Source organism: Erigeron canadensis, chromosome 5 (assembly GCF_010389155.1).
Source record: "Erigeron canadensis isolate Cc75 chromosome 5, C_canadensis_v1, whole genome shotgun sequence".
NCBI lineage: Eukaryota > Viridiplantae > Streptophyta > Magnoliopsida > Asterales > Asteraceae > Erigeron > Erigeron canadensis.
Genome location: NC_057765.1, coordinates 10,020,993 through 10,153,748, shown reverse-complemented (window position 1 = coordinate 10,153,748; position 132,756 = coordinate 10,020,993). Strand labels below are relative to the sequence as shown.

The window sequence follows — 132,756 nt, the reverse complement described above, 5'->3', positions numbered from 1 at the left end:
TTTCAACATCTTCTTGCTGAGTTTACCTATTTTGATCTTATCTAAGTAACCCTACTGAGATATGTGGTATAAATTCTTGGATGTCTGCCGAAAGCTTATAAAGAATTTCGTCATGGATTGCAAGAAAGAGCTGATTATGCATCTCTTCGTATAATGGTGTTATATCCACATTAAGAAACGAGAGAAATGAAGATAAGCAAAGGATCTCCAAGACAACTTCACACAAGATCCATCTTTTATCTGCCACTATGAAGAATCCTACACTGATTTAATGCATTCTTTTCTGGGGTGGGTTCTTCTGGCACGAAAGAGGGTCCCTAATGTGTTATGGATGGAGATGATTCTGCAGGTTTTTCATGCTTCTGATGCTGGTTTCAAGGCTCGAAGACAAAATGAGAATGCCAAGCCTGGAAATATGTCGTTTGGTAACATTTCATCTACTTCTTGCTGGTTACAAGTCTATGCCTATGGATATGAAATCTGCTGAGGGAAGGATGATGTTTTTGCGCAATGTGTGCTGCACACAAGCTTTTGTTGCTGGGAGGATCACGGATCCCGAGCACTCATGATCAACTATGAGCAAATGATCCAATGCCATGTGAAGTCTGAAATGGATTGAAAATGGATTTTGGCGATGATCACCAGGAGAGTGCAACGGTTTATGCACGAACAGGTCGACAGCTTATTGGGGGTACTCAGGCTTTGACAAGTCAAGGTTAATGCTATAATTGCGATGGCTTTGGACATTTTTGCCAAAGAATGTCAACGCCCAAAGAGAGATGTCAACATTACCCCTACCCGTCAAGATAGAGGTGGTAATCGTCCTTTAATCAGAATGCAGTAAGCTCTCTCTGTTGACTGAAGATACTACTGAAATAGCAATGACAAGGCTATCGTAGCTGCTCAACCTGATGGTTCTTATGTCTGAATCTTCCACAGGATGAGACTAATAATGCTTATTTGGCCGAAATAGTTGATGATATGGCTCAAATAGCAGATTCTGTTGAGGATTTCTTGGACACCTCAGTTTAACCACAGTGATGAGCATCTGTATGAAAATGCTCAAAGCTCGAACTTGGAATCTTCTACTCAGGTATATGACACTGATTCTGATCGGATAAGAGGTTGAGGTTGCTGATACGAAATTCTGGAGAGGTGAACGCTGCTGAGAACAAAGACGATTCTGCTACTGAAAAGGTTGAAAAGACGATTGAAGAGCAGATGAAGGAGTATGAAATTCCAGCAGGCATGAGTGTGGATGACTTTGTCGCGTACATGGCAGACTGCAAAGAAGCAGATCAACAGGTATCTTATTCTCTTCGTACTATTGTTCATGTTTGCAAAATTGTTAATCGAATGTTTGATGAAATTGAACAAAAGAATGAACGAATTAAGCATTTAGAATCTGTTGTTAATGCTGCTCATGAAGAAAGAGATAAATTGATTAAAAAAGATTTAACTGTCACTGATAGAGAAAAATTTTTAAAGGATAGGATTAATCTTTAGAGTCTGACATTAATGCTATGAAAGACAAAGTTAAACATGCTGTGGCTGTAGAAAGAGTAGGTGGTGAAGCTTATGCATTATTAGCTAAAAGTGTGTACTATTGAGAAAGAACTGGCTGATGCTAGAATAGAAATAGTGGACTTACAAGCTAAGGTTGATTCAGCTAGACATGATGAGCTTTGATGCATATGCAAAAATTTGGGGACTCTCCATCTACGAGTTCTGACTCTGCTAAGGTTTCTTACAATAGCATGCCTCCTCCTTTCAACAATAATTATACTCCTGTAGAACCTAATATCCCGGAAGTCCTACTTCACCTAGTGTTGATGTTGGTAAATCTCAAGACTCGTCTCCTAAGCCTACTTTGACTGAGGAGACAGCACATCTAAAGGAGTTTCTTCTCAACCTACCAAGGAAGAGAAATTGAAAGGTGTCGTCCTAGATTCGTCCACTTCTTATGGTCAAAAAGACAGTATTACTCACTTTACACTTCGTAAGAGTAGTAGGGTCTACACTGAGTTAGAATTTCCGTTATCATCAATTGACCCTAAGAGGATTGATAAAGTCTGGATGTTGATATTAAGGATATGAAGCGATTAAGTCAGTTGCGTCAAACTCCTTTACCTAAGCAGTCTAGGGATAGTCAATCTGAAGATGAATTAGTTGTTAATGTCGAAGCAACTAAGGCTTTGAAGCATATCTTAATGCCTGCTCGAAAGAAGTCCCCAAGTAAGTCTAGGATATCACCGACCAAACGAGACCATAAGGATCCTAGTAAAACAAGTAAATCAGTGGACAATAGTGAATCTGTAAGTACCAATAATAAGGTAGATACAAAGAAAAAACTAAGGTCCTCTCTTGCTTTGCTTGTCATGAAAAAGGTCATGTTTACAGTGTATGTCCTAATCGACCTCGGAGATTGGGTTCTCCTTCAAAGGTTTCCACCTCGGAAGGAAAAAGGGGGTTGGGTAATGATAAACAGGTTTATAAGGCTAAAGAAGTTCAATCTTCCACAAAACCGTTTACTATACCTCAACGACGTGAATCTCCACCAAAAGGTTCTTCTCCTATGGGACAAAGATTCACTACCCTCAGTGGGAGTTCGAGTCGGTCACAAACATCTCCAAGTCGTAATTCAATTTATAACCGACTTCACTCGAGTGTTAGACCCTCTTTTGGCCTTCATTCCCCAAGACCTTCTCCAACGAGCGGTCAGACGTCTTCTCCAGTGAGAAGACAAGTTGAGAATCAAGTCACACCCACGGCTTCTAGCAATGGATATTGGACTGAACTGATTCTCAAGGATGAGAAGGGACGACCCAAACCTATGAAGGTTTGGGTCCCCAATGATAACTAATATTTCTCATTTTATGTGCAGGGAGTTCCTAGGAAACCTATTCATTTGTGGTACCTTGACAGTGGATGCTCCAGGCACATGACAGGGGACAAGAAGCTCTTGTCCAATTATACTGGTATAAATGGTCATATGTTAGTTTTGCTGGTTCCAAGGGCGGCAACATCACCGGTCAAGGAGATGTCGTCAATGGACAACTAACTCTAGAAAGAGTTAACTATGTGGAACAACTTACTCACAATCTAATGAGTGTCTCACAGATCTGTGATAAGGGCAACAATGTTCATTTCACAGAAAAGGAGGCATACATCTTGAAGCCGGGTTTTGTTATTCCAGAAGAATGGATTATGCTCAAAGCTCCTAGGAAGAGAGACATCTATGGTTTAATTTTAGGTGTTGATAATCCAAAGGAGCCCCTTTGTTTGTTGAGCAAGGCAAATGAGTCTGAATCTCTCCTATGGCATCGTAGAATGGGACATATCAACTTTCGGAAAATGAATGAACTTATCAGTCTTGGGTTAGTTGATGGTGTGCCTGTTAAGAAGTTTGGGATGGAAGATAAGTGTGTACCGTGTTTGAAAGGGAAGCAACATAAGAATCCGCATAAATCCAAAGTACTCAACTCTATTTCCAAACCATTCGAATTACTTCATATGGATCTCTTTGGTCCTGTGAACAAACGAAGCATTGGAGGGATGTCTTACTGTTTAGTGATCACTGATGATTACTCGAGGTACTCATGGGTATTTTTTCTGAAGACCAAGGATGAGACTGCCGAACGATTTATGGATTTTGTCAAGCAAGTTGAAAATGTCCATGGAGTCAAAGTTAAGAGAATCAGGAGTGACAATGGTACTGAGTTCAAGAATAATACTATTACTGTATTTTGCTTGACCAAAGGAATTCAACATCAGTACAGTGCACCATATGAGCCACAACAGAATGGAGTGGCTGAACGGAAGAACAGGACGTTAATTGAGACAGCCAGGACGATGCTTGCTGATTCAGGGCTTCCTATTACTTTCTGGGGAGAGGCAGTGAATACAGCTTGTCACATTCTGAATCGGGTTTTGACAGTTAAACGGTTTAAGAAGACTAGTTATGAACTATTGCACAACAAAAAGCCCAATTTACAGAATGTTGAGCCTTTCGGTGTTCCGTGCACTTTTCTTAAAACTCTTCCTCAAGGGAAATTTGAACCTAAATCTGAGGAGGGTTTCTTTTTGGGCTATGTTCCAAGTACACCGATTAGGCGAGTGTACAATCAGAAGACTGGCAAAGTAGATCTTGGTACAAATGTCGTAATTGTCAGTCACAAACCTGCTGTACACCTTGGTCCTGCTAATCATTTTGATTATGATGGTGTCTTCACTTCTTTTCGTGGTCCTGTTTCTTTTGCAGGTGTTCCAACAGTGGAGGATGTCGTTACTCTTCATGATCCTCTGGATGGTGGACCGGTTTCTGGTTCTTCTTCTGGTTCCTCACCAATAGTTGAGCCTACCTCTGAATCTGGAGAATCTAGTGGGACAAAAGTAGCAGATTCAACCTTAGAGCCTGCTCCTATAGTTCCTACTGATCCTTTGCATGTACCTCTACCTGATTCTCCTTTCTATGATACTGATGACACGGAAGGTGAAATTCAGGAGGAGCCTAACACTCCAGATTACAAAACTCCAGAGCAACATGTGCAGACGAATTTGGGAGATGATCTTTCTGTCGATAAGGTTCCTCAAACCAGAGTCCACAAGGATCATCCAGTCAAGCAAATCATTGGTGATGCTTCTGCCTCTGTTCGCACGAGGAATCAATCTAAGAAACCGTCGTGTATGTTTGCTGAAGTTAAGGATACTGGGGCAATTACTTGGTACTTGTATTACTGCTTTATCTCTCAGGTTGAGCCTAAGAATGTTGGAATGGCTCTTAAGGAACCGTCATGGGTTGAGGCGATGCAAGAAGAATTGGCTCAGTTTCGAAAGCTTGAGGTATGGAAGTTAGTTGACTTACCTCCGGGTGAATCTCCTTTAACAACGCGTTGGGTTTTTCGTTGTAAACGCGATGACAGAGGTGTAGTCACTCGAAATAAGGCTCGATTGGTGGTTAGAGGATTTGAGCAACAAGAAGGTTTTGATTACGATGAGACATTTGCACCTGTAGCTAGACTTGAAGCTATTCGATTATTTCTGGCATATGCTAGTTATAAGGGTATTAAGGTGTATCAGCTTGATGTAAAGAGTGCCTTCTTGTATGGTGATATTAAAGAAGAAGTGTATGTCGAACAACCTGCCGGGTTTTGAGGATCCAGACTTTCCTAATAAAGTATATCGTCTCGATAAGGCTTTATATGGTTTACATCAGGCTCCTCGATCGTGGTATGAAAAATTGTCAACACATTTGAAGGAAAGTGGTTTTACCAGAGGTTCTATAGACAGCACGTTGTTTATTAAATGGAAAGGGAAGGACTACTTGCTTGTACAGGTTTATGTCGATGACATCATTTTTGGTTCATCTGATGACAAAATGTGCAAGGAATTTGAACAGAGCATGAAGGCTAAGTTTGAGATGAGTGCTATGGGGGAATTAACCTTCTTCCTTGGACTACAGGTGGATCAACTGAAAGATGGTTTCTTTATACATCAGACCAAGTATGTTAAAGATTTGCTTACTCGGTTTCGCATGTCTGATGCTAAGGATGCTGTTACTCCATTAAAACTAATCATGGGTTGTGTCCTGATAAGCCTAATGATCCATCTGTCGATGCCACTCAATATCGAGCTATCATTGGATCCTTGATGTATCTGACAGCCTCACGTCCAGATATTACCTTTGCTGTTTCTATGTGTGCTAGATATCAGGCTAATCCGAAAGAGTCTCACTTGAAAGCTGCAAAAAGAATCCTTCGTTATGTGAAAGCCAAGCCTCGTCTAGGTCTTTGGTATCCCATGTATGGTTCTTTTGACTTTGTAGCTTATACTGATTCGGATTATGGTGGTGACAACTCGGATAGGAAATCAACGTCAGGTGGATGTCAGCTTTTAGGGGGGAGAATTGTATCGTGGCAGTGCAAAAAGCAGACATCTGTTGCACAGTCATCCTGTGAAGCAGAGTACATTGCTGCTGGATATTGCTGTTCTCAGGTGCTTTGGATACAGCAACAACTGCGCGATTATGGTATGAATATCTCTAATACTCCTATTTGTATTGATAATAAGTCTGCCATAGATATTACCAAGAATCCGAAAAACTTTAAAGTCACCAAGCACATAGATATAAAGTATCATTTCATACGTGACTGTTTTGAGAAAAAGCTTATTCATTTAGAAAAGGTTATTACTGATGATAATCTTGCTGATTTATACACTAAAGCTTTTGATGGACCTCGTCTTGAGTTGTTATTTCAACTCAATGGTATGAAGAATGCCGAGTAGTTTCTCTCAAAGAACTTAAATGTATTTTTCGTGTCTTTGTAGTATAAGTTGTACATAGATAGTGTCATAAAAATACAAAAAGAGTTGTCTTAGTATAAGTTTGTATATATCTAGTGTCAAGAAAAATTCAAAAACATTGAAAAATCGAAAATCCAAAAAATATGAATAAAGTAAGGTTACTGCGCTAAATGAGTAGAAGTGACGATACTTTAGCTTTTAAGCCTGCTTAATCGTAATATAACTGCTTAGTTCAGTGATTACAATTTGGGATATATCGGTAGACACAAAGTACCAAGGTTTCCTTCAATCTGAACTTAAATTATATAATGTTCTTGTGGGAAACATATTCAGATATATGGCTGAGATTGCTTGCTTTTCAGTAATGAATTGATCTAGTCCTTAAATTTTGTGAAAGATCTAGCATTACTATAAGATTTGTTCAATGAATAGGCACGAACCTCTACCAATCATGAACATAAAAGTAAATGTGATATTGTTATGCAAATCAATTATATGCAAATTAAGGGGCTAATGTGGTCTTTGAGATTCGGACAAGTATGTCCTCGGGGTATCTTTGTATACCTAGCCTACCTAAAGCTTCCAACTTGGGATAGGTTGTCAGAAAGTTCGCTACATGGATCTCATAGAAAATCACGGGTTCCTTATAAATCATGAAATGCAGAAGCATATATGTGAAATCACAAAGTAATTCAATTCAGTTATCCACAAAGTGTCTCATGATTGGTTAAGGATGTTCTTGAATATATTGAATATTTTTTATCTTAGTGCTTGTATCGATTACGAAAGTATATCTGAATGTGGGTTACATAAGTTCGCAAACTATTCAAATGGCATATTAGGCTACTCGGGTTACATGGTGACTGTCCTTGGCCAGGGTATGTCGAAAGTGTCATAACTCAATGGAAACTGGATGTACCGAGTGTTTAAGAGGACAAACATACCGGTAATCGCTGTTGGGTCACGGTTCAGAACTTATAATAAGAGAATTATTTCTCACTCGCAGGCTTATGTAACATGCTATACTGATCTAATCAGCAGTAATCATGCTTAATGTGAATAATGTATAAAGTCTAGTTAATTAGAATTTAGATTAGTTTATTATTCTGCAATTTTTATTCTGTGTTATTTTTCTTTTTAATTGAGTCAAAATAGTATTTTTATAAGTTCTTATTGCACGAGAGATCCTATTCAAATTCTGAGTATATTTTTGCTGAATTCCTTCATGTGAATTTTTAATGAGGTTGTGTAGACTGTTCACAAAGAAGATTTTCTAATATGGACATTAATTTGTTTAAAGTTTAGAAAAAGATCTTTTCAAGTGTAATGTGAAATGTCAAAGTCATTTGAAATCTCATGATTTTCACTTGTCACCAAATTATTAATCGGTTTGTTTAAATTTGTGTGGTGACATTTTAGGGTTTGACAAGAAATGACCTCCCTTGATCTTTTGTTAGATTTTTAGTTATTTCATATTTGTTAACCCTGATTGAGTATGATTGTAACTTGAATTTTCTGCATTATACTGTTTTGTTCTCAATGCGTTGATGAGTTCTGTGGTAAGTGTGCAGTGTTCAGGTTAAGAAGATAACGTTGGAATGCTGACTTCTGTTACTGCATTGTTATTTACATGGATGATATCATTACGATAAGATCCTTGGTGTGTAGTGATAATATGTGTGATGCAGATTAGAGCATGTGAAGGATGAATACATGAACTGGTTTTTGGAATGGTTATTTATTTATGATTCATGTATTTAATGAAAATAATCAAATTTGATATTAGTTTCCTTTGAATTTCATGCTGTGATTTATGACATACTTTTGGAAACTTTACTAAGTTCTTCAGTGAATTTTTGTTGGATAGTTCATTATTTGTTAAGTTTTGTAGACGGCATCTAGTATGGGACTTAAGTGTTTCAAGATGGTTTGCTGTCATGCATATCTATGATCCAAGGAAGTTCTCGGTGTCATAATCATATTGGTAATGAGGTTCATATTTAAATTGATTATTTTCAGGATAGCGTTTAAACCATGGGTTTTCATTCAAGATTATAATGTTCGGTTATCTACTTACATTATGATTATGAATTTGGGTGCTAAGCACGTTTTTAGTACACGGCATGAACAGGTTGCTATCTAACGAGTTTTTGCTATGTACAGATTGTGATAAAGGGTTGTGTTTTGGAAGATTGCTTGGATGAAACTCTGAAATTTTTGCTGAACTACGAATATTTTCAGATTTGTTCTTACGAAGATAACTGCTATCTTCGTTCGACACACCTTTGTTCAAACGAAGTTTATCTTCGTTTGGCTAACTTCGTTTGTGAAGTTATGCCCGACCCATAGTTGGCCCATTGTTAGTTCCATATATAAAGGGTTTTTCTTCGTTATTTCTTTATCAAACGAAAAATACTCTCATTTTCGAGCAAAACCCTAAAACACAAACTTTTTTCTTTTCTCTCACTTTAATTCGTTTTCTTGATTCATTGTCCAAACTGAGATCTAAGTAAGTTTTTAATGTTCTTTTCATTCACGAATATGATTTAGGTTTCCATGTATCTTCGATTTGATTTGTGTTGATTATGTTTATAAAATTCTTGTAATCATTCACCTGGTTTGATCAAACGAATTTAGACTTGTGTGAACGAATTTAGACTTTAGTTCAAAACGAATTTAGATGTGTGCACATGGACTTAGATTTTGAATTGAACGAATTTAACTTGGGTAGAAACGAAGTTACTTTTATGCCTTACGAACTTAGACCCAAGTTGATGAGGAACGAATTTAGCTTAACACCCTTAGGTTTATTCAAACGAACTTAGACTTCGTTTATAGGTTACGAACTTAGAAGATAAGTTTTATAACTTACGAACTTGCATGTACAGTTTAGTCTTAACGAACTTAAACTTCGTTAGGTGTTAATTTAGGTTTAATTCTTACGAACTTAAGACCTATTTTCGTTTAGTTATTGCTTACGAATTTAGCTTCTATCTTCGTTCTGTCTACTTAACGAATTTATTGGTTATCTTCGTTCAGACTTATTTTGCGAAATTAAGAATTAGGGTTTTTCAGATTAGGGTTTTTTCAAATTAGGGTTTTTCAATTCTGCAATCCATTTATCATGATTATTTATATTTGTTTCGATATTGTGATTGGTTTTGCAGAAATGGCTCTTGCTCCTCGTCAATTTGCGAAAAAGCACAATCTTGCCCTGAACCTAGATCCAGATCAGCATAATTGCGAACATTTTCATGAAATGTTCAACTACATTGCTCGCTCGCGATTATCTTTTGCTTTTTGTGATTCGCCGAGACTGATTAAGCTGTATATTGATTCTTTCTGGTCCACTGCTCATGAAGTCATGGTTGATGGCCAAAGTTTTGTACGAGCAACTGTTGAAGGCACAACATTTGATTTCAATGCTGAGTCGCTCCGCACTATTTTGCATCTAGGAGCAGAACCAGACGTAGAAGAAGAGGAAGATGTTGAAATGACTTACGAGTTCGAACTCCTTCTTCGCTGCTTTCAGAGAATGGGATTTGTTGGCCAGGTCAAACTTCCTTTTGACAAGAGTGGTTTTCAGGGAAGATGGAGGTATCTGGCGTATGCATTGCTCGTCTGTTTGAGCAATCGCAAGGCTGGCTTTGATCAACTATCTGCACAGATTGCGTCGCAGATGGTTGCTTTGGTATATAATCGCCCTTATCCTTTCTCCCGATATTTTTATCAAGAGTTTGTTGATCAGATTAATGCTAGGGGGAGAAAGCGATTTCTTCTGTATCCTCGATTTGTGATGGCTATAGTTAGACATTTTTGTCCAGATTTAGAATATGACCAAGGTCCTCGCTACGTTCTTCATGCTTGGCCTTCGCGTCTTTTTGCTGATCTTGAGGCAAATACGAGTAATGTGGCTAGTCTCCATGATCCACCACTTTTTGGTCACCTGATTAATCCAAACTATCAATCTCGTCTTGAGAATGATATGTTTGTGGATGCTGTTGATGACGATTCTGATTCTGGTTCTTCTGCGAGTTCTGTTGATGGTGTTGAGAGTTCTGGGGATGAGTCTGCTGGTTCGGATGTTGGAAATAATGATGATGATGTTGCTAGTTCCGACGGTTCTGCTGTTACAACTGCGACAGACACAGATGATTCTGCTGCTGCTGAACGTCGAACTAAGATGATTCATGATATTGCGGCTGCTTCTCAAAGCGATCATTCGCATCAGTCGTTTGATCAAGCGGGTGTTGTGTTTCATAGAGAACGTAGAAGCAAAGCTTGTCACGCTGCTCCAGCTATTTCAGATTCCGCTAACTCCATTCCTGCTGCTGAGATTGATCCTGATATTGCAGCTCAGCATGATTCTGAATTGCGAGAGATCTTTGAAGATATGGAAGACCCTGTGAACAAAGCAAGTTCGGTTAGTCCGGTGAAGAGGCAAGGGAGTACTGATCTTCAATATACCAGAATTAAGCGTCGACGTGTTGTTGAAGCTTCTTCTGTAGCCATTCCTGCTCCTCCTAGACCGACTGCTGCTATTGCTCCTGTTCTTAGACGTCGTGTTGATCTTTTGGAGACCAGGGTTCGCACTTTGGAGTCTGAACTCACTGAGACTCGCGCTGCCTTAACATTTTTGATCAACTGGTCAAGAATCAAGGGGGAGAAGTTCCTGAAGAAGTTTGCAGATTGTCAGCGGTTCAAACAAGACGTCAGAATGACGATGATGATGCTGATAATGCTGGTGAAAGGAATGTTTCTCGCCCAGTTGAAGATAGAGGAAAGGGTGCAGCGATCGAGGGGGAGACAGGAGGTGATACTTCTCAGCAAGGTGCTTCTGGTTCTGGTGCTGGTCCTTCTGGTGCTCCTCGTGATTCAGGTTTCTAATTTTGTCTATGATAAAGATTGTTAGATAGAATGTATAATTGATTGTGTGTAATAAGTTATGACATTTTATGTAATGAAAATGTAATTTATCTTATTTTAATACAAGTACATTTCATCTTTATTATAATTATCATGATTATTCTTTTATTCTGGTGTTCATTTTGTGTAAATTTAAATAGATGATCCAGATTATACAGATTTATTCTTTGATGGTGATGAGCTCGAGGAAGGCGAATTTGTCCCTGAACCAAATCTAGATATATTCAAGAAGCCTTATGGGTTTGACGAAGTATGGGACTCAATTCCTGAAGATCCGTTGATTGATGAGAATAGAGTGCTGGATCAGCAGAGATCAGATGTTAGAGAAAGAATGCTTCAAGTCCCATTCAGCAGCCTAACTCAAGTTCTACATTTTGTTGTGTATGCTAAGAATGGTGATGTGTCGATTCCATCTGAATATGAGATTAATGTGACAAGACCATTCAATTCAAATGATTTTCCAGTTTCTCTCAGAGATGATGATTCATTACATATTGTTGATCGACGTGTTCCCGAGAAAAGAGTAAATGATTGGATAGTACATAGGGAAACGTGGAAACCGAATTTGTATTGGACTCATATCTCAGATAAAGATGCTGCAAAGTACAAGACAATCATCTGGAGTTGGTTTTATGATGATGAATTGAAGTTGTTTGTGCTTAAAAGACCAGAAGGTTGTCAGTACTTAGCATGGTGTGAGAGACATTTTAGAAGTTTGTGTGAAGAAGATTTACCTGAGCTTGGAAATAACTGGATTATCAATCCAAGCGATGATGGCTTAGCGAATGTGGTTGGTAAGAATCTCAGAAAAGATTTCTGGTTAAGGAAGAATATGAAAGATTCTGATAAACCACAGTTTAAGATCGAGCCAAGATCGAAGAAAAGAGTGGTCAAACCAGATAAAACAGTTGAGTTTGTTCAACATGATATTAAATGCATGATCAAGGTCCCTGCCAAGAAATGGGCACAAGATGTCTTGGACAAGATGGATAATTGGGAAATTGATCGAAATTCTGGTGAAGCCAAGATGTATGCAGATTCAAAGAAGCAGATTTTGTTGATAAGAGTTTATGATCCGATGCAGCTGGTGAACTTCTCGAGAAATGATCTGAGAAAGCTGTACGATACAGAGTGTTCGTTTTTGCCATTTTGGAAGCATGAAGAAAGTAGATATCGTAAGATACTTCAGCTCTGCTTACATGAAGATATTCATGCAAATAGCAAAAGATTGTTGTTTGATGAATGATCAGATTTTGAAGACTAAGAAATCGAAGGTGCTACTGTCAAGGGGGAGTTTGTTGATGTACGTTGATGTGACAACAGCAACTTAGATTTGATATGTCGTTTAGATTGAGACATTATGTTAATTTATGTCGTATCTATATATGTAATTGATAGATTATGGACTTTATGTTATGGTAATGATCGATTACATGTTTTGGTGTTATATATATGTGTGTTATGTATGATGTTTGTTGTGTAATATACAAGTACAAACATAGTATGTGTTAGGATTCCTTAAGATGAAATACTTAGGAATATAACTAAGTATTGTATCTAACGAAGATAAGGTATATCTTCGTTAGAGGCAAACGAAGATAAACTTCGTTTGGTACAAACGAAGATTAACTTCGTTACATGGGCTGGGCAGCTAAGTTCGTAAGAACAAAGCCCAGCAAGCCCAGTTCGACTCAAAACATATATATACGAATGAATACTCTAAAATAAAGATCACGTTCGACATACAAGTACACCAGACACCTAAGTTCGTTCTATATCTTATAGAAACGAAGATAGCATAATACGGCTGATTATTTACTTGATAATTAGCGATATACCAGTTTACTAATCAAACTAGTTATCTCGTGAGGATTCCGCACTCACGACATAATCATAGACGATCTCGAGAGCGATCTATAGCTATCGAGGGACTCACATTATGTTAGTTAAATGTAGGTAATTAGTTGTTTTGGTTAAAAAAATATATAAGTGTATGTATATGTCATGTATATATGTATGTATGGATATATTCTTGTATTTTTAGTTGGTTACATAAGCTATTAGTTGTAAACTTGTATTTATTTTTAAGCATATATATATATACTTACTCATTATTTAAGCACTTTATATACATATAACTTACAAATATTTTCGAGATGGAAATTTTTATTTTCATGGCCATATTTACTTAAATTTGGTTTGGTGTTTAATTTGTTGGACAATTTATAGGAAATTTGGATTGTTATCTCAACTTGTGAGTCTTACATTATTGTTTATATAACTTAATTGGTCAACAATAAAAATTTTTGTTCAAAGGTATTTTATGAAGTTCATTTAAAACTAGTTTATTGCTTGAGATTATCTCGAATGATTCTAGTTATTGTTTATGGTATTTCTAAGGCATTTCACCGTACTAGAGGGCAATTGTCAATATGCCTAAATGTCTAGAAGGTCAATTTCCCTAACAAACCTCTAGGGATAGATACCTAGATAAATATAAGTACGTTGTCTTAGTCGGAAAATGAGGGTTCACACTTGGTTTGGGTATACTCAGGTTCAAGTCTGAGGAGACAGGGTTTATCCCTAAAAATCGTCGTGTCTTCAGACGGACTAGTAGGTGGTTTTCCCCCATCGGTTATTTAAAGTAGGCATTTCTACTTCGAAGAGCTCTCTAGCACGGACCCGGTTAATACAATGTATGTTAGACCTCTCGCAGTCGAATCGTGACACAAAGTTTTCAACGAAATTCATGTTGAGTCTTGGATTCGCTGACCAGACTTCCTCGCTGACGTGTTTCATCAGCAAGTCTTCAGCGAGTCCAGTGACTCTCTTCAGCGGGTTGTATGCTACCCAAATGCTTGTCATGGCAGGAAGTTTTCAAACTATATGAAGACAAGAGTCACATGGGGGTTCTTCTAACTGTAACATACCTCATGTGGGAAAGGCACATGTTAGGACCAAAACTTGGGTCTTCTCTCTCATACCCGTTTTGGTAAAAAAGACAAGGGCTCTTGCATGGAAGTACAAGGAACCAATGGGATGTCGACAACCACCATCTAGCACCATCAAAGGAAGGCTGTGTTGCCCTAATTCTTCCTCTATATAAAGCAACACAGCCGCATTGTATCAAGTGTGCTTGTCACCTTTAAAGTGTGTGTTACTTGTAATTGTTCAAGTTTATAGTGTGCATAGACTTAGCAATTACCTTGTTCATTTGTATTCTTGTAAGTCAAGTTTGTAAGATCGACAATGTATTCATCGTTTAATCAATGATACATATGATTATACTTGCATTGATTTATTACAATTGAACTTGTCATCGTTCTTGTTGTTTATCTTCTTATTTAATTTCTTGTCTAGCTTAACTATAACATAAGTTGTGAATCCGTGGACTGTCAAGTGGTATCAGAGCCACCGTTCCTAAATCATTGAAACAAGATCTGTTTGCCTTCTTGTGTTTACATTAATTTTCTGTTCTTTTCTCTTCTTAAAATTTTCTCTTTAAAACAAGAACATGTCGTCTATTCCCAGCCTTGTAAACCCATGTGACTTTGGTTATGTGTCTACACCTCCTATATTCAAGCCTAAAGATTTTGGGTCTTGGAAGGAGAGAATGCTTCTTCACATCGCTGGTGTGGAGCCTTATTTAAAGACAATATTAACTAAAGGTCCATACATACTGATGTACGTCCAAAGAACTCTAGGAGCAACACCTGAAGCTCCTGAGATTGTGACTGACCTGGTTAAACCAGAGGTCCAGTGGACGGATGAAGAGCGTAAGCTGGTAAATCTTGATGCCAGGCTAAAAAACATGATTATTGTCACTCTTCCTACTGAAATCATGAAGCTTGTCATCAAGTATCCCTCTTCAAAAGAAGTATGGGATAGACTGGTCAGCACCTATGAAGGTTCTGCTGACCTTATTAAAATCAAGAAAATTGATTTAAAACGTGCTTATGAAAACTTCTTCTCTCTTCCTGATGAAAGTCTTGAGGGCACCTATACGCGCTTTAAAGGGTTGCTCAATGATATGACTAAGGTTGGCATTACTCATGATAATTTTGAAGTATGCCACAAATTTATCGACTCTCTTCCTCTTAAGTGGCAAAACATAAGACAAACTCTCCGTACCACAAAGAAAATTCAAGATTTTGATCTTGAAGAACTCTTTGGAACTCTTCAATTTGAAGAGAGAGCTTTGGCTCAAAACATTCGAGCCTCTGCTGATGCCAGGAGACATGCTGTCACTTCTTCTTCTTCTGTTAGCATGCCTTCTCATCCTATCACAGACCCTCTTGCTCTCATCTCTGCTGAGTCCATCAATCTCAATGATGGTGCCAGCCCCTCTAACCTTCCTAGTCCTATCCAATCTCTTGTTGACGAGCTTGATGTTGATGAAAAACAAGAAATGTTTAGTCACTTCATGGGCTTTGCCCTTATTGCTGGAAAGAAGTATTCCAGAAAATGGAACAACCGTAAGTCGGTTGCTCCTTACAAGCCTCCTGTTGACAAATCACAAGAAAAATGCTGGAGGTGTGGCAGAAAATGCCACTACCAAAAGGAATGCAGGGTTGCTATTCCCAATCCAGCAGTCCCTAAATCTAATTCTTCTAAGTCTGTTGATGAGTAAAGGAATAAATACTATCAACTAAAGGCAAAGATGGCTGAAACAGAAGAGGCCAAAACTCCAACAAAAGGACTTGTTGCTGAAGAACATGATTGGGCTGACTCAGATAAGTCAGACGATGATGATTATGTTGTAATAACACGATTTCTGCTATTGATTCGATCTCAAAAATGGCGGTTCAAGTGTGTGTGTTCTTGGTGTGTTTAGTGTGTGTGATTTCTAGAGAGAGAGAGAGAGACGATCTGTATATGTTGTATGTGTAAAAATGGATAAAAGGCTTATGATTTCTAAGGAGTTGAGGGTATTTATAGTCTAAATCTACAATTAAGCTAATTGACACTCCTAGTATATGTTGTATATGTTGTCTCTGGAGAACTTGAATCAATCTTGGTCTTGGACTTCTTGTAGTTAAAACATGATGAAATTCTCAATGTTCTGTTTGAACAGAGAATAAACTGAATGAGCCTAGAATCTTTGAAAATTGTAGAACCGTGAATCAGAGTTGTCTTTTGAAGTGCGGAAGGTATAAATTTGGTTCTTCAATCTTCGATTCTGGAATGAAAATTTGTTTTCTTGGAATGAAGTATCAAAAACTTAAACTCTCCCCCTTGATATATGCATTGAAGCTTCTTGATTAAAGATCTTGAATGAAATGTGTTGATGAAGACTCTTTTGAAGTTTTACTTCTTTGTCTTGAATCTTCCAATCAATCTTTCAACTTTTGTAGCTTTGATCTTTGTCATTTTGACTTAAACACTTTGGAGAGTAAACTTTTGAACAAAACTTTGAATTAATCATGCTCCCCCTCAATTCATGAGTGTAAGCATTTTGGAGCATCTTTGAACAATATCCTTATTTTCGATCTTATCCTTAAAAAAACTTTCAAGAGAACATATTTTGGCGGCAAAATTCACTTCTTTTTCAATCACAATTACATTTCATTTCATTCCACCTTTACTCCATCAAATAATCTTTTTCTTTGTCAATCAATCATAATCTTTTTCTCCCCCTCATAATAACAAAGTTGGGAACCAATGTCATTATGCAAACATTGATTGATTAAATACGAAAAGAAACTTCTTGCATGGTGGTTTTTGTGATTGTGAGATAAGAAATGAAAGGCTGGATAAGGATGATCCGTTAACATGTTCAAAAATCAAAAGGATTAATGAAATGATCGAAAGAAATGTATGACATTTTTCGGATTTCCTATGTATCATTGAATTGTGCACAAAGTAATTTTCTAACATAGTTCGGTCTTGTAGCTTTTCAACTATGAGATTGCTTCAAAGAATAGAAATCATGGTCAGTGTCACCTAAGGCGTTCGATAACCACAATCTATTATCCTTAAAGACTTTTTAGGAAACATCCGAGGTCATTGATAGACTTCTCGTTCACTTAACAATCACATAAATGTGATTATGAGACCTACGTTCAATGTTGGAAAATATGTTAGCATTGATAGGATTTCCATTTGATCATTGTGGAATATCAATTAAGATATCACTACAAATGTTCCGGCTATATCACATAGATATGCAATAATATCACAAAGATATGACTTGAATGTGTCTTAAGAAAAAATAAAGATCAAATGATCAATCAATATCGCTCTAGACACAAAGTGATCAAATGAAGTCGGGGACCGGAGCAGAATGTCGCCCTTATTCAATATTAACATCTTCCAAATGAAGAGTCAATAGAAATGTGAAAATCTCCGTGAGAAATAAAACAAGTATTTGTTAAGAAATACTTGAGTGGTTAGTTAAAGATGTGCATCGCTTCATTGGGTCTATGAAGTCTTAATCAAGATATCAACAAATGACATCCGATATAAATGTGTTTTACCCGGCGATTTGAGAATTTTAGGGAAGGGTATCATTTCTTTTAACCCTTTTCTGACAACATATCACCATAACCTCTCACTTTTCAACTTTACTCCCTCTATCCTATTTGCACGAAATCATCACCACTCAAAATACCCTCACTATCTAATGAAAGAAGTAAATACTCCGGGGTTAGAACTCATCGGCGATGATGAAGTTCATGGAGTGAATGAATCGCTCTACTGCAAACTAAACACCGAACTTCAATTGATGAAAATCATTTGAAAATCATCAAATGTGTGTAAGAAAATGATTTGAAAACACATTTGAAGTTTTGAAATTTTTTAAATCACAAACTCCCCCTTAATCCATGCAAAGGTAGATCTTAAAAGTTTTCATAGAAAGGTAGAGCAAAAATTGGTTTTTGTGAAGTCAAAAAGAGTCTAAAAATGAACAAGATTTTAAGGAACACAAATTTTTGCGTCAACAACAATGTTCATAGTAAGACTACTCGGGAGTACACAAAAGCGTTCAATCCTTTGCATCTTACATCAACAATGTTGGATGCAAATAGAACATTTAAGCACAATTTTAACTCAATCAATTGTTCAAAATGAGATAACTCGGGAGTACACAAAGGCGTTCAATCCTTTGCTTCTCAAATCAACAATTGAGAGTTTTTTTAAAACATGAAATTCATTTGAAAAATTTGAAGTTGTTTGCAACAAAATCAAGACTCTTGAAGAGAATTGTTTGCAATTTTAATCAAATGAAAGATTGTCATTACACATACATATTCATATAAGACCACTTGGAAGTACACAAAGGCGTTCAATTCCGCGTTATCTTATATCAATCTATATGTATAATAACACATTTTATACTAACTTTGAAATATAAATATGCATAAGCCATTTTGAAATAAATAGCTCAATGAAGAACGGGTTGCATACAGAATATATGCAAGCCACCAAGATATAAATAAAACTATGAAGCCCGGGTTACATACATAGCATATGTAAGCCACTTTGATAAAAAAGAAAGAAAAGAAAAGAAAAAAAAATTAAGAAAATCTTTTTGTTATTTTTCAAAATTTTATATTTTTGTATTTGATTTTTGTCTTTTCAAATTTTGTATTTTGTTTTTCAAGAATGTATCAAGAACAAAATAAGTTAAGGTTCAAGATTTAACATGCCAAGCTTAGAGATAAGAAAGTTAAACCTTTTCTCATCCAGTGGTTTAGTGAACAAATATGCAAGCTGATAGTCAGTTCCCACAAAGTAGAGCTCGATATCACCTTTCTCAATATAATCTTTGAGAAAATGATATCTCACATCAATATGCTTTGATCGAGAGTGGTTTACTGAGTTGACTGCAATAGCAATGGCACGTTGAGAGTCACAATAGATGGGAATATGATCATATTTCAGACCATAATCAGTAAGTTGAGTCTTCATCCATAACACTTGAGCACAACAACTAGCCACAACCACATATTCAGCTTCAGCTGTTGATAGTGACACACAATTTTGTTTCTTGGAAGACCAACTCACAATTTTATCACCCAAAAATTGTAAAGTACCAAAAGTGCTCTTGCGATCAAGCTTACAACCTGTATGATCTACATCTGAATAGGCAGTTAAATTGAATCCAGTATCCCTTGGATACCAGAGACCTAAATTTGGTGTACCCTTCAGATAACGAAATATTCGTTTCACAGCTTGAAAATGTAAATTAGTTGGAGCAGCTTGATACCTAGCACACATACATGTTGCAAACATTATATCTGGGTGAGATGCTGTAAGATACAACAATGAACCAATCATACTTCTATATCTCTTTTGGTCAAATGGTTTCCCATTTTTATCAGCATTAATACTTGTACGAGCAGCCATTGGAGTTGAAATTGAAGAACAAGTAGTTATATCAAACTTTTTCAACATGTCATGAATATACTTACCTTGTGATATGAAAATACCATTTGGTAGTTGTTTGATTTGAAGACCCAAAAAGTAGTTCATTTCCCCAATCATGCTCATTTCAAAATGATTAACCATTAGAGATGAAAAGTTTCGACAAAATGTTTGACTGGTTGACCCAAAGATAATGTCATCAACATATATTTGGACAAGAAGAACATGCTTACCTTGTTTGTGAATGAATAGGGTAGGGTCAATTGTGCCTTTGGTAAAGCCACCTCTAATCAAGAAAGTAGATAAGGAATCATACCATGCTCGGGGTGCTTGCTTAAGACCGTAGAGAGCCTTGTCTAACCTGTAGACATGGTTTGGTCTTTTGGGATCAACAAAACCTTCTGGTTGTTCAACGTAAACTTCTTCTTTAAGATCACCATTAAAGAAAGCTGTCTTCACATCCATTTGAAACACAGTGAAGTTTCTGAATGCAGCATAAGCTAAGAAGATCCGAATGGCTTCCATTCTTGCAACTGGAGCAAAAGTTTCGTTGAAATCAACACCAGGTTGTTGGCAATAACCCTTTGCAACTAATCTTGCTTTGTTCCTTACTACCACTCTATTATCATCCTTCTTGTTCTTGAAAATCCACTTTGTACCAATAGTTTCATTTTTCCTTGGGTTAGGAACTAATCTCCATACTTTCAGTCTCTCAAACTGAGCGAGTTCGTCTTGCTTAGCTTTGACCCATTCTGGATCTCGAAGAGCTTCAGAAACAGTTTTGGGTTCAATGTTGCTAAGGGAAAGTGCAACAAGACACTCATTCACTGAAGTACGAGTAGTTACTCCGGCTTGTGGATCTCCAATAATGTTATCAACAGAATGATCTTTTCGCATACGTGACCATTTGTGATCATGAGGAATAGGATCTTGGTGATTGACATCAACATCATCATCATTAAAACCAGAGTTTCGCTAAGAGATGGAATCATAGCTTGGTAGAACAGCTTCCTCATAAGATGGATGATCGAAGTCAAGAGGCACATATACATTTGGAGTGTTTATCGGATTGGTAGTCTAGGTAAATTGGGTAGGTTGTTCTTGAACATTCACTGGCGAAGAATTATCAGGAGAGGATTGAGAAGAAGAATCATTAGAAGAGGATGAAGAACTACTACTTGAAGAAGTAGCAACTTGCTCAGCAGAACTTGATGATGATTCATGAAGGTTGTCAGGAACTGGATCAGTGTTCGGAATTGGTTCAATGATGACTTGAGGTTCCTAATCATGAATCGGTTTTGATTTGTAGAATTCTTCAAAAAGAATGTCTAACTCATCACTCGTTGGAGTTGGAAACTTCTTGAATTTGGATGCTAGAGTAGAAGTCCTTGATGAAGTACTTGAATCACTTGGACCATTATTTGTTGGTAGCAAACTTTCTTGCTCGAAAATCATGCCCGACATCTCATCAAACCAAACATTCTTTGTTTCTTGAATCGAATTTGTTCTGCGATTGTAGATTCAATAGGCAATTGATGTCTTGGAATAACCAACAAAGTAACCTTCATCACCTTTCTTCTCGAACTTTCCAAGATTCTCCCGATCATTCAGAGTATAACAAACACACCCAAAGATATGAAAATAGTTGATGTTGGGTTTCTGTTTGTTAACAACCTCATAAGGAGTCTTCTCAAAACGCTGATTTACAATGGACCGATTCTGACTGTGACAAGCAGTGTCAACAGCTTCAGCCCACATGTTGGAAGGTAACTTAGAATAAGGTAGCATGGTTCTTGCAGCTTCCACAAGCGTTCGATTTCTCCTTTCAACGACACCATTTTGTTGTGGGGTACGAACCGCAGAGAATTGGTGAGTAATGCCTTTGGATTTACAAAATTCATTAAACACGGCATTTTTGAACTCAGTTCCATTATCCGAACGAATGTATCGGACTGGAAGTTGAAGATTCACTTGAGTTGAAGTGATGAAATTGATCAGAATTTGAGTTGTCTCATCTTTTGAGGCAAGAAACTTGACCCAAGTGTATCTTAAATAATCATCAACGATAACCAAAATGTATCTCTTCCCATTTCGGCTTTGAACTTTCATTGGTCCACAAAGATCCATGTGAAGCAAATGAAGAGGTGCTAAAGAATTTGGAGATTTCTTAGGTTTATGAGAAGCTCGTTTTATCTTCCCAGCAGCACAAGAAGGACAGACATGCTCACTTTCATACTTATAGTCTGGCAAGCCTTCAACAAGATGCTTATTGACTAAAGTATTGATGGTAGGAAAATTTAGGTGAGAAAGTCTTCTATGCCACAACCAAGAATTCTTTGAAGTAGCCTTTGAAATGAGACCAATATTATCGGTTGGTTGGTTATCATCAAGATTGACGGTAAATAGGTTATCATCGCGGTCGCCACACAAAATGTCAACTCCATCTAGAGTTTGAACCTTGCAGAGAGATTGTCGAAAAAGAACTTGAAGATTGTTGTCACAGAATTGTCCAACACTGAACAAGTTATGACTTAATCCTTCAACATAGTGAACTTTCTTAATGACAATTCCATTGCGTTCAATGTCGCCATAGCCTAAGATAGGAGCGAAATTGTTGTTACCAAACCGAACAGTTCCCATGAATCGTTCGATAAAGTTCTTGAGCAATGCTTTATTGCCAGTTATGTGTTTTGAACATCCGGAGTCGAGTATCCAAACACAGATGGTTATTTCTGCAATCAAATAGAATTAACCGACTTTAGGTACCCACTTGAAGACGGGTCCTTTGTGGTTAGTTAGCACAGGCAGGGTATATAACTTAGGTGATGCATACAAACATGCTTTCGAATCAACATACTTATTAACAAGCACATTATCAACAAGCACATTTGGATCAAACAAACGAATATTAACACAAGAATCAAAAGTAACATATCTACCACCATTCAAACCATACAAATAAGAGCGAGAATTAACATTGTTTACAACATCACAAGGCATTGCCTTGGCATCATTAACATTTGTTTTCAAAGATGACTTAAAAGATAAATTGTTTGAAATATCATAAACAAGCTTCTTCTTACTACCCGTTTTTCTCCTTTGCCTTTTCTTCTTTTTCTCAACTTTAGTGATCTTAGGTACTAATGACTTAGCTACCCATTTAGACTCACTAATCAAGCTCTTTCCACCTGTGGGATTGACACTAAGAAGATTAGAACGAGAATTTTGAAGAACTTTTATCTTTATAGTCTCTTTTGAGGGTGCGGAAACTTCTTGTTTCTTAGGTTTATCATGAGAAAACCAGCCATATCTATCCCTATACCTAGTTGCACCATTTGAAGCATCCCTAGTTAGCAAAACTGAGCTAGATTTAGATACTTTAGGTAATGAACTAGATTGAGAGTTAGATGAAGAAACATTTGAGTTGATTTCCAGAAGTTTCTCTTTGTTGTATTTGATTTTGGGAATGGTCTCAACTTGTTTGGTTTTGACATGCTTTTCAGAGGTAGGACACTTTGTTTTTAACTTATTGATTCTTGGTTTTTGACAGTCTTTGGTTCAGTCTTGACAAGTTTTGGAATGACTTGTTTCTTAGAATAATGTGAAGTTGGATATTTGGAAAACAATTTTGGAGATTCCTCTTTTGATTCAACTTTGATTTTGGTAGATTCAATCTTTTTCTCAGTTTCAGAATCAAAAGCATATTCTCCCTCCATGAATTTATCAAAATCATTTTTTGTGAAAGGTTCAACCGGAGATATTTTTGAAAAATCAGGAATCTTGGTATCCAACTTTACACTATGGGTAGTCTCAGGAATGAAATCAACTTGAACTGACACATCTTTGGTTTCACAAGAATTAAAGTAGAAGTATCAACGCCTATACTAGCACTAAGCTTAGGGTGAACAACTAACTCTTCAAGAGACTCACATGTGAAAAACCTAAAGTAGTACCATATCAAAACTAAACTATGCGCAAGTTCGTCATGAGTTAAGTTAGATTGCACATAATCATCAGCTATAACAGTAGCATCATTTTGACATGAACACTCAAGAGAATCAGTCAAGGTTTGGGTGGAGGAAACAGTAGATGAAACACAAGTAGTCTGAGTGGAATGGTCTACTAAAGCACTTAGGTCAGTTTGAGTAGAAGCATCCATACAAACTTTCTTAGTATCCACAACAACTATTTTATCCTCCGAATTCAAACTTTGAGACTTACGTTTTTCAATTTCATTTTGTTGAGATTTCACCGTTTGTTGCAAACCTTCTATTTGTTTTTCCAAAATGGTAGATGGAACATACATTTTAGTCGGTTTAGGTGAATTACCAACTGACTCTTGGTTTTGAAAATTTAAGGCTATTTCTTCCAATTTGAAAATTGAAGATTCTTTCGAGTTATTTGAAGCATTAATAACATCATAGTTAACCAAAAAATCATATTGTGGTAATTTCTCAACTTCATTAGTCTCAAATTCGTCATCCAGTGGACGAATAAACTGTTGTACCATACCAAGGCGAAGAAATCTTTCATCATACAAGGGTTCGATTTGTTCTTTGGCTTTTTGTAATGGAGAGATATTCTCAAATCCCCAACCCATGAAGAAGTTCCGATCTGTCAATCTTGGACTTGTTGAAATAGGCGGTAAAATTCAAAAGAGGGTTTTGTTTGACTTTATATAACTTCTCTTGATAGAAAAGTATATTCTTTTTAAATTCCTCTATTTGGTTTTTAAGAGTTTCAATCTCAATGCCTTTCAAAAAACAAGTATGATTTAAATCACAAATCTTTCGTTCAAATTCAACATTGTTAGGTTTGGATTCTAAAAGTTTCTTGTTAAGAATATCAATATCCATTTGTCTCGCATTAGACCGAAGCCACTCATTGGTCTTTTGGATTTCAAGATCTTGATTGGCCTTTTCAAGATCATGAATAGTCTTTTCAAGTTTATAACATTTATGTAATAACTTAGAATCAGGAGATGCATTCAACTCACACTCTTTAACCAACATTTGATCTTTGTAGGTTTGAAAATCTTGTTTAATAGTATCATAATCAAAAAGTAATTTCGAATGTTCTTCAAAGAGTTTTGAAAATTCACTTTTAGAAAATGAAATACTATTTTTCAACTTCTTATTTTTGTTGGCTAAAGACGTAATATGAGTTGTCAAGTTAGATAAAGTTAAATCAAACGACTCTTTATCTTTAACTAAAGAAAAAGTAGAGTGTAGATTTACCTCATCATCCGGGTATTCATCATCAGTGCTTTCAGCTTCGAATGCTTTGTTCTTGGCCAACCTCGCCATGAAGCACACATTTGCAGAGAGATCTTCATCTTCATCATCTGATAGCAAAAACCACTTGTCATCTTCAGCCAGTAATGCATGACCAGCTTCCACTTGCTTTGCTAAAAGCATCTTCTGCTTGTAGTACTCATAGTTTCTCTTGCGGGGTTGTTTGCAATCATTTGCAAAATGACCAGGAATACCACAGTTGTAGCACTTTTTATCAGAAGCTTTCCCCTTCTCAACAGCTTGTTTGTCATAACCTTCAACTTTCTTTTCCACATGCTTGAATCCACTTGATTCACCTTGACCATTATTCTTTGAATGATAGTGTTCCTTCTTGGGAAATGCACTTGTGGAAGAAGTGCGGAGATTGTTGTTAGTTGGCCTCGCTTTGTAGTACTTTTTCTTGAAGTGCTTGGTAACTGCAGCAAGAGCTTGATATAATTCGTCAGAAACACCATCTCTTGGAGCCAACATATCATCTCCCTCCTCATCAGACGAAGAAACAACTACCATTTTCCTTTTAAGAGCTTCAGAAACCTTCTTTTCAACAATTAATGCCAAAGGATCAGAAGATACAACTTCTGCCATTTTGTTTGATGAAGCTTTGTTTAGTACTTGATGTTCATTGAGTTTGAAGGATTCATGAAGATTATGGATGGAGAACTTGGCCAGATTTTGATGTTGCTTAATCTGAGTTCCATACTCTTCCCACTCAGGACCAAGAGCTTTGATGAATTTGATGTTTAACTCCATCTCTGATTTCTTGACATTGTTCTTCCTAAGTTCATTTATGACATTACGGAATCTACAGTAGACAGCCTTTAGAGATTCATTTGGCAATTTGCTGAAGTTGTCAAACTCAGTCAACACATTTGTCAATCTAATCGTTGAAGTTAGGTCAGATCCTTCCATTTGTCTTGCCACTTCATCCCATATCTCCTTGGCTGTATCATAAGAATCAGCAGAACCATAGATTTCATCTGGCAGTGCTTTGTATAAGCATGATCTAGCTCTGTTATCTGCAGCTGTTCGATCTTTTTGTTCAGCATTCAAAAGATCAAGAGTGAGTATTGCACCAGTGGTGGGATGGCGATGAACTGCAAGTCCATTAAGAATGGAATCTTTAAGAAGGTGACCATTTGGTTGACATTCCACATAATCCAGGAATCTTTTCTTCCATAGTCCATAAGAACCACGGTAGAGAACTGGAGGTCTTGTGTCAGAACCTAATGCCAAAGCTTCACGAGAAGCCATTAGAAAGAGATTTGATTTAGAACTTGAATTGGAATGAAAGTTGAAAATTTCAGAAGATGAAACGATCTTGGGAAGATCGTCTTAGGATAAGATCGTCTTAGAAGAGATCATCCTAGATGAATGAAAGTAAGAACGACTTGAAACAAATTGTCTTGAGTTTAAGAAGAATGAGACGATTCAAAGAAGATCGTCTTGAATGAAATTTGATGAACTTTGGCTAAGTATTGAATGAAACTGAAATTGAGGAATGATTTTGAGTTTTGGAAATGGAAACAGAAAAGGAATTAAAGGAAATTGAAAATGAATTTGAAGTATAAAGAACTTTGGAAATGAAACGATCTTGGATAAGATCATTTTGGAATTTTTGATAAAGAAAATGAAACGGTCTTGTGAAGATCGTCTTGGAAGACTTGGAAAATTTTTCTAAGTATTTTTGAAAACTTTGGACAGAGATTTGATTTGAATTGGAAGAAATTTGATTTGAGCAAAACCAATCAATAATGATCAGTTACCCAGGAAGTGTGTGATTCCCAATCACAACGACTTCAAATGATCAACCACATCAACTCAACAAACAACAGACACTGAGACGATCTTGGTCAAGATCGTCTTAGTAGTCAGGTAACTGAGACGATCTTGGCAAGATCGTCTTAGTTTCTGCCAATCTTTTGAAAGTAAAAATACTTTGAATTTTGACCAAACCAATCCAAAATGGATCAGTTAGCCACAAACAACACTTTTCCAACAACCACACTTGCTAGAACGATCTTGTGAGGATCGTCCTACAAGCCACAACACAGAATGTATCAAGTATGAAGAATCAAACACTGAGACGATCTTGTGAAGATCGTCCTAGTGAAGATCGTTTGAGTTCGTCTTCTCCAACAGAACACAAAGAAAAAACTCCATTGATGAATTTTAATTCTTCAATAACTTTTGATTTAGAAGGAGTTTGAACTTGAAATCACTTGCAAACTGTTTGTTTTTCAGTCCGCAACAAATCCTTAAACATAATTCATCTTATAACACAACAGAATCAAAACCCAAATTTTAGCGCCAAAAACCAAAAATTCAATCTAGAGATTTAGATTGAATTGGATTGTAAAATTCAACAGGAATACGTTTTGAGCTATGAGGAATCGATTGGTGAACAAAAATTAATGATTTTATGTGATTTGAATGAAGAATTATAATGAAACAGGGACGGTTTTTGAGGAAATGGTTTTGAATTGATTTTGAATGAAAATTGAGATCAAAAACAGTTATGGATCGATATCAAAGTGATGTTTTGCTCTGATACCACATGTAATAACACAATTTCTGCTATTGATTCGATCTCAACAATGGCGATTCAAGTGTGTGTGTTCTTGGTGTGTCTAGTGTGTGTGATTTCTAGAGAGAGAGAGAGAGAGAGACGATCTGTATATGTTGTATATGTAAAAATGGATAAAAGGCTTATGATTTCTAAGGAGTTGAGGGTATTTATAGTCTAAATCTACAATTAAGCTAATTGACACTCCTAGTCCCCCAACCTTAGAAATTATTTCACCATGTCTTAACATATGTTGATACCATGTGCCTGATGGCACTTGCTGACGGTGATGCACTGACAAAGGATCAAGTCTCCTCCAGTCAGTGGGTAAATATCACTGTTAAAAAGGTACACTCTCTTCTTTCTTCCTCTGAGACTGACAGGACTAAAATCATTGAGTCACTGTCTTGTGATCTTCAGTTTGTAGAAACTCTACGTGCTAAACTTCAAGCAAAACTCAACTCTGCTGGCGTAGAGTTAAGTGAAAAGTCTGAAAAACTCTTGAAATTGAAAAATGTTCATGTCGAACTTTAATCTCACGAGTTAATGACTCAAAAACTCCAACTTGAGAATGAAAATCTCAAGATTGAAGTCTCAAACCTTAAGAAGATTGTGACCTCTTGGTCAAAAGCTTCTAAATTTCATCATCAGTTCTTGAGTGAACAAGTTCCTCCTCAAGTACAAGCAGTGATTGGTGGCAATTTTGATGTTGCTGACTCTTTCAAAGATGATGTTAAACCAGAAATCTCTATTCCTCCCTCTTCTTTAGCTTCCATCTCTCCCGATGAGATGAAAAAGTGGTACTTTGTCAAGGGACAAAGTGACTACCATGCTGAAATAGATACTGGTGCTACTTCTTCCTCCACCAGTGTATCCTCTTCTTCCACAAATGTTCAAGGTACTGGCTCTACAACCAGCACCAATAACATGTTCTCTCATCTCCCTATTGTTGGCATGATGCCACATGAAGGAAGGATTCAATTCTCTCCTCCGAGAACTTTTAAAGGGGACATTTCAAGTGATGGATACATACCCATTGCTCCTCAGCAACTATCCAGAAAGCCTGCTGAACCCTTTAAAAGGAGCACTGTTGCTACACCATATGACTATAGCACTCCTCAGCGAGTGGAACCAGTCTTTCATCAACTTTCTTGTGCTCAATCCTCTTCTACTCAGCAGGAACATGCTCATGCTGGTAACAAGGGTGATCAGCATGATCGTATTATTACACGACGTGTCAGGTTCGCTGATGCTAGACATCAGCAAATAACTCCCACAAAGGATGTACTTGCTGATATTCAAACTCATATGGCACCTAAATTTGTGCCAGCTCTATCAAATTCGTGGAATAACACTCCTCAGAAGACGAGAATCCCTTCTCAAAATAGGCTTATAACTCCTCAGCGAGGACACTTGCCACATCAGCAAGTGAGGCCTATAACTCAGCGGGGGCATTTGCCACATCAACAAATGAGACCCACTACCCTACAAAGAGGACAAATGCCAAATCAACATGTTCATTCCTCATTGTCAAACAGGGAGTACTTACCTCATAGGCAAATGAGATCAGTGACTCCAAATCGTCAGTCTAGACCTGATATGTCGTCTTTTATGCTCATTTTCCATAGCTTAAGTAGTCGATTATCGATGTTTAAGATTCATTTTTCGTATACATTTGGTGGGTTTATGGTATTTGTTAGTGTTTCAGGTTAATAACAGGTACCTAAGCGATAATCTGAAGAAAACGAAGTTTCTGGAGTAAAACAAGTGCTTACGGACGTTTTACAATCCAAGAGAGTGTAGATTAGAAGAAAGTCAAAGAAGTCAATGCTGGTCAACGCAAACTGCGACGCAATTTGGTTATGCGCCACAGTAATTCTTGTCAAGGTTGAAACTGCTTCGCAGTTACACGAAACTGCGACGCAGTTAGACCATATACGACAGAGCACCAGTCAACGAAAGTCAAGTCAACATAAAAGTCAAAGGTGGGACTGCGACGCAGTTTAGCACCGAATCTGCAGATTTTGGGCAGCATATAAATAGCTTGCAAAAACATTCTTGAAACCCTATCTTCACTTTTTCCAGACGATTTTTAGGTGCTTTTTAAGGTTTTTTCTTATTTTCAACCATTTGGAATGATCTTAAGCTCGATTGGAACCATTTCGTTAATCGTTTTCAATTCCTTGTATTCGGTAACGATGAATTCTTCTATTTTTATTTGTTCTTTCATATTTAATATGATTGGCTAATCGCCCTTTCATCCATCTTGATGGAGTTAGACAATATGTAAGGATTGCACAATATTTTATAATTCAAGTGATTTGATTTAACGTTGTGTCGTGATCTTAATCTATTAATTCTTTGTTATTTAATTATTATTTGCGGATAATTTGTATTCAAGCTTAGTGGCAACTAGGGTTGGGTAGAAGTTATTTTGATTGCTTGGTTAGGAGCAGTTGGTTCTATGACGGGTACGGTAGAAGGTAATTAATAATTAATAAGAATTAAAGGGTTGATGGTTGGGTACAATCAATAGACACAATTGTTATCTGAAATGACCAAAGCCATTCTTGAACTAGAGAAGTTATAAAAAGGCGTCTCGGGGTACCGGTCTTAATAATGAAACTAGTTTATACAAGAGAATCAAATAAGTTGTAAACTTGACGGGTACGGGGTTGAAGATTAATTTGAATCTCGGTCATTTAATCACTAAATTGAATTAGAACTTCATAAATGTGCAATCTTAACATGTTGTCGAGCGAAATCAAGATGGATGACCTTTAAGTTTTTGTTTTAAACAACAAACTCTTCTTTCGATTAATCCTAAGGGATTACTAACCAATTTTACTAACTACTTGCAAAGTGGCAATTCAGCCACAAAACCCCCCATTTTACTTGAATCACTTAATAGTTACAATTGCTTATAAAAGTCCTTGTGAACGATCTCGGCTTACCAGTTTTTACTATACTGCATGCGATCAGGTACACTGCCTGTGAGCGTAGTAGTTAGTCTTTTGGTAATTCGTGTTTATAAATTTTATAACTAGATTTCACACATCAAGACCTATCACTCCAAGTAGAGTGGCTCAACCTCAGCAGGGTCCATCTTCTCACCCTGCTAATAGACAAGCATGGACCATGATTAGAGGATCACAAAATCCTCAAAATCACTATGGTGAGTCCATCCTTGGTCCTGTTCCTCTAACCCTCAAAAGGGTAAGGCTTCTTCCTCTAACCCTCAAATAAATGAACTCACTCAGTGAGTAAATGATCTCTCTTCTCAGCTGAAAGACTTTCTTAATCACAGTCAAAAAGGCAACCCCTCTGACAACAAATGCTATCTTTGTAGTAGTAGAGGACATGTTGCTTCCGAATGTGATAGTCTGACTTCAAGGGAAGCTCCAGAGGTTGTTATACAATCTAACTCCTCTATGTCTGTTGGAGCTTCTTCTTCTTCCACTAGGATCAGTGAGAACCCTACTCCTGAACCTATCACCAATGACACCACTTCTGTCACTGAAGCAAATATTGCTAAGTACATCTCCTCTCAGCATATTGAATTCCCTCACTCTCAAAGGGTCATACCTGACACTTGGAGGCAACCACCAATGCTGGTTGAATATAGTGCTCCTAATGTTGTTAGCAGCTATGTATATCTCCAAAGTAATGGGAAATACATAATGCCCAATGATGAGGATGATACATCCCATGAGGATGTTAATAGGGGTGACCTTCTCACTCTTGCAAATGCTCTCTCTGTAGAGCCAATTGTTATCTCTAATGAACCCACTTCTAATCCTTCAGCATATTGAATTCCCTCACTCTCAAAGGGTCATACCTGACACTTGGGGGCAACCACCAATGCTGGTTGAATATAGTGCTCCTAATGTTGTTAGCAGCTATGTATATCTCCAAAGTAATGGGACATACATAATGCCCAATGATAAGGATGATACATCCCATGAGGATGTTAAAAGGGGTGACCTTCTCACTCTTGCAAATGCTCTCTCTGTAGAGCCAACTGTTATCTCTAATGAACCCACTTCTAATCCTACTGAAAGGGTTATTGGTGAATGTCAAAGTGAAGCCTAAATTCTTATTATATCCATGCAGGGCTCGCTGAGAAAAGGAGTGTGGTATTTGGACAGCGGCTGTTTAAAACACATGACTGGCTCTAAGTCCCTGCTGGATAAGTATAAAGAGGCACCTGGTCCTAATGTAGTGTTTGGTGACAACTCCACTAGACAAACTAAAGGGTATGGTCTTCTTTCAAATGGTCTTATAAAATTCTCCAAAGTTTCTTATGTAAATGGATTAAAACATAATCTCATAAGCATTAGTCAACTTTGTGATGCTGACTACAAAGTGATTCTTGATAAGCATCAAGGCACTGTTGTAAATATTAACAAGGAAATCGTCCTGGTAGCACCAAGAAAAAGAGATGTATATCTTATAGACTTCACTCCTATCAAAACTGATAATGAGACTTGTTTCTTTGCAAAGTCAGCATCTGAATTAAATTGGTTATGGCACAAGCGTATGTCGCATGTGAATTTTAAGACCATCAACTCACTGGCCAAGAAGAACCTTGTTTGTGGCCTTCCTCCTCTCTCTTTTGAAAAAGATAGACTCTGTGGTGCTTGTGAAAAAGGTAAAAGCCATAGATCTACCTTTAAAATAAAACAAGCCAACTCTATCAAGGGTTGTTTTCATCTTCTTCACATGGACCTTTTTGGTCCAGTAAATGTCCAAAGTCTAAAGGGTAGCAGATACACTTTAGTTATAGTGGATGAATATTCACGATATACTTGGACCATCTTTCTTCATTATAAGAGTGATGATGCTGATGAAATCATTAGATTCATCAAGAAAATGGAAAATCTCAACAGCATAAGGGTTAAAGAACTCAGAAGCGATCATGGCACTGAGTTTAGAAACCACACTCTTGAATCTTTTTGTGCTGATCAAGGCATCTCACAAAATTTCTCTTCTACTAGAACTCCTGAGCAAAATGGTGTTGCTGAAAGGAGAAACAAAACTCTCATTGAGGCAGCACGTACCATGCTCAGTGAGTCCTCTCTGCCCAACAGGTTTTGGGCAGAAGCAGTCAGCACTGCATGTCATACTCAAAATTGTTGTCTCATTGTCAAAAGACATGACAAGACAGCATATGAAGTTTTGAGAGGCAAGAAACCTCAAATCAAATACTTTCATGTATTTGGTTGTCCTGTCTTTATTCTTAATAACAAGGATCATCTTGGTAAATTTGACCCTAAAGCTGATGATGGCTACTTTGTTGGATATTCTGCCATCAGCAAGCATTTCAGAGTATTCAATACTCGTCTTCAAAAAGTGGATGAATCAATTCATGTCACTTTTGATGAAAGCTCCTCAGCTCTTAAAGATATCAAATCTTCTTCTACTGAAGAGAAAATAAATGAGTTCAATACTCCTTCTATGGAGGATGCTGACTCATTCGTTGATGCCTCTTGCTCACTGCCTCCTGAAAATCAGCATCTCACTGAGGATAGTTCAGCAGAACTTGAACTTGAGCAAGTTGCTGCACATATCTATTCGATTGAGCCTGTTGAGCCCATTTTAAGATCAATCCATGCTGCATCAGCCAAATCTAGATCTCTGGCTGGTGATTTGCCAATTGATGACTCTGCTGATGAAGAGTTTCATGATGCTTCAGCTAATACTGAAGATAAGGAGTCTGCGGATGACCCTATCATCATTGATAACTCTACTCAGTCAAATGGCTCCTCTAATCAAAGTCCTAATGAACCATCTCTTACAATTGATCTCTCTTCTTATTTCCCTCCTGCTGAACCTTTTTCCCAAACTTCCGCTGCCCCTCTAGGTTCATCAAGTGTTCCAGCACTAAAATGGACATCTAGTCATCCGACCCATCAAGTAATTGGTGATCCTCAGCAGGGTATTTTGACTCGATCAGCGACCAGAAATTCATGTCTATATGTTAACTTCTTATCAATGATCACTCCCAAAAATATTGGAGAGGCAATTTTTGACCCTTCATGGGTTGCCGCCATGGAAGAGGAACTTACCCAATTTCAAAGACAACATGTCTGGTTTTTGGTACCTCTTCCTCCTGGTAAAGAACCCATTGGTACAAAATGGGTTTATAGGAAAAAATGGACGAAGATGGTGTTGTTATACGTAACAAGGCTAGGCTGGTTGCACAAGGTTACCTTCAAGAAGAAGGAGTTGACTATGATGAAACCTTTGCTCCAGTGGCCCGATTAGAAGCTATACGCTTATTCTTGGCACATGCTGCTTATCAAAACTTCACAGTCTATCAAATGGATGGAAAGAGTGCCTTCCTAAATGGAAAACTCGAAGAAGAAGTTTATGTGGAGCAGCCACCTGGTTTTGAAGATCCAGCCAAGCCACACCATTTGTATCTTCTTTACAAGGTCTTATATGGTCTTAAACAAGCTCCCAGAGCTTGGTATGATACTCTCTCTGAATTCCTTCTCTCTAATGAGTTTCAGCAAGGATCCATTGATAGCACTCTTTTCATTTATAGAAAAGGTGTTCATGTCCTATATGTCCAAATATATGTAGATGACATTATCTTTGGATCCTCCAGCAAGAAACTGTGTAAAAAGTTTAGCTCACTGATGTCACCTCACTTTGAGATGAGTATGATGGGTGAACTAACCTTCTTTCTTGGTTTACAAATTCGTCAACTCCCAAGTAGAATTTTTATAAATCAAGAAAAGTATATTAGGGACATGCTGGCTAAGTTTGATATGAGGAATATCACTCCTAAGCCCAAACATATGTCTCCTCCAAATAATCTCCATGCTGGCCCAGATGGAAAGCATGTGAACCCCACTCACTATCGTGGGATGATTGGCTCGCTGATGTATCTCACAGCGAGTCGTCCTGACGTTATGCTTGCTACTTGTCTTTGTGCAAGATATCAAGCGTCCCCAATGGAGTCTCACTTACTTGCTGTCAAAAGGATTTTTAAATATCTCAAAGGGACATCCTCACTAGGTCTTTGGTATCCTAATGATTCTAACTTTGACTTAGTTGCAAACTCTGATTCTGACTATGCTGGATGCATGTTAGATAAGAAAAGTACCAGTGGTGGATGTCAACTGTTAGGGGGGGGGGGAGGCTGACTAGTTGGTCTAGTAAGAAACAACATACAGTTTCCATCTCCACTTCGGAGGTAGAGTATGTATCAGCAGCGAGTTGTTGCGCTCAAGTCCTCTAGAAGAAAAATCAACTCGCTGACTATGACTTAAATTTCTCTGAGATCCCCATAATGTGTGACAATACAAGCGCTATTGCCATTACACATAATCCTGTTCAGCATTCAAAAACAAAACACATAGATATTAGGTATCACTTCATTTGTAACCATGTCATGAAGGGGGATGTTGAAATCTACTTCATCCCCACTGATGATCAACTTGCTGACATTTTCACTAAACCTTTAGATGAAAAAAGATTTAAGGATCTAGTCAGCAGGTTGGGAATGCTGAATGGTGACTCTGCTACTTAGCTTACATATCTCTTGTAAGTTGACTCTTGACCCTTGTCAAGATAACCTCAGTGAGTTCAAGTGTGTCTTACTCGCTGAACAGAAAAGCAATAAAGAGCTAAAAGTCTCTATCTAGTCCGGCAGCAAACGGCTGCTGGTAAAGACATCTAAAATTCGTTGATCCCTGATGCTTTGGGAAAAAGCATAACAAAAGTAATTGGGTGCTGAAAGTCCCTATCTAGTCCAGCAGCAAACGGCTGCTGGTAAAGACATCTAAAATCCGTTGATCCCTGATGCTTTGGGAAAAAGCATAGCAAAAGTAATAGGGAGCTGAAAGTCCCTATCCAGTCCAGCAGCAAATGGCTGCTGGTAAAGACATCTAAAATCTGTTGATCCCTGATGCTTTGGGAAAAAGCATAACAAAAGTAATAGGGTGTTGAAAGTCCCTATCTAGTCCAGCAGCAAACGGTTGCTGGTAAAGACATATAAAATCCGTTGATGGCTGACAATTTGTCAAAAATTGTATAAAGTTAGTCAGCGACCACCTCTCCTTCTTTGTGTTGCTGATTAAAAACTTGGTAACCATTTTTTTAAAAATAAAATAGTGACTCTTCAGTGGATACCTCTATTTATTTCAGTGTATTCTACTACGTATTCTTGTTAATATTTTATTATATATATATCTCAAACGGTTACCTCGATTTTCTCCCAAATGGGCAACTTGTACACTGTACGTGCCTATTGAACTCGAGTACAGTTGAAATCGTGGTTCATATACTCACATCATACAACCAACATACGTACATATATACAGTGTCCCCATAATTTAATTTAATATTTCATATGCCACGTATGAAAGAGAGCACATGTGACGACTCACTTTTTGCAGTTATGGGACCTATATCCATGCCATATATATAAAAATCTCTTCCACTTCTCCTTCTTTTACGTTCATTTCTTTCTCTCAAACCTTCCAAATCTTTCAAACTCTATCAAATTTTCTTTATTCTCTCAAAATATTCATCTCAAATTCTCAGTCATATCATATTCTAATCTTTTCTCATCTAAAATGGCTTCTTCATCTGAGAACGTTCCTGAACAACAAAATCTCTCATATCTCAACTCCAAAGTATATGATAATGAAGGCATTTGTTCTGTTAATCAAGTGTCCTTCCAAGCTTCTAAACTGGTCATCAAGGCTAGTAATTATCTGGGATCTGAAGAGATCCCATCTAAAACCAAAGTAATTATCTGGGAACACACTATCTCCATCTCAGTAGACTCACTGAGAGATGCTCTTCGTCTTCCTAAACAATCGGAAGAGCATCCATATGTTGAGTTGGTCCCCATTGGAGTATGGAAGGAATGGTTGTTAACCATTGGGTATGGGACCAACATGGAACCAGCACAACCTGTGCACAGTAATCCTCAGAAAAAGTATCTGCCAGGGGTGTGGAGGCTGTTGTTCACTCATGTGATCCAATGTCTTGGTGGCAACAGTGGCTCTTTTGATCAAGCCACTGCTGCCCAAATGCAAATGATATATACGCTAGCAAATGGTCGCAAAATTGACTTTGCCAATGTAATTTTTGAAGACCTGAAGGGGAAGGTCACAATCAAGAATAGATCAAGCTCAGTGCCCTTTGCAAGTTTCCTCTCATTGATCTTCAAAAGGGAACTAAAAGATAAGTACCTCCCTGAAGGTGCTCAATTCATCCTCTCTCCAAGGGTTGCAAGCTCTGTTTATAAAATTCCTGCTTGCGACCCAGAGCATTTTGATCCGAAGTATGTTGTGCTCACTCCAGCAATGAAACAGGTACTATACTCTGTGTACCCTGATATTTACAAACCTAACCCTGCTAGAGCTGGTATGCTGATAATCCCCCCAGCAACCTCCAAAGCTCCCAAGAAAGCCAAGAAAACACACGCTTCAACTTCTTCCACTTCACCTCCTGCTGTTGTCCCAAAACAGCAGCATCGAGTACCAAAGGGCCAAACTTCTAAGGTTAGGAAGTCCTCACTGCCCAAGGACAATAGAGACCCAGCCAGCCCATCAGCAGTCTCAAAAAAGACTGCTGACGAGAAAAAGCATAACCGAAAGCAACCACCTCAATCTTCTGTAGGCGAGGTTGGTGAAGATCAAAGGCCACCCCAGCCCACTAGAGTTGAGTCAACTGAACAAATAATTCCCTCTTCTTCTCAGCCCTCTGAGTCGTTGTCAGCAACCATATCACAGGTGATGCTAGAGACAACAAAATCTACGGCGATGATGCTTTGGTGACACAACACACTGAAGCTGAGGTACCCGGTTCCCTACCCCCTTAAATTTTTCAGTTGAAGAAAGGATGGGTGCTGACTTTGAAAATACTGAGGATGTATGTGGTGATGAAGGAAATGTTGGTATTGAAGTTGATGATGATGATGAGGAAAGTGATTTTGAGCTGGGTGAGTTTGTTGCAGATGAATTCCAGTTGGATTTCTCCAACCAAGCTGATGAACTTGAAGCAAGTGACATGAAGATTGATGCTGGAGAAGAGGCTGCTGTTGATGAAAATGCAGCAGCCATTATTGGAAGTTTTGGAGAAGCTGCTGCTAATGATAATGCAGCAGCTAATGTTGAAACTGAGGTGCTGACACTTTCTGCCAAACCTCAGACTCCACCTATGCAGCCAGTGAACACCATGCTATCTCTTGGCATGCCTTCATCCTTCTCAAGTGCTCTTGGTTGCACATCTCCTGGCAAGCCTGGTACTGAACCACAAGATGCCAAAGAGTTGGGTATCTCCTACTCTACCAATTATTCTGACAGTCTGGCCAAGGTGGAGGACCAACTCAATAATCTCACCAGTGCTGCCAAACTGGCAATTGACATTAAAAATCATGAAGATGACAGACTGGTAAAGACATTGCAAAGCTGGTACAAAAAGCAAGAAGAGAACACTGCCAGCATCGAGAACATAAAAGAGAAGTCAATTTCAATGGCTGTTGATCAAGAAAAGTTGCGCACATACTCAACTATTATTAAAAGAGATCAGCAGGCCATCAAAAGTTTCTCTCGATCGCTATGCAAGATTGGAAACAGTACACGTCTCCTGGCAAGGAAAGCTTCCAGCAGCAGTGACTCTGCTGCTGCTGAGATAAAAAAGGTTGCTGACCTGGTCTCTCCTCTCATCACCCAGGTCGAGAGCAACACCAAGGCTATCAATGCCTTGGAAACTACAATGGCCAGTCTTCCTCCTCCTCATGTCTCATTTGCTGAGGAAGATCGTAAGTGCGAACAAAAGTTGGAGACTGAAGTTGGGGAGATCAAAAAGATGCTGTCTCAACTTCTCAATCAGCAGGCAGCTCCAACAGCATCAGTGGAGGTTGTAATTAATGATACAACCTCCAAGGGGGAGAAAGTTGATGCTGAAATCATGGACCTTGTCTCTAAGGCAGTTAACAAGGCAGTCAGTGACATATATGAAGAATCTACTGATAAGTTCCTTGATGAAGAAACTACTGCTGCAGCCACCGAGACTACAAATGAAGAATTATCAATGGTGGCTGTTAGAAAATACAAGTGAAGCTCCCGCTGCTGGTGCTGAAGGGGAGACCACAATAATAGAAGATGTTGATGTTCCCCCTGCTGGTGTTGAGGGGGAGATAGTTGAAGGTGCAGATGCTGAGGGGGAGCAACAATTGATAGTTGCTGAAGCTCCCCGTAATGAGAACATTCATGATGAAGAGGAAGAGGAAATGAGTCCTCTTGCAGTTAGAGCAACATGGGAAGCTGGGTTTGCACAAGAACTGGCCAGGGACAGATCCAAGGAAGTACTTAATATTTTCCATCCTCGCTTCCTTGGAAATGCTGAAGTCTCTCAAATAACTGCAGCACAAAGAAAGTAGCTGACTGATGATGGCTTTTTCAAAAGACCTTCCTCGTCTTTCTCTGCTCAAAATGTATCCATCACTTCCCCGGCAGGGAATCAATTCCAAATTATTGATATCCTTTCTCTTACTGCTGAGGGAAAAACTCAAGAAGAGGACCTAGAGGAGCTGGATAGACTGAAAGCAAACAAAGAAAATGAAAAGAAGAACTTAGAATATATCAAACAGCTGGCCCTCTTGGAGAAAGATGAGATGGATGGAGAACAAAGAATGCTACTAACCACTGGTGGGCCTGAAGCTCTCTACAGGCAGAAGCAAGCTGATGTAGAGCAAAAGCTTAAATAGAAGAGAGAAAAGTTTGAAAGTGAGAAGGCCAAGTGGTTAAAAATTATGAATGAAAGGAAGAGACCCCAAAGAATAACTATTGTGGAGGCTCACAGAGCCGCTATGGGAACTAAAACCAATCTGAAAATCTTGAGGCAAGGGAGCAATGCACCAACACGAATTGAATATGTGAAGCTCACCAACTTAGGGGCTTCGGAATGGTTTGAAGTATATATGCTAATAAAGGATAAAAAGGCTACCAGCTATGAACACCTTCAGAAGATGCTGAAAGACTATTTCGATAGGGCTCTAAAGTTGGAAACAAAGTTTAAGACAGACCTTCCAATGTTGAGGGCTATCTTTGGGTCTCTAGCTGTTGTTTCTTCCACCCCAGCAGGCAAGCGTGCACATAAAAGAAAGCAGACCATGCATCCCTTGCTTGCTGACCTTCCTCCCATTCTAACCGATGCTGGCTTAAATCTAAGACTTCCTCCCATAAGTTTTTTTAAAGAAGGGAGAGTACTTGAAAACCCTGCTGGCATATTGTTTCAAAATTTCTGAAATGATCAACTCTTTTTTAGGCTGGCAGAGATTGAACAAGCATCTACTGGTTTTCTGATCAGCATCAGAAGATGATTTTCTAAGATAATTAGTGCTAGATCAGTCATCAGCAAGATTGATGAAGAACTGATGAAGCCAGCTAGAAGAGAAGATCCAGTGCTGAGAATTGCAAAGCAGGAGGACGCTTGGGAGATTGAAGCTGCTAATCTTTAAATGTCTTACTTTGTAAAAGCTTTATGCTTCAGCTTGTAATATTCTTCGATGATATAAAAGATCTTTCTTCCATACTTCATTCCTTTCTAAGACTTGTCTACTCATCAAGTCTCCTCAGCGAATAGGGGGAGATTGTTGAGTCTTGGATTATTTGACCAGACTTGCTCGCTGACGTTTGTCGTCAGCAAGTCTTCAGCGAGTCCAGTGACTCTCTTCAGCGGGTTGTATGCTGCCCAAATGTTTGTCATTGTGGGAAGTTTTCAAACCATATGAAGACAAGAGTCACATGGTGGTTCTTCCAACTGTAACATACCTCATGTGGGAAAAGTACATGTTGGGACCAAAACTTGGGTCTTCTCTCTCATACCCGTTTTGGTAAAGAAGATAAGGGCTCTTGCATTGAAGTACAAGGAGCCAATGGGATGTCGACAACCACCATCTATCACCATCAAAGGAAGGCTGTGTTGCCCTAATTCTTCCTCTATAAAAAGCAACACAGCCGCATTGTATCAAGTGTGTTTGTCACTTTTAAAGTGTGTGTCACTTGTAATTGTTCAAGTTTATAGTGTGTCTAGACTTAGCAATTACCTTGTTCATTTGTATTCTTGTAAGTCAAGTTTGTAAGATCGACCATGTATTCATCATTTAATCAATGATATATATGATTATACTTGCATTGATTTATTACAATTGAACTTGCATTAGTTTATTAAGGTTAATTAACCATACTTTTTTTAAATTGAGACACAATAAATTATTAATTTTATTAAAGTATTAGTTTAGAATATTTATAAAGGTTTTACTTACCGTATCTCCCCCGTCGCCCCTAAAACCTAACCTAACCTAAAACAGACAAACACATATACACACGTAGTTGGTGCCTGTAGTAATTCCGGCGAGCAACCATGGGACTTAATACCGGAAGCAGCCAAGCTCTTCTCGATATAGAAAATAATACCTACAATTCCGGTATAACATTTTCCCTTTTTTTATTTTAATTTAAACAATATTATCATGAGTTTGTATTGCCTCTCACACTTGTATATATCTAATATCTAATACTATATTATAAAGGAGGACCATTTTTTTTAAATTCTCAAAAGATGAATTGAATTACCTAAATTGTCCCTTTTTTTATTCACTAATTTAAACATCTCTATCTAATATACCTGTAATACCCTTAAATCTCAACTACTCATTATTCTTTTGCTTCTCAAATCTCAACCACTCATTTTATTCATCTAATTTATTCAAGATCTTTTATCTCAAAAACTGTATATCGGTAAATTATAAAAATTCTATGAGTGTTCTTAAAATTGCGTACTCTTTCATTAGAGATGTCATTCGATATACTTTTGACGAATTTTCAAATTCGAGGGCGTACGACTAAGGCATTTGGCTATCACACTCTATGTCTTATCACCTCCTATTACCTACCACCCCATCATCTTACCGCTGTAACGTGCGGGCACTATCTCTCGTAATATATATAGAATCAGCACTTCTTGTATGCAAAAGTGGTGATGATCGTCTGTTAAAAAACCTGAGAGCCGCAAAAGCAAAAACAAGCTCACTTCCTCTTACCAAACCTACTATTTCCGCACTTCCTCCTAGCCAAGGTGGTTATTATTGTTTGATCGATATCTTTGTGTTATAGTCATATACTAGATAGATGTAAAATCCGTGTTGACACACAGGGTAGTACTAATTGCCAAAATTAATATATTGGATTTAAGCAAACGACTACTAAACAAATGTTGCAGACTACTCTCTGTTTATACTAACACTAAAACAAACACATGCTAAAAAGACGACTAAGTCACGTCCTCGTACTTGGATCAGGGGTTGTATCGATATGTGCCCAATTGCCTTGTTAGTATGTACAACTAGAGGTCTTAAACACCACAATGCTCCACACAAAAATGTTAACCCAAACTCTTATAAACACCAAGGGTAGCCATGATAACCCCACAATGTCTATGAAACTCTATATTTCTAGTACCGTTTCTATGTATTTATTCAGTTTTAAGGTAATTGGCAACCCTAGACTAGTGTAATTGAATTTTGTACTTTAATTTAATACTTGTTAGTATCATGAAAACTGTTCGGCGACCCTAGAATAAAAATCCTGGCCTCGCCACTGCATGCACCTTAAACTCTAAAAGATCTAGTATACCTTTCTCCCGTCGGTTTATTCCAGGATGGATAGGTAATTTACAGAATTACACCCATATCTCATATTTAGTAAAACAAAGTAACTTATTATACACTTTGTTGCTTAGATGGCTATTATTCAATTTATCTTCGTGCAACACAGGGTTTTTATGCAATTACGGTATGTTGTATCTCTAAGCCATGCTTAATCTTTTTATCTCTTTTTTAGTTACGGGAAAGCTGGAAAACTTTCTAGGAATCATGGCAGAGTCGAACAAAAAGTTGCAGCAAGACCCAATGGTATGGAGCAATTTTGTCTTTTTTTCTTCAACATTTGCTTATATGATCTTACCAACTTACGTACTTTTGTATGTAGAACCAACCATGATATTGAGGCTCTCACTGGGGATGAATCTGTGTGTATCGAAATGGTATGTAAGAGCTACTTTTACACTTAAAAGTTAAAACATTTGAAATTACATGCACTCGTTGTAGACAGTAAAAAACGGAACATTATGCAGACCTATTAAGTTCAATAAAAGATTTTTTTTTCTCTTTTTGTAATGCTTTATGAACTAATACAGTATCTGGTGATTAGTGTTCTGCATCATAACCTTTGAGTTTCATCTTTCTTATAATAAAATGCAATAAGTACTACTTTATAAATCTATGTGAAAAAACTATTTTAGAGAAGTTATTAAAATGTAGTTGCACACAAAAACTGTTTGGATCTTTTACCTCAAATCAGTCATTGCAAACCCTTTCCCTTGTTTCTATTTTTAAGAATGATGGTCGCGTGTTTTACGACATAGGATGTAGGATTTGTGCTAGAATTGTAACTCCATTATCTTTATCTTGCTAGCATTGTCACTTTATCTTACCACTCCATAACCTATATAAGGATGAGTGTTTTCTTGATAACCATTATGTTCAATCTTGATCTTTGTGTGAAGGATGGCAAAATTGAACGGTTGAATATAGTACATGGTCAATCTGGTTAGATTATTTAAAATCATTGGTCACATCACAACTCATTAGCTAAGGGGATTATCATGATCCGCTTAGGTGGGTCAACTGATATATTAGATTGTTTCACTTGAAATTGATTCGTTGACACACCTATCTTTGTATGTGTGGAATAGCAGGAGAAATTTGAAAAACAGAACACATAAAAACACTCTGGCCATAGCTATTGCAACTCTTGCCTTCACGAAATAGTCGTTACTGTTATCCTTTCATGAGATTGAGGGTTATTGTGGCCAGCCCACTGATATGTCTCAAGTTGGGGTGTATTTGTTTTCGCTACTTTCTTATCTGTTTTTTTTTTCCATCTTTGGGTGAAGTCTTAAGCTAAATAACTAAATAAGCTTAGATAAAAATAGATTTTGATGGCGTATCCATGCTACGCTACAAAGGGCCTGACAAACAAACAAATGCTAACCCACAGCGCCACGAAAGAACCTGCGTGTGAAAAGCATCCGACTAGAAATAATACTCGAATAAAGATAAGATTGCCTAAATCTCTTCCTCCCTAAAATAAGGACGTTCGGTTCCAATTAATTTGGGAAGTTAAATCTATCCCTAAAAATCACGAAAAAAAGGGGGTTGACAAGTTTCTCTCCAAAATCCCCCTATAAAGACGACTCCAAAAGAGTTCACAAGGGATCATCTACTTTTTCATTCACGCATATACCGAAATAAAGAACACAACCCTAAATTGGCTAACAATCATGGCTAATTGGCGTAAAGAGGCTTACTCTCTACCATAAGGGAATCGCCAACAAATAGTCCAAACCCTATAAGAACCTCTTCTTAATCCCGATGCGATTAGGTGTACAAACATTGGCGCCATCCGTGGGACCACTTTGTTGAACTAGAAAAACCCACTAATACACCGTTCTGTACATCTTACATTGTGAAAATGGTAAAGAAGAAAGACAGGATAACGAGAGGAAGAAGGTCTGCTCTGGCCATTCAACAAGCAAGAATCAGCAACCTGACTGTGACAAAAGCGACACCGGAAGGTTTTCATTTCCCGTTACTAGGAAAAAATGAACCTTCAAGCGATCCGCTCATCATCCAAGCCACTATATTTAATGTCGAATGTGATCTTATCTTTGAACACTGCTTCCTCAAAATGCCAGAATCCATACGAGCCCGAAGGACGGGTCCCCGGGGACCGTTGGTAGGTTTTTCCGGGGAACATACTTGGCCATTGGGAGAAGTCGACCTAGACGTGACCATCACAGATGGGATACACGAGCGAACAGAGACGCTGGATCTCTCGATAGTAAGATTTCCATCCCCCTACAATATAATCTTGGGAAGACCCGCAATGCAAAGGATGAAAATGATTCCCTCCGTCATCCATAGGGTCATTAAATTCCAATCTGAAACAGGGATAGGATCGATTCACTCCTCTTACGAGCCGATAAAACAGATCAATGACGTAAAAAGGGTAGGTGATGACGCCTCACCTACCCCCATGAAAACACAGGAAGAAGAGGACGCGACAAAGCTGGTGATTAACCCAGATTTCCCGAACAAACGATCTCCGTAGGTACTCAGCTTTCAGAAGGATGTAAACACAAACTTAAAAAGCTGCTACAGGCCAATGTGGATGTCTTCGCATGGGACTATTCAGATATGACGGGGGTTCCAAGAACTTTGACATTGGAAGGAAAACCCCACGGAGCATCGTCTGAAGGAGCACAAGCATATAGAGCCCGTTCACCAGAAGAAACGCAGCCTTTCCGCCGAAAGAGATGAGGCTGCCAGGAAGGAAGTGGATGAACTACTAAAAGCAGGGATAATAAGAGAGTCAGTCTACCCTATTTGGATCGCTAACCCGGTAATGGTCAAAAAAGGAGACGGAGGGTGGAGGATGTGCGTTGACTTTACGAATATCAATAAAGCATGCCCAAAGGACTGTTATCCCCTCCCGGAGATTGATTGGAAAGTGGAATCATTGGCAGGCCATAGGCTAAAGTGTTTTTTGGACGCATACAAAGGATACCACCAGATACAGATGGCAGAGGAAGATGAAGACAAGACAACCTTCTACACCAGTAAGGAGACCTATTGTTACCGAAAAATGCCCTTTGGCCTTAAAAACGCAGGAGCTACGTACCAAAGATTAGTCGACAAGGCTTTCGCTACACAAATAGGAAGGAACCTAGAAGCGTACGTCGATGACATGGTTATCAAAAGCAGGGATGAGAAGGGACTCATCGAGGATATCCTGGAAACCTTCGGGAACCTCAGGAAAATCAACATGAAACTCAATCCCAAAAAGTGTTCGTTTAGAGTGGAGGAAGGCAAGTTCTTAGGATATTATGTAAGTAACAAAGGCATCCCTCCAAGATAAATAAGTTAAAGAAAATTTCGGCACCAAGGACGATCAAAGAAGCCCAAAGCCTGAATGGCAAACTTGCCGCCCTTAGTCGCTTCCTCTCGCGCGGGGCCGACAAACAATTACCCTTTTTCAAGGTGTTAAAGGGATGCCTCAAGAATAAGGACTTCACATGGACAAAAGAAGCGGGAGAGCTCTGGAACAGATGAGGAAATATATTGCGGACCTGCCAACGCTAACAACCCCAAAGCCAAAGGAAATACTATACGTATATCTGGCCGCCTCCCCTGAATGCGTCAGCGTTGTGCTTGTGGCAGAAAGGGATAAACAACAGATACCCATTTACTTCGTGAGCAGGGTCCTGCAAGGTGCAGAAACCAACTAACCCGAGTTAGAAAAACTAACCTTGGCCCTCGTTCACGCAGCACGTAGGTTGCGAAGGTACTTTCAGGCACATCCCATCGTGGTATTATCTGATAAGCCAATAAGGCAGATCTTACTTAAGCCAGAGAAGTTGGGCCGTGTGGCCAAGTGGGCCATCGAATTGGGAGAGCATGACATTGAGTTCAGCGCCAGGAATGCAATTAAAGGGCAAGTGTTGGGTGACTTCATTAGCGAAGTCCACGAAGGCGAAAACTCGATGGCACACTCCATGTCACTAGAAGTATTAGGGAACGTCGAAAACGATGTATGGAAATTATATACTGATTGGGCCGCAAGCTCTGATGGCTGTGGAGCGGGTCTAATGCTGGTCAGTCCCGAAGGCAAAGAATTTACCTATGCCCCGAGATTCAAGTTTGGAGTAACAAATAACGAAGCTGAGTACGAGGCATTGCTAGCAGGACTTCGGATCGCCAGAGACATGAAGATCCGCAACCTACGGGTATATGTCGACTCTCAATTAGTTGCAAACCAAGTAAAAAGGGACTACGAAGCCAAGCAGAGCACTACGAAACTATACCTACGAAAGGTACAGGAACTGATGGAATGCTTCAGTCACTTCAAAGTAGAGCACATTCGAAGAAATCAAAACAAAAAAGCAGACGCCTTGAGCAAGCTAGCTTCACTTACATTCGGACACCTAGGGAAACAGGTACTGGTAGAAGTCCTCAAAGAAAGATCGATTGAAGAAAAACAAGTCTCCGATCTTGTGGAAGAAGAGGGCAAAAATTGGATGACCCCCATTTACGAGTACCTAATAAGCGGAATACTCCCCGCAGACAAAGACGGAGCCCGAAAGATAAGGGTGAAAGCCCCGCAATATAAAACTGTACAAAAAAGGCTTCGTGACGCCGTGGCTCCGATGCGTAGGTCCAAACCAAGCAGAAATGATCATCAGAGAGATACACGAAGGAATTTGCGGAGCACACGCAGGAGCAAGATCTGTTGTAACGGAAGCCATGAGGCTAGGGTATTTTTGGCCGACAATGCATCAGGACTCCACAGCATTATTAAAGAATTGCGAGTCCTGTCAGATATGTGCCAACGTCCCAAGACAACCTAAGAATGATATGACCTCCGTCACATCGGCATGGCCCTTCATAAAATGGGGCATCAATATTGTCGGGCCTCTTCCCGAAGCCCAAAACAAGAAAAAATTTCTGGTTGTCGCCATCGATTACTTCACTAAGTGGGTAGAGGCAAAACCGCTGGCCACGACAAACGGAGACCAGATGAAGAAGTTTGTGTGGGAACACATCATATGCAGATTTGGAATACCTCACACAATTGTCTCAGATAATGGCCCACAATTTGCCAAAGGCGTTTTTCCAGAATTCTGCAAGCAATTGCAGATTCAACAATCCTTCACATCCGTTTACCATCCCCAAAGGAACGGACAGGTAGAGGTGACCAACAGGGAAATAATTAAAGGAATGGAGAAACGCTTAGGACGAAACCACAAAGGATGGATAGATGAACTACCATTAGTTTTATGGGCCAACAGGACGATGCCGAAACGAAGCAACGGAGAAACCCCTTTTAGTCTAGCATTCGGAACGGAGGCTGTCGTCCCAGCGGAATTCCAAGTCTCTACTCACAGGATGATAAACACCGAAGGGAACGAAGACGAACTAAGGATAGATCTGGACTTGCTGGAAGAAAACCGGGAAATCGCCGCCATCAGAGAAGCTGCATTCAAAAAGAAGATTGAAGGGTATTACAACAAAAGGGTAAACCCAACAACATTCAAAGTTGGTGACTACGTGCTGCGGTTGAATAGCACGAGCGAAAAAGAATACACCGGAAAAATGAGACCTACTTGGGAGGGTCCATACAGGGTGAGGAGAGCATTTGGAAAAGGAGCATACGAACTAGAAACACCCGAAGGCGCACCGGTTGACAGAACGTGGAATGACTCGAACTTGCGAAAATTCCACTGTTAGAATTCCTTCCCCTTTTAACATATATGTAGTACTAAATACAAAAGCCTATTCATAATTCTGCTCATACATACATTTGGCCAAATGCCTCATCCAAGCATCAACACCCTATGGGAAAGTGCAAACAAAATATATATATATAAAATGGCCATATATATATATATCATAAAAACCGCAAAAAGTCCCGTACGGCTGGGGCAAAAGCGTCAAGCTGATATTCGCCTTGGGGGGGTCGCTACCCTCGTAAAAAGGGAACAAGCTAACAAGGACGCCTGAATAAGCTAACCTTATACACGTAATCACGTAAGAGAAGCAAGTTTTAACTACTTCTAAAAATTAATCTTCAAGCCAATAATGGCTAAATTTGCTATAACATGATTTTTATAAGCACGCAGAATATAGTCATATAAAAACATACCATAAGCAAAATAAGCAACTAAATTGTCTGTTAATTATGCATATGGGTATCATAGTTTGACATCAAAACAGATTAAAAGGTACATATCAAAATAAGTCTTAAAAATATTTATTACAGTTAACCAAACCGGGGTTTCACGACCAGGAAACTATGCGCCCCAGTATTGTGCAGGTGGGTGAGATCATGAACATAGTTACTCTGGTAATTCGCCAACTTTGAGATGGCTTCGTCGAACGCCTGTTTAGCCTGGAGATATTCAGGAGATTGATCGGAATGCTGAACAAAATCTATCCCTTTCTTCTTCGAAGCATTCACCACGGCATCAACTAAAGCAACAGCCTCTGGCCCTAGAGCAAGAGTTTCACAAATATGGGGAATTACTTCTTTCAAAAACACTTTTACCTCTCGGCGAAGTTCAACATTGTCCAGATCCTTTTCCAAAAGCTCATCATGACGCCTCTTCAAACCCGCTCGTAACACCTTCATCTCCACATCCTGCTCAGACAAGTGCTTCTCCAAGTAGGCGACCCGGTCAAATAAACTAGTTATAACAAGCTGCGATTCCTTCGACATATCCTGAGAATACTCATATTCTCGACACATCCCATGGACCAGGAGATTTTTTCGTTCACTCATGTTATCAGACAAGAGTTCTTCCTCCATGAACTTTCAAGAAGAATCACCAGAAAAGGAGATGGGAGGAAACGCAGCAAGACCCTTCCCTTTGTTCGAAACGGCGTCATCATCAATATCGGTAACCTTTCTCTTTGACATGGCTCTAGAATTTGGTGAGAAAAACAAAAAATGGAGATTTTTGAAGAAAATGAAACGAGATGGGAGTATGTGAAAGACAAAGTGGAAATAGTGACCTATAGGGAAGGAGCAGTGAAAATACTAAAGGGCAGAAGTTCATTTAAAACAATAAATACTCCTGTGCAGAAGACTGTTTTGGCACAGAAGAGTAAACGTCCCAACCGTCGATCAAACAGCTAGGGATACGTGCAGTGACTTTTTGGTCCCCATTAACTGCAACATGTCCTTTCATTATGCAGTACATTTCGAATATAGTCCAAGGGAATGTCTATTTGGCAAAAACCATCCCCTTGGACTGGGGGGCTTGATGGCGTATCCATGCTACGCTACGAAGGGCCTGACAAACAAACAAATGCTAACCCGCAGCGCTACGAAAGAACCTGCGTGTGAAAAGCGTCCGACTGTAAATAATACTCGAATAAAGAAGAGATTGCCTAAATCTCTTCCTCCCTAAAATAAGGACGTTCGGTTCCAATTAATTTGGGAAGTTAAATCTATCCCTAAAAATCACGAAAAAAGGGGGCTTGACAAGTTTCTCTCCAAAATCCCCCTATAAAGACGACTCCAAAAGAGTGCACAAGGGATCATCTACTTTTTCATTCACGCATATACCGAAATAAAGAACACAACCCTAAATTGGCTAACAATCATGGCTAATTGGCGTAAAGAGACTTACTCTCTACCATAAGGGAATCGCCAACAAATAGTCCAAACCCTATAAGAACCCCTTCTTAATCCCGATGCGATTAGGTGTACAAACAGATTTATATTGGAAATTGAAAGTTAACACCATGAATTAACACAAATCATCCTGTTAGCTTTGTGACGTCTAACTTTAATCACCCTGCAACCTGTGTAAGGATTGTTCTATCCTCTTCAAGAAATAAATATTCAAATTATGGTTTGGTGAAAAGCCAAATATCGTGGTCTGGAAAGTGAATCGCTCTTCAATAGTGTTTACACCATGTTTTATTGTTCTTTCTTTCATGGGTTCGATTTCTGTAACAGATGCATGTTATATTTCAGATTATAAGTTAATGTTCACGGGACCTCGTAGGATCTAATACTAGGTGTTGCTAAGCTAAACACCCCCGAGGCAATTGCTGCTGCTGAATCAGCGAGGGCTGGTTCTCAGACAGTCATCTCTCTGGATGCTAGTAGTAGTGACTCCGACTCAGAAGATAGCGGTGAAGATGATGATGATGATAATTGTAATGGCTTAGACGACGATAGCAATGGTGAAATTAACACAGGTACCTGCTCCCCTTTGAAGTCAAAAAGTGAAACTCGCAATGAGAATCCGGAAAATGCAGTGCCTGATAAATGTCAAAAAAGAAAATGATCAAAAATCGTTGAGCTTTCATAATTTTTATCTATTTAGACGACAAGAAAGCACGACAATAACTTGTAAGCATATGTATGAAATATTTCCTTTGGATTTAAACAATTTTGTTTAATGTCTATTTATTTTAACTGCTTTCCAAAATTATCCTTTCATTATGGATTTAAAAGAAATCCTTAAATGGCAACCTATTTAACTACAAAATCTCCCCAAAATTAGCAGCAACACTTATTCTACAAAAGTATGACTACTTTTTTCTATATTTCTATATTATGACACCGAAGTGTAACCAACTATGACCAAAAGGTTATGTAATATAACTAACTACTTAACTAGCTATATAGTGTAACCACCTTTATTTTTTGGGTTATGTCATGTAAGTTACCTGCTATTGCAAGTTTCCATTCGGTTAAGCCAAAAATAAAGTTAAGAAAAATGACACCGGAATGTAACCAACTACTCAACTAGATATGTAGTGTAACCACCTTTGTAATTCCACAAACAAAAATAAAATTATAAAATTATTCATTTCTTTTGCTTCTTTTATCTTTTTCATTTCATCACATGGACTATGCAACACAACCCAAAATGAGAATCTAAACCCAAATATATTAACCCACCTGATTCATCATATCGTCAATCAATATATCATCTTCTATCTATCACTATATATCTATATCTATATAAATTTCTCCTTCGTCATCGTAGACAAATGGTTTCACCATGTCGATTCATTCTATAATATTAATCACCACAATATACCATGATCAGATATGTCAATGGGTTTTGCTTTATTGGATTTCACAATAAAACCCACAAATCTTCAAACTCAAATTGATAGAAAAGAGAGGTTGCTTGTTGTCGGACTCTTCAAAATCAAAACCGCCGTATCGAATCTTCAAAATCAAAACCGGTGGTAATGGTGGCTGAAGAGTGATTGTTGTGACCGGAAGTGAAAGTGAAAAAAGAAAGAGATAAAGAGAAGAGGCGTATATTCTATAATTGTTATATATAATGAAAGTGGTAATTGGCAACTTGTTTTCCATCCGGTTTCTTACATTACATAACCCAAAAAGCAAAGGTGGTTACACTACATAGCTAGACGAGTTGTTAGTTACATTACACATAACCTTTTGGTCATAGTTGGTTACATTCCGTTACCATTATCCCAATAAAAAAAGAATAAAAATGAAAGTGGTAACCGGCAACTTGTTTTCTATCCGGTTGCTTACATTACATAACCCAAAAAGTAAAGGTGGTTACATTACATAGCTAGTCTAGTAGTTTGTTACATTACATAACCTTTTGGTTATAGTTGGTTACATTCTGATGTCATTATCCCTAAAATATAAAACCAAATTCATTCTTTCATATTAACACAAATGCGTCCATCAACTTAAAACATTTCTGAAGCGCAATGCAATTATTTGTTAGGTAATGAATCACTTTGTAAAATTTTCAATTGATTAAGTTTGGGTGAATAATAATATGTAGGTTGTTATGATATTGTAATTGTACTCTCGCATCTAGCATCTTGTTAGATGTATTATTAATATAATTTTTCTGCCGTTCTAAATAAAAATATGTAGGTTGTTATTTAAATTTGAGAAAGCATTTTTGTAATTTTTTCGTTTGAATTCATATGGTTTGTAATTTTTTGTTTGTATTCATATGGATAAATGGATGTAAAAGTATATTTCTAATTGTGTATATAACCTTGGCAAAACACCATATTTACTTTGCAATAAAAAACCATTTCCACCTGGCAACAAGAACCATTTCAACTTAAGTAACAAAAACCATTACTTGGTTACTTATTTAATGAACTGGAGCAATGCTGGCTCGAAGCAAAATCCTGAAAGGTTTTCACGCGGAAACTTCTTATTCTTATGCATCCGACACTTGCGAGACCAAAACCACTCCCTAGTAACCATATCAAATACAACCAAAGCTGTTCCTCTGTAACTCTGTATGTATATCATATCCCCGCTTCCGGTGCTAGCAAAAACGTCGCCTAATTTCCCTAAACCCACAACATATTCACGGGGCATTCGGGTAACTTCTGTCCACACCCTCCCATCGAGAACCCATACGCCAACACCCTCTATTTTCCAAGGACTATCTGGTGTCTCTATGCTACCAACAAGCACAAGCTTTTTCTTTACATTCATCAACCTCACATGCGAAAGCGCACAAGGTAGTGATATTAGGGATTCATCATCCAAAACACCAATCCAGGGTTCAGTGTTATCAAGATTGTAAGTGATAACCCTGTGCGGAACAATTTCATCCCAACGTCTCAAGCATAAGACCAAAATGTACAAAATGTTATCACAAATTACACTTATTTTCCCTGGTTTCCACCCTTTTGTTTTTCCCCTCACAGGGGGTAACCATATCTTATCATTTGAATTGTAAACATGGATTGAGAGATCCCACAAGGAAAGGTCATTCCAAGCTTTTGTTGACCGAACGATGGATATCGTGTATTTTAACTTTAACTGGTCAACAGAGAATGCCAACGTGCTATATTTTGGGAGACCCGGGTATGTTGGGATTTTAATAACCTTATAATCGAGTGTTATGGGATTACAAATGTATATCTCCTTGTTGGCTACATGATCCATAAAGCATACAAGGCCACGTGATGGAGCAACGTCCCATGTGGGATGTACCATGAATGGGAGCTTGTGGTTGTACCATTTTCGCATACTCGAGTCATAAAGATATCCCACAGGCTTAACCGAGCTAGTGAACATGAAGTACCAGGTTTTTTCTGACCAGAGAGCGGCATCATTTAGGATGAATTCCTTTGAGTTGATAATATGGTTCCAGTTTTTACATACACAAGAAGCTTTAATTATTGCTGATAAAGGGAGGCAGGATAGGATTTTCTCATGCATTTCATCTGGGAGGATATCGATTGTGATCAGGTTCTCTTCTTGATTTGAAGTTCCTATTAGTTCCAAGTTTCGAAGGGAAACACAGGTTCCATTTACTTCACTATTAAGCTCATCATCAGACCATAAATCTCCTTCCTTTGTCAAATTAAAAGAGTCCTGAAAAGTTCATATTGAAAAGAAGGTTGTTAGTTGGACAGCTTTAAACATATAATTCACTCACACAGCATCAGAAATTGCCATCCTACAACTCTACCATCTCTACCACTTTTCTTACAACTATGAGTCGTTAATAGTGCCAACCAATGCTTAGCATCATTTTTTTATGGTTCGAAAGACCGTCTTATAAACCATCCAGTTCATTTTATAGTACTCCATGTTCAATACTCGACATCACTACAAACAAAAATACTTTTTCTAGAACTACAACTTTTATAATCACGATTAAGTTATGCTTTTTCTAGTACTACAACTTTTCAAACAGTAACAATGTACAACAGTAGTCCCAAATCCCAATCCCTGCGTAAGCGGGATATGACGGAGGTAAGATATAGAGAGTCATGTCTCTACGTAAAGGTAGAGACTGCTTCCATAAGGACTTCTGACCAAACGGGAAAAGAACAGGAGAGGCTAAGAGGTAAGTGACCAAACGGGATATCACCTGTTAACATTAATAGAGTAGAAATAGCACTAATAGCAAATCACTCCTTATATATAATATATCCAACCAAAAATATCATCATACTCTAAAAATAATCCTCATACTCTAATTTTGAGGGCTTTGAAGATTAATCAATTTAACATCGTTCATAACCATCTTTCATTTTGACCCCTTTAAAGTTAAGAGACAAATGCATCCAACAACTCCATCTCAAAACTTCTATTGTAATGCATCAAACATTCAAATTTTCCGATAGCATGTATGTGACCTGACTGACCTCTAATAACTTGTAAACCACTAATGTGTCACCGTTTTTGGTTGCTGATGATGTGGCAACTGAGCGGCCACGTCAGCATAAATAATTGTTGTTGGACCAAAAGGTAACCGGATACGTATAATAGATAAAATTAAATGGTTTTTACATACAATAGAGGTTTTGAGAGTTCCATACATATAATTGGAAAAAACATGACAAGCGTAATTCATTGACATGCATATGTCCCCTGAAGTTACAACTTAAAACCATGGTTTACTTCTAAGTCAAACACACATATAAAAAGACAAGTTTAATTCTCGCCTCAAGTTCTCATACGGGGTGTATCATGTTTGGGGTCTGCGGAGCTGGCTAAACAGCGTTTTCATATGTTTTTTTTCAAAATGCGTTCCCTCTAAGAGAACGATAATTACTTTTGAGAATTGTTTTGCCAAACGCTTTTTCTAATTGTTTTTCGTTTGGCAAAACACCATAACCAAACAACCTATTTCAAAATGCTAACACCTAACACCCTCTTAAGATTCAATAAATTAGTGCCAATTGCTTCCAAAGCTTTACAATATATAAAAAGAAGTTAATTATCACCTAAACTTTCCACAATTGGATTTCAAATAACAATATCTACCTCAAGAGGCAAAAGCCTCTACGAATTGGGCTAATCCCATATTGAAAAATAAAGACCCCAACTGCCGCTTATAAAATAATAAAAACATACAGATACAAATATATTATTGAAATCTTTCTAAAAGTACATGTATTAATTGAAGTAAAATGCAACAGGAGGATTCAGTGTTCATACCATGGTGTTTGAGACAGTGAAAGCAGGGGGTGAACGTTGAATCGGTACCCAAACTTGCTTAAAACAATGTGGGTTTCTCTGTTTACATCATAACACACAAACTTTAATCAAACAAACAAACACACACAAATTGTTTCTTGGGTACTTTTCTTAGTGGTACGTGTACCTCTTTTTTTTTATTTTTTAAAGGATTAAAAAAAGTTGTGATGGGTGCAGTCAGCAGTGCGTTTCAAAAAACAAAAATCATGGTTTAATGAGAGGGCTATTTTCAGTTGTTTTGACGAGTTGCGGCCTTGAAAATTGAGACATTAGTAGTTAGACTAAAGGGAGTGGGGCGAACCCACCTCTTAGTCGCCTATCTCATCGCTTAAAACACCACCCCCATCTAGCAACTTGGCAAAAAAATTTTCTTTGGCGACTTCTGCCTATCGCCTAAAACATATCTTGACTATCCCTATAAACCCTCTCTCTCTCTCTTACTTTATCACCCCCAACCAATTAGCTAAATACACTTGTCAAAAGTCGCCTAACACTATAAGATCACCCCACTCCATCTAAAAATACTTTGGTTTTCAAAAAACTTAATAAATTTCAATCGGTATTTAAGAGCGGCGTAATTATGTATAGAAAGAATAAAAAGATCAGAAAGAAAAGTTTGATGTACCTTATGCTGTGGCCGTCGAAAATGATACATGTTTGGATGTGAAGGCAACAACTTCAATTTGTATATACTCAAGATGATAGAACTTGATTATCAAAATCTAAAGCACTTAAAACATTTGTATACAAAAAACGCTTGTTACTTAATGATGGTTTAGAATACAAAGTTTATTTATCGCCTAATTAATTTATTATACAAAATACTTGAATTTTTTTTCCCGGTAAGCTGCATATATCTTGGGATTTCCTAACAAAGTTAAGTCTTAAAGGGGAGAACTTTGAGTAATTTTCATGAAGTCTTAAATTTAAGATGAGAATTATCTCAAACACACATTGTTAAAGTCAATCAAACATAAGTACATATTAAACATGTAATCTGTGTTAAACTTAAGATGAGAATTACTGGCCTCAAACCGTGACGAAAACAGAAAATCAGTCCTACAGATTTTAAGTTATTACTTTGTCGCGTTACAACTCTGCATATCGTATTTGTGTAGGTTATATGTTGCTAGATTTACCTTGTATCTTTATAGGGCCACAATATTATCATACGTATTCGTGTAGGATAGTAATACATAATAATTTCCTAATTTAAAAATATTTATATATTAAAATAAATAATATTAGTATATTTAGATATAAATATACTAGCACAAAACCGCCATAATGCGACAGCGGTCATGGCGGCAACGGTGTTATGGTGGGGTGACTGTTAGTGGTAGAGGCGACGTCGAGTGATGTTGATAATTGATTTGAAGGGTTAATGGAGATATTTTAAAAGATAAATTACTGATAATGTAATTTAATCATTACAGCTATTTTAAACAATTTTCCATGTAACTTTAAATAGAGGTCTGTTTTTATTTTTAATATAGTATACATTATATTTAACATTTAATTTCATAATAATGATATACATAAAAGATAAATGATAATCTTTTTAATAAACAAACTAATAATCATACTAAAAACCTTAAAACATGACAAGTGTAATTCACGCATTTTCTTTTCTAATCTCATCATTTGATTCTATAAGTGTCATGACTTCACTAGTACTCTACTGCCCACCACAAACATCCACTTCGTGAATGGTGGCAATGTGGCATATGGTGATACGTCTCCACATTATTTATTACTCGTATTTATTATTATTATTATTATTAGGAAGGTATTATATTGATATATTTATTATTATTATTATTTAGTTAGCTTGTTAACCAAGCTATAGAATTAGTATAAATAAAATATTAGGGCTGTAATTTTGAGGTGTGCAATATTAATCAAAAGTTTATTGTTTTTGTTTAGTTTAATTTGGGAGTTTACTGGTTCTCGAATAGCAACCTATCTTTGTTATTGTTCTTATCATTTGATACAAGGCATTGTTTCGTATCAATTGGTATCAGAGCATCGATCTTGCAACCTGTGATATCCACACAAAAAAACACTTTTCAAACCATTGTTCATGGGGGTACTGTTCATCGTCGGAAACACTGTTGCATTTACTAATCATCGTCACTGCTCACAGCACGGAATTAGAAAGATTTATTTATTTTTAATTGCTTGAATCAATGGCGTATCTTCGGTCCAAGATAATGGAAGAACATCGAGCTAGTATGCACACTTTTCACAAGATCCAAAAGGAGGTGTTGAGATCTGAACAAAGAATGGCAATAGTTCAACAAAGTATACTGATGAATATATGGGACATCCGAGACCAACTTGCTATTGCTGAAAGGTGTGAACGGGAAACGTTACAGTCAGAAAATAAAAGGGACTGAAAATATTCTCACGAAAACTCAGTTATATTTTGTACCTACCAGACCTATCACAGTGGAAGAAAATAGCGAAGATGGTGGTAGTACAACTGAGTTTATGGTTGCTCCACATAATGAAGAAGTGGCTCTTATAGGACAAATCATGGTGGTGTCAGAAGATATAGAGAATAAGTTTATTGAGAACAGTAAGGCTGCCATACTAAAAGATTTCCCTAGTCAACCTGCTATTGGAAATAATTTTACTCAGAAAGGAAACATCTTTATCAGAAGTAAACTTCAAGTTGTAGGGCAGAACCATGATATGTTCAAACCTGATATGAAGTTGAAGTTGAAGTGGCAGCTTAATATATCTATGGAGTAGTCTTCAAAACACTCGCCAAGTTGTGTTGAACAGGAGTTTAGGATATGGTTGGAAGACAAACCCAATGATCGGGTCTATTTTACAATTTTACTATGATCAGCAAGCTATGGATTTACAAGTCAAGATTTGGGATCCTGGAATTACTAGAGAGAACTTTTTATGGCAATACCTTGAGGATAAGGTGTTGTTTGGGGGCGGTGTTAATGATACATCTCCACATTATTTATTATTTATTAGTATTATTATTATTAGGAAAGTATTTTATTGATATATTTATTATTATCATTATTTAGTTAGCTTGTTAACCAAGCTATAGAATTAGTATAAATAGAATATTATGGCTGAATTTTGAGGTGTGGAATATTAATTAGAAGTTTATTGTTCTTGTTTAGTTTAATTTAAGAGTTTACTGGTTCTCGAATATCATTATATGAACAAATAATAAACTGCCACTCAATCTAAAAAGACATAAGTATTAAACTGCCATTCCGTATTAAGCGGAAAGAATAAACTGCAACTGCTAATATCATGGTAAGAGATAAACTTCCAAATAAACTGCATGTTAATAGAAGATAATATAAACTACGCATTCACAACTGCCGTAAATCAAAACAAAAGCATGATAACTACACTTTTACAAAACTATGCATGTATCCCAGTTTAAGAAAATCTGATGAACTCACCTGATGATGCTTGCCTAGCTTTCCTGTCTTCTCTATAAAACTCCTACAAATTATAACATAACTCCTTACTAACTTTTATCAACTACAACTACCAACCATAACTGATTGATTGAGCATCTCAAACGAGTTAACCATTTACTACCCCTAAAAACTCACGTTTAAAAAACCAAAAATCTATTTGCATTAGACTGAACTCTCATGAACATCATATATAAAAATTAACATACACCGTTTCTGAGTTAATTAAAATTTGTGACTAGTGAATTAAACTGACTCAACTCTTAAATGCACAAATAAATCCACTTCTACTTTACATAAAATATAAATATAATAACTTGCAAAAACGCTCGACGCAAACATATATGTCGGCTCTAATTAACAGTATCTTAATTTAACCATTTTATTAAAACAAGCTAGCTCATAATTAAAATCTAATCTAAAAGAAGTACACGTGTTGCTACATACAAACTTCAAACTTCTCTTTTATATTTTATAAAACAAAAACTAGTATGAAGTTCCATCTCTTTTACCACTACTACTACCATGCGTAAGTTTACGGATCATGAAGCCATTGCTAAACTACAAGACTCAAAATTTGCTGCAGATAAATCTTCCTTAATTTAAAGACTTAAACATTCTGTATCCATCAAACTTACATATATATATATACACACACAATAGAATATTATGATCAAAATAAGCATCTGTGTCTAGTTATAAACAAAATCGCGATTCATTGATAAGAACATATATATCAGTCGACCTGACTAATACTCCACATGATTATAAAAAGATAGTTCAACCGTATATATAAAGCGACTAACAGTATATGTTTTTCATATTAACGTGACTAATTAAACCCGACTCAAAAACAAAAGTCGATCATTATGGAACAACTAAGCTAGCTGATTGTTAACTCATCGTTTGAAAGCTCAACCAATCTACTACTCTACGGTCCCTAATACATAAGAATATACAGCTTCGAGATAGAACGTATATTACCTTACGCAAAGATGAGCCGAATGATCCTGACGAAACTCACGTACAATGATCCTACCACCTCGACCTCTCCTGGAATATCTTACGCCTTCTATTCTCTATATACTTAGGGTTTTGTGTTTGCTGTTGTACGTAATATATCTATCGAATGAGGTATATATATACACCTCGTGAGCGCGCTAAGTTATGGGATTACGTATAGGAACCGACCTATATATGATCCCTAATTGTAATCTACCTTTCAGACTTGTTTACTAACATATACTACCTCCTGCTATTTGGCAAAACTAACCCTCCAACTTATCATCAATATAACTAACAAAAAGACTTTTATTTCAAGTTTTTATATAAATAAATTAATTAAAATTTAATACCTTAATTATGGATGTCACAATATGGCATGCATCGAACCTAGAGCATGAAAAGAAGAACCGGTATATTGCATTCATTTCCCTTTAATTTTTTTTTTATTTTTTATTTATTAAAAAGTAATCCATAAAAAATGAGAAAAAAAAATGGAAACTTCTATCAATACTGAAAAGAAAGAAAGAAAAAAAGTAAATAGAGATAAAAGGATGAGGGCTTTGTGGAAGGAAGATACCCGTACCATACTTTTGATTTATTTAACACTAGTATATTTTATTGGCTTGTATAATATACTTCAAAAGTTATACTGTGCGGTAAATATATTAATATATGTGGTATGAATATCACTTTTTTTGGGGAGACTGTGGAGTGAAACTCATTTTGATATCGAAACATTAAATTACAAAAACAATTGAAGGTCCTCTTCGTTTTTTAAAGGGATTTGTGTGAATCGTTGCTTTATTAGCTTGACCTTTTATGTTCTCTACTTGTAGACTGTGTCTTGAACAAATTTATAATTTTAGAATTATTATTCATAGGTTAGACAATAAAGGCCCTAACATCCTTGATATTTCTTTGATTAGATTACTGACATCTACTGATATACTCTCTTGTGTAAATCTATATATAGGATATGTTGTATTCTACTTTTACATAGTAGTCAATATACAATATCATTACATAATTTATACTCTGTTAAACTGTTACGACACTACTCCTTTTTATTAACTTATGAACGGGTTAATGCCCTTAGAGGCAAGGGTGTAGTCGGCAAGTTTTATCGGCAAAATGGATCGTCTAGCTTCGGCTCTTTGACAAGTCTATATCACATAAGTTTTATCGGCAAAATGGATCGTCTAGCTTCGGCTCTTTGACAAGTCTATATCACATGCATCGGCTAGTTTTGGCAAGTTTAATCAGCTATATATATCGGCCACTTTTGGGTGATCCTTGTGAACATAGGGAGCGTGCCTTGTGACCATTTTTTTGTTCTTGTGCCAAAACTCTTTGATTACACTGGAAACCTAAAATTTTTTTGGGCGGTTTTCGATTTTGAGGCTATTTTTATGTTTTTCTTGGCTTCTATTGCCGGAATCCATGCCGGAAAAACTTGTCGATGCTCCTAACGTATAGCACCCTTATTGGGGTTTCCGGTGGTTGCCAGCCAGAAACGTTTACTTTTTTACGGCCAAATTCTTGTTTGGCTTTGGCAAGGGTGTAGTCGTTGACACATTATTGGTTCTTTGGATACTTTAATCGGTTTTCCGGCAACCCCTTTTTTGGGGTTTCTGGTTTAATCGATTTTTCGGTGATCTCTTTTATGGGGTTTTTGGTTAGATCGTCGCTGCATGTAATCCGGTGACCCCTTTTTGGGGTTTCTAATGGTGTTGCTTCGGTTTTCCGATCACTCCTATTTGGGGTTTCCTGTTGTTTCGGTTTTTCGACGAGCCCTTTTAAATGTTAGATTGTCGGTGTTATGTTAAATGTGCGATGATGATACTAAATGTTCATAAAAATGAGACTCGGATGATCCAGGACGTATCTTGGCGTGACAAACCTTCGGGTTGGCAGCCATGGCGTCTCCGATTTTCGAAATTCCCAACCCCCAAATTCTGTGCCCAAGTATCATTTTTTTTATTAAAAACTGTCATTTCTTTTTTATTTTTTCCAGCAACCTTTAACTCCGGCAACCTTTAACTTTTTCTAGCATTGGCATTTTGGCAAAAATTGACAAGTTTTGTTGCACTACACCATGTGTTTTGGCAAGTTTTGATATGTTTTTGGCAAAACCATGTGTCGTATTTTGATTCCCCGAAAACTTACCAAAGAGCTCATTTGTGGCACTATATCCTTGACCATTATGATTTTATATCTAACGAAAAATAAATTAATAGGGAATAATTCAAATGGGTTGAAAGTTATCCAACACAGTTCATCATATTGGATAAAACTTTTTATCGACAAAATGTTATAAGCAAACCCACAAAATTTCCCTTTTGACAGGACTCTTTACCCAACCCACCCATTTTGCCACAACTACAAATTAATGAAACAAAGAACCTAAAGTTAAAAACATAAGCCTTTAAATATTGGGATAAGTATCCTGGAATGTAACAAACTTTGGACGAATGTCTATAGTAGGAAATAACTAAAGTTGTGTGTATTGTATGTAAACAACTATAAAAAATGTTTATTGTATGTAAGAAAACATACGTGGCAACCATATAGAGGTGCCACTTGTCTGATTATAATTGGTTGAACACATTTTCTTACATACAATAAACATTATTTTCGAGTTGTTTACATACAATACACACAACTTTAGTTATTTGCTACTATAGACATTATTCAAAGTTTGTTACATTCCAAGATACTTACCCCTTAAATATTTCCACTCATGCATAATGCTGTGTTGCATAGCTAACTAATGGACTCTAATGTTAGGTTAATCAGAAACAATGGTGAATAAATCATAGTAAACAAGCAATATGGAAATAATCAAGAAAATGAACCGCAAGACCAGCATAGAAACCGATTACATTTTATTAAACCAAAAAAGCAAAATTACTTACAGAAACAGCTCATTACATTGGAACATCAATTCATTTTCATATCTTTGCAATACAAACCGTTCCTCTGGTGTTATAATGGTGGTAACAAAACATGTACTTTCTGAGAATGGCTTTCTACCCGTTCTTCCAGCTCGATGTAGATAGTGAATGGCATCTTTTGGTAAGTCAAAGTTGTATATGTGGGTTGTATCAGGAAGGTCAACACCTCTACCTGCTATATCAGTTGCCACCAGAAGGTATGCTCCTCCTTGTCTCAGTTCCTGTTTTCAAATGTTTATCACAAAAATCCACATATTTATTGTTAACAGAGAAGGCAAAATGGTCCGTTAAGTTGGGTAACCAATTAAAATAAGTAACTTTGGTACCGCAACACACTCTTAAGGAGGATTCGTGCTTAGAAAAACATATTAAATGATATTGATCCGCTTCATTTTAATCAAACATATTTATTTTACCCATCTACCCCTATAGGATTTTTTAAAAAAAGAAAAGGTAATGGAGGGAACCCTAGCCTCGGTACCACAATTGGATACCATCGACTCACTCGTATAAGGCATATGATGCCGGTACAATACCTCCATCCTAATCCCCACATGATCTGGGCACCCCGAAGGATCGAACCCGTGTATTTAAACTTCACCTGTGGGTACCCCGAAGGATCGAGCCATAGATTAAATATATGCTAAAACTGCTTGTTCATAGTAGTTAACATGAACAAGAAAACCTAGTTAATTAAATCTCATCTTGCTTCCATTTTTGTCATGAGCTCATACCATATAAAAGATATCAAAAGAAAGAAAATGAAAAATGATAAAATGGTCATTCATATGGTATTACTTACAGAAAAAGACGCTGCTCTAGAGTTGAAGTTTAACTTTTCCTCTAAAAGCAGAACTTCATGACTTCTTACATGTGAATTCTTCAGTGCATCAACTACAACAGTAGTTGCAGGAGCATTTCCAGCCTTCTTGGACTTCTCTGACTGCAAAATCATTAATAAATGTATTTAATAAAGAAACTAGAGATATAATAATTTATGGCTTTTTTGTGTTACAAAGTATGTTTGGTTTTATTTTTAACCTACTCTACCTAGCATGAAAAAAATTCATTCTTAATAAATCTAAGGTACCACTATATGAAATATTTGAGGTTGAATTTTTGAAAAGATTGAAGGGCTATGGTAATAAAAGGCAACCCAAGCCAAACAGAGAAGCTATGTAGCCTAACCTGTTCATTGACGAAAATTATGGCAGACTGAGGTACATCGGCTCGCAACAAGGACAACAGTGCTGAATGTCTCTCACTTCTACTGCATATCTGACAATCACACATGCATTATCAGTGGAATGTAAATCACGTTTTAGGTTTCAGAGAACAAGAAAGCTAGAATTCTATTGCTAAAGACAGTGAAGGAGGCTGAGACTTGAGAGTCTATAAATTATAAAGGAAAAGAGAAAAGTAACATAAATACTGCATGATTGACATATGACACAGATGGATCAACTTGGGATTTTTTGTTAATCTTTTGCGTTCATCTCCAAGGGTGTCCGATCATCAGGTCTAAAACTATAAAACTATGAATAGGAGCCGATTGAATTGATCTTATCCAATTTCTAAAAATTACATTAAATTTGATTACAAAAACCGTGAAATGTTCATTTGAAAACTAAAAGTTTTGCAAAAACTAGAAAAATGGCAAAAACACACTGTGATCTGAACCTAACACAATGTGTTTTCTAAAACACATGTATTTTTATTGTGTTTTTTAAAAACACATTGTGTTAAGTTTTAAATCACAGTGTGTTTTTGATAGCGCGTGAAAATCAGAAAACTGTTCAAATACACTGTGATATGAACTTAACACAATGTGTTTTCTAAAAACACATTAAAAACACATTGTGTTAAATTCAGATCACAGTGTGTTTTGACCAGTATTCTAGTATTCACGAAAATTTTAGTTTTCAAATGATCACAACCCAATAGCAATTTAGGGTAGGGTTGCATTTAATACTTTGACCACCTATCTTAGCAATAATTATTTTTAGTAAAATAAATAAACTCTCAAATTGAAATTAACGCATGGGTTCGTGTGACATACAAATGAAACAAAAATTTGACCGAAATTTGATTTTACCGATTTTTTGATGAGCCATTTTGTCCCATTCTACCAACATATTTTGTCACCTCTAGACAAGTGTAATACAATACTGTTCCTGATTCAGCAACTAACTCACCAGAAATCTGTGATGTACACGTGGAGGCATTGGCTGAACAGGGTTGGCATGGATATGGACAACATCAGCCTGTTGTAACAAAATAACATACAAATAAGTATTATTGTATCAGGAATCCAACGACGAGATGCATTATTATACAAAAAAAAAATTAGGTTGACCTCGTTTAGCAACCTTGGTCCATTTCTGCTGTATACAGTCATATAAAAAGCGCCTGTGCTGGGGAATTGATGCACTAGCAAAAATTGTTTGGCGATTGTGGATTGACGTGTAAGATATCAATAACTTTCGAAGAGAACTAACTTGATGCGAAGAATTAAACATGAAATCAACCTAAATGATCAAATCGGAGCCAAAAATCAAGCTTATCAGAAAAAGAAGAGAATACTGTGTAGGGATTAGTTTCTTGGAATGTAAGAAACTTTGAACGAATGTCTATAGTAGGAAATAACTAAAGTTGTGTGTATTGTATGTAAACAACTCGAAATAATGTTTATTGTATGTAAGAATTTCGTTTCAACCAATTAAAATCTGACAAGTGGCACCTGTATATGGTTGCCACGTATGTTTTCTTACATACGATAAACATTTTTTCGAGTTGCTTACATACAATACACACAACTTTAGTTTTTTCCTACTATAGACATTCGGTCAAAGATAGTTACACTCCAGGAAACTAATCCCTACCATGTATTTTTATCCAACTCTTATTATTCTACAGCACACACAAAAAAACATTGTGAGTAAATACCTCATCAATTACTAGAACTTTCATTGATTCTAGTTTGATCATCTGCTTTTCTAGCATTTGGCACAAGCTTCCGATTGTTGCAACAACTATCGTTGGGGGCTCAGCCTACGATAATTTAAAACTTCGTAGGATTTATTTCTTGAAGAAATTACGTAACATCAACTCAACTAATCCTGAATCTAAATTTATTGAAGAAAATTACAGAAAGCGGTGGAAAGATGGACACAACTGGCAGGATGGGTATTGGGTATCTTCAAAACTAAACAGGGCAAGAACTAATTATTTCTCATTACGTGTCAACACAGGTCGGGATGGGTTGACTTGAGCCACCAATATTATTGTTCCTTTTCTTTGGGCTTAAATTTATTAATAACTAGCATATTAAAAATAACTACATCACAAGAGTTAGGATGGTAATTTAACTTTTTGAAGAAAGAAATTTAAGAGTTGTAAGCATTTCGGTACATTCAGGTAACTTTTGACCCATTTGGCCAGTTTCATTTACAATCAAAATCAGCCCATTGCTAACTTTTAACTGCTTGAGAATGAAACGAGGGATATATCTACCTTTAACCAACTTTTTTGTCTCCTTAAAGTTCCTCCATCTAGAAGAGCCATAATAGTGCATGATTTATCCTCTGTTACAGATTCATCGGATTTTGCAGCCAGCATGCGAGCTACCTTCACAACCTTATATAAAAGAATGATAATATATCGGAATAATGCTCGATATAGGTTTATGCTAAAAGTGGCAAATTTTTTGACCCTTTGACGTCTGCATGGGTAAATCTGGGTTATGTTTTATCTTTCTCTGCTCAAAGGTAATTAAAAGGAGTTAGTTAATAAGCATAAAAGTCCAGTGGATTACATGATTCCAAATTTTATTTAAGTGTATTTCTAATGCATAAAAGCTCCTAAATCTCGTCAAATTAAATTATTACTAACACAATAAGAAAAATTGTAATAATATTTGAGACACTACCAAAAGTAACATGTTTGACCTGATCACCTGAAACCATTTTCACGCATTACACACCCCGTCCCACCTGTGCAATTTGCCACCTCCAGAATTTACTATTACTCTTTGTAATATATGTTTTGATAAAGGAAAAACAAAAAAATAACTTACTTGCATGCCAAGTTCCCTAGTTGGCACCACAATCAGTGCTTGTACTGCTGATCTTTGTATGTTTATCACTGAATATATCAACAGCAGGTATGCCAAGGTTTTCCCTGAACCTGTCTATAAGACCAACAGGTAAAACATAAAAATAAATAAAATGCATCTTTCAAATTTTTATGCAGTCAATCATTTAAAAATTAACGTAAACTGCAACAGATGTGCTTGTCCAGTTACTTAGGAAACTCCATGGGTGTCTATGCTATGGTCGTGGGTTCCAATATGACGGATGTTCTATTTGTTCCGTTTTAAAAAGGGTTAGTAAAGGATCTTTACTAGATGGCTCATTCCTTTGCAATCTAATTATTTATAATTTAAAAAGCTCATTAAACTTGTAAAAGTTTTGATTGGTGCTACATTTAGAGCTTAGAACTACATATGTTATACCCTAAAAGTAAAATAAGCTTATTCTGTAACGGATGTAAAGTATGTTAGTAGAATAATATAGTTAAATATTATCAATAAAATATGATAAATAGGAGGGTGTAAAGTGTAAAACATGAGAGTCGGTTTGAAAGTTGTTAGAAGGTGGGAAGAGCGGTTACTACCCACTTGTGTGTGTATATACCCGATTTCTATAAGAATAATACATTCATATTGTTGATAACAATCATTACTCTCTAAATCCCTAATTTTCTCATAACAATTGGTATCAAGAGCCATAGGTCCTCCGACCTTTACTCAAGATTCCGATCACTTTCCACCATTACTGCCGGCGAAAATTGGTCAATTCTCAAAATCCACGATGACGACGAGAAATCAAGAAGTAGAGAAATTCGCGAAGGATCTCGCGCGAATCGATCAGTTCGCCTCCACTGGATTCCCTGTAATGAAGATGTTTTTCGATATGCATAGACAGATGGAGGATAATTTTACTAGAAATGAAAGTCAACGGCCGCTGATCTCGGTCAACGATTCAACTCAGGGAAGTAATGGAAAAGGAGGAAGGCTCTGCAACAATTGCCTTACAGAAATGGACTTTCCTAAGTTCAAACGAGATGATGTGGAAGACTAGCGTTGTAAGGGTGAGCATTTCTTCACTTTAGATGAATCTCCTCCAAATTACAAAGTTAGATACGCTGCTTTACATTTAGAAGGTCAAGCATTGTCATGGCATTTGGCTTATGTTAATTATAGTGGCAAGGACTTGAAGGATATACTTTTTAATGAATACAGTAGTTCTATCTCCTCTAGATTTGCTCAACCTTTGTTAGAAGATTCTATGGGAGCATTGTAAGCGTTAACACATTTAGGTGAATTAGATACTTACTATGATAAATTTGACCTTTTGTTAAATAAGGTGACCTTAGTAGAGAAAAACACTGTGAACTTTATTCTTAAAAGACCTCAAACCTGAAATTAAATGCCCTATTAGGATGTTCAAGCCCAAAACACTCAGAAAGGCATACTCACTGCCAGGCTGCGGATAAGACCTTAGCTATGTGATCAATTTCGGTGGGATCTTAGTCGGATCCCAGTGGAATCTTGGGTTTTCGGTCCTAAGGTGGGATCCCAGTCCAAATTCTGGTCAACATTTAGGTCAGCGAAATTTTCAGTCAAAATTCCGAAATCGCACTGATTTCGGTCCGAATTTCGGTGGGATTCCGGTTTAGTGTATTTTAAATAAAAAAAATTTTCTTTCTTTTTGGCCCAAACTTAAACACAACTTACTAAACACCAATTTTTACAAATATTATCACTAATCTATTGAATATTGACACTTAAAAGCTTGACTTTTGATATTTCTATTAAGTATTAAGCATTAATTATTTATATATATAGATATTGCATAATATTGAAATTACCGAAATCCCAGATGCCACCAATACCAGTCCTTGAAAGAAACACCAAAATTTCGGTCATTGATAACATAGGACCTTAGGACCTAAAAGTGGAGATAAAACTTCTAGCAATTATAGAGTTCCATATCAGAAAACAAATGGTTTAACAAGTGTGGCAAAACAACCCATATTCCTACCACTCTTAATTCTGTGCCATTGAATGCAATAGTACCCAAAACAGTTACCAATAAGTTTTTTGATGATAAAAGGGCAAAAGAAGAGTGTTTTTTCTGCAAAAAAAAGTTTGTATCTGATCATAGCAGAGTTTGCAAAAGGAAAAAACTATTTTTTGTGAAAGTTGATGAGTATCCTGTGGAAGAGGAGTTAACAGAGTATGTACAACCAGAAATACAGCAGATGGTATAAGGAGATCCACAAATTTCCTTGAATGCAGTCATGGGTATACCTTCTTATTCAACTATGCAGGTTTTACGGACAGTTGGTACTACGAGGTTAGACATTTTAGTAGATAGTGGCTCTCATAACTTCATGAGTAGCACTTTGGCAATGAAATGAATGTGTCTAACACAGGATTCCCCTATGTAAGGGTCACAGTGGCAAGTGGCAAATGGAACAATTTAGGTACAAGAGGTTGTGTTCTATGGATAAAACGAGTGCTATGGTTAATAATCAGAGTGGTGTAGTTTCAGCTGAACTTTTCACAATACAAGACTATGCAGGATCTAGTCATGATTATGATTATGACTTTGAGATTACTTATGATTATGATTATGACATTGAGATTAGGTACAAGAGGGGAAGTGAATATTGTGGCAGATGCATTGTCTAGAGTTGAAGGTTCATGAATCTTTCAAATGGGAATCAGCTCTGTGGACAATGAGTTATGAGTAAAATCAAAGCATCATGGCAGCAGATCTTGATACCAAGATCTTAATTGACAGATTGGAAAAAGGGGACATAGTGCTTAATAGAAGTTGGGATGGTAATTTGCTCATGAGAAAGTATATACTAATGATTCCTAGGGACGTAGCATTAAGGCAACACATCATTTCCATTAATCATGCCTTAGGAGTTGGTGGTTATTCAGGTGTTGCACCAACTTTGGTAAAGATTAAGGATTTTTACATATATATAATATATATATACATATATATAGGGTAGAGATCCTGAAAGAATGTTCTTAAGAAAAGAAGAGAGAGAAGGTTCATTTTTTTATTTTTTTTAGCTTGTTTTTTCGATTTTCTTCTTTTTTTTTCAAATTTTTTTTAATCAACTCATTCAAAAAAAAAAAAAAAAATTTATAAAAAAATTCAATATGAGTAATTGAGCTATACATACAAGGGTACGGTACGACTTTCGCCCTTAAGGATATTAATAAGGGATAACTGGTAGGAGTGATAGGTCATAGGGGGTGATCAGCGATGGATGATCTACCTAACAGGCTCCGCTCATAGCCATCATGGCTCCGCCAATAGCTTACGGGCTACGCCCTTTGAACATAAATATATTTTATAAAAATTTTCAATTTTTTTTTTTTGGAATTATTTAATTAAAGAGAAAATGGGAAAAAAAAACAGAAAAAAAACAAGCTACAAAAATCAAAAACGAACCTTCTTTTCTTGAATCCTTGCGAGACCTACTCTTTTGATCTCTATCCTATACACACACACACACACACACATATATATATATAGGTGTGGAACACTCACATATTGTTTTTTTAATCCATAAATATCATGGGGCCCAAGCATTTAATCATTAAACAAAAAATATTAAAAATTTTGTATGTAAAGGGTTCCACACCTAAGCTTAGATGTCGGACAGCCTTATATTCCCTTTTCCCATATATATATATATAATCATATATATATATCATATGACTTTCCTTATTTTGAGAACCATGAGAACTCTCAAATTATGTATTGGATCACATGTTTTTTTTGTTCTATAAAAAAGTATGTTGTAGAAGAAACTTTTTTATAAAATCTTCAAAATAGTCTTTTGTTAACTTGTGAATGAATATCTCACATTTTCGTTCACATGTAAACAAATGGGTCTATATAAGGTTTTGAAAAAAACTTTCTTCTGCAACATATATTTATATTTTTATAACGTTTCATATGTGAATTAACAAAAAAACATGTGATTCAATACATAATTTAAGAGTTCTCAAGGTTCTTACAAAAGAATGGGTTCTCAAAATAAGGGTCCTTTAAATCATATATATATATATATAGGGGTGGGTTAAATAGGGGACAAGCAATCAAAAAAGTACAAGGGGATCAATCTCCACCGTCGGATCGGGAGATCGGATGGGAGGAGAAGATCTTCTCTGGCGACATCTCCAGCCATCTTCATCGGATCTAATCACCACTAATGATCTCCGGCGACATCTCCGACCATCTTCATTTCCGACCACATCAGTTTCGTTGTTTTCGGGTGGATACGGTATGGGCGTTGCCCTCATCCGTTTTAAAGTGGTTGTCACCGGACGTATATGGGAATCGTATGGAGTTAATGTGCGGCGATCCAATAGATGGTAGCGGTATGATACGATATAGGCGTAGCCCTTGCTGTCGGCGGTTGCGCCGTGGTTGGGGTGGTCGGAGATGATGGTGGTGGCGGTGGTTGTCTCGCCAGAGAAGAAGAAGGTGGTGGCTGCGGCGGCTTTCTCGCCGAAGAAGAAGGAGGTGGCGGCTGCTATGTCTAGCCGGAGAAGGAGGAAGATGAAATGATCTAAGCCGTCTAGATGCAATGATCGGACGGCTGAGAGGAATCCTTGGTACTTTTTTTTACTCCATCCCTAATTATCTTTCCCCTATATATACACGTACGCCTAGGACAGAACCTGGGAGTCTAGAAAAATCCCTTCAATAATCTACCCCTACAACCGTAGGAAGTGGGACTCAAACCCTGAAGGATTTCCCAAGGTCTCAGACCTTACCTATGAACCACCAATCCATTGACTAAAGATGTACAAAAGTATATTAAAGAATGTGCCATATGTCAAAAGTCTAAGTATGAAAGAGTGGCTTTTCTGCCTAAATCACTTTTCACAGATATCTCTATGGATTTCAATCATGGGTTTCTAATGGTCCAAAGAAAAGATAAATCCTAGTGGTGGTACATAGACTCACAAAGTATGGACATTTTTTGTTACTCAATTACCCCTACACAGCTTCAACTATAGCTCAAGTTTTTATGGACAACATCTTTAAAATACATGGTAGTCCTCTCACCATAATGCCAGACATGGATCCCATATTCCTGAGTCATTTTTGGAATAAATATGAGGTTAAAAGGGACTGATATGGCCATGTATTTTTCTTACCACCCATAAACTGATGGGCACTGAAGTACTCAACAAGTGACTTACCAAAGAAGCATGTGCACGGATGCACCTCTCCCATGGGTCAAACGGGTTCCTTTGGCCCAAGGGTGCTATAACACTTATTGGAATTCTACAATCCATATGACACCGTTTACAACAAAAAACTTTCACCCACCGTTTACAACAAAAAACTTTCACCCAAGTACATTGGACCATTTTTGGTGTTGCAGAAAATTGGTCAGGTGCATACATGTTAGATCTCCTAACAGATGCTCAAATTCACTCGATCTTTCATGTGTCCCTGTTAAAAATGGCTTTTGGACCTCTACCTATACTCCAGTTCCACTCCTACAAGGCCACAAGTTTGTTCTACAACCCTGGACTCTATTAGATAGAGGCATGGTTAAGAGAAGTAATAAAGTTGTTGTCAAGGTACTGGTTCATTTGGAAGGCTTACTAGCCACTTAAGCTTATCTGGAATTGCGTGATGAAATAGAATGCAGTTTTTCTTACTTTAACCTTTGAGGACAATATTGTTGAGAAGAAGAGGGTATTGTTAGTAGAATAATATATTTGGAAATCTTTATCTTTATATATACTAAAAAAAACTGACCTAATAGCTTATTAACCAATCATAGCTCTTGATTTTATCAAATTTGATATTGATGATGTCATTATTAATTTAATAATATATTAAAAATTCTAATAATCATCATCCAAATATATTAGTAGTATATTATATTTATATTAATATTTGTAGAAAAAATCTCACTAATTTACATTTTTTTATTTTCGATCTATAATTTAAACATTTTACCCTCACTAAATACTTAATTTATAATTATTACAATTTGTAGTTATCAACCCTCACTAGATACTTAGTTCATATTTATTACAATTTGTAGTTAAAAACTTGAGAGTTTTGTTTTATATTTTCATCATTTAATTATTAAAAAAAATTCAACGTTTTATTTCTATTTTTTTTTCTTCCATAAAATCTTTTCTTTTCTTTTAATATACTAAAAGAAAGTTGCTCTAAAATCTTATTGACGAATCACAACTCTCGATTTATTAAAGTTGACTTTTGTTTTCAATATTGACTTTAATTTACACTTATTTGTTTTCAATTACAAATTTACACTTTTTAACCATTAATTCCAATATAACAGATAAAAAATAATAGCTAATACATATCCAATAGAATAATAGATAATATATAATAAATAGAATAATAGCTATTATATATCATAATTATACGATAATCATAGAAATATAAAACTAATTACTAAAAAATAAATATAATTTTTTGTAAATATATTAAGATTTTAAAAGTAATTATACTATTATTCTTTTTTTGAAATATTTTTTAGTATTTGTCATGACACATATACGAAAAATAAAGCATGTAAAATTGTAATCTTTACAGGAACATATATAAAATTGTCATATTCTAATTGATATATTTAGAATATGTTTCATCTAAAAATAAGATTTAATTTATAAAAGTGTAAAATAAGTATGTAATATCACCTTGTGTAACAATAAATCAAATAAAATGATAGTGACCTATAATGATTTTTTAATATTCAAATATCACTAAGTATATGTCACAATCTACAGCTTCGATGGACATATTATGATTTTGTAATATTCAAATATCGTTATGTATGTCACAGTAAACAACATCGATGAACAAATTTTAAAATATATTTCACTATAAAACTGAAAGTTTTATAATATAGATCAATTTTTTATTACTAAAAATTGTAAACTAAATTATAAATCATAATAAACTAACATCTAATATTGATAAAATTGTAAGCCCGCGTATTTGACACGGGCCTAAAATCTAATTATTAGTAAAATGTAATAAATTAAGAGAGTGTAAGTGTAATATAGAGCGGTTACTACCTTCTTGTGTATAAATACCTGATTCCTATATGAATAATATTGATAATAATCATTTCTCTCTAAATCCCCAAGTCTTTCATAACAAAGTAGTTGGATTTGAATGCTAAAACAATCACATTCACTTTGATTCCTATGCATTCTACATAGTTTCCATCTTAATGGAGAGATTTTTGATGAATTAACTTAAGTATTTTATCCATAGCTTCAAACTAAAACATATGTAATATTATTTACGTCCAAGACCTCATTGGTATAAGAATTTTGTAGGGTTAGAAAAGTGTTTTCTTTTCAGCTTGATATCCTTAAATTCATAGCTGGATTAACATGGAATTTGACTTACTGAAGGACTAGGGTACCTTTACAGCCCTATAAACAACCATAACACATGGTAAAATCCCAATGACAAAAAAGGAAAAGTTTGCACATTGGAAAAATTATATTTCTTATCCTTAGACCTTAGTTAAGCCCTACTAGGTTTAGATACCCAAGTGGATTATGTTCTAATCTTTGACATCATTCTTAGCATTTGATTCAAAATAATTGTATTCCATAAAAGTAACTGAAAGCTATGATATACAAGTATACAACATAATTGGTAACACCTTTGACAAACCATACTGAGCACACAATTGACAAACTCTTTTACCACAAAACGTGAGCAAATTAAGTACACTTTTGCACAAATCTTTTGAATTTTATATAACAACTTCTGAACACTTTTCATAGATAGCATTTGGATAAAAGATTTCATAGGTATCAAACCAAATACTATTGAAAATTGTGTCATATAAGTCAAAGCGCAGTCATCATCTAAAGGTTAAGTATTTGGGGATGTACCTAACTTGTACACTTTTCCTTTTCCTATTGTGTGAAAACAACTTTCATCCGGATCAATGTATGTAATTAACTTGCAAAATTGAACGAATCGTGTAACTAATGGGCTAAATGCTGATATGGAGGTCAAACACTTTGCCACGTCTCAGATGCGAGATGGTGCCACGTTAGTATGCGGCCGATTGTTTACACGATTCGTTTAATACTTTAATTTTGCAATTTAATTACATACAATGAACCGGATGAAAGTTGTTTTCACACACTATGAAAAGTGTACAAGTTACATGCATCTCCAAATAATTAACCCTAATTTAAAAGATAAAGTTGTCAAAAAAAAATTCAGTTTGCCAAAATTGCCTAAATCTAGAACATAGGTTGTCGTATATGCAATACTATCAGTAGGACACTAAGACATGTAAATCTCACATCAACATCATGTAAAACTCTAAAGATGTAAATTTTCACCAAAATACACGAAGGGGTTATTTGGACAAAACTGTTTATCTGTAACTGGCAAAATAGTGAATAATAAAAGCTTTGAATGGGTTAAACAGGCACAAAGTCCAAATTTATTGGCATAATGATACGAACCCATCCCATAATAGGCTCGCATCATGCCCTAAGCTAGGTTTAGAACTCACTCCCAAAAGCTAGCTCAAAGGAGGAGGGGACACCTAGGCTTATAAACCACCAACCAATCCCATACTTGGCCGATGTGGGATCACATCAATACCCCACCCTTTGAAGAGCCAACGTCCTCGTTGGTCACGGCTATGTTGGTCACAGTTGGCACCCTTCTCCGGTTCCAAGCCACCACTCCATAAGCCACCACTCCGAGCGTTGGAACATCGAAAGATAAGGATGGCTCTAATACCAATTGATGCGAACCCATCCCATAATAGGCTCGCATCATGCCCTAAGCTAGGTGTAGAACTCACTCCCAAGAGCTAGCTCAAAGGAGGAGGGGACACCTAGGCTTATAAACCACCAACCAATCCCATACTTGGCCGATGTGGGATCATATCACATAACTGCATAAGATTATCATTTCTTTTCAAAACTAGATTTTTATTGACACTATATCATTCTTGGAACCATGTTTTACACTAAAAATATTTCCATTTTGATCTGTTACCCAACCCACCCGTTTTAGCTCCCAAATAAGCCCCAAGCATATATTCACCTGGGCATGAAGAATACAATCCCGTCCACTGAATAGGACTGGTAGAGCTTGTCTCTGAATCACTGTAGGCATTAGGTATCCTACTTCCCCAACCCTGCATAGTCAACCACATAAAACACGATATGTTAAGCATAAGTTGATGGACTGCTAAACATATTCAACAAGTTCAAGAAAGGTAACAAATTACTGGAAATTATCAGTTCACTTATACCGAAATTTAAGCAAATGTAATAAGGTGTTGTAATATTAGCAGATCATGACATTACTCATAACAGAGAAAACTAACTTCTTACTATACATATACTGGTTATACAACAGGATAGAAGCATGAAATCACAGAAGGACCTGCTGTTTCTTGCCTAACTTTGCGTTTAAAGAAGGCAATTCTCAAGTAAGTTAGTCATAACTTATAAAAAGTCCGAAAATACAAGTTACCGATTTGGTAAAAAGAAAAAAAGTAGCGTTTGTAAAAGAGATTCTTAATTGCATCGCCGAGACATCTTCTTTTCTTGAATGTCCAAGATTATACATTCGATACATTCAAAGATTAATCTCAAAATGCTCAAATAACTGATTTAGTAGTTGATAACATGCAATCGTAAAACATTCTTGGCAAACATAGCTAAAGCTAGAAGTTAGGGCTTTTATTGATCATTACATTCACTAGCTTCTATTTTAGGATATTTCAGTACCTGGCAGGCCTTTTTTTTTCTTCCTAAAAGCTACATCCAAAAAGAGCCATTTTGATAGGATCATTAAAATAAAAGGCGATGCTTACGGCTACTCAAAAGCTCTCGTTCCTCGTATTAGTTTAGTCAATCACAGTAAGTAAGTAAGTAACTGATCAGTGCCGCCTTCCGCGGGTTTTGAGCCCCAATACCTCGACGGTGTATGGGGGAGGTTAAGATGTAGGCAGACCTTACCTCTACCTAAGTAGAGAGGCTGCTTCTAGTTTCTACCTAAATGGTAGAAAAGGCCCTCCAACCTTTGCATGGGATGAGGATCGAACCCATGACCTCTGTTTCCAGATGCAAGGGTGTTTACCACTAATCCAACCATGCTGCTTTTTGAACGTCGATTCTAAAAGCATCCTAAACTTCTAAAAAAATATTTTTTAGTCAATCACACAGCATCCTAAACTTCTAAAAAAATATTATTTTTTTTTGAACGATTCTACTTCTACTTCTAAATTACCCCAAATAATCCTAAATTCACCGATTGGCTTCCGACTAAACCCACATTGGCTTCAAAATTTGTTGATAACAATTGACAAAATGATGCATAAAATATTTAGGGTTCAATTCATAAAATAATTTTAAAGTGACAAAATTTAAAACAATAATAATAAGAAGAAGAAAAAAAAGAAACCTGCGCAAAATATGATGAGGAACATGGGGTCTGCAGATATCATCAAGTGTTAAATCCTCTTGTTGCTTTTCTTCTAAGGTTTTTGGTAAAGAAAAATGAGAATTGGAAGAATGAGATGAATTTATTGAAATTGAAGAAAAATAAGGAGAGAAAGTGGGGATTGTTTTGTTACTCAAAGAAAATGGCAAGAATTTAGACAGATGGTGTTGATGGCGGTGAGGCCTTATAATTACCATTTTAGCTGAAAAAGAAGAAGATGAAGTCATCATCATGGCTACTGTGGGGTGTTCACTGAATTTGACACACGTCTTCTCTCGTATCGTATCTGATTATAGTAGTATATTGTTTTGCGGGTAATCGGTTGGCCCGGATCCGGACAAAATCTAAATAAAACCGTCTAGTGGTGAACAAAAACCGGTTTCTATCCAACCCGACCTGAATCTGAAACTGAAACTGAAACTGAAACTGAACCCGAACCGGTTTTTTGGTCAATGGAACCAAAACCGGGTTTGACCCAACCCGACCCGGTTTGAAACCGGTTTGGGGTCAAACTTTGACCGGTTATTGACCGGGTTTGAATCGGTTTTCTTGGCCAAAAACCGAACTCGACCCGCTCTCAACACAGTCTCTAACCGACAATCAAAACCGAAAACCCAAACCGGTTAGTAACCGTCGGGTTGGGTCAAACCCGAACTGGTTTGGGTCAAACCCGGTTGTTGACCAGTTTCGTGTTCGGGTTCTTTTTCGGGTTCCAACCCGATTTTTTTTACACCTCTAAAACCGCCCATACCATATTTCCATCCGTTGATAGTAGGGATGAGTACGGTTCGGTTTGATTCGGTTTTTGATTAAATTAATTCGATTTTTGAAAACTAAAACCATTGGGTTTCGGTTTCGGTTTTTTCGGTTTGGGTATATTTCGGTTCAATTTTTGTCGGTTTTTAACCACTTGTGGTTTGATACAAATTGAGCTTCAAAAGTTTATAAGTTTATACCCTATAATTACACCTTAATTAATTTCAACAAGTTTTCAAAACAATATTAGTAACAATAACACTACAACAATGACAACAAATCCATAAAAGTAAGTTGTACAAACTTCAAACAAATTTAAACAATTCCTTGATTCACCGGAATCTCGAATTAGCACCCGATGGCGATTATGGTGCCAAAATAAATTTCAAAATTACCACCATTAAACTTTCATTTCTTCTTCGTTTTTGCATCAACTTTCTTTATTCTTTATGGTTTTTTCATTCTAATTCACATTCCGCAGAATCCTATCGGAGTAATTTGCGAATTTTTGCTGTATCAATACTAAATGCCGAAAAAACGAGTTTCTGGTAGAAATACTAAAACTCCTGTAAGTTTAGATGATTATGTGCTGAATAATAAGAATTCTAATCATAATAAAGCTAAGAATACTGAGAATTGTAATAGTGAGAAAGATGACGTCAGTATTTTGAAGGAGAAAAGTGTTATGAAGGAAGATAAGGGCAGGGAAGGTCAACAGAATGAATAGGATGAGGAATTCAGGTGTTCTGGTGGTAAGAAGAAGGGAGATGTTGTAGATACTGCTGCTAAAGGTAATATTCCTTCTCTGAATAATATAGATGCTAATTCTAGTATGGAAAATATCAAAAATAGTAGTAGTTCTTATGCTGAGATAGTAAATAATGCTAGTAAAGAATTGATCCACAATTTGTTCTATGTACCTACTTGTGTTAATGAATTAGAAGATGAGGTGGTTATTTTTGAGGAGGATTTAGTGAAGGAAGGAACTAAGAAGTGGCAATTTACTGCTTGTGGTTATTTTGTGGGTTGTAAAATGCCTTTGAATGAATTAAGGTACAATTTGAGGAGAATGTGGGGTAAGTATGGTTTAGGAGACATTCTGAAGGATAATAATGACATTTGCTACTTTAAGTTTAGAGATATGGAAGGAATGAACTCTGTTATTGAGCAGAGCCCATGGATGGTGAATGGAAAACCTTTAGTGGTTCAGGAATGGTGTCCTGAGATGAATGTAGAAAAGGCTGATCATAGTAAAATTCCTATATGGATTAAATTGGTGAATGTTCCTTTGGAAGCTTGGACTGTGAGAGGAATTAGTACTTTGGCAAGCTGGATGGGTAAACCATTAAAAATGGATAATATGACTGCCAAAATGTGTCATAGTGGAGCTGGAAGTTTAGGTTATGCTAGAGTTCTTGTGGAAATTGAAGCCAGTGAGAAGTTGTTAGAAAAGATAGAGGTGGTGTATAAGGATGAATTAACGAATACGAAAAGAACCAAAATTGTAAGAGTGGAGTATAATTGGAAACCAGAGGTATGTAATCATTGCAAAGTGTTTGGTCATATTGATGGAGTTTGTAAGGAGCAGATTCAGGAGAAAGGAAATGGTGAGGTGAATGATATTGATAATAATAAGAAACATGAGATGAATGATGATGGTTATATTAAGATAAGGAATAACATATACAATCAGAAAATGAATGCAAATAAAAATAATCAAGGTGCTCATAGTAGGAAGATTTGGCAAAGTAAGGGAGTGAGAAAACAGGTTATTGGGAGGAATAAAACTGCAGTTGAACAGAATATTAACAAATATGCAGTTTTATCTGAAGAAGGTGAGGATAGTGAGCAGTATGCTGATATTGATTATGGAGAGAGAATGATTGTGGAGAGCTATATTAGGAGGAAAGAACAACCTTCTATGGAGATAACAAAAGACAGGTCTGGGAAGATGATTAAATTTTTTAAAGATAAATGGGAGAATGTGTATAAGGAAGTGGAGAATACTGAAGAAGAGGATATGATTGATAGTGAAAATGAAGCCATCAAGAACTTGGTTGTTGATGAGATGAGAGGGGGTGATACTCAGTTATTTAATTGAGTATTACTGGATTTCTTACTTCAATGGATTTCAAAATTGTTAGTTGGAATATAAGGGGAATGAGCACTGAATTGAAACAGAATGAAGTTGTTAAGTTAATCAGAAATGAAAAGGTGCATGTCTGTTCTTTGTTGGAAACACATTTAAAAACCCGTAATGTGAACAGGATTGGGAATAAAGTCTTTAAGAACTGGGAGTGGATGTCTAATGTACAAAATAGCCCAAATTCCTGCAGAATAATGTTGGGTTGGAATTCTAACTGTGTGAAAGTGATGGTAATTGGCATGACCAGTCAATCATTGTTGTGTGTTATTGAGGTTATGAATAGCAATATTAAGTTCTATTGTAGTATTGTTTATGCCAGTAATAATGGTGTAGAGAGAAGGGAGCTTTGGAAGGAACTTGGTAAACATAAGATGATTGTGGGTAACAGGCCTTGGGTTTTAAGGGGGGATTTCAATGTTACTTTAAGTGTTGATGAGCACTCTGCTGGTGGCTCTGGTATTACTAATGATATGAGTGAGTTTCAGAATGCTGTTAATTTGTTAGAAGTGGATGATATTGGGAGTAGTGGTTTTTACTATACTTGGACAAAGTCTTTGAAGAGTAAAAAGTGCAATGTGCTGAAGAAGTTGGACAGATCATGGTTAATGAGGATTTTGTTAGGAAATATCAAAAGGCTCATGGTATGTTTCTTCCTTTCCTTATTTCTGATCACAATCCTGCAATTATGAATATTAAAGATGACTGTTCTAGGAAAAGTAGATCCTTTAGGTTTTCTAATTTCATCACTGAGAAACCTGAGTTTATGAAGGTGGTTAAGGATGAGTGGGATGATAAGACTGTTGGATGTCATATGTATAGATTAGTAAAGAATTTAAAGAGGTTAAAACAGCCTCTAAAAAGAATAAGTTGGAATAAGGGGAATGTTTTTGATAATACTAAGTTTTTAAAGGAGAAACTGATGAGAGATCAAGCAGCCTGTGATGTTGATCCCCATAATGAGAAGTTAAAACAGGATGTTGTTAAGACTTTAAATGATTATGTTGTAGTTGCTAGTGATGAAATGAGGTTATTACAGCAGAAAGTGGGGGTAACTTGGCTTAAGGAGGGTGATAGAAATACTGCCTTTTTTCATAGCATGCTAAAATCTAGAAGGAACAAATGCAGAGTTGAATCTATTTGTGATGAGTATGGGAACAGATATGAAGTGGCTAAACAATTTGTGAAGCATTTCCAGAATTTTCTTGGAAAATCTGATTGTGTAGCACCTTTAATGGAGGGATTGTTTAGGAGAGTGTTAAATGAGGAAGATGCTGGTGATATGATAAGAGATGTTTCTGATGAGGAGGTTAAGGAAGCCATATTTGATATTGATAGTAATAAGGCATCTGGACCAGATGGATATACTTCTGGATTTTTTAAGAAGGCATGGGGTGAGATTGGTAAAGATGTTTGTAATGCTGTAAAAGAATTCTTTATTAATGGAAAATTTCTTGGAGAGGTAAATGCAACATTGATAACTTTGATTCCCAAGATGGCTACTCCTAATAAAGTCTCAGATTTTAGACCTATTGCTTGTTGCAATGTGGTGTATAAGTGTATAAGTAAGATACTGACTCGGAGAATTCAGAATGTATTGGGTAAAATAGTTCATGTAAATCTAAGTGCTTTTGTGCCTGGTAGGCATATTCAAAATAATATTTTAATTGCACAAGAGCTATTGAGAGGTTACAACAGGAAGACTGGCCCAAAAAGATGTGCTATGCAAATTGACATCCAAAAGGCATATGATATTGTGAGTTGGAGTTTTTTGGAGAAAATTTTGATGAAGTTTGGGTTTAAAAAGAGGATGGTGCACTGGATTATGACCTGTGTGTCTTCTACAAAGTTTTCTATATGAATTAATGGGGAGACACATGGCTATTTCAAGGGTGGAAGGGGTCTAAGACAAGGAGATCCTATATCTCCTTATTTGTTCACTTTGGTAATGGAGGTCTTTAATCTAATAATGGCCAAGAATATTGAGGAATCTACAGAGTTTGGTTATCATTTTGGATGCAAAGAACTTAAGCTGTCACATATGTGTTTTGCAAATGACTTGTTAGTGCTTTGTAAAGGTAATATGGAGTCTGTGAGGGTAGTTAAGAAAAGCTTGGATGAGTTCTTTGCAGTTTCTGGATTAATTCCTAATTTAGGAAAGAGTACCATTTTCTTTGGAACTATAAAGGAAAAGGATAAGCAGGAGCTTATTAATATTTTACCTTTAAAATGTGGTAAACTTCCTGTCAAGTATTTCGGTGTGCCTCTTTTAGCAAAGAAACTAGGAGTTAAGGATTGTAAGGTGTTGGTAGATAAGGTTAGAAGTAAGATTGAGTGTTGGAGGAATAAAACACTATCATATGCTGGGAGATTACAGCTAATTGTTTCAGTCTTAGCTTCTATGCAAAAATATTAGGCCTCTGTTTATATGCTTCCCGCATCTGTGATAAAAGAAATTGAGCAGCTGTTCAAGAGATTTCTTTGGAATGCTAGTGATTCTATCAAAGGAAAAGCAAAAGTGGCTTGGAAAAATGTTTGTAAACCTAAAGATCAGGGTGGTTTAGGTTTAAAGGATTTGAAGAAATGGAATGAGGTATTGCTAATTAGGCCGTTTTGGAAAATTTTGGCGAATAAGGATTCTTTGTAGGCTAATTGGGTGAATACTGTGAGATTAAAAGGTAAAAGTATATGGAGTGTTGATGTTGATAAGGGTGATAGTTGGGGTTGGAAGACCATGATTGAAGTCAGAGATATGATTAAGAACCATGTTAGATATGTGATTGGAAATGGAAACATATCTCTATATGGTATGACAAATGGTGTGAGAAGGGTCCTCTTTGTGAGTATATAACTAGAAGGACAATTTATTATGCTAGATTGGAGGATAATATGAAAGTGGCTTATATGTTTAATGAAGGAAAGTGGAACTGGCCAAGTGAGTGGATGATTAATTTCCCTAATATTGGCAAGATTGATATGCCAAGTTGGCAGGATGATAAAAAGGATAAAGTCCAATGGTTTACAAATAAGAATCTATTAATGGATTTTAGTACAAAGCAGGCCTGGGAGGATCTCAGGATTGATAATCCAAGTGTTGGATGGTGTAAAGTGGTGTGGTTTAACCAGATGGTGCCTAGGCATGCTTTCATTTTATGGTTAGCTATCTAGGGTAGATTGATGACACAAGATAGAATGGAAAAATGGCAGTCTAATGGTACTCTTTTTTGCACTTTTTGTCAGGTAGGTCCTGATAGTCATGAGCATCTATTTTTTCAGTGTCCTTACACTATAGAAATTTGGGATTGCATGAGGAAAATAACTAATTTATAGAATGTGAGTTATAGAATGGATAATTTTGTTCAGGAAATTGTAGAAAAGAAAGTGCAGAATAATATAAGAATGGTTGTGAGTAAGCTGGTTCTTGCTGCATCTGTTTACTATATTTGGCAAGAAAGGAATTATAGATTGTTCAAGAAGAGAGAAAGAAATGGGGATGAACTATGCAAGAACATTAAGTATAATGTTAGGTTAAAGATGTTGGCTTTAAAAGTAAAGAAATCCAGAAATATGATAATTATGGCTGATAAATGGGACCTTTGCTGGAGAAAGAATAGTTTGTTTGCCATCTAGTGGTGTGGTCATTCTGTATTGTGGTTTTGTGAAGTGTATATTAGCTGGATTAGTGTATGCGATTGGGAATAGAGAGTGGTGAAAGATGACACTTCTTGGTCCCTTTCTAACACTAATCTGGTTGAGTCTTTCTGGGTGAATTAGTTTTTTGAATTGTTTGAGTTGGTGCTGATCTGTTTTTTTGAAATTGGCTGGATATATTGTGCATAGATACGGGGTCTACTTTGCAGGATAGTTATTGTTAGAGCAGAAGAGGGAGATGTTTCTTGTATATAAGATGTTGTTTGTTTTGTGAATTGGTCAATGTGGTTTCAGTCTTGTATCACTGATGGGATTTTTATTTTGTATTTTCCTGTTGTTTCTTTGTATAGATTAGAATGTGGCTGTTGAATTTGTTTGATGATTCTTGGGGCTGTCCGAGAATGCATTTATTTGTAAATGTGTACATATTTGAATTTTAATATAATTCACATTTTCACAAAAAAAAGCTTCAAACAAATTTTATATATAACTATTTAAATCTTTTACGCATTGTTTAATTATACATTTATTAAAACAAATTAATTTTGTTGCGTATTTTCACTTAAAAAATATAAATGATATTATTATATACACTTAAAAATGCAAATATAATAACATATTTATCAAAAATTAATAATAAAATGATATAAATTTAAAATAAAGTAAAAAAAATATATTTTTGGTTCGGTTCTGTTTTTATGGTTCAGTTTTTCATTAGAAACCAAAACTGAACCACAACTTTCGGTTTTTAGAAAACCAAAACCAATGGTTTTTCGTTTTTTCGGTTTTTGGTTTTTTCGATTCGGTTTTTTTGGTTTTCATGGTTTTTGCGGTTTTCGGTTCGGTTTTTGCTCACCCCTAATTGATAGTCATAAAAGTTACAACAGGAACAACAAGTCCCAATCATTAAACGCGGGATGAGGACCGGTCATAAAGGGATAAAAGTCAGAAAGTTTGAAAGTTTAGTTTTCATACCTGTCGGTCGAACAACTAGAATGGTAGTGAGACTTCCACCGTCAGTCATGCACTTGGATTGACTGTGTTGGTTAGGTGGTCGATCTCTAAGGGACAATGAAAGGGCAATTCCGTTAAGTCTAATAATCTTTGCTGTTAAAAAAAAAAGATATACATGTCTTTGCTGTTTTGAAAAGTTAGACATTTTAAAAAGGGATAAGTATCTTGTAATGTAACAAACTTTGAACGAATGTCTATAGTAGGAAATAACTAAAGTTGTGTGTATTGTATGTAAACAACTCGAAAATAATGTTTATTATATGTAAGAAAATATATTCAACCAATTAAAATCAGACAAGTGGCACCTCTATATGGTTGCCACATATGTTTTCTTACATACAATAAACATTTTTTTAAGTTGTTTACATACAATACACAAAACTTTAGTTATTTCCTACTATAGACATTCGTTCAAAGTTTGTTACATTCCAGGATACTTATCCCATTTAAGAAAAACATAAGTCATAAAAGTTATGCGATGAATTATGATGAACCGAAAGAGTTACAATGACTTAAAATAAAATATGATATAAAACGATAAATATAAAATATATATATATATATATATATATATACAAAAAGATGTATCTGTCGAGTTTTGAAAAAATATAAGCTGCATTACTTGCATAGATGTATACATACAAAAGAAGTAAGTGTTTGTTACATCAGTTGGACTTACCTTACAACAATTTTTGGCTCCTTATAATTTTGAGCCCTAAGCTTATGCCTTACTTGCCTAGCCTAATACCCGCCCATGCCACTAGTCTTAGGAATCCAACTCTCTTATAATCTAAAAAAGCATAGTCTTCTTCGTTAATAGTTAAAAGATATTTAAACCCAAAATTAAATCCTACAACCACTACGGGTGAATATGGATGGTGCCCGCCGCGGCAACAATGACGGCGATGGAAGTTTGGTCAACGACTTGTGGTAAGGCTGAGCTATTACGATCATGATTTGATGGAAATTAGGTCAAAATCAGGTAGAAAAAAAGATTAGTCGTGGTCGCGCATTAGAAAGAGTGGAATAGGGTTTATATGTTAGTTCCTAACATTTTGTTACGACACATATCTATAAGAATAATGATATCATGCCTCTTACGTAAACCAGATAGGGATGAGCAAAAGACTTGCTGACCTGCACCTGACCCGGAACCGACCCGCCTAACGGGTTGGGTCACGGATCACGTTTTTAGTGCATTCGCGGGTCACGAGTTGGATGGGTCGGGTCGGGCCGGGTTAGAGCGGGTGAAGGCAAAAACCAAAAAATTGTGAAGGAAACCCGCGACCCACCCGTGACCCGTCCAAACTGACCCAAACCTTTACGGGCCGGGTCACGGGTCATGTTTTCATGCTCTTGCGGATCGCGGGTCGGGCCGGGTTTTGACCCGTGCACATCCCTACACCAGGTGCATCGAAGAGGTGTTTTTTTAAAAACATTATTAGAATTATTTATGTTATTTACTAATGTTTAGTTATATATTTGTTTAGGTTGGTTTAAAACAAACGTTGGAAATGCTTAAGATATTTAGGGTGCGTTTAGTTGTAGAAAACACTCCTTAGTTTCCATTTTTGTATTCTAAGAATGTATGAAAAACAGAAAACGCATTCAATTATATTTTTTCAAAAATGTTTTCCATGAGAACAAAAAACATTGATTATTTCTTTTCAATGGAAAATTAGAAAACATTTTTTTTCCACTTTTCATTTTTCATTTTCTAAATTATTGAAAGCCTCAAACTGTTTTCCATTTTCTAGTTTTGAATGTGTTTTCAAAATTTTCATTGTTTTCTAAAGATATAATTTTTTTTTTCATTTTCTAGAAAATTAGAAATGAAAACCTCAAAAACATTTTTCACAACTAAAAACGCTCCCTTAAGAGCTATTCACCCAAAACATTGTAATAACGGTGTTACTCCTCTTATACTTCTTTAGCTGCTACTAACTCGTGTTATGGCACGTCTAGACCAGGCTTAGTTGCATTGGTTGTTGTTCACACTTAGGGGCAAGGGTGTAGTCGGCAAAAAGCATCGGCTCATTGGCAACCCTATAGCACATGTAGCGGTTACTTTTGGCAAGTTTAATCGGCTAGTTTTGGCAAGGTACATCGGCTATTTCATGACCTTTTTTTTGTTTTATTGTGTAAAGTGAACGTTGGGAGCGGCTGTGACTTTTTTTTCTTATTCTTTTTTCCAACTTCTATATAAACATACATACACCTATTATCACATACTATCAAACAATCATACTATACTATCAAACACCAAACATACTATCACATATAATCAAATTTCATAAGGCAAAATGTGTGACGAAGAACAACTACCCGAAGCAATAATCCATGAAATCGGAAGTTTCGATTTCTCGTCGTCGTCGTCGTCTTTTGGCGGCTTTGAATTTTTGGCTTCTGTTGCTCTTGCAGCCTTAGAAGAAGACACTGCATCTTCTTCTTTTGCACGCACATGAAGATTTATTTGGAGAGATCGACACACGGCTCATGAGAGTTTGATGTCCATGTACTTTGTGGCTGAGCCGATGTTTGAGAACGATGTTTTCCGTACGAGGTATCGTATGTCGAAGCGGTTGTTTTTGAAGATCGTAGAAGATATCACTACATCATTTCCATGGTTTCGGTCTTCAGTGAATGTGGCAATTCATAAGTGCACGTGCGCGCTACGGAAACCAAGGTTGTAGGTATCGGTTATCGGTTTATTATCGGTCGACCCCCAATAAGTGATGAGTAGGATATATCGGGGATATATCGGGTACCCTAAATTGTAAAGGAATTTATATATATACTAACAATATATACAATTTGTAATGCAAATTGAAAAGTAAGACACTCCAAAAGTAACTTATTGGCTTATTGCAACTGGAATATGAAGTAATAAAAAGTAATTACAAGTTTACAACTTGAAATTATAACAAAAAGGAAAATAAAGAAAGTATATAGGATAAAGAAAGTACTTAACTAATTACAACTCGAAATAAAGAATTGTTGAAGATGAACTTAATTAATAATTAATTAATTAATAATTAATTAATTAATAATTAACTACAAAAAAAAGAAAGTAAGAAACTTACTGGAGCATAAATAGCTGTTGCCGGAGGTGGATTGGTCAGCGGTGGATCCGCCGGCGACTGGAATTACCGGAAATCACAGCCACAGGTAGGTCGGGGTGGGGAATAGCAAGGTGGGTGTTAGGTGTGTGAGAGGCTGAAAGCAGTGAATGAGAATGGAAGCCAAAAACCCTAAAATCTTATTTTAACCCCCCCCCCCTTTTTTTTATATAAAAAAGTCAACTTTTTTTGTTGACCGAAATGGCCGATAAGTTCCGAGATTGACTGAAATTTGACCAAAACGATAAGTGGACCTGATAACTCATTTTTCGTATTAGTGAAGGGCCAATATCCGATATATCACCGATATATCGGCTGAGATGGCCGATATTTGCAACACTGACTAGCATACGACAACCTCGCTGACAACTATGATGAGGGGTTGTTACATAGTATGCGTGGGCAATACCACCGGGGTGATCATGAATGTCCGACTATCATACTTGAGGTTGTTGCTTCTTATGATTTATGGTTTTAACATGCGTATGTCGGTGTTGCAGGGTCAAACAATGACATCAATGTGTTGAAACAATCGCCATTGTTTATTCCCGAAGAGAATGGGATGTCCCCTGAGTACGGGTTTTCCCTAAACGGCCACCGTTACAAAAGAGGATACTATATAGGGGATGGTATTTACCTACCTTGGTCTTGTTTTTTTGAAGGAATATGCGTACCCGGTCGCTCATAAAGAGAAGGTAATGAAGAAACTCTAAGAGTCCGTGAGAAAAGACGTTGAGCGAGCATTCGGGCTTCTGAAGAACGAGTGAGCTATCATCGAACGACCGACATGGATTAGGAATAAAGAAAAGATCGTTAACACGATGTATGCGTGTGTTAATTTACATAACATGATCCTCAAGGACGACGACAATGCGATATCACCGGGTGTACATTAGGGATCCTCCAAACGATTTTCGTGTTACCGACCCTAGTTTTCTCTTTCACTCACGTAAATAAGAGACGCATTACATGTTACGTCGTGATATTAGAGCATATGGGAGATCTAGATATCGATGTTTAGTATTCTTTGTGTGTTTTATGATTTAAACAAATGTAATGTTTATTTAGTTGTATTGTGTTTTTATGTTTAATAAAAGTTTAGGGTTTGTTTCATAAGTTTCTTAAATTGGCAAATTGACAAAAATTGACACTATAGCGTATAGTTTGACAAGATTTGGCTAGTTATTGGTTAAAATTAGCTTATACACATGGCAATTTTTTAGTGATGGAAAACTTGTCAATTTACCATTGACTCTACACCCTCCCCTGGCTATTAGTTTGTTATCACAAGTAATTTAGGTGACTATGAGCCTTTATACCGGTAATAACTAAATATGATACTTAACAAATGATGAGTTAGTTGAATTTTTGCTTATTGCAACCAACAAAATAATATATTGAAACGGTAGGTTTGTTATCTATATTTCGATTACATCAACGTCACAACAACATGAAACAAATGTATGATTATCAATGACGGGCTCTCGCCTTAGTACACAGAAATTACTAAAAAAGCTCTATAAATTTTATTACCAACAAAATTTTAATACAAATAATCAATAATAGGCAATACACAATAGACACCTCTAAAATATAATCTTATATATAATAAATTGATACACAATATATAAATTAGTTATCACATGATAAGAAGCAGAATCAATAAAAATTAAATCAAAGAAAAGATAATGGAAGTAGCTAGCATAAATGGTGCATAGGCATAAGTGGAAGCGGCAGATGAAGGCGTTAGACTGGGTCGGCTGCCTGCATTGGTGGTCGGAACTCCAGAATCTACACCAGTAGATGGTGGTGATAAGTCGGGCGTTGTGTCAGAATCAGGAGCCAATGGTGGTGTTATGGCAGGTGTCGTATTTGATTCGGGTGACGAGGCTGGTGACAATGCGTTTGGAACTGTAGATGAACTACCAGGAGATGGAGATGGGGCTGACCCTAATGTAGCAGGACCTATAATATGCATATAAGCATCATAGAAAACAACTATTGTTAAATATAATAACCCATGGGTTAAATATATTTGCATAAAATATATACAAAACTTGCATTATTTTTCAAAGCTAGCTAAGGACCATTTACTATCTAACATAGAAAACAACTTTGGTTTTTACCCGTGAAAACAATTGTTGGATTTGGAAAAAATCAAAACTTGATATTTATAATTTGATAAGAATCAAGAAGTTTGTTTTCTGTTTTACATGATTGTTAATTTCTTAGGTCCAATCTTTAATTTGGGAATTCATTTAAAATATGTTGCTTTTCAATTTTATGCAAATATCCCTATTTTTAAAGGATGAAATCAATGGAACTTTACCTGGTGGAGGAACAGGGGCGGCAGCAGCTGCAATGCATTTTCGAAATGTAAACATCAACAATCGTAACTAATTATCCGTAATAACCATAGCTTTACACAAACGTATCCGTACCTTTACATTGCAGGGGAACACCAGGCATTCGACAAGCACGAGGCAGAGAAATGGCTAGGCTCCTGTTGATGGGAATTTGAAAGGGTACGCTTCCAGTAACAATGAGGCATAGGCAATCAGTACCACTAGTCGTGAGAGACTTTAGCGAATTGCAACAGTCAGACGTTGGTGTAGTATTACCAGTGGCGGTGCTATTTGTTACAAAGTTGAGACATGGAGTAAAGCTTGTGATCATCGAAGCCGAACATGGAGTACTAATTTGAGCGTATATTGGTGCAACAACAGAACACAATGCCACAGTCAAGCTCAAAACTACATACTGAAAAGCCATGTTTATTGTTGCAAAAGTTAAACGAGGTTGCTATATCTTGGTCTAAGATGATGGAAACTGGTTGAGGAAATAATGAAGGGAAAGGAATTTATTTATAGCTAGATGATGCACATTTTAGGTGAATAAGAATGTAGTTAGTTATGGTGTTGAGCTAACTTTTAATATCACTTAGCCATGTATGTGTTGCTTGCAAAACTTGAAGAGATTAAGTCAAACGTTTTGGATTTGAATATTTGTTCGTTAAATTTTGGTGACCAACCTTAACGGGAAAATTATTTTATTAATCCATGAAAACTACTTTTTACATTTATGGAAAACATAAGGCAAGGTTTTAAAGTATTAGTATACTTGTGTCATATTTTTATATTGGCTACTAAATTAAACTTATGTGGAAGTGACTCAAAACATAAATAAAAAAAATAATAATAACTGATAGTATATTGATATTCATAATTTAAGATAATATAAAAAATATTAAATTATATTAATTCAAACAATAAAATTATAGTTTATGAATATGTGATAGACGTCAAATATGTTAAAGCATGGCTAATAAAACATAAAAGTTTATAAATCATAAAAATCTTTCTTATGATATATTTTTATTAAATATAATATAATAAATACTTAAAAAAAATAAACATCTATCAATAAACTAAAACAGGATTGTCATGTTCTTGAAACGACACGTGACGTAATACTTGATCGACACGTGTCATATTAATTCATTAATTTAGTTAAATTAGCTTTTATATTTGTATATAAATTTAATTTTCTTATTAGACTTAGATATAAACTCTAACTCTTGGCTTATTAATACAAAAAATATTATACCTTTATTTAATTTATCGTTTTCTCATTAATAAATTCTCTCTTTTTTGTCTCAACTTTTCAACTCTTATTTACTAACATGAAGACTTAATAAATTTGAGTTTATAATTCGAAATCACAAGGCTATTTGCTATCATCCACTATGCTTGCAAGATCCGATTTTGATATGGTTCTAAAAATTGAAGGTAAATTCAAAATTCTAACTAAACATATATTATATTTATCATTATTGTTTATTATAATTTAGATTCGATTTATTTTAACCACAATATATTTCATACTCACGCATCATGCATGAGGCATATTCGAATTTTTTTATAATAAAATCTATATATCTACCATACATCGTACGGATATTAGGCCTAGTAATATAATAAACAATCTTCTTATTTAAAAAATGATAACTATCATTGAATAAATAAAAAAACGTAGTAAAATGTATTAAATATCTCTGTACTCATATAGAAAGCAGAAAAATAAATATTAATGATTAGGACTATAACTGATAATAGGCTTATAATCTTGATTTTTAATTTTTAATTCAAATTTTAAGTTGTTTCAACTTTACAAGTAAAGTTGGAAACAACTTTAAAGGATTGTCAAGACTTTTTTAAATACGGGAAGTTTAGATTCTTAAGAAAAAATGTAGTGATCCTATCAAGGTAGGATAACTTGGGAGGCAAAGTTGAAGAGATTTTGACCTTTGCATTAGAATCAAAGGTTAAGATTTAAAAATTATTAATGAATCTTGAGCATTGATTTTAATTTAATGGTCAAAGTTACCCTAACTTACCCTTGAAGTTAAAATAACTTGAGGGAATCCACATTCAATCCAAAAAGCATCCTATCATTGATATTCAAATGACATTAAACCTAAATTAAATCCTAAAACCGCTATGGATGATCATGATATTTCACTCATGATCTGGTCTGGTGGACCCAATCATGATATTAAAGGATGAAACCTTTTCTCGAAAAAGAAAGGAGAGTCCATTTCTTCTTCCAAACCTTTCTTAGATGATGCACTGAGTAAGTTCTCACTTATTTTTTCCATTTACGAAAATAAATATATAAGATAAAATGCTAGTGCCTTTTTTCTCGTGGGACACTCACTTAATGGGGCAATCTGAATGGGAAGATAACGACAAAAGTGAAACAAAGAGGTCTATTTCGTTGATGGATATCAATGAACCAGGAAATTTTTGCTGAAAGCTCAAATTAAATGGAAAGGTAAACTGGAGCGAAAACTAATCAAACTCCGAAAGATAAGTAGAGGGAGCACGCAAAGGGAAATTGGAGAGATCCGGAGACATGGCCACTACCGGCCTACGGTCCTTGCAAGTTACATATCATACTTTCATGTTTACTAAATGGTAGAGGCGATGACAGTCTAGTGGTAACAACCGGTGGTAATAGTGATAATTATTGACGGTGATGATGGTTTCAAGTAGTGTAGGTTGTTGTAAATACAATTGTGGTAGTGGATATATTTTATGTAATATAATATAGTATTATTTTATGTATTATATATTATATAAATGTCCTATAATCCATTTGATAAACGCATGGCTCCAAATCAAATAACATATCGGTTTCGACTTCAATAGTGTACTTTTTTTTGGGCTTTGCCGCTTTGCCACTGAGATGATTCCTCTCTTCGTTTTAGTTTTTAACTTCAGAAAAATGCTTCAATTGAGTCGGTCTTGACTGTAGTGAAGCTTTAGTGAGCATCTAAATCTATAAGCCACCAAGCTCCTAGGCAAGTATTTATTCGCTGGCTTGACTGGACAAATCTTCAACTTGTACTTGACCTAACGTTATATATACACTTCTCTTCCATAATTATGTTTTCTTTCAAAACCATTTAATGCACACAATAAAAATATCAAAAATTTTTAGCGTATATACGTAACCAAAACTAATTCACAAATATGCACTACGATACAAAAAAAAAAATTGACACACTTTTAGAAGAAAAATACACAAAACCCATATAATACACATTGACCAAAATCATTCACTCACCGAAATATCATATACAATTAAACTTTCAAGGAACCTAATTATACGATGTATAACTAATGCGTAAAGGTTTACATAACCTTATTATTCATCCAAGGAACCGGCAGGAGAGCATTTGTCATAACAACAGATCGAAGACGCTATGAATGACCCCAACCTTATGATTGGTACTTAATTCTCAACAACTGTTATCTATGTGTTCTATATAATACTCGTGTTGATAATTGTTTCTTGTTGGAAGATTTGAACTCATCAATCAATATCACCCCCGCTATGGATGAATGTACATAATGTGAACGTACTTAAATCGTGCTCATTATATGTAAATAATTTTCTTTTATATTTATCCAAATTGTGTAATGTTTTACCAGCTAAATAGTTAGCTGGTTATCAATTGCTTTTTGTTAAATCCCTTGGGTATATTGTCCTAAAATGTAAGAAACTATGCATAAATGAACATTGGATGTAACAAATTATTCACAAATATTCATTGTATGTGACAACCATCGGATTTAGCCACTTTAGGGTTTAGTATAGTATGTAAGGTACTCTTCATTGTAAGTAAGTATATGGTTTTTTTCTTTTAATTTGTGTAACGTTTTACCGGCTAGATAGTTCGCCGGTTATTAGTTAATTTTGTTAATGAGTTCGTTTGTGATGAGCCTCATAAAATGTAAGGATCTATGCTCAAACGTGCATTGCATGTAACATACTATGCGGAAATGCTCATTGTATGTGACAACAACCGGATTCAGCCGATTTATTACATAAACTGAACAATAAAACATGTTACTTACCTACAATGAATATTTTTAAAGTTGGTCACACTATGACCATTCGTATGTAGATACTTACATCTTGGGATAGTAAATCCGCCAGTCTATTACACGAATGGAAAGAAACAAGTTATATACATACAATAAACGCAATTAAAGTTTGTTACACACTATATACGTTCCTTCATTGTGACTTACATTTTGGTACACTAATCTGTTTATAACAATATATAATGTAATGATAACAACTCAAGGTTTTGGGGGACCTCGCAACCCCTCGTATTATGGTCTCTTTCCGGATGGTAGACACTCAAGACACAAACAATAAGGGCAGTTTCCACTCCGACACTCAAGGAATAGAAGGCCATTAATGTCACCATTACAACCAAAGCATACCTCTTTTGGCACTTTCTTTCTTCTAACATATGTTAATGGATGATTATGATCAGGAATACTTAAAGTCCCCTCCAACACGTAGTTTTCATACTTATACTCTCTACTTAGGCAATGCATGTGAAAAGAGTTTTTGCATTTGCCACAATAATAGAGTGGGAGTTTGGGGTACATATCTTCCTCACAGATTTCACAATAGAAATCATCAGGATGATCTTCTATAGGGGGATATGTCAATGGGATTTCATGTCCCTTGCAATACCTATGAGGAAGTAAACGTGGCGATCTAAGTGCACATTGCCAATCTAGTCGGACGTTACAAGCATCACAAGAATAATGGCCGGCAATTATTCTTCGTTCACATGTTATACATTGCTTCCAGAGACGGCCAATACGTTGGACGAGAGGATGCTGCTTGTGGAACTTATGCTTGATGATTTTAGGTAGAAATGCACAGTTGACATCAATGCAAAATGAACAGGTTTTACATTGGAACATAAATGTGTTGCATCTTTTGTCACAAAAGTAACATAGTGATGCATAATTTTGTTTTACCAATTCAAGGAGATGATCCGGGTGGAGTGGATGTTCTAACGTGCGTGATAACTCAGCACAATACTTGTGGAGAGTAAATGAACACCCGTCATGCTTGCAACTATAATATGGAATCGAGAGGGGTCGTACACAAATATGGCATACCATTATTGGATCAGTACTACAACCAATATCAGGCATGTTAATCTTATCACCTTGTGGTACATCTGTAAGGAATAATAGATGATCATGACTCCAGTGACTAATTTCTAGCTGTTCGTTATCATCACCACCACCACCTGGTGTAGTAGGATCGTTGTTAGAATGAAGTAGTTTCAATGGATCCGTGAGTGCGTGTGACATGGGCAAATGCAGAATGTTACTATCAGTTGCCTCTTCTTCAACATTAACTTCAAGTCTGAAACCAAAACCCGTTACATACATACTTAATTTCATTCTCAAGAGGAAGTAACAAAAATAACAAAATAAAATGTACAAAATAAGAGTAACAAAAGACATATACAAACCTTTGAGTGGATGGTTGGTCTGAATTTGGGACACACTTAATGTGGATAAAGTATCTACAATTTGAACAATGATATGTCCAGTCCGTTTGCATAATTCTTTTGTCGCACAACTCGCACTTGTATTTATAATTGTAGAACTTCTCTGGTAGTGAAAAAACAAGGTCGAGTTTGTGATGATGGAGATACGGCAGGTCAATGGTCTCGAGCAACGAAGTACATGCCTTGTGGATCCAAAAGTCACACTGATCACATTGATAAAACATGTCTTCTTTTTTAGTGTTGCAAGCATTACAATGGAAGGCAGCAGGTCTTGATTGGATCGTTAAAGTGTGTTGTGGGTTGTGACCGTCATGTACAAACTTGATCACTAACTCTTCCTTGAGTGCAGTAGCAGCATCCTTCTGAGCTTTTTCCGCCATAACACACTTACTGCAAACAACAAACTTACATGGCTCACACCGATGACAGGTATCAAATATGAGTTCCTGACCACACACATCACATAACAAAATATCGTAATCCAAACATGATGTACGCGACAAGGAATGTAATGGATGGAGAGAGTGGTATAAGGGCTCCTTTTGAGGCGACATGTTCTGAGGAGGAAACTATTTTTTTTTTAACGACAAACTTTCTTACCCCTACTCCGAATCCCCCAAAATAATCCACCCCCACATGTGGAGGATGGGACTCGAACCTGGTGGATTCTCCCAAGGTCACGAATAGGTCAACCCCATTGTCTTGTGCTGGTAAATATGACAGGATAACATATTAATGCAACTGTACACAAACTACCACATATTGATCATGGATATAACTATCCCGTTGATCTTCCATTCATTCTCTCTATCTTGTTATGTACTTTTATTGGATATAATATTGACAAGATTTATCAAATGGTTAGAAAATAATATACATGTATTAGTATTCTATAGAGTTTATATAGACCAAGCTTATCATCCCTAAAAGCTGACTTACTAAACGAGTTAGGTATAACAATGACTTTAATGTAACTTTGACTACAAAAAGAAATATAAAGCAAAGTATCTCATAAGAACATTCTATGTTCAAGTAAGAAGTTATACAAGGTTTGCATCTTCAAAAGTAGATGTTGATCTCTTTGATTAAAAAGAACTTCTCTTTTCTTTATAACAGGGAAAAAGATCACATTCCTTCTGTCTATCAACCTAACAAGATAGGTTAGGTATGATTTTACAAGGAATCGTGATTATCGTCATACTTCAATCTCAATGGGGGAAGAATTAATCTACCTGCAGTAGTATAGGTGAGTCGGGTCATATGGAATGTCCTTCAAGAAGAGTATTAGTTAATGAGCTATACATGATAAATGGTATATGCAATTCCAATTTACTAATTATAAGATCAAACATATAAACTAGCAGAAATCTCAATGATACCTTTATTATCATTTGTTACAAGAGTAGGAACTGGTATATTAGAAATCTCGATGATGTCTTTATCTTCATTTGTTTCTTTACTTTTAAAATGCCCCTGAAGTAAAGCATTGACCAGACTTTCTTTCTGTCAATTCCTCCAGCCTCTTGAGTAGAGAAGAATGCCTTCTTTCTGAAATGATAATGCCACACTAAGAATTGATGCTAGTGTGGATGAATAAGCAAACATCGAACTGCAATGCGTGAGAACTCCTTCATCAAAGAACTCTTTAAAATGTGGTCCCTCTAGCTAGAATTGATAAACTGCTTGAGTTTTCCTTGTTTATTACAGTCTTGAGCCTATTGCTAAACCCTTATCGATCCAGACTCTCACATAAAGCAGGCCTCCCACAAAACCTCAAGCAAGCAATATGACTCCAAAGGCATAAACATCAGAATTACTTGTAAATCTCCAGCTGTAGAATAATTGAATTCATATTGCCAAATGTGCCTTTCACTCCCGTTCTGACATATCTAACTACCTGATCTATAGGTCCTTTTGGCCGATCCCTTTTAGAAACTGTGAACCAGTCTGTCATATAATTAAGCCAAAGCGCTCAATGGTCTTTACAAGATAAAATTGCCAAATGAGTTTTCCAGTTTGCCAAAAGTTTCCACAAATAGGACATGGGGTTGACGTATATTCATTATTATCAGTAGGACACTGGGACAACTGCAACTGTCAGTACTTCACATCATCATCATGTAAAACTCTAGAGATGTAAATTTCTACCAGAAATACATATGAACGGGTTGATTTTGACACTATTTTTTTCTCTAATTGTTCATATGAGTGAATAATAATAGAATCCAATGGGTTAAACAGGCACAGAGTCCAAATCTATTGGCATAAGAATATCATTCTACTTCAAAACTAGATTATTACTCAGACTATATCATTCTTGGAATCAAGTTCTGCACTAAAAAGATCCCATTTTGACCTGTTACCCAACCGACCTGTTTTAACAACTAAACATGTCCCAAGCACGCATTCACCTGGGCATGAAGAATACAATTAAGTCCAGTGACTAGGACTGGTAGAGTTTGTCTCTGAATTTCTGTAGCTTTTAGGTACCCGACATCTTCAACCCTGCAGTATGGTCAAGCTCATATAACACCAAATGTTAAGCATAAGTTGATGAACTGCTAGGAACATTGCATTGTTTAGTCGAACAGTTTCAAGAAAGGTAACAAAATACTGGATGTTATCTATTAACAATACTGTAATCGGATACGAGAAGATGAATCAAGCAGACGTGTGTCAAATTCAGTAAATACCCACCCACCCGACTAGAAGGACCTGTGTGTCAAAGGCATATGGTTTTGCGCCCTCATGGAATTGATGTACCAAATATGCCTTTCAATATTATTGACTAGTTTTTCTTCATCTGACTACTTAGTTTTTAATCTCCAATTACTCCTTGTGTAACACAAAATTGAAAAGTATGAGTACATGACACAACTTTAGATTACCAAGGTGCTGTGACAAACCTTCCAACATTTCTTGATGAGTAGGGGTTTTGCCCATCGGGTATTTGAAATAGACATTTCTATTTCGAGGGAGCTCTGTAGCGTGAACCCCGTTAAGACAACAGATGTTAGACCTCCCGCTGTCGAATCGTGACACGAAGTTTTCAGTAAAAATTCACCTTTAATTTTTTTTTTTTCTATAATTTCATTGTTTCCATCCCTGACCACTAATATCTTTAAATTCAGAGAAAATTACAAGAATTGTCCTCGTGGTTTGTTAAAAATGACAGGTATTATCCTTATCTTTCAGAACGGTTTTAATCCCTGACTTTTGACCCTTATTCAGACTTTTGGTCCAAAAGTCGACAATTTTGGTAAAAAAGTCAACGCTTTGGATAAAAAAACACTTTTGGACCAAAATTGTTAATCGGTCTCCAAAATGGGAGACTAAAATTGTAATTTATAAAAGATAAGAGTGAAACCTACAATTTTAACAAACCACAACTTCTGTAATTAACTCTTAAACTCATAATCAACAATCACACTGTGTTCTTGAGTTAAAACTAGAGAAGAAAAGAAAGCAAGTGGAAGGAAAATAATAAATATTGGGTTCTTAAGTTTTTTTTTTAACAAAAGAAGAGAAATGATTGGAGTAGATTTGGATGGGTCTGTTTAATAGAATTTACCTATACTTTCTTCCGTCCAATTTTTGTCAGAAACCAAGGGAAAATGACTAGACACATTTTACAATTACCAATATGCCCCTCTGTATCTTTATAAATAACTTTATTCTTTTTTTTTCCCCTCCAACAATATCATCTTCTCTTCTTTGGGTGCCAAAAAGAGGGTAACTCTCTTCCACATCACAATTATCTATGTAGTTTTCTTGATTTTTGTATGTTATTGTTTAGGATGTTTTTTCACTTTTTGCTTAATCTGCTTTGCTATATATAGCCCTGTTACAAATCTTCATATAAAAAAGTAATGCTTTTAAGCTTTTTGATGTAATGTCTATGGAACCGATAAAAGTATGCTTATAATAGTGATTGGTTTTGTTTTGTATCATAGTTTGCTTCTTTTTTTCTTTTTACCAAACTTGTTCACTGTTGCAGATTTTTATTTTTGTAAATCTATAATTGACTGTGTATATATTTATATTATATGTTTGAGTGGGTTTAAATCTGGTCTATTTTGTCTTTGATAATGCCATTGGCCAAAAATGGTGCCTTTGAAGAACGATCCCTTCACTGCTAGTAAGTGTAGTTTATATGGGGTATCATGGATAAAAAGGATATAATTGTCAATTTTCTTTTATCATTTCTTTTCTTCTCAACTCAAAAACACAAAATGGTATTATTTTCACTTCATTTCTTTTCATTTCTATAAAACTCAGGAACACAAAATGTATAACATTTTTCTTCTCTTTTACTTTCTTTTATCTTCATTTCATTTATTTTCTTTTAAAAATAAACTCGAGAACACAACATCACTATTCTCATACAGGAAAAATGAGAAGATTTGCAAGTGGCAACCAAAGCTGATATGACAGCTTACCAGAAAAGTTTGAAACAATAACCCCATCCATGGCAACAACCCAAAGGTATTCCAAGCTAGCTTTGGTCAAGTTGAAAAAGTCGTGGCCACCACTGCTGTCTACTGCATTTAATTAGGACCCTTTCCACTCAATGCATGTTAATTTTTCCGAACTAGTGCAACGGGTAAACTTATATATCAAATCGTTAATGTTTAAAAATTATTTACCAATTAAATTAGTATAGTTATAAAATTTAATAGTTTAATTAGTCTTGCATTTAATGATAAGGTCGACCCATGGTCTTACATTGCATGTTCAAATAGTTTTATGTTAAAAAAAAAAAAAGTTAAAATAGTTTTCTTTCTTTAGTGAAATGTAGAGAAAAAATTTGGGAGTTAACTTAGTTTCAAAGTAAGAGTCTTAATTAAACACCGAGTGAACTTCAACTTTGTCTGAACGCTTGTTCTGAACTACGTTTAGTTTTCGATGAGAAAAGAGTAAAAAGTTTATAGGTCGGACACTCTGTTGTAATATCGAGTAAAAGAGTAAGAAGTCTAATGAATTTACCTTTATTTTTATTATTATTATTATTATTACTTACAATAATAAGAACTTTATTATTAGAAAACCAAACAATATTATAAAAAGTTAGGAGAGAGCCTCCACTCCTTTAGCGATATGAAAACTAATCCTATTATTACTATTATTATTGTTATTATTATACTCGTAACATTTTTCTTTTAGTATGGTGTGAAAGAAGGTACTTTGATTTAGGGGTGTTTGTTATTGAGATTGCAAAACAGATTTTGCGTTTTCAAAATAGATTATGCGTTTTCAAAACTGCGTTTTGAAAAAATAGGTAGGTACATGCTTCTTTAAACTGCGTTTTCATAGCAGATAATCACTTTTTTATACAAACACTTTTTCAGATTATCTGCGTTTTACGAACGTAATAATCAGATAATCAATTCAAAACGTATTCCCAAACACCCTCTTAGTATGTAGATGGTCCATATGTCGTTTCCTGGAAGAAGACTATTAAACTTTATTAGTTGACTACCATCATGTATACATCCAAATGTCAACCATATTTCAGTATACACTTTTACTTTATCAATAATTATGTTTATTGCTACCAGCAATGGCAACGAGTCAGAATCGGCCACGTCCTCCTGCCGTGATTTCGGTTTTGATGACTTTCTCTCAGCAAGAGGGAGCTTTGCTGAATCATTGGTAGTCGAGCATGGCGGTGATGACAAGGATTCTGAACGGCCTACACCTTCTTGCCATCATTTTGAATTTCATGATATTCTTTCAGCAACAGAGAACTTTGATGAATCATTAGTAATTGGGCAAGGAGGCTTTGGGAAAGTTTACAAAGGTAACATTATTACGAATGGATCAAGTTCTGTTGTGGCAGCCATAAAAAGATTAGATACCATGTCCAGTCAAGGAGCAGCGGAGTTTTGGGCCGAAGTTGAGATACTTTCAAAGTTACGTCATTGTAACCTTGTGTCTTTGATTGGTTATTGTAATCACCGAAATGAAAAGATCCTTGTATATGAATATATGTCCAATGGAACACTCGAGGATCATCTCTATAAACTCGGCAACCCTCTTTCTTGGCTTCAACGACTCAAAATCTGCATAGGTGCCGGTCGTGGGCTACACTACCTCCACACTGGTACAGGGATTGAATCCGGTGTAATACATCGAGATATCAAGAGCTCGAATATTTTGTTACATGAAAGCTGGACAGCAAAAATTGCTGACTTTGGGTTGTCGAAAATAGGCCCAACAAATCAGCCAAAGACTTATGTCAACACACTTATTAAGGGCACTTTTGGGTATCTGGATCCTGATTACTACGCAACAGGAAAGCTTACAAGGAAATCCGACGTATATGCTTTTGGTGTGGTGATGTTGGAACTACTATGTCGGAGGCGGGCACTTGACAGAAGTCTCGATGAGGAGCAAATGAATTTAGCAAGATGGGTACTAGAATCTATCAAAGAAAGAAATTTAAAGCATATAGTTGATTATGATATAAGGGGTGAAATAGCACCAAAATGTTTAAAGGAGTTTGTTCAAATCGCAGAGAGATGTTTGCATACCAATACTAAGCAGCGATTGACTATGGCTCAGGTTTTGTTCAGTCTTGAGAATGTACTAATCGTACAAAAGAAATACAATAATTCATTGCAACCCGTAGGCAGAACACTACTTGCTAGAATGGTTAATATGCTTCCTTTCACCCCTACCTCGGAGGACTCTGATATTCAAAGATCCTCATTAACTCGTAAGTGCATATATTCCGATAGATTATGTATCCATATTAGCATAACATTGTACTGATATATAGAAATGCCATTAACTGCAAAAGTCAAATTGGTACAGATTTTGATATTTCTTTGGATATAATAGTTTCTAGTATAACAAAAGCCAGCATGAAATTGCCTACATCTTTTCCCCTATTTTTGTTTCTATATTTTCTCTTATTTTTATGTGTAGATTCTCTAACTATATACTTCTTTCTTCACTAGTTAAGTAAACAGCCTTTAGATAATCTTTTTTTTTATTCATCAATTTCAGCCCAAGATGGTTCAAAGATATCAACTGATAAGAAGGGTAAGAATGAAGGTGTTTGGTATTTTGGGGCTACAGAAGATTCATTTCTGGACACAGAAGATTCATTTCTGGACACAAAAGATACATTATTGGATACATTACCAAGCCTTAAAATTTTTGATTTTGATGATTTGAGAAGCTCTACTAGAAACTTCAGTCCAGATTTAGTCTTTGGAGAGGGAGGTTTTGGGAAATTGTTCTTAGCTCGGCTTGAGCAGAACACATTCATTCCTTCAAAACATGGCATCGAAGTTTTGGTTGCTGTTAAAAAATTCAACCAAGTTCGAGGACATGCTAGATGGCAGGTGAGTATCAACTAATTTACATCAACTTTATCTATAATCAGCAAATTTTTTTACTTTTACCCTTTTCCATACAAAAACATTAAACTCGAAATCTGTTTTTCCTTTTTACACTAGTTGATAGTATGCTTTCAGAATCATGTCTAACATGGTCACGACGCTCATATGATCGGATGATGACTTTCTAGTTATCTCTATGCTTGAAGTATATGGTGTAACAATTCTTTTACATAGTATATATGACTGCAAACTTACAAGGTCTTGTAATATTTAGCTACTAAGTGATGCATTTTCCCATATAATCTAAAACTTGCCTAGTCTAACCAAAATGCGACTACTTTTTTCGAACAAGCAAATTAATATGATCAAAAAAGTAGTAGGGAAAATTCTTTATTGTTCTCAATGATATCAGGGTTATAAACTCAGCCGACTCGGCAACAACTCAGACTTGGGTGAAGATAGGTTAAATTTGGTCAATACTCGGGTTTCGGTCAAAACTCGGCCAAACTTTTTAACTTTTTTTTCTAAGTATTATATTTATGTCTCGAAACAATTAATTTCAAACATTGAAAGTATTATATGAATGTCCCTAAACAATTTTGTTTTTTATGTCACTAGTTCCCCAACCTTTATTAATATACATGAATCATTATCATTGTTGTTAATGTTATTTCGTTCATATACAATAATATATAAACGGTTGGAGGTGGTGGTGGTGATTTTGGGTAGGTGATGGTGGTGATTGTGGGCAGGTGATGATGGTGATGCCGTGATGGTAGAGCAAGTGGTATCGGCGGCAGTATTGGCGATGGTGGTGCTAGGTGGTAGCACTAGTTGTGATGATGGTGATGGCAGACAGTGGTGGTAGTAGTGATGGTCACAGTGATGGTGGTGGCAAGTGGTGGTGGTAAAAAGGGGGGTGGTGATGGTGGCAATAGGTGGTCGTAGTAGAATGGGGGGGGGGGGGGGGGGTGGAGTTGGTGGTGATAGTGGCACGTGATGGTGGTGGTGGTAAAATAGGTGGTGGTAATGGTGGCGGAATGTGGTGGTGTCGGCTTGAGTAAAACAAGTTGCGGTGGTGGTAGTTGTGGTGTTGGCGGCAGGTGGTGGTGGTGACGCTAGCATTGGCGATGGTAGAGGCAGTCGTGACGTCAATAGAACGGGTGGTGGTTGTGATGGTTGCGGCAGGTGGTGAAGGTAGCGTTGGCGGTGGTAGAGGAAATGGTGACGTCAATAGAACCGGTGGTGGTAGTGATGGTGACGGCAAGTGGTGGCGGTGGTAGTAGAAGCGGCGATGGTAATGGTTTGGAGCAGGTAGTAGTGGTAGCGACTAGGTGTTGTGGTGATCGAGATATGGTGTTAGTGGTGGTGGCGTGAGTAGTAAAGTGTGGTGGTGATGGTGGTGCGTGATACAGTGGTAGTAGAATTAGTGACAGTGGTGATGGTGTAAGTGACAAGTGGTGGTGGTAGTGCCCGCAGTTGTGTAGGTGTTCACAGGTGGTGGTAACAGAACTTGTGGTGGTGGTGGTGGTGGTGGTAGTAGAACGCATGGTGATGAAGGCGGCAGGTGGTGGTGGTCGTAGTGGCACGTGATGGTGGTAGAACTAATGGTGGTGGTAGGAAAATAGGTGGTGGTAATGGTGGAGGAATGTGGTGGTGTCAGCTTCAGTAAAACAAGTTGCGGTGGTGGTGGTCGTGGTGTTGGCGGCCGGGCCGGCCCTGATGCCGGGCGAAAAGGGCGACAACCCGTAGCATCAAAAAAATCGAAAATCTTGAGGGCAACAAAATCTTTTCAGTCGAAGTTATGTAATATTAGGTTTTTTAGGCATCAAAGCCTTGGTATATATTGTTCATTTAAACATAGTTTAAAGGCTAATATTGAAGCAGAAAAAAAAAAGTCTATGAGTTTTAACGGCGGAAACGTATTGCAGGCGTGAGGAACTGAGGAAGACAACTAGACAAACCAACATGATGCTTTTTTTTTTCTTTCATTTTTTAATTGAAACCCTATACTTTTGAATATGTTAAATGTAACCCTTCAAACTAAAAAGCTTTTCCATTTTAAACACACAATGTTATATGTTTCAGTGTGTTCTTAAATGAACTTAAATAAGTTGTCATCTTTATTTTTAATTTTTTATAACTAGCACGTTACCTACGCAATGCAGCGGTGATCGTGACGGCGACGATGTGGTGGCAGGTGCGACGGTTGGTGACAGATGAGGCGTCGATTGGTGTAGATTATTGATATAAAGGGTTAATGGAGATATTTTAAAAGATAAAGGATTAATAGTGTAACGTAATCATTAATGTTAAGGGGTAGTGTAACTGAAAATATCTTAGTGCTAAGTGAAAATATTATATATTTTAAGGGTAGTAGATTAAAATATTACATGGAAGGGCATTTTAGACATTTTTCCATGTAACTTTCAACATGGGGTATTTTTATTAATAAGTAGTATAGATAAAGCATAAACTAGGTGCCTTAGTGCTAATCATAAAATAAAATCGAAGCATCACTTTTACACATTGTAAATATAATACTGCTCAGATCCTAAATTTTCTAATTAACTCTATAAAATTATTTTAAGATTTTTGTTTAATTAATTTGATATTCACACTCAAAAAATAATTACATACACATACAAATCATAATAAAAAATATATTTATTAAAAAATCATACTTCATGCATGTAAAACTCCATTAAACTTATTTTGTGAAAACCCTTAAAGTTATAGAACTCCGGTAAGATATTTCAAATAAAAAACGAATAACGGATTAAAAAAATGGTGTCTAAATTATTTTAGAGTTTGAAATTTTGTAAGATATAGTAATATATCAACATAATATGACTATCTAATTAATGTTTGTAATTACAACTCGGCTTATTATCGACCCATTTTGGTTTTATTTTTGTATGGGCATATTCTGGCTATCATGCCCTGAGCATTAGATAACTCAGGACCGGCTCTGGCAGGCGGTGGTGGTGACGCTAGCATTGGCGATGGTAGAGGAAGTCGTGACGTCAATAGAACGGGTGGTGGTTCTGATGGTGGCGGCAAGTGGTGACGTTAGCGTTGGCGGTGGTAGAGGAAGTAGTGACGTCAATAGAACGGGTGGTGGTAGTGATGGTGACGGCAAGTGGTGGCGGAGGTAGTAGAAGGGGCGATGGTAATGGTTGGAGTAGGTGGTAGTGGTGGCGACTAGGTGTTATGGTAATCAAGATATGGTGTTGGTGGTGGTGGCGTGAGTAGTAAAGGGTGGTGGAGATGGTGGTGCGTGATAGTAATGGCGGTGGTAGTAGAATTGGTGGCAGTGGTGATGCTGTAGGTGACAAGTGGTGGTGGTTGTGGCCGCAGTTGAGTAGGTGGTGCTCACAGGTGGTGGTAACATAACTCGTGGTGGTGGTAGTTGAACGCATGGTGGTGGTGATGATGACGGCAGGTGTCGGTGGTTGTGATGGTGGAGGTAGTAGAAAAGTAATGGTGGTGGCAGCGGCAAGAGATCAAGTGATGCTGGTGGTTGTGGCAGGTAGTAATGGAGGCGTTGACATGATATTGAGGAGAAGATAATGGTGATAAATCAAGTGGGTTATTATTACCTTACCCCCCTCCCTAAAAATAAATTTATTGAGTAATGGGTCATTATACACTATTAAGAAATGATTTCATCTCCTACACCAATTTATTCATTGTCTTTCCCATTCCCTCTAAATGGATAAAGAAAATGCCGGTTAAAAAGACAAATGGTGAAAGTAGGTATATGGTATTTGAATTAAGCCAAAAAAAAACTTGTATGGGTTAGAAGAAAATGGAGGGGCATATGAACTTTGTCCTGAAGTTTTGTAAAACTACGAAGACGGGTGTCTACAACACCGAGCTTGTCCAACTCACTAAAAGTTGGTGTCTTCAACACCAGTCTTAATTAGCCAAAGCCTTGGTTCAACAATCATTTATACAAGTGCAGGAATCGAACACCTATATGAAGACTGGTGTTGTAGACACTGGTCTTCCGTGCCAACTGGAGCCATGTATCTAAAGACTGGTGTTGTAGATGCAGGACCTGGATGATTTGGGCAAGGCCGATGTCTACAACACCGGTCTTTGTAGTTTTACAAATTTTGAAAAAAAAAGTTCCTATTAACACCAAACCTCTCCAATTTTTTCTTACTCGTACAAATTCGTAATATTAGATATGTACTGTATAAAATTTGTAATTTTGCTGCTGTTGTACCGAAGAATATATTTATTACCTTTATGCAAATCTTGATATTTTAAATTTACTCCAAATTGAGTGTTTAGGCAGAGTTGAGCTTCTTAGGACGGTTGGCGCATCCAAATATTATTACTCTCATTGGACACAGCAGCAATGAATATGAATGTTTACTTGTTTACGAGTACATGCCCAACAAAAGTTTTGATTGTTTCTTAAACACTGGTAAACTATACTATGATCTCTTGAGAACTAAATAGTATTTTTTTTTCCCCATTTTTTGAAAGTTGTATTATTGAATAAAGTAATGTGTAACTTGGATAATCTTGCAGATGCATCTGATATTGCTGAACCGCTTTCGTGGAAAATACGACTGAGGATAATGATAGGAGTTGCCCGTGGACTTGTTTATTTGCATTCATCAAAAATTGACATTATCTATCGTCATTTAAAAAGCTCTACCGTATTGCTGGATAAAGTACTCATGTGATATTAGAGATTCACTGTGGCGATCAAACTACTTTGATACTTATTGTTTATTCCACTAGATTTAACCATCTTTTACTCTTATTGTTCCAGGATTTTAATGCGAAACTCGTAGACTTTACATTAGCAAAATCTAGCCCTAAAGAAGGGGAAACACATATTAGTACGCGTGTCATGGGAACATATGGTTATGCAGACCCAGCGTATGTCGCGACAGGTATTTTACCAATATAGTTAAGTGATTTGGGTCTTTGCATCTTATTTGACGTTGTTTTGAATATTACATCGTGCTTGTCACTTCGTGCATATAATTTGTTTTGTTACTTCAAAGGAGATCTATTTTCAATTAAAACATTGTGGTCTTATGTCAATGTCTTCACTTTAAAGCCTAAAAGAGTCGTATTATTGTGATGTTAACAACTACTCTTTAATACTACAGGTCATTTAACAGTGAAGAGTGACATCTTCAGTTTCGGGGTAGTGCTACTAGAAGCTCTAACAGGCCTAAGAGTGTTTGATGAAAAGCGGGAGACTTATAAGCACTATTTGGTCGACTGGGCAATTCCAATTTTAGGAAGAGCAAGCAAGTTAAAGAAAATAATGGATCCACGCCTTAAACAAAACTACCCTGTAGAAGGTGCTTCTAAATGTGGTACACTCGCATTAAGATGTCTTTCAAATGATCCAATAAATAGGCCTTCAAGTGAAGAAGTTTTGGAGAATCTGGAACAAATATATGCTACTACAAAGTAATGTTTAACTCGATGAGACACAAAATCACAAATACTAGAAAACATTTCAATACACCTACTTTTCCATTAAACATTTTATTGCAGATGGATGAAATATATCCACTTCTGTTTGGTTCGTTCCCTTTGTTTTTTTTTAAAGTAAAATTAAAAATTATTGATTGGATGTATAACACAAACACTCGATAGAAACTGCAAGAAGCCAAGAATATAGATACTTGATTGGGCCATGGGCCAAATGTGTAATTTTGTATGTGTTGAAATGGGCCATGTTGGGTTGACCCAAAGAATAAAAGTCCAGGTGAAGAGATATCCGATATCATTGTTTGTTTAATAATAAAATCGTCAAGATTTTAAGAAACCAATTTTTACTTCTACTTCGATCATGTGACGAAGAAGATCATCTTCTTCCTAATTTTAGATTAAGCGAGATTCGTAACCCGCGCGTTGCGATGGGATATTTTCTAAACAACTTAAAATTTTCTTTTTACATGAAATGTAACAAAAATAACTTTACGTCGTTAATGTCAAATTTAAAATCTAAAGTAAGTTGTATTAAATAAAATGCGGACAGATGTACAAATATATTAATATTATTAACATCTAAAACAACACTTCTATAATAATGGTATAATTTGTTAGAAAAACAAATTTTAAACAAAAAAATATGACAATGATACATTATTAATATTAATAACGACAACTGAATAACAGTAAAAATGATAACGCATAACAACAACAAAATGTAATACAGAGGAAAACGAATTTAGACTTTTAGAAACAACAATGATATATTCTCTATACAATGACCAAATTTTGACTTATCAAAAAGAAAACAATGAAATTGTACAGAATCCCATGTTTTAATTTAGACTGCCGACATTAAGTTGGTAGTGTCGTAGTAGTGATATACTGATATGACCGAGATTTTGCAACAATTGTTACATGTTAGTCCAACCAGCCATACATTGATTGGGTCTTAGTGAGCAGCTCAACCACACAAAAAAAAAAACAAAAAAAGATAGAGACAGCGAATCGAACTCGATTCAGTCACGTTACAGGTAGCGCACACAACCACCTGAACCAATTCAATATTTGTCCTACGTTTGCTTTAAGTTAAATTTATACTGTTTTCATTTAGAATAAAATATCTTGCACGCAGTCCGGTACTTCCCTTTTTATTATTATATTTAACACTGATTACTCCCTATTAAAAATTATGTGGGGTGTTGAAAAGTTTACAAATATGGGACATGTGATTTTACCCTTTTACCCTTCCTCTTAAAAGGAAACACAAATGTCTCCATTCTCACTATCTCTCTATCAAAATAATATACCAAAACAATACACACTCTCTTTATTTCCGTCAATAGCCACCTCCGTCTATGATATCTGCCGCTACGCACGGGTACCATGCTCGTAATATACAATAACAAAGGAGAATCTTTCTCAACCATTCCCCCTTTTTTGCTTTGAGAATATGCATACGTGTAAGTTTCTAATTGGACAATGGAGTTTGATTTCTTATTTGCTTCATATGTATGGTTCTGTTCAAGGTATTAAAATTTCCCAATATCTTATTTTTGTTAATTATTCTGATAATGGATTTCTTGATTGCTAAAAGTGAAAAACAATGTGAGTAACAAACTTCTTAGGAAAATGGAACCTTCTATTTTCAAGCTTCATATATAGTGTTTTTGGTGTTGGGTAAAAATAATGAAGTGCAAATTCTGTTAAAAGGATTAATCTTATTCTTAAGATTGTTTTAATTTGTACTTATGGCATGATTAGTAAATGTACAGGACTTAAAGGACTGAAGCTGATTCATATTTAAGTACAAGGACTGGAGCTGTTGATAAAAAGGAAAGAAGGACTAAATAAGATAAAAGAAGAAAGAAGAGGGTAGTTTTGTCAACACTCCAAACATGCCCAGTATATATACATCCTTATGAACCATTAGGGTTCATAACCTGAAGATCGATATTTTCTGGTTTCTCTCGGTTTATTCATTTGCTCTATAATTTTTCTGAATTATAGAACACATATAGTTGTGTGAATAGAACACATAACATATAGTTGTGTGAATCTCACCTGATTAGCAGTGGAGATTGTATTAATAATAATAATATCATCAAATCAATTAAGATTGATTTGTTCTTGAGATTGATCTGAGTATAGATATTGTGAATTATTGAAGATATTCTGTTTTTGTTCATGGTATCAGAGCGGCGTATGATCATTCGATCACCGTTCTGATTATTTTTTTCGTTCCGATCGAAGAAAACCCTAACTTTCTAAAAAATTAGGGTTCGGGTTTCTGTGTGGTTTTTTGGGTAATTTCGGTTTTAATCTTCATGCTTCGAAGATTGATTGTGTAGATCTGGTTAATTTCTTCGGTCTGCTTGTTCAATCGACTAAGTGAATCGTATTGACAAGTAGATCTCATCTTCCGCAATTGTGTAGATTTGGTTGATTTCTTCGGTCTGCTTGTTCAATCGACTAAGTAAATCGTATTGACAAGTAGATCTCATCTTCCGCTGATTTTTCTTTCTCTGATAGCACTGTTTGTATTCTTCTTCCTTATCTCTTTTATAATTTTAGTTTGTTTATATTAAAAAATTTTTTTTTTTGTTTTCTTTCACTTATCTCTCATAAAACCATTCGTGTTAAACTTGACCTATCTCCGTGAGAGGTGTGGAATCCTGTCCCTGGTACGTTTGTGAGAGAAAGTTAGTTTTTACGATTTTAAATATATATATATATATATATATATATATATTTTTAATAATTCTGTTTTTTCTGCTTTTTAGGTTATATTTCTTTTGCTAATTCGTATTGTTTTTAGTTGATTGTTTGGCTGTTCATTAAGTGTGTTTTGTTGAATTGTTATCTGATTCTTTAATTGCTTTTGTTAATTGAGATTAACTGGTTTTGATAACTGCAATTATTTGAGTTTCTTTGTTTCAAAATGGATGATGATAATGTCAATGGTTATGCATATGTATATGAAGAATCTGAAATCAGTGATGATACTATTACTAAAATTAGTAAATTGGATTTAGGAAGTCCTTTACATTTGCATCCTAATGATTCTAGTACTTTATCTATTGTTCCAATAAAACTTAAAGGCACTGAAAATTATCAAATCTGGAGTTGTGCTATGCTGCTTGCTTTAGAGGCTAAAAATAAAGTAGGTTTTATTGATGGATCTTGTAGAAGGTCTAATGTAGATGAAGTACTTGGTAGGCAATGGGATAGATGCAATGCTGTTGTTATGTCTTGGATTCTAAATTCTATTGATGAAGAGTTATATATGGGACAGATTTTTAGTAGAAAAGCTTGTCTTGTTTGGAAAGAATTGAAAGAAACTTATGATAAGGTAGATGGATCTGTTATTTTCAATTTACATCATAAGATTAATTCATTGTGTCAAAATGGTATGCCTCTGTCTGATTATTATCATAAACTAAATGCTTTGTGGAAACAATTTGATGTTTTAGTTCAGTTACCTAGGTGTACTTGTCATGCTGCTCAGGATTTTTCTAAACATACTCAATTATTGAAGCTTATGCAGTTTTTAATGGGTCTTGATGATATGTACATGAATGTGAGAAGTAATATATTGACTAAAGATCCCATTTCTGATCTCAAAACTGCTTATTCTATTCTTTCAAGAGATAAGTCTCATAGAGGTTTATCTTCTTCAAGTCAAAAATCACAAACTACTGCTTTTCATTCTAAAGTTAATAACAATAAAAGTTTTCCTTTATCAAATAATTTCTTCAAATATAATAAAGGAAATTCTTCTCAAACAACTTCTAAAGGTCTTACAGTAGTTTGTGAACATTGTGGTTTTAATGGACATACAATTGAAAAATGTTTTAAACTAATTGGTTACCCTCCTGAGTTTGGTAAGAAAAGGAATGCTGGATCTCAAAATGGTAATAAGAGGTTTACTAGTAATGTTTCTGCTGCTACTTCTTCTTCCTCTCTTACCTTTACAGAGGAACAGTTATCCAGGATTGTCTCTTTGATTAAAGAAAATTCCGAGTCTTCCAACAATCCTAACGCCAATATGGCAGGTGTGTTTGTAACAATAGCAAGATTTTTAATTCTAATTTTAACAAGTTTTTTTGTTCTAATATTAAAAATCATTCTAAACTTGTTAAAAAGGGTTGGATAAATGATTCTGGTGCTAATAATCATATTACTTATACTGAAGAGAACATGGTTGATATAATTGATGTTTCAAGTTTAAAAATTAAAGTATCTCATCCTAATGGCACATTTGCATATAGTATATATGTGAAAATTTGAAATCTTGGATCCAAAATCCTTTAGATCCGGAATCATGAATCCGGGATCCTTTAAAATCCGAAATCCTTCAATCCGAAAAGCTTACCGAAAAGTTTAACTCCGAAATCTATGTTCTTGTCTAGATTTAATGTGTGTTTTGTATTTTCGATTCTTTAGAACGTGTATGTAAATCGAAAAATGATAAAAACCGTGGGTATATATGAAATCTTGGTCGATTTCGGATAGATCTAGCATACGTCCGAATTGTATTAGTGATTTTGGTCCTAAAATGTGTTTAGATCTAATTTTAGGAGTCGTTTTCTCGTCTGTCAATGTCGGTCAACGCCGGTCAAACCTTGGTCAAACGCAGATTTTTGTTTTTGTTTAAATTGGGTATTATTTTGGTATTTTAGACAAAATTAAATTTTTTTAAATAAAGTTAAATTATATATTTAAATTAATTTGACTCATGTTTTAAAATTTAATCCTAATTGTCATAATAATAAAATTATTATGGATATATATATATATATAAACTAATTTAATTAGATATATATAGTATTAGATTGATATGGACATATATATATATACAAGGTCTTTATAAAAACTTTAAGGATTGTGGCGTGCAAGAGTATGATGGTAGAGGTGGAGCTGTCAAGTTTATTCAATGGTTAGAAAAGATGGAAGCTGTGATTGGTATTAGTGATTGTACTCCTGAACAAAGGGTCAAGTATGTGGCAAACTCTTTCACTAAAGATGCTTTGTCTTGGTGGAACACTCAGTGCCGAATCAGAGGCAGATTAGTGGCAGAGGCGATGTCTTGGTATAACTTCAGAGAGTTGATGATGAAAACGTTCTGCACAGCAACTGAACTGGTGAAGCTAGAACGAGAGTTTTTGGAACATAAGATGGTCGGTGCTGATCATGCTGGATATACTACCCGTTTTAATGAACTTTCAAGGCTCGTTCCACATTTGGTTGAACCTGAGAACAAAGGTATAAAGAAGTATCTTCGTGGGTTAATTCCTCAGGTTAGGTCGACTATGGCTGCTGTTCACCCACTTAGCCTAGAGGAGGCTATATTGAGGTCTGAAGCTATGACAGAGGAGTTGGTTCAATGTGGAACTATTACTGCTGTTGGGACAAAATGGAAGGAAAGCAGTGGGACGAGTAATAATAAGAAAGTTTGGCGATCTGATGGGAAGAGACAAAACAGAGGCAAGGTATTTGCAATGACTGATGCTGGCAAAAAGGAATATGTGGGTCCTCATCCTAAGTGTACCAAGTGCAATCTTCACCATGCAGCAAATTAGAATTGCTTAACATGCTAGAACTGCAATAAGACTGGGCATTTGGCAAATTACTGCTGGGAACCAAGGACTCAGGTGACACCATTGAATAGGGCACCATTGAATGTTGTACCATTGAATCAAAGGAGACCAACCGGAGTTTGTGGAGGATGCTATGAATGTGGGGCCACTGATCACTATTGGAACACATGTCCTCAGTGGGTTGGGCAACAGGTTCAAGTGGCAGTTCATCCTAACCAGCTACAGATTACTGGACCCAATCAGAATAGGGGCAATCAGGCTCCAGCTGCTAGAGGTCGTGCTTTTGTTCTAAATGTTGTTGAGGCGCAACGACCCGAACGTTGTTGCAGGTACTTTTCTTCTAAATGGTCATTATGCTACTGTTCTCTTTGATTCTGGAGCTGATTATAGTTTTGTCGCGACAAGTTTCGTTCCTTTATTGAGTGCTAAGCCGAGCCCTATGTATTTATGTTTTGACATAGAAATGGCTAATGGGGGGTTAGTCAGATTAGACCAAGTCATCCGTTCGTGCACCTTAGTTCTTAATAATCATGCTTTCTTTATTGACTTAGTACCTTTTGAAATGGGAAGTTTTGACGTTATTGTTGGTATGGACTAGATGTCTTTGGTCGATACGACGATTCTATGTAGTGCAAAAATTGTTAGAATTCCCTTACTAAATGGCGAGATATTAGAAGTTCAGGGTGAAGTGTCTGATTCTTTTGAGGGTCGTGTCATGAGTGCGTCTGCTAAAGAGGTTAGTTTGATTGATTTCCCCGTCGTACGGGACTATCAGGATGTTTTCCCTGATGATCTACCTGGCTTACCTCCATCTCGACAACTTGATTTTTGCATTAGTCTTGTTCCTAATGCAGCTCCTGTAGCAAAATTCCCCTATAGATTAGCAACAACTGAATTACAAGAATTGGCCACTCAATTAAAAGAACTTCAAGACAAAGGATTTATTAGACCTAGCCAGTCACCGTGGGGAGCACCTGCCTTATTCGTCAAAAAGAAGGATGGTTCATTTCGCATGTGTATTGACTACCGTGAGCTGAACAAGTTAACAGTAAAGAACCGTTATCCCCTTCCTAGGATTGATGATCTGTTCGATCAACTTCAAGGCGCAAAGTGTTTCTCAAAAATTGACTTACGTTCAGGGTATCATCAACTGCGTGTACACAAGGACGATATACCAATGACTGCTTTTAGAACAAGATATGGACATTTTGAGTTCACAGTGATGCCTTTTGGATTGACTAACACTCCGGCAGTATTCATGGATTTGATGAATAGAGTGTGTCGGCCGTATTTGGATAAGTTTGTAATTGTATTCATCGTCGACATCCTAATTTACTCGAAGACAAAGGAAGAACATGCGGAACATCTGAGAAAAGTACTGGAATTACTGAGAAAGGAAAAACTATATCGAAAATTTTCTAAATGTGAGTTTTGGCTTGATGAGGTACACTTTCTGGAACATGTCGTGAGTAAGGATGAAATACACGTAGATCCTAGCAAGATTGATTCAGTCAAGAACTGGAGAACACCAGAGACACCGACTGAAGTCAGACAATTCCTTGGACTGGCTGGCTACTATAGAAGGTTTATCGAGAATTTCTACTATACAAAAAGGGGTTAATTTATTACCTTACTATTATTGGGATGTTACACTTTAATTTGTCTTTCTTGAATTAAACATCTCTACCCAAAATACCCCTATTGTTTATTCACTAATTTAAACATCTCTAACTAGTATACCTATAATAACTTTAAATATCAGCCACTCATTTTTCCCTCTCCTAAATCTCAACCACCCATTTTTTTTATCTCTCATCCATAAATCATTTTATTATCTAATTCATTCAAAATCTTTTATCTCAAAAACCGTATATCGAATAATAATAATAATTGTACGGGTGTTCTTAAAATTTTATGATCTTTCATTAGAGATGTCATTCGATATACTTTCGACGAATTTTTAAATCAAAGGGCGGAGCCCGTACAGCTAAGATATTTGGCTTTCATACTCTGACTTAACCTATCACCCCCACCATCTTATCGCCGCAACGCGCGACACTATCTCTCGTAATATAATATAATATATAATGTATATAATTGGAGCTTGAAATTAATGTTTGTTCTTAGACAAACTCAAATCGGTTAAGCTAGTGGATGCAAACTTTTTGACCACCGAAGGCATAGTTTTATCAAAAGAAAATTTGTCGAACGAAAGAAAAAAAACATTAAGGTTAGACAAAAGATATAAAACTAGACAAAAAATTAATGTGTTATAAAACTAGAAAACAAGAACGATATAATAAAGAACAATAGATAAAAGATATAGAGAGAATGAAGAGAGTTTTATTATTCTTTTCAGAGGCTCAATATATAATACAATAATTCTTATTGTCCAAGAAATAGATCTTTTATATTTATCTATAATAAAACTAATACATTATATCAGATAAAAAATTATTGTTTATAAAATGTCACCTACTGTGTAAAACTAAACCTACAAAATTGACAATGAGCATACTTTCAGTAACATACAAAGTTTAACTGGATGGTTTGAATTGTAAATTCGACGATTATTACTTTGTCTTGAGATGCTTACCTATATAAATATTAAAACAGTAAGAATCTTAGCTTTTTAAGCCATCCTCCCTAAATCAAAGCTATGCTTAAATGTTGCCACATAAGATTTATCCTATGTGACATCTCCATGTTTTTTTTAAATTATCAATCTTTCTTTTTAGAAAATATAGTATAAATTAGAATATAGAAACTATAAAATTGGATATATCATATATGAAAAACAATATATTTATGAGATTGATTAACATTAATTTGGCAAGAATATTACAAATCCACAAATTCTTACATACCCTTTATTATTATTATTATTGTTGTTGTTATTATTTATTTATTTATTTTTATTAATAAAATCGTCACTTTGTACGTATGATTACAAATTCTATATTACTAAATCCTTATATTTGTTAGAATTGTACGTACGATTACAAATTCATTTGTTATTGATTCCATTTGTATGGAATCCTAGCCTTTTAAGTCATCCTTTCTAAATCAAAGTTATGTTTAAATGTTGCCACATAAGATTGATCCTATGTGGCATCTTCATGTTTTTTTTTTTAAATTATCAATATTTTTTTTATAGAAAATATAGTATAAATTAGAATATAGAAACTATAAAATTGAATATATCGTATATGAAAAACAATATATTTATGGGATTGGTCAACATTAATTTGGCAAGAATATTACAAATCCACAAATTCTTACATACCATTTATTATTATTGTTGTTTGTTGTTGTTATTATTATTATTATTATTATTATTATTATTATTATTATTATTATTATTATTATTATTATTATTATTATTATTATTTTTAATAAAATCGTCACTTTGTACGTACGATTACAAATTCTATATTACTAAATTCTTATATATGTTAGAATTGTACGTACGATTACAAATTCATTTGTTATTGATTTCATTTGTATGTATTTAGGATAAATGGTAATATAATCTAATCACATTAGTAATTCTATAAAAAAGGTTTTTTTAAGCTTTATTTTGTGTATGTATATAATTGCTATTTAACAAATAGTTAAACATTCATCAAGATCTATGTAGTCAAAAGATTCAATCATCAAGGTGTGGAAATAATATACTCTATATGAACTAATAGACGATAATAGATGTATCAAAATAGGTTGGTTCAGAGTCCAGACATCTTCACCTAATTCTTGATCATATACTCTGGGCCCTCCAATAAATCGAATTCGCGTGTTTCAACTTTACATGTTGTAACACCCTGAGCTAGGGCTCGAAATATTACGGAAATCATATAGCACAAGGAGGGATTATCGTAGGCAACTAAATGACATTAATGAATTCGGTGAATCCACATCAAGTCAAATATTCAAACAATGCACAAGGAGCAAATGACCATCAAAGTTTACAAAAGAGAATTCTAGAGATGGCTATCGATCCTAAGCATTAATCCAAAAGTGGGCGAATGAATCCTTGATCCATAAAGTCCATGCCCGAATCCAAAAGCTACACCAGATCATGCATCACATCCTTGAACCACCTGATTACCTGAAAAGTGTTCTACAAGTCAACACGAGGTTGGTGAGTTCGTAGTGGTGGCCCAAGATGAACCACCGACCATAATTACATACATAAAAACAAGAACAATCATCACATACAAGTAGTCTTACACGTCATCCAACCAATGCATCACTATATAACAAACATATAAGAACAATCAATGCAATGTCAATGCCATGATGTGAATGATATGCATGCCAAACCAAAATACATATAATATGTATGGCCATCATGCCATCTATGCAACGATACTCACAGGTCTTCACCATGACCATTGTGGCATCTCAAAAACGTCGGCGAATATACGTCTATAAACCCGGATGACCAACACCAGTGTATACGTCTATACCTGGATAAACACATTTGTCTCAACAGACAACCAAATCATCTCAAGGCAACCAACACAATGCAAGCCCAACAATCCATCGATCCAACATCCAATAACCAACAATATGATCAAACTATACATACATGCACTTGAGAGGGCTTGCTTTCAAAGAGTCCTCGATGTTTGTATACAGGGTGTACCAGCGGCTAACCCTCCACATCTCAAACCTTTTGAAAGCGAAGTCGACTTCCATGTATGTACATCTAACCTAAATATAACCTTTCTCAATACCAACATACACAAAACATTTCAATAATTCATCCATCAATCATCATTCAATCAACAAACAACTAATTCAAACAAATAAACACACAATGTTCACTTTTCAGCCCGAATCTCAATAGAGTAGGGAGATACGAACTCACCTTGATTGGCAAAAGAGGCTAATATCGAATTAAGATGAGATTATAAGTGATTATAGTGCTCCACGCGTCCACAACCTAGTAATGTATACAAGACATGCATTATTCACCAAAGACGATTCTCTAACTAGGTTTTAGCTTTGGTTTATGGCTTTGAAAGACTTTCGGGACCCATCATGGTCGTTAGGGAGGTCATGTAATAGTTTGTAACCAAAATGAAGTCGCCCCAAGGTCGCCTCATTCTCAAACATAAGTTATATGTTTATTTAGTTTATGTTAATGTCTTGAATTAGGTTCCAAAGAGGACACCCAACTTTAAACGACTCGTTTGTCATGTGTAGGGCACCAATAAGGTCATAAGAGTACATTCTGGAAAGGTCGGGACGATCCTAGGATGTTAGAACTAAAGCTAGGAAAAAGTTAAGTGATTGAAGCCCCCAACTGCGCCACAACTTATCGCTACGCCGCAGCTGAAAAATAGACTCGTGAAGCTGCGGGGCAGCTTAACTAGCTGCGCAGCAGCTGAAAAACAGACTTGTGAAGCTGCGGGGCAGCTTAACTAGCTGCGCAGCAGCTCACCCAGTTCAGCACCAGCAACCCATTTCGACCTAAACACACCAAAACTAACCAATAACTCATTTTTGACACCCAAAATCGATTTGTGATGCATCAAAACTCAATATGAAGCATAATTAAGCATGTTTACACATGAATAACCCAAACCCACTTCAAAATCTTTCTTCAAAACACCAAACTCAAGCTCAAATTCGGTTTAACCCATTACTAACCCTAGACAAACCCTAATTCGACTTTTGGCCCGATTTGTGACCCGAAAATGTTTTGGCACAACTAGAGATACATTTACTAACATGAAGTGAAGGTCATAGAGTAGAATTTACTTACCAAAAGCTTCACAAATCCTCAAACCCGAATTTTGACTCAAATGAGGTCATTTCTTACACTTTGGAACCCAAGTTTTTGATATGAAGTTAAAATGGTGATAAGATTTATTATTCTTGCATTAACTAAGCTTGAATTTCCATGAACTATGAATTAAATTAGAGAGAGAGAGTGAAAGGAGAGTGTGTTCTTGGGAGTAAAGAAGAGAGAGATAAGAAGAATAAGGGAAGGAAAGGATAAGGTGGGTGGGGGTTGGGTTGACTAAGGTAGGTCATGGGTCAAGACTTTGATCCATGGGTTGACCCGTCAACATAACTAATTAGTTCAAAACCCACGACATTACATCTAGCACACCGTCAACCGGCTCATTGAGTATACAATTAGTCATTTAACTACTATAATTCATAACATGACACTTAAAGTCAACGGGTCAAAATTCATGGATGTTACACATGTAGGTCTACACTACACTTCATTGTTTTGTTTTGTTGACCTAATTGTATGTTGCGGGTATTCGACCAACTATAACAATTCTTTAAAGTATAGCCAAAGTCCTCAATGCCAAATTTTAACCTGAATTTAGGTCTATTTGTATGTTAAAACATTATGCATGGAGTTCACATTACATAATCTATCATCCAAGGATTAGAGGTCACTATATTTTTCATGTTTCATAATATAGTTTATTATTATACTGCTTTAAAAAAAATCCGCACATCGTGCGGGTAAAAGACCTATGTTTAATATACCCGTATGTGATAATAAACGTAAATAACAGCAACAATTAGTTATTTAATTATAACTTGTTAGTTAGAGTAAATGACACATATCGTCCCCGTGGTTTATCGAAATGATCACGTTTCGTCCTTTCTAATTCAAAACATCACTGACAGTCCTTTATATGAGGATAAGGTTCACATATATTCGTTTGACCGGTCAACCGTTATCTAGTCTCCGTTACACCCCCCACGTGCTACCCACGTGAGGGGTATTCCAGTCATTTCCCTCCCCCTCTTACCACTCTTTCTTCTTCACTATTCTTTTTTAGATTTTTTTTTCTCACCTTTAAAATCAAAAATCATTTCAATACTTAAATAATATACAAAATTTATTATGATACTGTAACACCCCGAGCTAGGCTCGAAATACTACCGAAAAGATATAGCGTATACATGGGATTATCGTAGAACGTGAACTATATGAAAATTAAAGGGATTCGGTGAATCCATCATCAACAAACAAGTACATAAAGCATAATGCAGATAGGGGCAAATGAATCCTTGATCCATGTAAGACCAAGCCCAAACTCTAGCGCAAGCATCCATCAAGCATCACGTCTTGGATTTACAAGGTTACCTGAAAAGTGTACTACACAAGGTCAACACTAGGTTGGTGAGTTCGTAGGGGCAAATGACGAGGATCTAATGCCAAAGCCATTCACAATATGAACTAAGCTAATGAACAAGGAACACACTTACAGTAAGTCCTTAAAAGGCGCAAGTACTCAATATAGGTTGGCTCGTAGCGCAACCTGGACCCACATGTATCCATTGGACAATCATACCATAACTAGAACACACATAATGCACAAGAACACAGAATATCGACATCAACAAATATCCATCAAGTTCTAAAATGCCAGACATGTCCATCAATGTCCCTCAATTGTTCTCATGTCATCCAATTGTCATCAAGTACGTATAGCACTACCCGTTTAATGTCATCAAGTACGTAAGTACCCGTTTATTTGTACATGCACACATTGTCCCTCTATTGTCATCGATATTGTCATCAAGTACATAAGTACCCGTTTAATGTCATCATGTCCATCATGTCCATCAACTCAACCATGCACAATGCACATACATTTCATACGACTTTACATTTGAGGAATCTTAGATGTTTGTATACAGGGTCACCCGCAGCCTTCCCACCACATCTCCAACTCATTAAATGTATCATCGTCTTCCATGTATGTACAACTACCCTAATCATAAATAAATCAATCATACTCAAACAATACATAATCAATCAATGTCCATCAATGACCCTCATATATGTACTCACATAATGAACTACACAAGGTATTTAGAATATGCATAGTAAATAAGAACAAGTAATAATGATATCAAGAAGTATCTAACAAGTTCTATAATGCCCAACATGTCTATCAATGTCCCTCAATTGCACTCAATTACACGTAATGTACCTTATTGTACTCAATTGCACGTAATGTACTTCATTGTACTCAATTGCACCATGACCATCAATGTCCACCCAGAAACAAACACTATGTGTATATACTTCGTATGATACTACTTTTGAAAGGCCTTTGATGCTTATATATAGGGTCACCCGCAGCCTTCCCACCACATCTCCAACCTTTCGAAGGTATTATCGTCTTCCATATATACACAACTAACCTAAAAGTCAACCAAACACGCACATACAATAATCATATTACAACCACGTATTTACACGTTAACAATTCCATCAATCAAACAATGTCATCACTTAAGACACTCAACATATGCACAATCAAGTCATGTCATCATCAAGGAAATCAAACGTATGCTCAATGGAACTATGTCATCAATCAAGGCAACACATAATTGCACGAACAACAAGTTAACACACAAAGGTTGTACACTTTTCAGCCTGAATCTCAAACGAGTAGGGAGCTACGAACTCACCTTGATCGGCAATAGCAAGTTAAATATCAAGCTACGAATGCCCAATGGTCGTCCAAAGTCCACAACCTAACAATATATGTCACAATACAAGACATGGTCAATACTAATTATACTATACCACAATTTCCCCTAAAGATGTTTTATAAGTCATTCGAGAACGTTTAAATGACAAATGAAGAGTTTTGGTTAGACACGGTTCAATGACTTAGCACCAAAATTCCACTTGAAAATCAAAGTGTTTAGAAATGTGTTTAACCAATTTTGTTAACCTTAGTATGTTAATATAAGACCAATAAACAAGTTTTGGATCATTAAAAGTCGACCGATAACCGAACGAAAAAGTTGGGGAAGGAATAGAAATATTGCGGCCGCTCGCACGGTCGGCCGTGTGAGCGTCTGCAGTACGGGAAGAACTGGGCACATAGCACGACCACAAGCACGGGGCGTCTATCTGAGCGGCCGTGCTCCGACTGGGCAGATTCTTGACTTCAAGATCGACTAAGGAAGCTCCAAGACACATTTTTATGCATAAATCACCATATTTTAACATCATTGAACATAACCCATATCATAATTTTGATTCATAACATCAAATCCATGCTCAAATCCATTTTGACCCATGTCAAAACCCTAATTGAACCCTAATTCGTTTTGACCCGATTTGTGACCCGAATTTACTTGAAATCAACTAGAACAAGTTGATAAACATAAAATGATGATTTTGAGTCAAGTTTAACTTACCAAAACTTTCACTAAGTGATAAATCCGAATTTTGAGCTAAAGGAGAAGTTTCTTGCACTTTGATAACCCAAATCTTTGCTAGATGATGATGATAATGATAATAACCCTTGAATCTACTAACACTTTCACTAATAACAATGTTTGGATGCAAGAATTTTAGAGAGAGATATATGTGTTTGTTTGTGTGTGTTTTTCTTGTAAGAGAAAAGAAAGAGAGAAATGATAAGAAATGAAATGGGTGGAGGAGGAAATGGAAGGGGGGAAGCCGTCCTAAGTTCCAAAAAGGGTAGGCTCCCGCTCCGTCAAATTCGACGAATAGCAAATCGTCAATCCTCCAAATGCCAAAACGAACCCACAACATAACTTAACTTAATGACCTCGACTAACACATACGTCCCAAATTGCACGACAAATTGATCTATATGTACACATTGCACTTAATGAACTTCAAATTGCACTTGAACTATATTAACCAACTCGATAGTTAGTTAAATTGTACATATGGTCAAAAGGTCCACCACGGTTGTTACAGATACATTTGGAATCTGATATCTTTCGAAACCAAAAACCGTAGCTTAAAACAAATCTATGTATATGTGTGAAACATCCGTCCTTGTAGTTCAGTAGTAGATATATGATAATATGAAACCACTATGAAATCAACAGCAACATCTATAACTAGTTTTAACCCTAAAAATATTAACATATACATATACATACACCTTGTCATGATTTAAATAAAATTGATCCCTTATTGTGTGGTTTGTGTCATGCGGCCAAAAGAAGAGCAAAAAAAAAAAGAGTTGATGTATTCATTGTGTAGCCGTCAAAAGAAAGAAAGAAAGAATGAATGAATAAAAAGAATTGTGTGAATCAATTTGATTGTTGTATGTTGCATTCATTCAATATCAATGCACAAATATATATAATAATAACAAAATTCATTATGTGGTCATGCTCTATACTAGTCGCCGATCCAAAAAGATAAATTATAATGAGATCCACTGTACATATACTTGTTGAAACTCGATGCATATTTCCAGATCTAAACAAAACCCACAAAAGAGATCATGACGAGTATGCCACCAAGATCACTCACCGGAAGATCCGATGATGATTGATGATGAAGAAGATGAAGATATCGAACCATTACTTACACCAATGATGAAGATTTCGATCCGGAACACCTTTCAACAACCCCCAGATCTCTTCTCTGTCATCAAAACAAAAACGATATAGATTTAGATTGAGAAACAAATAGATTATTATTAAATAGTACCCGTGCGATGTGGCGGTGAGATGGTGATGGTGATAGGTCATAGGATGATATCTCATAGAGTGTTATAGCCAAATATCTTAGCCGTATGGGCTCCGAACTCATATTTAAAAATTCGTCGAAAGTATATCGAATGACATCTTTAATGAAAGAGCATTAAATTTTAAGAACACCCATATAATTTTTATAATTTATCGATGTACGGTTTTTGAGATAAATTTTTTTGAAAGAATTAGAGAAATAAAATGATTTATGGAGGAGAGAAAAAGTTGTAGTCATTGATATATGGTACAATATGTATTGTTATATGTATATGTACATTGTTAAAAGTTAAAACCCTATTTACTTAACCTAATATAGAATATAGACAGATAGATAGATAGATCAAATAGATTAATTTGTGGTTGAATTTTTTTGGTATAAAATGATACCACCATCACCTACCCTTTCTCTAAATAGATGCAGATATATGCATATATTTTTGGATACGGATATAGATTTTAACAAGTTTGGTCCCTGAAAGTTCCAGCCAAAAAGATCAGGTTTGGTCCTTTATGCTTGTGAAAGTACCAATATACCCCTCACGTGGGAGGCATGCGGGAATTTAACTGAGACAAGATAACGGTTGACCAGTCAAAGGTCTATACGTGAACCTTATCTTCATATAAAAGATTGTCAGTGATGTTTTGAATTAGAAAGAACGAAACCTGATCATTTTAATAAACCACATGGACGATTTGTGTCATTTACTCTATTAGTTAAGAAGTATAACAGATGAAAAAGCATTGAATATCATTAGCCATAACGATTATTACAAGTTGTAATTTACAACTTAGAAAATATCATTGAATTAGATAAAAAATCTTATTAGTGTATTTTAAATCATTAGCCAGAACAAGTTGGTGAATATATAAAAACAGCAAGAATTAATTATTTAAGAACAAAAGAATAATTCATTGATGATAAACAAAGAGTATTACTTACTGTGATGAAGAGTAGATTAATATGAGAGCAATAAATCACTAATAGTCATCAAAAGATATTAGATTTGTATTGGAAAAATTGAGGAATTGATTATGAAAACAAAAAACAAAAATTGTGGTATGAGATGTACATGAACGTTATTTGTATTGTGGTTGGGGCTTTTTTTTGACACTCATTCAACAAGCTTTTGTTTAAAACCCATTGGAGCTTTTTTTTTTTTTTGAAGATAAAAGCCTTAAGTCCCTTAATTCAAAACAAATCTTATTTTAAAGTGGCTCAAGCCCTAGCCCTAGCCCTTAGAAAGCCCCATCCAAACACAACCCTTAGGCGGTTAGGCCTGCTTCTTTTCTATAAGTTGGACAAAAATAATTCTTGTTAAAAATAATCAACGCAGATTCGAACCCTAAACCTAAAAATCTCAATACCAAAATCCATCCCCCAACAACCAATTAACCGTTTTTTCCCCCGCTCATCATCATCATTAATGGACGACGTCGTTTCTGGTGCACTTGAAGAAATCTGCTCACAAGGCACCACAGGACTAACACTCCCTAACCTCTGGCCCAAAATCCAAACTCATTTATCTTCCAACGGTCTTCCTCTCTGTACTAATGTCAAACAAGCCTTGTGGTCCCGCCTTCTCCGCATTCCGACTCTCCGATTCGAATCCAACGGCCCTAACATTCAGTCGGTTGAGGTTTCCGAAGCCATGGAGTTGAGAATTGTTGCTTCTGAACAATTGTCTGATAATTTTGTTGGAATTTATGATATTAAGGCTTCGGATTCCGTTGTTACCGAGGATGGACGTCGTGTACTTGAACGGCTTGCCATTGCTAGGTATAACATTTTACTGCCATAACCCTATAATTGTTGAAAATTATGTAAAATTTGTATTTTATTAGTATGTATAAAGTTGATGATTTGTCTCTGTAAGAAAACTCTGTCATAGTGAATATAAAGTTTAAGACATTTCATTATAACATGAGAGTTTGTGACATTAATATTTAGCAAGTATCGGTAATCGATATGCATAGCATAAGGTTTGTGAATTTTTGTAATAGCCATGTATGAAGTTATGAACTACCACTAGGACTATTCAAACTAGATTGAACTAAAAAGAAAGAAGAAACATTTGTCAAACTATTCAAATAAATCGTCGGTAAATAAAAAGGAAACTATGCGAAGTTTTGAATTTTGAGAAGTATGTCTGAAGGTTATTGATCTTGCTATTTTTCCAACTATTGCAGAACAGATGGGATTACACAAAATGAACTTGCCAAGGAACTTGGCATAAAAAATAACAAGATATTTTACATACTTAGGAGTCTTGAAACCCGGGGGTTAATTGTTAGGCAATCAACCATAGTAAGGAAGAAAGAAGCTGGCAATGGAGATTATAAATTTGGTTCAATAGTGAACACCAATATGCTCTACTTATTCCGTTATGCAAAGCATTTGGGTCACTTAAAAAGACTTGAAATTACTAAAGAGGATAAGGCTTCTGCTGATAACGACAATGCAGACATAGAAGTTGCTACAGGACACAGTGTTTCAGAAGAACACATAAAAGACTACGCACCTGATATAACTGCCATTTGTGATAGACTAGAAAAAGCCGATGGCAAGGTTACACTCTGCATGTCAGCTAATAGTTGAATATATTCCCCTTATACTTAATCAGGTTCTAATTGTTAATCTTTTCTATGCATCTGAAGGTTCTCGTCGTTTCAGACATCAAGAAGGAATTAGGTTATCTCGAAACCAACGGACATAGAAAGTGGAGAAATGTAAGCTACCTTTTTGCCATTTAGCACAACCCTACATCTGTGTTTCAGGTTTATATCTTCTTCACCACTTTAACTATATTGCACAAATGGTCTATAGATCTTACAAAGGATGAAAGATGCTCGCCTAGTTGAGGAGTTTCTTGCTACAGTGAACAAGAAGGTAGTCTAACTATATTGTCTCTGTTATGTCCATGATTGATGACATATTGTTGTTTGTTATAAATGATTTTCAACTGGATAGCAGCATGGCAGTACCACAACTTAACATGTTGAATAATCTTCAGTCTTCTTGTCTGTGGTGATCTTACATGGAGATTCTTAATGAATCTTCATTTATGTTGATTTGATTTATATCTGTAAGTGTTCAGTCCTTTACTTTTGCACTGAATATATTTTGTTTGTGTTTCAGGAAGTTTGCTGCTTACGGCTGCTGAAGAAATTTTCTCTTACAACTTGTGTGCCCAAAAGTCATGGAGTTCAAGATGATGATCTTGATAGAGAACAGGTTAAACTGGTGAAAAGAGGCCAAATCACCGACCAGCTTATGGAGCTTCCTATTGAGCAGCAAATCTATGCTTTGATTGATGCAGAAGGTTCAAATGGGTTGACGCTTAATGAGGTATGCCATCTTTATTGGCTATACCATCATGGCATTCCCTTCTGTCATGTTCTTACATTACTTGTGATGTTCTGTTTCTCCTCTCCACCAAAGCACAGAGTAGACTACAAATATGCATATATTGTATTTTGATATATTTAACTTGTCAATACTTCACAGGTCTAAAATATATCTGCATATATATGTAAATCTTTTTAAATCCAAAATTAATTTAAGGTTTTTGAGCTTATTAATTATTATCATATTTTGTTAGTATTATTTGAATTTTTAAAGGAAGTGTGCGTAATCTCCTACCCTGTTTTTAGGGATTTCGTAGCGAAGATTTTTAATTTCTGAGATGGTCAAGATTGGCTTAAAACACCAATCTTCTTACTGTATTCATAATCTTTGTATCTGTTGTAGAGATAGTCTCTCTGCAACGTGCAGTATTTTTGGAGTGTTTTAGTGATACCCAGATTTTAGCAAGTCAAGTAGGTTATTTTTGCAGTGTACTAATATGGATTCGATTATTGTTAGGAACCAAACTTATACCAATACGAGAGATAACTTTTATGTATTTGTATTTCTCTACTCAGGTATGTAAAAGGCTGGGCATAAACAATAGACGCTACCATCGTCGTCTAATTGAAATGGTGCCTAGATTTGGGATGCATCTAGATTCAGAAAGCCTTAATAGAGGCGTAGTCTACCGAGCTTGGACTTCTGGAAATTATAATACCGGAGTTGCTAATGCCAGCATTGGTAAAGTAGAAAATGTTATGGATGATAAATCTACGACGCATGCACAAGCTGGACAGTTGATGCTACCTTCCACTATCGAAGATATAGATGTGCGGACCTTGAACATTGACGCCGAAGCCAATGAAGAACATAACTTTAATGACCCACTCCTTGATTCAAGAAATTCAAATAATCCACAAAGTGAAGCAAATGGTATCATTCCTGATGCAGAACTTCGAATATCAAATGTAAAGCCTGCATCAGATAGTGTTTCGTTGGATTTATCTTCATTAGCTTCACCAACACCCCGTGTTCGCCGTTCATATACAACCTATCCATGTCTTGGTTTGAATTCAGTTAACTCACTAAGGGAGTGGCGGATACTTGAAAAACTACAGGTTGTATAATGTATGGTCTGCAGTAACAAGTCAGCGTGGGAACACTTGTTTGTTTACCATGAAGTAATGTAATGCACCATTCCACAAGGAATGTGATTCCTTCTGTTTGTAGTATTTTTTTCCTCGGTGAAGGCCTTATTGGGTTATTTCAGTTCCCTTATGGAACGGAATGAAAATTGAGATTAGAGCCATTTTGTTTTTTTCACTTCTGTAATCTTTATCAACACTAACTTCAAAAATTACAAAACTGTAATTAAATGATTTTCTCTCTAGAAAAAAAAAATAGAAATATATATTTGAGATTTTATTAAATATATTTTTTTTGTTAGTGTTGTATTTTTGCAAATAAATTTTGTTACTTGTATTAACTTATGTGTTAACTTAGAGTAAAATTGTACTTGTTTATTTACATATATATGAATTTACCATTTATGCAGGAGGAGAAGATCCTTATAAGACCCGATCTACAAAGGCTGCTTGAGAGTCTCGAGAATCTTGAAAAAAAGCATGCGACACAAATGGATAGGAAGACTTTAGAGCGTAGTTTAAATAAGCTTCAAGAAGATGGACACTGCAAGTGCATTTCTTTTGCTGTCCCTTCTGTCACTAACTGCGGTCAATGGAGGACAATTGATGTAATTATACATCCATCTGAGTACAAAGCAGAAGACCTATCTGATCGGGTTCATGACAAGTGGAGATCATTTGAAAGGCAAAAACGTGTCCAAAGTTCTCGATTAAAGAGCAGTAAAGGTGAAACAATTCCTGTGTTAGATGGCATGGAGAGAATTAGTACAAATGTGAAAGAAAATGTTCAACAAGAGACCTTTGAAGCAATGAAAAACAACGGGTTTGTATTGGCGAAAATGGTTCGAGCAAAGCTACTTCACATATTTTTGTGGGGTTATCTCACAGAGTTAGACGATCGGGAAGATACTGTTCTGGGACAACCTGAATATCAACAGAAGAACCCACATAGCACATGCAAATTGTTTGAACTTGATGTAGCCATTAAGGCCATGCCGCTTGAGTTGTTCTTGCAGGTTGCAGGGTCGGCTGTGAAACTTGAGAATGTGGTTGAGAAATGCAAGAATGGATTACGCCTTTCTGATCTTCCCATACACGAGTACAGATGTCTCATGGACACTCGAGCAACTGCACGTTTCTCGTATCTTATTGATATCCTAAGACGTTTGAAGGTCTTACTCTGAAGTTCAGTTGGCCATGTTTAATTTGAAAATTATAGTTTGCTGTGTGAACCTGTTGGATTGATTAATACTGGGGGTGCAAAATAACCTGGTAGAGTAACGGGTCAAAAGGGTAGTTTTGAGTACGGGCAAATGGGTTAGGTTGGGCAGGGTCGACCTTTTGGTTCACTTTTCTTTCATTAATACTCCCTTTTACTTTGAATCTATAAACAACCAATATGATAAACGTGTTTTTTTCGTACTATGATTTTGTGCGCAACTTTTTGTCTAAAGCTTATTAACAAAAAAGTTATTATAACTTTTTTTTGCCCGAAGTAAAAAACCTAAAGTTATAGATTTTGGTACGCAAAGCTCATAAACTAATATATTCTTAATAAATCATAACTTGATACACAGAGTTCATTAGTATAATTGTGATACAATGAACAGGGTGAAGGGTTTGGCTAAGTCATGGTTGCTTTCCAATATTTTTTAAGTGATTACACAATGTTAATGTTATAATTATATACTTAGGAAAAATTGGAAAGGACCACTTAGCCAAATATATTTATGCAGTTCATAGGAAACCATCTTCCAACTTCCAACCCAATTCGACGCGGTTGGTTTCTTAAATGTATCAACCTTCTACCATTTCAACCTGTTGCGTACTTTTTAACTTCCAAAAGTTACACTAATTCTTGCACCAAGTAGGTCACTTACTCTGATTGATTTTTGGCAGAAATCGCCTGGGCTAGTTCTTGTAGAAGTGATTTGAAAAGTTATTTGTATATATTATGCAAAATCAGTAATTAAAAAAGGAAGGGTAATTGGAACCCCCTGATCCCATGTACCATTTGGTATCCACTAAGGAGAAAAATAAGCAGAACAACAGCTGTAGTCAAATTATAAAGTGGTTTAAGGACTAAGTAAATAAGTGGTTAGTTGACAAGTTTAATTTTGAAGCAGTTCAGCATACTTCCTTCATGTAGAATATCATTCTCTTTCAGAAATAATTATTTTCAGTTTTTGGATGTTCTGGCAGTTGATACGATTAATTGGTGGAGAACTTCTCGAAGCTCCCGTGGCCCCACATGCTACCCTTAGACATTCACTAGAATTTAAACCTTACATTGAGGAGCCTGTTGGAATGTTTTTGTCATCCACAGGTGTCAATTCTTTTGATCTTCGCCCTCATGTCAGACATGATTTTGTTCTTGCAAGCAGAAAAGGTGTTGATGAGTATTGGAAGACTTTGGAGTATTGTTATGCTGCTTCTGATCCAAAAGCTGCTTTTCATGCTTTCCCAGGGTCTGCTGTGCATGAGGTTATCATTTTCATCTTAGTTTTTGTTTATTGGTGATGATTCCAGCTTGTAGTAGTATATGCTCTTATGATTTACTGATGGATTTATTGTCATCTCTTGTTATTGTCAATATATAGCTTTCTTTATCATTTTCATTTTCTAAAGCTTGGTTTCATAAGGTATTTCATATCCGTTCATGGGCCTCAACCCGAGTTATGACAGCGCAGCAGCGATCTGAGCTCTCTAAACTTGTAGCAAATGAAGATATCAATAAAAAGATTACCTACAAAAGGTGTGGGAAGATCGCAGAAAAACTTAATTTGACCTTGGAGCAGGTTTCTTTCTCTTTGTATTTGCTAAGTATAAGTTTAAACATGGCCTGGTTTTGATAGGGATAGGGTATATGTTAGTATCATGTAGAGGCATTTTCAACCCATTTATTTATGAATGGGTTAATGCAGGTTTTGCTTTATCTCTAACAGGTCAAATGGAAATAGGTCATATGGGTCGAACGGTTCAATAGTTGCCCTGGAATTTTTGTACATAAAACCTCATAAATCATTTTGTGCAAACATATAGATCATTCGAACTATTATGTTTTTTGAAATCATATAAAGCTGATTAGTTATTAATAAAACTAAAATATCTTGACACCAAGTATTTTGGTTCAACCTAAATACCAAATCCAATCAGACCAGCTGCAGCTTGCTCCAAAGTTACTCATAATGACCTCTTTCCCATCCCTCCTATTTTGAACTCTAATATTATAATTACGCTGTTGATTATAAATTATAAGATCTATATATAGGCATGCTGATATAATTTTATGCTTTTGTAGCAACTTATGGACTAAGTAATTTGTTTGTTTTCTTTTGTTAATAGCCTATAGCCATATGATATATCTAATTTATTTCTATTTGTAAGCTGATTACTGCTTCTTTCAGGTTCTCCGTGTATTCTATGATAAACGGCAAATGCATAAACTAAAGTTAGCATCAGGTGCCAAAGAGCGGGAGTTCCAACTATCAACTCATGCTTTACTTCCTTACAAAAGGAAAAGATCTTCCAATGAAAAGTCAGTAAATAATGAAAGTCCACTTGATGAAGAGTCAGGCAAACTCAAGCAAGCCAAAACATCGAGAACTGATGATGCCACCGAAGAGGAAAGTTTTGCACAGAAGTCTTTTGAAGAT

General features: G+C 36.1%; 6 protein-coding genes across 6 annotated transcripts; 2 read left to right on the top strand and 4 right to left on the bottom strand.

Annotated features, from left to right (window-relative positions):
* Positions 1-52,214: 52,214 nt before the first annotated feature.
* LOC122601172 (F-box/kelch-repeat protein At3g61590-like) lies at positions 52,215-55,728 on the bottom strand. Its single transcript, XM_043773939.1, has 5 exons — positions 55,699-55,728; positions 55,035-55,112; positions 53,796-53,961; positions 53,674-53,696; positions 52,215-53,459 (listed from the first exon to the last, which is right to left on the bottom strand). The coding sequence occupies exons 1-5, from the start codon at positions 55,726-55,728 to the stop codon at positions 52,215-52,217; spliced, it is 1,542 nt and encodes a 513-aa protein (XP_043629874.1).
* A 6,676-nt stretch (positions 55,729-62,404) lies between these two features.
* On the bottom strand, positions 62,405-77,357 carry LOC122600080 (DEAD-box ATP-dependent RNA helicase 58, chloroplastic). Its single transcript, XM_043772738.1, has 10 exons — positions 77,046-77,357; positions 75,678-75,771; positions 66,566-66,679; positions 66,004-66,126; positions 65,437-65,541; positions 64,860-65,018; positions 64,686-64,754; positions 63,679-63,768; positions 63,293-63,433; positions 62,405-62,711 (listed from the first exon to the last, which is right to left on the bottom strand). Exons 1-10 carry the CDS (start codon positions 77,315-77,317, stop codon positions 62,448-62,450), a joined length of 1,431 nt encoding a protein of 476 aa, XP_043628673.1. The 5' UTR covers positions 77,318-77,357; the 3' UTR covers positions 62,405-62,447.
* Positions 77,358-81,952: 4,595 nt separating this feature from the next.
* Positions 81,953-83,613, top strand: LOC122601171. The gene is made up of 5 exons (XM_043773938.1): positions 81,953-82,300; positions 82,400-82,576; positions 82,631-82,790; positions 82,901-83,112; positions 83,347-83,613. The coding sequence occupies exons 1-5, from the start codon at positions 81,953-81,955 to the stop codon at positions 83,611-83,613; spliced, it is 1,164 nt and encodes a 387-aa protein (XP_043629873.1).
* A 5,746-nt stretch (positions 83,614-89,359) lies between these two features.
* On the bottom strand, positions 89,360-90,586 carry LOC122602290 (non-specific lipid transfer protein GPI-anchored 20). Its single transcript, XM_043774995.1, has 3 exons — positions 90,209-90,586; positions 90,097-90,123; positions 89,360-89,732 (listed from the first exon to the last, which is right to left on the bottom strand). Exons 1-3 carry the CDS (start codon positions 90,537-90,539, stop codon positions 89,437-89,439), a joined length of 654 nt encoding a protein of 217 aa, XP_043630930.1. The 5' UTR covers positions 90,540-90,586; the 3' UTR covers positions 89,360-89,436.
* A 3,864-nt stretch (positions 90,587-94,450) lies between these two features.
* On the bottom strand, positions 94,451-96,489 carry LOC122601170. The gene is made up of 2 exons (XM_043773937.1): positions 95,623-96,489; positions 94,451-95,513 (listed from the first exon to the last, which is right to left on the bottom strand). The coding sequence occupies exons 1-2, from the start codon at positions 96,213-96,215 to the stop codon at positions 94,451-94,453; spliced, it is 1,656 nt and encodes a 551-aa protein (XP_043629872.1). The 5' UTR covers positions 96,216-96,489.
* Positions 96,490-101,202: 4,713 nt separating this feature from the next.
* Positions 101,203-108,770, top strand: LOC122601169 (probable serine/threonine-protein kinase PBL9). The gene is made up of 6 exons (XM_043773936.1): positions 101,203-102,379; positions 102,673-103,013; positions 107,313-107,448; positions 107,556-107,701; positions 107,803-107,926; positions 108,149-108,770. Exons 1-6 carry the CDS (start codon positions 101,203-101,205, stop codon positions 108,460-108,462), a joined length of 2,238 nt encoding a protein of 745 aa, XP_043629871.1. The 3' UTR covers positions 108,463-108,770.
* The last annotated feature ends 23,986 nt before the right edge of the window (positions 108,771-132,756 follow it).

What these genes read in the sequence shown, in the direction of transcription:
- LOC122601172 (XM_043773939.1), bottom strand. Translation starts at nt 55,728, where the DNA reads ATGTATCATTTTCGACGGCCACAGCATAAG. An exon ending in TTCGACGGCCACAGCATAAG is followed by an intron (nt 55,113 to 55,698) that starts GTACATCAAACT and finishes TGATGTAAACAG; the next exon opens with AGAAACCCACATTGTTTTAA. An exon ending in TGGGATTTGGGACTACTGTT is followed by an intron (nt 53,697 to 53,795) that starts GTACATTGTTAC and finishes TTTTGTTTGTAG; the next exon opens with TGATGTCGAGTATTGAACAT.
- LOC122600080 (XM_043772738.1), bottom strand. Translation starts at nt 77,317, where the DNA reads ATGATGATGACTTCATCTTCTTCTTTTTCAGCTAAAATGGTAATTATA. An exon ending in AAGTTCTAGTAATTGATGAG is followed by an intron (nt 65,019 to 65,436) that starts GTATTTACTCAC and finishes TTGATCATTTAG; the next exon opens with GTTGATTTCATGTTTAATTC. An exon ending in TAATTTTCGTCAATGAACAG is followed by an intron (nt 63,434 to 63,678) that starts GTTAGGCTACAT and finishes ATGATTTTGCAG; the next exon opens with TCAGAGAAGTCCAAGAAGGC.
- LOC122601171 (XM_043773938.1), top strand. Translation starts at nt 81,953, where the DNA reads ATGGCCAAGAATATTGAGGAATCTACAGAGTTTGGTTATCATTTTGGA. An exon ending in TGGAAACATATCTCTATATG is followed by an intron (nt 82,791 to 82,900) that starts GTATGACAAATG and finishes TGTTTAATGAAG; the next exon opens with GAAAGTGGAACTGGCCAAGT. An exon ending in TGGTGTGGTTTAACCAGATG is followed by an intron (nt 83,113 to 83,346) that starts GTGCCTAGGCAT and finishes AATTTTGTTCAG; the next exon opens with GAAATTGTAGAAAAGAAAGT.
- LOC122602290 (XM_043774995.1), bottom strand. Translation starts at nt 90,539, where the DNA reads ATGGCTTTTCAGTATGTAGTTTTGAGCTTGACTGTGGCATTGTGTTCT. An exon ending in TGTTCCCCTGCAATGTAAAG is followed by an intron (nt 90,124 to 90,208) that starts GTACGGATACGT and finishes AATGCATTGCAG; the next exon opens with CTGCTGCCGCCCCTGTTCCT. An exon ending in CGCCCCTGTTCCTCCACCAG is followed by an intron (nt 89,733 to 90,096) that starts GTAAAGTTCCAT and finishes TGCATATTATAG; the next exon opens with GTCCTGCTACATTAGGGTCA.
- LOC122601170 (XM_043773937.1), bottom strand. Translation starts at nt 96,215, where the DNA reads ATGTCGCCTCAAAAGGAGCCCTTATACCACTCTCTCCATCCATTACAT. An exon ending in GACCAACCATCCACTCAAAG is followed by an intron (nt 95,514 to 95,622) that starts GTTTGTATATGT and finishes TTTTGGTTTCAG; the next exon opens with ACTTGAAGTTAATGTTGAAG.
- LOC122601169 (XM_043773936.1), top strand. Translation starts at nt 101,203, where the DNA reads ATGTTTATTGCTACCAGCAATGGCAACGAGTCAGAATCGGCCACGTCC. An exon ending in GAGGACATGCTAGATGGCAG is followed by an intron (nt 103,014 to 107,312) that starts GTGAGTATCAAC and finishes TTGAGTGTTTAG; the next exon opens with GCAGAGTTGAGCTTCTTAGG. An exon ending in TGATTGTTTCTTAAACACTG is followed by an intron (nt 107,449 to 107,555) that starts GTAAACTATACT and finishes ATAATCTTGCAG; the next exon opens with ATGCATCTGATATTGCTGAA.